This window comes from Cygnus atratus, chromosome 8, assembly GCF_013377495.2.
Source record: "Cygnus atratus isolate AKBS03 ecotype Queensland, Australia chromosome 8, CAtr_DNAZoo_HiC_assembly, whole genome shotgun sequence".
Lineage (NCBI taxonomy): Eukaryota > Metazoa > Chordata > Aves > Anseriformes > Anatidae > Cygnus > Cygnus atratus.
In genome coordinates this window covers 12,063,456-12,172,560 of record NC_066369.1, presented here as the reverse complement: position 1 = coordinate 12,172,560, position 109,105 = coordinate 12,063,456, and the positions used below count along the sequence as shown (strand labels likewise).

Below are 109,105 nucleotides of genomic sequence, written 5' to 3'. Positions count from 1 at the left end.
CTGACATATGACTTATAATGCTTAATAACAGTTTAGGAAATGTGTCCCACAGGACAGCGTGCAAGCTAGAAGGAATACATCAACGCATACAACATCAGCTTAACCCAGAAAAGCTCTGAAAGAGAAATCCCCCTCTCTTTTGAACGTGTATTTTCCATGTTTTCTGGTTGCAGAGAAGGAAATGAGCAGTAGGGGCTGGTAAGGAGCTGTCAGGCAGCCCACGTTGCACCTGCAACCCAGCCAAGAAAGCCAGGGGAAGGGGTCGAGAGGCAGGGGAAGAGGAGGGCTGGGCACGAGTCACCCCCAGCAGCAGACCCCCTGCTGCACCTCCAGAGCAGCACTGCTTTGGTGCAGGCTTGTGCTGATAACAAGGAAGTGCTAAATCACCAGCCCCTTGTGTTGGATTAGTTATTGGAGGAGCACAGGCGATCCTGGCCAAATATGACCCAAATTGTCTCCTTTTCTCTTCAGGCTTTTTTCTCTGAAAGTTGCACTTCTAATGCTCTTATCGAGAGCAACACTTTGTTCAGATAAAATGCATTATGTTCGTTTTAAACTTGTCTAGCACTTCGGGTGATCTCGGGGGAATCTGGCAAATGTATAGGTAATGGATCCAAATGAAGTGTCTTGCAGGTGAGCATTACATGTGCCTGGAAACCCAGACAAAACTGTCGTTGTCCCAAGGGCTGGAACAAGTTTCCTAGCCAGCTTCAAGGTCACTCAGTGGGCTGGCATAGACAAGGAAGAGGAGACACATCCCTGTGGTTGCAGTAACTCAGCATGGGGCAGGCAGCAGAGAGGCAAATCGTGATGCTGGGGTCAGAAACCTTTGTCACACTCTTGCTTGGATAAGCAGGGGCTGCGAGCCACAGCTCTCCCCTTGCTGGCTCCAGGTGGCTGCAGCTCCAAGCTGGCCAGGTCTGCCACCCAAAGGGAGGCACCAGGCAACAACAAGCTCCACCAGGATCTGCACCAAAGCCTCTTTTCACTTGTGGCTTGCTGGAAAACAACCCGCCTTCCTCTCCACATCTTCTTATGCAAAGTCCAGGGCTCTCTGCAGCCTTTCCCAGACTGGGAGGGACCGTCTCGCTTTGGTAACCCCGACCGAGCTATCTGCACGCAATACTTGCTTCCCTCAGCCCAGCAGCCAGCCCTGGCGAGCAGGAGGATGAGTGCGAGCGGAGCCAAAGGCGGCACGGCAGCGCGGAGCTGGGGAAGCATTGCCGAGTTGCTCACGTGGGTCCACGTCCAGCACTTCAAAGGAGCAGCAGCAGCAGCCACACAAATCCTCTGTCTGCTGGCTAAACAATGTCAGCTGCGAGTGATTTGTCCTGTCACCACCAGTCTGGATGCTTCGCCCTCGCAGACGATCAAACAGGAGGCTTGCTTTCCAAGATTTGTCATCACCAGATCCCGCTGCAGCTGCCTAAGCCTCTCCTTCCAAGCAGCGCGAGCTGCATGCAAGCACTTCATCAGCAACTTGCTTCACCCCACCCTAAGCTCTCCAGCATTTCCAGCGGGTGGAATTAACCCTCTGACTTGCAGCAAACAGTAACATTTGGGTCATCCCATGGCATTTCTGGTCACCCCGTGCCAACATCACTCTGCCCCGTGGGGCTTGAGCAGACAGCTTCCACCCCACATCCTGGTGGTGCCGTGCTCTCCTCTCTGGCACCACGAGCACCGATGGCAATGCTTGCCCTGGACAGTGGCAGTGGCCGTGTGACAAACCCAGTGTGTCACTTTACTTGCTCCTCACACAAACCGCCGCAGCAGATGTCAGACAGGCTGTGCAAACTGGGGCTGGATTTCACGTGTGGCAACGGAGATGGTCCTACTCACGTCCTGGGAATGAAGCCATAACCAGAAGTCTCTGTACACTGGGAGGTTGCTCCCGAGCTTTGAAGCTCTGCCTTAGAGACTTCAAGTTTCTTAGAAAATAAATGGAAAAAGGGGAAAGAGGAGAAAAGCCAGCTTTGCCCCAGGAAGCTGAGGATCACTGGAGGGTTTCCCAGCAAAGCTGAGCTAGGAGGGATGTGAAGGGATGCTACAAGCAAGACAGCCACCAGGTATCTGCTGATACTCTTTGCCCCCCTAGTGGAGACTTGGAGGGCAGAAAAGGTATGTGTGATCTCTGATCCTCTGCTAGAAATCCACCAGTGATCACCTGGAGAAGCAGGGCTGGAAGGGAGCCAGAGGTGAGACTGATGAGAGGAGGTGTCGAGCAGGGGGACCACGTGTTTCCCAGATGGGATCTGTTGCTGACGTACATCTGAAGAAATCCTGAATACGGGACGGGCTCAGGACTCCAGTTCTGTGGAGGCCAGCTGCTATGAAACAGCACTGCAGCCCACATAATTTCTCAGCCTGGCTTGCTAAACCACCTGGAAACATCCCCATTACTGGGAAACCACTCAGACAGGGGCAGACACGGGAGGAGGCGGGCAGAAGGGGACATCTGGCCACCTCCACAAGCACGGGGCAGGAGGCACCCAGGAGGCATCTGCTGGGGTGATGCTGAGACCAGCACACAGAGATGCAGGCAAGTCAAGCCAAAGCCCGGGAGAAGGAGAACAGACACGTACGACCAGTGCATGTGTTCGCACACACAACAAGCCCACCCGGCTCCCACGCCTACCTGGGCCCCAGCTCGTCTTCACAGCGCCAGGTGAACTCCCCGAAGCTCTCGTAGTGCTGGTTGTAGTGGTAGAGCACTCGGTGCAGGCTGGGGGAGCCCAGGTCCAGCAGGGTGTTGTAGGCTGTCTGCTGCTCCTTGCCACTGGTGTAGCCGTTGAAGAGGTTGTAGATCTTGTCAGCAATTTCTAGGCAGGAGGACAAGGGCTAGTCAGCGGGGTGCAAGAAATGAGCACAAAGAACAAAGCCCACCAGGATAACGCTTGGCTCTGGTGGAACCATGCGGCACATCTTCCGTGGCCTTTACTGCAGCCAAGATTTGTCCCCTGGGGTATGATTAATGTCGTATCAAGGCAATGGAGGAACAACAGAGAGGATGGCGTCACCCAGACTCAGCTGGACTAATCAATCCAATTTAGGCTCCCGTAGTTTGATCCAATTAGGGGGAGAAACAGGTGGTGTCATCAGGTACTGGTGGTGAAATACCGTTTATTTACCAGAAGGAACACAACTGGGATTTCTTTGGGCATCACCTATGCTATCAGTCACTTGGGCAGGACAGGGCAGGCCTTCTCGGCTACTCCTCCACCCATGCCCAACACGTCCCCAGTGCCTACCCCTCCACCTGTCTTAGCACCAGCACAGAGTGCTTCTGTGCATGTTTGTGGGGGGAATGGGTTCCTCCTGCTGCCCTCCGTGACAGCCTTCAGCATCACGCACTGCCTGGGCCATCAGGGGTCAAGGGGACATTGCAGCCAGGACAGGAGCAGCCAGTGGGGACATGCCAGTGGGGGAACACCCCATCACTGGTCCCAAGCGTCATCCTGGGCATGCTCACCCTGTGACCACAGATGCACAGATTTGGGGTGGTTTTGAACCCCCTTTCCAAGCCCTGCCCGAGTCCCAGCCAGGTCTCCACGTCTTGCACAACAAAGCTGCTTTCCAGTACTCCCAGTTGTACAAATGATGTCTCGGGCCAGCACCACCTTCATCTCACCTTGAGCTTTCACATCATCTACCACGGGGCAGGGTGTCTTCACCGTCACATCACTGGACCTGGAGCGTCTCCCCGTGTTGTCGACACCCCAGAGGGTGAACCTGGCCGAGGAGGACAGCGGTGAAGGCTCCCGAGCCCTCATGCACACCCAAGCAGCGTCCCATGGGCGGAGGTGACTCACATGTAGGTGGTGTCAGGCTCCAGGCAGCGGATGATGAGGGAGATGGTGGAGGACAGCCTGTCGGGCACCTGGGCTGGCATGGCGCAGGGAGACTTGGCACCAGAGATGATGTCGTCCACGAAGCTCAGCACCATCTCTATGGGGACAGAGAAGGACGCACCATGGGTGACGGTACCGGTGTCCCCAGGGCTGGCACCTCTGCAGCACAGCAGGCAGGAAGGGGCTGCTTTCTTTCCCACAGGATAAGGTATATTTAGCAGCATCCCCTTGCAAAGAGGGAGGCAGACGCTCTGCTCCAATGCCTCCATCCCACCCACCACCTGGAGGGAGCCCCCACTCACCAGTCTCCACCTTGGAGTGGTCCATCCTGTCGGTGACTTTCTCCTGGCGGAGCAGGTAGTCGACAATCTGTACCCCGATGGGGGGCTCCGAGTGCCCCCACTCCAGCACCACCAGCGTGCTGCTGGGCTCGTGCACGGTGGAGAGCCGCAGGCTGGGGGGCAATGCCGGCCCGTCAGTGTCCCCAGAGGGCCAGGTCCACCAGCAGCCCCGTTGCCCACCTGGACAGAGGTGACCCCCCTTCTCTGACCCCTCCTGGCTGTGGGCACACTGCTCCCCAGGGCTCCTTCCTTGAGGTTGCTCTACGAGGATGGATCCAAAACCCCATCCCCAACACCCAGCTGAATTTAGAAAAGGCATTGCATCTCTGCGCCCTCTGCCTGATTCCCACATCCCCCATCTGCTCGCACACCTGCCCCACAAAGCCACCCCGGGCCCACCACCGTGGGGCCATCGCCACCCCCTCGCAGGACCACCGAGGGTCCAGGCACGGGGACCTACATGGGGTGGGGGAGAGGTGCACAGGTGGGCAGCCCGTCGGCCCCGAAGGCACTCGAGTCGCAGCGGCACCAGTCCTCAATGACGTCCCCACTGCCTGAGCACCACAGCGAGCTCATGGTGGCCTCCTGCAAGAGCTGGGAGGGAGGAGAAGGGGGTGAGCACCGGGTGGACATCCCACCACCAGAGCCTGTGCTCATCCGTTCCCCATGGGTGAGGCCAAATGGTTCAGCATGGCCCATCCACCCTGGGGATGAGGTCTTGGCCATGGGCAAGGGCCGCCAATGCCACCCTGATGCCACCCCCAGCTCCTCACCCGCTGAGTCTGGTTGTTGGTGACCAGCTCGTAGATGGGGGCCGCCTTGGTGACCTCGAGCAGGATGGGCTCGGCCGGCGCGTCAGGGCCGGAGGCGACGTGGCAGAGGGGGCAGGACGAGGGGCAGCGCCCGCGGCTCTGGCACTCCATCCGCACGCCGGCAGCCATGCGCTTGGTGCCCGACTCGGAGAGGCTGGCGATGTACTCTGGGAAGGTGAGCACCTTGGGGTCCCGCTCACGCTCCTCCGACTCGTCTGAGGGGGAGTTGCCTGGGGAAGGGGGAAAAGAGGGGCAGGGGGGTGGGCTCCAAGCCATCGGTCAGGGGACGGTCCCAGGAGAGAAGGCTTCATGGCAGGCAGTGCCCAGAGGACCCCCTGTGTCTGTAAGGGCTGCTCTGTAGGGATGAAATGCTCACTGGTGTCGAGAGCGGGCATCAGGATGGGAAAATCCACTGAGGCCTCTTGTCTCCCAGTGCCTCAGTTTCCCCAGCCCTTGCAGCAGGTCCCCACGAGAGGGAGCCTCCTTCTTGCAGCTGGAGGCTCATGAGGAACAACCTGGCTGCCTCCCCCAGAAATCAGCCCGACCGCTGATTTCTTCTCTCCACTCCCTTGATTCTCACAAGCCCGCACCAAGACCAGCAGCCCCCAGGCATCGATGCACTGAATGCCCACAGGGACAGGTGCACAGCAGCGATGTGGACTCCCACCTCCAAAAGGCCTTCACGTGGCAGCACCCTCACGAATGCAGGCTGCAAATTGCCCCGAGCTGCCCTCAATCGTTCCCACAGCTCCGAAAGCTGCGGCCATTGCTAGAGCTGATGGGGCAGCCAGCGGGCTCCCAGATTGCCTTCCTACCCTGTGCTGAGGCAGCCGTGCCTCACACTGCTGTGTGTGCCTGCACATGGGCATTTTGTATTGTTTTTCTTTCCTCCTTTTCATTTTACTTTGTATTTTAGCGTTGCTCTCTGCAGAGGCAAACAGCTCAGCCTACCGATCCCTTCCAGAGGCAGACAAACCAAAAACAAGGGATTCAGATCCAAAGAGCTCAGAATAAGCAGAAAAGATGTGTCAGTGCAGATGGCCAGGAAGTTCCTGAGATGGCTACAAAGCCACCCACCAAGACTTTCTCTGGTCCATCCATCACACCTCCACTCTGTGTCCTCTATGGGGAAGGGAGATGAGGAGCGCTTCCTTTTTGGGATCTGCCTCAGGGCTCACTCTTTGCATCTGTCCACCTTTCCCCCCAAGAAATGTAGGGGGAGAGCCGGAGGGAGCACGTGTCCTGCACTGGAAAAGGGCTTTCAGACAGGACAGGTGGCCACAGGGCTTGGGAAAGCCTCTCCCTCCAGCACCACCAGCCCCAAATATCCCTCGTTTGAGTGGCAGAAACGCATGCCATCACCCCCGCAGTCACCAAAGACCATGACGGGTGTGACGGAGGTGGGCAAGGTTGCAGCCAGGCTGGGGAATGGGGTCTTTCCCAGGTTTGGCTTTCAAAGCATGGGCACGAGGCAGAAGAAAATGGTGAGATGCAGGCAGTCCTACAGGTTCATCACCACTGCAGCCCCCAGCTAGGCTGCGATGGGGCTTTTCCAAGCTCTGCACAAAGGTGCCCAACGCCCCAGTGCCACCATGTCCCCACGGGATCCTTGTGAAAAAGAGGCTGGCATTGACGAGGACAAGGCAGGCTGGTGGGGTGGGAAGAAGCTAAGGAGGCTGAGGCCACTGTGGGATGCTGTGGGGAGATCTTCCTATTGCAAGGGGCTGGCAAGCCAATCTCCGAGACCCCTGCGAGGAAAACAGGGCTGTTAGACAAAAACCTGGGTACGAGAGCATTGCTCGGCTACCCCATCGAGCTGGAAATGGATCACTTTGGGTTAGCTGTGAATTGCAGCTTCACAGGCACAGAGGGAAAGCAGAGGAGCCAGAGAATGAGTTGTCTCTTGCAATTTCTCAGTCGATACCCAGCTCCTGACGTTTGCAAACAAAAAGGAAAGGAGGGAAAGTGGCAGGTGCCAGAGCGAAACTGAAATGTGATACTGTGGGTGGAAAGAGACTGCCAGACCTGAAAAGCCTCCAAGCAGGAAAATCAAAGAGGAGGAAATTGCAGGAGGGGGAAAAAAAAAAAAAAAGTACTCGCAATCAAAAGATGCTACATCTGGCAACAGCCCTCAGCAAAACAGCAGCAGGTCTGGACTCTTGCAGGTGGGCTCAGGAAGGCGTCCAGGCTCCAGGAGGCCTCACCCCGCAGCATCCAGGCTCAGAAATGAACGTTTTCCACCCGAGGGGTCACCCACACCCAGGATTTTGAGCTTTCCTGCTGTTTCTAATGCAGTTTGCAGATGCTTCCTTTTCTGTACTGAAGGCAGAGCCAGGACTGGGCTCCTGCCGGCTCCCCCCCTTTCCCAGAGCCCGGTGACCAGTTCGTCACTGGTTTGCAGACAGTAAAATACAGCGCTGGCACCCGGGGAGAGGAGAGAGCATTAGCAGGAGGAAAGTCTGGCCCCGGGATACGAGTGGAAGAGAGCAGATACGGAGGAGACAAAGGGAGCGAAGGGACAGGATTAAAGACAAATAGCAGCTAAGTCCAGAATCAGACAGGACGGCTTGGTGGGATTAGCGCATTCATCTTTCATCTCCCCGGGGGTGTGGGTATTTATACGCCTTGCTGGCCCGGGCTAACGCTGGCTGCAGTCCATGGGGGTCCTTCGACCATGACAGCAGGGTGGAAATAAGAAAATGAGGTGGGGTGCAGCTTCTACAAGGGCTGGGCTCTTTCCCTGCTATGCAGAGGGCGTACCCAGCTCGCAGTGGGGTGGCTTTGGGGTCCTGTCCCGGGGCTCCTACCTTTGCTGATGTCCTCGTACTCCAGCCAGAGCTGCCGCTGGACCTGCCTGTTGGGGTACCAGATGGAGCAGGACTCCTCAAAGCCGTACACGGCCTCCTGGATGTAGTGGTTGCCAAACTGGTCCAGCAGCGCCACGAAGTCCCCACGGGAGGTGGCCCCATCCAGAGAGTGGAGCGCGTTGCTGAAGGCTGGGGGCGAGATGGGGGAAGATGCCCAGATCCCTGCAGACGCCAAGCCCCTTGGGCCCTCCGGACCAGCCAAGCCCCGAGCCCACCACCCACCAGAAGGTGCTGTGTCCTCTCACCACCCCTTTTTGCCCCACTTACACTGGGAGATGGTCAGCTGGTTGAGCCGGACGTGGTACATGACGGACTGCACCTTCCAGTGCTGCAGGAGCGGGTACCCGGACACCTCGCTGAAGTTCACCATCCCTGCCAGAGAGAGGACACGGCGCTCAGCACTGCTCAGCACCACTGCCAGGCGTGGGGACATCGCGGTGGGTGCAGTGCCTTGCGCCATGCCCAGCGCTGTGCACCCAGCAGGGTGGGAAGGAGGCATGGAAAGGACCAGCACTCATCACGTCCCCGCCATCAGCTGCTCCGCGGCAATTAAAATCATGGCTTTGAAGGAAAAATGATGGCCTTGTTTCATCCTGCTGTCCGGGGCTCCGCGGCGGAAGATAACGAGCCTCCTCCTGCCTCCCTCCCGGCGGCCGCTCCCCAGACATGCCCAGGTGTGCTAATTACTTGGCTAATGAGAGTTGCGCTTTTTAATGAGCTGTTGGCAGGCTTGGGAACGGTCACCGTCACGCCACAGCTGCGGCCAACACGGAGGTCCAGGGGACAGAGCAGGACATGTGTGCATGGGGAAATCACCTTCCTGTGCTCACGGTCCCTTGGGCACCGTGGCAATACTGGGGCTGAGCAGGACCAGAAACCCTCCCGAGATGGCCCGGGTGAGGACAAGGGTGGTCAACCCAGGGACAGACCCAGCTCCCAAGAGCCAAATCCTGGGACAAAGCCCCAGAAAGGGAACTGAGGCCGCTCACGGCTCTGATGTTGGTGGCCAGAGCATCGCACAGCTGGCTGCACACCTCCAGCGCAGCACACCTCCGCTCAGCAGCCGAGCAGCAAGCTCTGCGGCTAAACAGCCATCCAGCAGGGCTCAGAGAGGCCGACAATGTGCTTCCCCCCTCCGCAACGAGGAGGGAAGGTGGAGGATAAGGAGGATGCAGTCCTCTGCCTCCCAGTGCCGCTTCCTTCGGCGCTGGCTGCTGCCAACAGCTTCAAAGCCTCGCTCATCCCCACAAAGTGTTTATGCAAAAACAGCCCTTCCTTACTCAGCAGCTCTGCATCTCGTGTATTCACAGCAATGCCCAGATCTGCCTACCGACAAGCACAGAAGATTTCACTCCTTTTCCTTTTTTTTTTTCTTTTATTTTCTTTTTTTTTTTCCCCTCCTAATCAGCCACAAAGAGCCAGCAGAGCAGTGGGAAATTAATACAGCAATTTGCTGGCTTCTGCCTTCCTGGTGTCATTGCCAGTAAAGTCCACGGCCCCCGGCCCCTCTGTGATGCCATGGCCGTGGTGGCATTGCCTTTGTCAGCTCCGTGGCACCCTCCAGGCTAGGAACCCCCCATGACCTTGGTGCTCACGGTCAATGGTCTGTCAGGACAAACCAAAATATTGTGGTTTTGAATGCTTCTTTACACCGATTTCTGGTTTGGAAATAAAATGTATTTGGAAAACATTTTTGCCTGGAATAAGAAAAATCTTTTTGAAAACCCCCCAACTCTCCAGTGGGCACTTGAGCTGTTAGCCACACAATTAATTCACAGCCTGTGCCCTGCAAACGGGCAGCCTGGCAGCAGGCAGCCTGCCGCAGCAATGCTACCAACTGCTCCCATTTGCAGGTGGCTGAAATAAAATCGGGAAACGTGCTGCCTTCCCCTTACAGGGCTGGGCACGGGATGCTGCAGCCAGGCAGGATACATCACACAGCATCCCCAGGAGGGTGTAGGTCTGGCCGGGCTCACTCACCGGTGAGGAACTCGGGGTCGGGCATGGGGTCTGAGAGCTCCTCTTGGCACTGGTTCTCCAGGGGCACCGTGGCCACCACCAGCCCATCCGGCAGCTGCTGCTCCAGGCCCCGGGCAAAGTTGTTCTGCCTGCAAGTTAATTGGGGAGAGAGGAGGATGGGGTGGGGGGACAAGGGATGGCAACACCTGGCTGGCGACCCACCCCAAAAACCCAGCACCAAGCCTCTGGACGTGGGTTATGAAGACAGATGTGGCTTCAGATGTGCCCATCCTGCCAGCCCCTCTGTCTCCTGCAAAGCTTGGCCAGACGTGGCTGAACCAAGCACTATGCTCTTGGAAACCCTGCCAGCAGCCACCTCCCCGCATCCCCCCTTACCTAAAGGTCCCTTTGAGCACCTGTCCTGGGGCCACCTCCTTGGAGTGGTTGTTGTAGCCATAGAAGATCTCCCCAAAGAGCGTCTGGTTCATGGGTAGCTCGCGGGGCTCACCGCAGTCCCCTGCCTCGGGGCACGACTCTGAGATGAGCTGGCACGACCGCCCGTCCATGCCCAGCTTGTAGTCCTCGATGCACCTGGGAAGCCAGCAGTGGGGCCCCCATCACCTGCAGCCCAACCAGCGAGGCCCGAGCCACCCCAGCTGGGATATCCATAACCAAGGACACCCTCCCAAGCCGCCCAACCCCTGGAGCCACTTCGCATTTTCTATTTTGCTTGGGAAGAGGTTATGGTGCAGAAAACCCCACGTGCGAGCAGTGCTCTCATCTCAGTTGGCCAAGGTCACCTGCGTGCCCTCACGGAGCGAGGAGGGGTCTCCTGCTCCTGGGGACAAGGAGGTCCCCGTGCTGGGGATGGCGCTGGGGGGCTCACCCACAGAACATGAGGATGTTGTAGAGCAGGGGGTCGTCAGGCAGGGGCACCATCTGCTGCAGGCACAGCTGCTCGCAGCCCCCATTGAAGCCGTCGGAGCAGTCGACGCCGATGTGGCGGTCGTAGCAGCCCGTGCCGTCCTTCATGGGGCTCAGTCCCGCTGGGCACTGGTGGAGGGGAAAGCAAGAGATGAGGGGGGCCCAGCCAGCCAAAAAGTGGCTCCCGGGATGAAATCCCAGCTGGGCTGGTACGGAGAGGTGGCTGTGGAGGTGGTGGGTGCTAAGATGCTGCTCCCTGAGGCCCCTCCACCAGAATAGAGCATGCTACAGCTCAGAGGGACACCTGAATGAGCCACCAGGTGCCCCCAAAACACAAAAAATATTCACCCCGAGGTAATGAGAAGAGCAGAAGGAGGCATCTCTTCCTCCTCCACCCTGTCCCCATCCCCACACACCACACAGCCTGTCGAGTCCAGCTTGCGGTCGGCGATGCAGCGGAAATTCTTGCTGCAGCCCCCGTTGTCCCTGGTGCAGTCCCGGACGGGGCCAAAGGAGTCGAGGAGGACCTCCAGGCTGTCGAAGGAGGAGGAGGTCATCAGCTCTTCCCTGCGAGGAGGAGGCGGAGGAGGAGGTGTTTCACTGCTCTGGTTGGCACTGCTCTGGTTGGTAGCAGATGTACCAACCCCCAAGCTCTCACCACCCCCACGTCCTTTGGGTTGTCCCCCTCGCTGCAAAGCCACACCAGCCAAAGACCCTCATCCCCGCTCTGCAATTGCACCCACCTGACCTCCACTGCATCCTCCATCACCGTCATGTCGGTCTTGCACTTGGCCGAGGGGTTGATGGCCAGCTCGGCCGGAGGGATGACGAAGCTCTTGCTCAGCGGCAGCCACATGCCCTCCCCCAGGGTGTACGTGAACCTGGCAGGGGAGCAGGCACACAGGGAGGCACCGCGCCCAGAGGGCCGCCCTTGTGTCACATCGATGCGGGGACATCATGCAGATGTCCACCTCCACCGAAACCCAGCCTTGATCCGTCCCTCTCCCTAGGGTGGTCCCAAACCCATCCCCAGCTGGATGCTGGTATCTCCAGCACCCATCCGCCGGGAGCATGCTGCTGGGGAGCAGGAGGAGAGGTGATGAGGGATTATTTGTGTATTTATTCCTCCTCTCTGAGGTGTCCAGGAAAAAGGAAAGCACTTCCCCTTTTGGTAGAAAACCTCCTTCAGAACCTACATCTTGCTCTCATTGTGGATGGGGAGGAGGAACTGGCTGCTGGGCATCCAGCATCCCATGAAACCCACGTGGCCGCTGTAGTAGGACCACGCCAGCCATGCTCACAACTCCCCAGGAGGTGGCACAGGACACCATGCTTGGCCATGCCACACAGACCAGCCTGCTGCACCCTCCCTAGGACCAGCACCCGGCAGCATCTGAACCAGCAGGGAGGTCCGAGGGGTGGGGGTGAGGCTGAAGCAAGGCTTACCGAAAGATCTTGTCGGATGGCTGCTCGCCCAGCACCAGGTCGAAGCCACGCTGGAATATGGTGTACGGCCAGGGTCTGGAGGAGAAACACAAGGACATCATGCTGGCATCCCCAAATATTTCCCCAGCTGTGTGCTGCAGCAAGAGCCACTGCACCTGTGGCACACGCACGTGGGTGCAAGCACAGAACGGGTCCTGGGATCAAACAGCTCAAACCAAGCCAGGACAACACAGGAAAATAGCCCTGCACCCAAGATGTTTGGCCTTTTTTTTTCCCCCACAATTTTTAGGATTTAGGGATTCCTATATGGCTGATGCCCCCAGTCAGTGGCATACCTCGCCCTTTATTTTGGGGTGTGCTTGGCTCCAGCACCCCCTTCCCACCACTGCAGAGCATCTGTGAGCCTCACACCCCTGCACCCTCGGGTACCACCCCCCCCGCTCCCACAGTGGAGATTTGCATCACATCCATCGAACTGCAAAAAGCAACCCGAAACACATCTGAAACCTTCCTCTGCGAGCCTTCTGGAAGGAAGCGTCTCAGGCCCTGGGACTGTTTTAACCCCTTGCTTTATCCCCCTTCAGTTTCGCAGTTTCAGGTGGGGTGGGTGCTAACCCAAAACCAGCCAAAGCTTTTATTTCCTTTAACCTGAAAAATTTACAGCTTTTAGCATCATTTGCACAGCATCTTTTGCAGAGCATTCTCTGCATCTTTTGCACAGCATCCGTTGCAGAGAGACCGGCAAGTCAGAGACCAGCAAAAAATAAATAAATAAATACATAAATAAAAAGAAAGAAGAAAAATGCAGGAGACCAGACAAGGGGAATCACAACCAGACCCAACCACATCCCATTTGCAAGGCAAGCTCAGAGCTGGAAAGAGAAAGAGATTTTTCCACCCTGCCACCTTTAAGAGATCTGGTGAGAGCTTGCCTCGCCACAAGAGGCACCACAAGCACCTTGCCCCAGCAAGCCTGGGGATTTTCTCTCGAGGCAATTACAGCTCTCCTGCATAAGCACTTCAATTTCTAATCTGAAGTTATTTCAGCAAGGACAAAAAAAATAAAAAATCCTGATTGCAGGATTAGAGCACGCTGCTCATTTCCTGGCTGGGACACAATGGCACTGCTGTGGCCGGCTGGGCATGGGGGATTACATCCAGCGCCTCGCCCCGGATAAGGCTTGCTCCTTGCGCCTCGCCAGCACCTTGAATGCTGCACATCCCCGCCTCCCTGCAGATAGATGGGCTTTATTCTTGTTTCTCCAGAGCGTGCCGGGCTGGGAACAAAGGCAGAGCACAGTATTGTTCCTTGCCGGATCCGGTGGGAAAACGGTGGTGAAGAGCCGTGCTCCGCATGCCCCGGTGCTCAGCCCCAAAAGCGGCGGTGCCATGGGAGCCCAGGGAGGCAGCACCGCTGTGCCACGCAGCCTCCAGTCTGCCTGAGAGGTGCAAATCAGCGCCCAGGCCACGTTACGCCCCCAGGGGTCCGACTTCCAACTGTGCCTAAAATTTTGGGCGATGATGGCTCTGAGCCTGGCTCTCCAGGAGCTCCATGCCAGCTCTTCCTCCCATGCAGACAAAAATCCCCTCCTTGCCTACTTGTGCCTCCTGCTGCAGAGGATGGGGGGAGAAGTCCTCCCCCACGCACACCTCGCCCCCTCCATCGCTGGCATTTCCCCCCTGTGGTTCTGGTGCTGTTTCATCCCCTCTTTCTTCCCCCGTGCCCATGCAGCTGCCTGCCTCCCCACCTCCTGTGATCTGCAGGCACCTCGCTGCTCTGCTTTCCTTGCTCTTGGCAGGTATTTTGGCCGCGTGGCCTTCCAAGCTCACAAAGGGTACGGAGACGGATCAGAAGCAGCTCTGCATCTGATCAGATTGGATTAAATGGGCCAGAAATGACAGCCCTTGGCTCCCTGCAAGCCTTGGCATCTGAAACAACAAAATGGGGGGTCCGCCGGGCAGCCGACAGTCAGAAAGCTCACAAAGCACCGTGAGCGAATGCCTACGGCCAAAGCTCTGCCAACGCATCCCCGGGATGGTCTTCAGGCCTCTCGGCTTTTTCCAGCTGGACTGTCATCCATGCTCTGCTCCAGAGCCAGGCTCGAGTGGAAGCTCCCCATGTGCCAGCCAAGCCCTCGGGACCTAATGCTGTTGGAGATGCTCTGATCTACTTCCCCTGCACCCTGGAGCTGTACCTGCCTTGCAGCCCCACGGGGACAAGGTCAGACCGACCTCCAGCCTTGGGAACCATCCTCGTTCCCCACGGGGCAATTCTGCCTCTGCTGGATGAGGAACCAAAGCCCGGAGCCCACGGGACACAGCAGTGATGAGCTAACCTGGGGCTGCTGGAAGGGAGCTGGCAGGGAGAGGTGAAGGTGCTGAGAAGTTGCTGCACATGAGCACAGCTGCAATGCCACCAGAGAAAAAGGTGGTTGGTGGTAATGTGCTTAAAATAGGTCCGGGCCCCAGCCCCTTGATGCTTTTTGGGGTTTCCGCCCAGTGCCAGCCCCACCGAGGCTCTGCCTGGCCAGGGTCTCGCCAGGCTCCGGCTGCTGTTCCCCTGCCCACCTCCCCGCCCGCTGCCGTCCCTTCCAAGCGGCTCTTTATTAAAAATGCTAATGCCGGCACTTTCTCCTGGGCTGCCCGTAAATCTGCGAGGAGAATGGGGCGGGGAGGAGGAGGCGGAGGGGTGGTTTGGTGAAAGGATCTGAAAGAAAGAGGAGCTTTTTATCTGGCCGTCCTTCCAGCTCGCAAAGCCGAGGCGCACAGCAGGGGATAGAAAGCGGCAGAGGAGAAAGAAAAAAAAAAAGGCAGAAAAAAGGGTGGAAAAATAAGAAGGGAGAGAAAGAAAAGAGCTTAAGCAGGGAAAGTGCTGTCCTTGTCACTTCGCCGTGTCCCCGGCTGCTCTGTGGGGTTGGAGGGGATGGGACACGGGTGGGTGCACAGCACAGAGGGGGACAGGGGGACAGCTGCCCGCAGAAGGGGCACCGTGGGGAGAGGGTGAGCAGGGCAGGGATAAAGGGGTGCCCTGCCCTGCTGGGGTGGCCCAATTCAGCTGTGGGATTTTGCTGTCCCCCCAAAAGTGAGAAGACTTTGGGGCTGGGGACCCCCAGCAAATCCACACTCTGCAGGGGGATGCTCCCAGTGCAAACCAGTGGTGAGTACAAGGATCCCACTGCCGACTTCAGGGGGGATTTCCCTGGGAAGAGCTGGGGCAGGAGATGCCCACAGCAGGAGCCAGACACCCACAGCAGGAGCCGTCCCCACCAATACCCAGAAAAAGCAATTACCACCTCGGAGGGTCTCAAGCAGTACCCAAAATGTTGAAAGGGAACCATCTGTCCTATAACGGTCCTCTGGGCCCACCTTGGCGCAGATCCTACCAAGCAGAGGGGTCTCACCTGCCAAGCAGCGGACAAATTCAGCCCACCCTACAACCAGGGGGCTGTCCCCACTGCTTTCCCCAGCCCATATTTTTGCCCATGCTGGAAGACCATTAACAGCACATAGCCAGCCACATTGACCAAATCACTTTAAACTGGCCCCAAACCTCCCCTTGCAGTGGTGAAGAGCGAAAACAGAGGAAAATGCACATTGAGGCCCTTAAATGCCAAGGGTGTTATACCTCACTGGGGGTGTCTCAGAGGTACCCCAGGTAAGGAGACACCCGGCGAGGGGACAACCATCAGCCATCACATTGCAGATGCAAGGGGTCAAGAAATTAGAGAGGTGGGCAGGCTAACCGAGTGCACAGCTTGGTGATGTGACTTCCAGGAGAGCCCTACCATGGTGCCACCCTGGGAATCTGGTTAGATCGGCCAGGTTGGCCAGATTGCTGGAAAGCTACCTGAGAAATGTTGGAGAAAAAGCCGCGGGGCAGCTAATTAAAAATGCATATCAAAGTCGGGAGGCAGGCGGCTAACAAACAGACAATGCACAGCAGATTTGTTTAAAACAGCTGAAGAGCAGCACACAAAAGCAGACGATCAAAATATATCTGCTGCACATGATCAAAAGGTTCTCGTTTTTGAAAAACTGGTGCTGATTTAGGGACCGGATGCGTTCAGTAAAGGATGCATGGTGATGGCACGGCTCTCGGTGTGGTACCCAAAATACACGCAGCACACAAAGCCACTGCAAATACAGTTCAAAGATGAGCTCGCCTTCACGAGCAAAATTAGATACTGCTTAGTGCACAGACACTGACTCAAATGATAATCACTGTAAATAAAAACAAACCAATCGGAAACACATCCAGAGCCTCACAGTGAGCTTTCAGATAAAAGCACCACTCTCCCAGCGCTGAGAGACCGTGCCCAGGCATCCCAGCAGCACTCCCCAGCACGACAGAGGGGCTGGCAAAAGCAAAGCCCCCCCAGGTCCTGCTTTTGTGCCCTGCCTCCCAAAAAAACACACATAAATCCTGAGTTAAGGTTGCAAGTTCTGCAGGGAATTGGGCAAACTGGAGGAGCCGCGATGAGAGAGCCCCAACCCATCAGAGCCCCCTGGGGACCCAGGGAAAGGCCGGGGGGCTTGTGATGGTCCCATCCTGGCCAGGCACGAACACTGCTGCAGGACGAAAGGCAGAGCACAAACACAGCACAGTCCTATAATGCCAAAACCACACATGGAAAAAAACAAGCTCCCTGGTCCTATGTATCCCAGGGACAATGCCAAAGACCCCTTTGAATTACGCCGAGCAAACAACTCCTTATTAAAGGGCAGGAGCAGATTTGTCCTTCCTGCCCTTGGCTTCCCTCCCGCCTGCTGCCATCCGTATTTTTTCCTAATAACCAGCCTTTTCTCCCCGCTCCCTTTAGATGGAGCAGCTAGGTCAGCAAGGAGCTAGCTCAGGTGCTCCAGAGCGAAGCTGCAGTCCCACACCAAGCAGCACAGCAGCAGGAAGCCAGCACTCGTGGATGCCTGTTGGAGCACAAAGTCGTTCTCCCCCTTGCTCTGTGCATGCTGGCTGTGGGCTCCTCCAGACCAACGTGAGACACCCAGCGTGTCCTGGGCAATCGGGGAAAGGGGAAGACCCCATCCCTACGCCCCTGTCCATTAAGAGGGGACAGGGGGAGCCATGGAGAGCTGGGGACAGCCCTGCCAGATGCTTGTCCCCTTTTTTTTTTGCTGTGTCTGGGCTTTCTGCACACTACCAAAACATCAGGAAATTTTGCTCTTGTGCTTCTGGGGGTGTGATGATGTCAAGCGGACGTCTCCTGGTGCTGGCTGCCAAAGGAGAGCACCCAGAAGGGGAAGAGGAACAGCCCTGATGCTCTATGGGGGATGTTCACTCTGAAACCTAATAACAGCAACATCTATGCCAGCGCTCCTCAGCTCTGATGATTTCAAACAACAAAAATCCTCACCTCCCGCGGAGCCCCTGCAGAGCCCACACCTCACGGTTCACTGAGATGCTTTTAACTCTTTCACCAAAGAGGATTTCCCGCAGCCCTGCCACACTGTGCTGCCGCCCGAGCCTGGGCACGGCGCTGGGGGCACACTCACCCCTGGTTGGTCCCCCACTCATTCCGGATGCAAAGGTGCTTATGGACGGGGTCCTTCATGTAGCCCTCGTAGCAGAGACACTCACCTACAGGGAGAGGGGGGACATCAGGGACAGAGAGCCCCGCAGGACCCCCACTGCCCCCGGCTTACCGGTCTCGGGGTCGCACTGGTGCTCGCAGGGGTCGAGGAGGCGGCGGGCGCAGAGGTCCAGGGCCCAGGGCCCACTGGAGTTTTGCTGGGAGAAGAGGACGACCTGCGCCGGGTTCAGCCAGTCGCTGGCGTCCAGCTGGCTGCCCTCCAGCAAGATAAACCGGCTCCCTGCCGCCCAGGGGGCAATCAGCGGCTCAACTCTCAGCTCTCCATCCCGTGACAGTGCCCTCCATCCCGTGACAAGGCCATCCATCCGATGACAGTGTCCTCTATCCCATTGCAGTGTCTTCCATCCCATGATGGTCCCCTCCATCCCGTGACTGTCCCCTCCACCCCACATCCATCTCTTGTATCCCTTGCCCATCCCCTCCATCTTGCAGCAGCCACCTCCACATTGTGTGCATTCCCACCATCCCCTCTGCCCCACGCTGGCGTCCTCCACCCCAAACCCGTCCCCTCCATCCTGCACCCATCCCACACCCGTCCCCTCCGTCGTTCCTCCCTCCCCTCCATTACAGCTCCCAGTGCATGGCAGGGGGAGCTCAGGGGGAGCCATGGGGCACTCACCATCGGCGATGAGGTGCTCGGGGACGTGGAGGGTGATCTTGACGACGAGGGGGCAGCTCATGTGTGAGGAGCACACCAGGCTGATGACGCAGCTCGTCACGCTGATGAGGGTCAGTGTGGTCTTGTTCACAGGGCTGCGGGGGGACCCCACTGCGAGGCACGAAAACGCTCTCAGACCCAAGACCCAGCCACCCGGGGGAGTGCTCGGAGGGGTCCTGGGCTCTGCATCCCCTTCCTTGCCCCCCACGCCGTGGGGCAAGCCCACAGGGAAAGCCTGATGAGCAGGCAGAGCTGGGGGACATCGGGGTTCAGGGACCTGCTCGCTGCCTGCCTGCACCCACCTCGGCTGCGCCTCCGGCTCCGCGAGGGGTCCGTGTAGAAGGTCAGCTGGGGATCGGTGTCCGCCTCCGTCCCCGAGTCCCCCTCGGGGTTAAGAAACGCCGAGCCAGCTGCGGGGGACACCAAGCGCGGTCACGGCGGGGTGACTGCACACACACCTCATCCTCCATCACCCTCTGCTGTGGCCTTGGAGGCCGAAGCTGGACACAGATCTTCTCCCTCCCCACCACAGCTCCTGTTGCCTTGCAACTTCTCTCCCCTGCCACACACGAAATCTTAAGCTACCACCATGGCCAGCATCCTCCGCATCTTTGCGAGCGACCCACGCAACCTCCCCTGCAACCTTGCCAAACCACTGCTCCCAGCCCCAAATCCCAAACCCCTGTTTCCATCCTGCAGCCCAGCTCTCGCCCCACCTCCCCCGTGGGTCTGGGCGATGCTGGGGGGTATTCAGGGAGGCTGGCACGTCCCCGTGCACCCAGTACCTCGCGCCTTGTTGTTGATGCGCTTGCGCTGGCTGCTGGAGGTGTGGGAGAGCAGCGTGGCCTGCTGGTGGTTGGCATCCACAGGGCTGGTGGCGATGATGTTGTCCTTGTACTTGTTCATCAGGGACAGCTTGGCGTTGTCACTCCCTAGGCGGGAAGAATCGAAGGCAACATCTTTCAGGGATAAAGACCGAAAAAAAGAAGAAAAGAAGGGAGGCGAGAAAGAGATTTCCTTGGATGGATCCCCAGCATCCGTGCAAGGTGACTGTGGCTGGTGGACCAGGCTGCCCCGTCCACCAAGCCCAGAAAAATGCTGAGGTTCAGCTTTCCCCCCTCAGGGCACTTCTGCATATCCAGGTCTGCAAAGAAAATCCCTGGAGAGCTCTGGGAACCACAGCACGGCCTTCCCAAACTGTGCCTTGACAAAGAGGGTTTCACTTGTATGGCTCAGTTGGCAATATGGCCATCAAGCAAGTGTGTTATGAGCCTCAAATAATCTCTGTTGGTGATTAGAAGAGCATTAACTCTGAATCATACTGACGGCAAGTCTAATTTTGATATTAAAAAACCTCAGCTGGTGCAGACACCAGGAGTTCTGGGATGGAGAAGGGTATTTGGGGAGGTCACCACGGGGGAGCTTGCAGGAAACACCATCTGGATCCTCAACCAGGCCACAGGAATCACAGTCCTTTCCCCCAAAGCTCCACCTTGCCTTGTCCCAGCCGTGTGCCACTCAATGGGGACCACCCTCAACTAGCAGCAAAAACCCCACTAACATCCCACATGCGAGGGAGACCCAGAGAAACCGGCAAAACCCTGGAGGGAAAATGCATACACGCGAGGAAGACGAGGCAGAAAGGGCCCGGTTCGGCCTCATTGCTCCCCAACCTGGCGTGAGGTCCATGCTGGCCTTCTCGTTGCACCCCTGCAGCGAGTCCAGGGTGCGGGTGACCTGGCTGGCGAAGTCCTCGCCGCCGTTCATGCACTCGCGCTGGAGGTGGTGCCGCAGGTCGGTGATGTCGTACTCGTAGCCGTCCAGGATGGGGGTCTCGCGGATGCTGAGGGTGCCGCTGGAGTTGTGGCCCTGCACGCGGGCGTTGCGCAGGCTCTCCCGCCCGTGACCCCCGATCAGCACCGAGGGGATGTAGTGGATCTCGTTGGCTGCCTCGGCGCTGGCGCTCTTCTGGGGCTGCGGCACGCGGCGCCGCTTGCACCACCGCCGGCGGGTGTAGAGGATCATCACCAGGCAGAGGATGGAGAGCAGCAGCGCGATCATCCCTCCCTGCGGGCACAAGGGCGAGCGGTGCTCGGGGGGGTCCGGCAAACACCCCCGGGGCACTGGGAGGGGAGACAGGCTGGGAGAAGCCCGGCCACGCTGATAAGAGCGTTCTGGCACCGGGGGGTGAAGCCTGCCTCGAGCTGGACCAGCTTTGAAGTCACCACCGAGGCGTAAAAAAGCAACGTTTAAAGCAGAGCGTGTTTTGTTTTGCGCTCCCGCGACGGCTTTGAAAGCGGAGGCCGGGTTTATTGTAGGCAAACACTCCTAGGGGCAACTTTTTCTGACCCATTTCCAGCCGCTTTCAGTGCTGTCGCTCTTAACCTTGGGAGATTTTCCCAGGGCGTCCTGTGGAAATTTCAGCATGCGGGAAGAGACGAAGGCTCGGGGGCGCACGGTTGGAGGAGCTCCGGCCCCACGGTGCTGAAGATGGCCAAAAGCACACCCAGCCCTGCCACCTCCCCGCTGCCCCCAGGGCCACCCCCCCCATGGAGATGTCACTGCTGCAGCGTGGATGGAGGTGGTGAGATGAAAGCTCACACCGGCCCCCTGTGCCTGGTCTGCCAATAATAATAATAATAATAATAATAATAATAATAGTAATAATAGTAATAATGATAGTGCATGGAGCCAGCTAAGAGCTCCCTGGTCATCTGCAGCTCCAGCCCCCTCCTCTTTTTCAAGCAATAGGTGATCTTGATAAAATAAAACACGAGTAACAATCTGCTCCATTAGGACAAAACATTAAGGAAATTATTGAATGAGAAGCAGGAGAGGCAGCTGGAAAAGGAGCCATAACGGCCATTATGGCTTAGCCCTCTTCCATTCCCGGGATAATGGAGCTGCAACGTACCCTCCCAGCCCTCCTTACAAAATTTCTTTAAAAGAAAAAAAAAGAAAAATACAAAGGAGGAGAATCCAGCAATGAAGGAGAGAGGCAGCCAGGGCCCAATTCTCTATGGGGTTTAAATCCCTTCGGGTTCCTCTGATTCCTGAACATGGATCCTATCCCCTATCCCCCCCAGAGATGGCTCCCACGTCACGGCTCCCATCACCCCTGGAAGGGTTCACCCATGGGTGGGGGGGGTGACACGGGGACATTCCTGCCTTTCCTCAGCTGCCCTCTGTATGCAGCTCTCACCCCAAAGAGCAGGCAGTTCTGCCTGCTGCCTGAGCTGGGCGGCTGGTAAACGAGGAGACCAAGCTGGAGCTGAGTCGAGTGGAAGCCCCTTGGCTGTAGATGTCTGTAAAAGCCCCATTATTTAACTGAAATAACTGTTTTTTCTGCCCTGGTAGTCCAAGAGCCCATGAGGAAAAGCAGAGGGTGGCCACTTGAGGTTTCAAGATGTTTCAAGAGTTTTACCCCAGGAGTTAAAAAAACGAGTGGTGGAGTCCCCTGCCTAGCTGAAAGGGCCAGGGCGCCACCTCAGCCCCCCAGCTCCTCCCCACGGGAGCACAGAAATCCTCCGTCCCCTCCCACCGGGCGCTTGGGCAAAGCCTCCGAGGGGTCCCGGTGCTGCACAGTTGCATGGGGGTTTCTGGCAGGGCACACGTGCCGAGCTCTGCCATGATGAACACAGCCCATCGCTCACACTTCTTCTCTCCAAAGGGGAAAGGAAGAAAATCAGCCTTGAACATTACACGTGACTGACGCTGGGCACAGAAGCCAACCTTTATTAGTCAGGATGCTGCCAGAGCAGAGCTGGGAGTGAAGGAGAAGAGGGGGAGAGGGAAGATTCAATCCGCACTTACACATTTTGGTACAGGAGCTGCGGGCATAATTTCCATCAGTTTGATAACAACTTTATTTCATGCACTCCTGCCTGGGTCTGGGTACTCAGTGGTGCCCAAGAGCATCAAAACAACAGCGGCAGAGCAGGGCAAGCATCCCCCGGGCGATGCACACTCGTGGGAACAGCCGGGACGGGACCAAAATAAGGAAAGGGACCGAAATGGGTTTGGGGTTAGCTTTGCCAGAACTTTTTCTTTTTTTATTTTTTTCCTCGAGACTAATCAAGCACAAATGATGGAGGAGAAACCTGGCCCCGGGCTGCAATCTGGAAGAGCTACCGACGCTCTCATTAGGGTAGGCACCATTAAACAGCCTGTTTGCAGCCTCGGCAGCACATTGTCTCCAGCTAATTATCTTCCAGCGGCTCAAAAATTGTCAGTCCTTCAGATCTTTTCCAAGATAAGGAAAAAATAAAAACACAGCCCCCGCCTCCAAAACAGGCATCTCTGCATGCACCAGTGGCCGGAGGGGTGCGTTCAGCCCACCCCTGAGGCTCAGCTCCCCACCCCGGGGCAGGTGGAGCAGGGGGAGCAGACCCCCTAAACCAGCACCTACCATGACGGAGATGTGGAGGATCCTCAGCTCCTCCTCCGCCGACTCAGTCTGGGGCTCGTCGGTGGGCTCAAAGCCAGGCAGGTTGGGGGCCCCATCCTGATGGTGGATGTGGAAGAGCAGCGTGCCGTTCTCCAGCCACTGCTGCCGCCAGCGCACCAGCGGGATGTCGTCCGTGTTGCCTGAAATCTCTGCAAAAAAGCAAAGGCATCCCGAAGGGAATGTGGAGCAGTGGGGGGACACAAGGGGTGTGTCTGCTTCTTCCCCAAAAATTGATGGAGGGAGCAGCAAGGGGATGGTATGTGACCACGGATACCCGGCAGCACCCCTGAGGCCCTAACTGAGCTGGGTTTTGCCCGTAAGCTTCACGTTGAACACAGCCCCGGCTGCGGGTAGCGGAGGATACGGAACAACCTCTCTGGGCAGTGATGGGATCGAGGGGGCTGTGCTGCTAATTATTGCAAACAAATGCCATCAATGGGGAAAGGTGCACGTGGCTGTCATCACACCTGCAGTTCCAGCTCTCACTGAGATGCGTTCAGAGGTTTCCAACCACATTTTGCAGCTCCCCCCATGGGACACAGCCTCAAGACCTGCAGCAGCACCTGCACCATCTGCCCAAGCACCCTGACCCTTTGGCTTCAGGGTCCAGGGGCACTGGGATGGACGGGCAGAGCACTTGAGTTATTTCCCCTGAAAATGCAAGCTCTGTTCGCATTTGCAGCACGAGGAACATCCCGAGGAGGCACAGCTTCTGCCCTCCCTGCACTGCCCCATCCATGCCACCTGCTTTGGTGCTGGCAGGAGCCCACCCTGGCTCGTGCTGCAGATTGACACCTTTATTTGGCTTTTCTCAAGCTGCCTTCAAATGAAAACTGGAATTCAATTACAGCGACAAAAAACACAAAACATTTTAAATTTACTGTTAATTAATTTCATTAAGCTGCCTTAAGTGAGCTAACTACCTGGGGGGAGGGGACTGCATCAGAAACCAGGTTCAGCCCTTCCAGAGCGATCTGATTAATCAAAAGAAACATTAGCTGCAGCGAGAGAGTTGGCAGGGTGTTCCTGCTCAGCACGGGCTCTCTTTCTGGCAGTAATCAGCACGCTTCCAGTGTCCCGAGCAGAGATGCTGAGCTCTCCTCGAGCCACCGCAGCAAAGCCGAGAGCAGTGAGAGCACCTCTGCAGCCAGAAGCAGTTTTGAAATTCCCTCTAAGCGCTGAGCTGCATGTTTCGGCACACGGATCCCCTTTGAAAATCTGGTCCCGGGAGCCACAAGGGTTTGAAACAGCCCGTCTCCTCCTCTCCCACCTGGTCTTTATTCATGGGCTGGAAGGGGAAAACAAGCTTCCCTGCCTTCTCAGCTCCCTACGGCTTCCCAACTTCAAATGAACTATTTCAAATTGAAGAAAATATTCTCCCCACACCTGCTTGCCAACGTGAAATTAGGAGTAATTAAGGCAAGGGCTTTTATGCACAACAGGAACTCAACGTACTGACATTTGGAAAAATGTAAATACCAGCATTTCCCCCATTGTGAAGACTGGAAATAATAGATACTAAGTATATGACATTGTGACATTTAGAAAGCTGGAGTTAAAGATGTTTTCCCCTGATCTGACATATCATTGAAAAAGCAGCACCCTTCAGCTCATTAATATTTGAGGAGGACTCCTTGATGGAAGTTATTTAAATGATTAATAGATTATAGTAAATTTAGGCCTTAAAATAGGTTGTCATAATTTCAAATTTATTTAAACGGGCTTATTTTTAAAAAGAAAAATGTATTCCGATAAAAAATGGATTTTAAAGATTTAAAAGAGCACCACCCAGCTGCGGAGCTCACACGCGTGATCCCCTCCCAGCCCGCTGCGCTCCCTCCTGCTGCCACATCGGCCGCAAGTCAGAGGTGCTGGGAGCAGGAAAGCACCCCAGGAATCAGCCCCACCACCCCAAATGGGTGGGCTACCACCACCATGGCATCACCCCATGGGGCAAGGCTGCTCCACCACTTCCACTCCTGCAGAACCAGATTGGAGAGCTTCATCCTCAGACCTCCTCCTCCCCTCCCCAAGGGTCTTGGCAGCTCTCTGTCTGCCCCATTACGCTCAGTTTTTGTTCAAAAACAGATTTATCCATGCTGTCCTGTCCCTTTGAAGTGTTCCTGGAGTTTGATTCAAGCAAGAGCAAGACCAAGATGAAGACCAAGACCAACAAGAAGCCACCTCATATCTTTGCTCTCCCGTCTCCCACTCCAGCGTGCTCCACCTTCATCTTTGTCTCGCCCTCCAAGCAGACCTCTCATCAGCTGGCAAGAGATGCTACCGTGCCCTCCAGAGCCCTCTGGGGCCATTTATCTGGGTGCCAACGGGGCTCGGCTCTTCATTGGAGCTGGTGGGTGCCCACCCCACTGTCCAGCTGGTGGGTGCCAGTCTGGTGCCACATGCCCAGCAGACCCCAGAGGAGATGAGGAAAGCAGGCAGAAAGCCAACCAAGGGCGAAGGGAGGAGGATAATTTCAAGTTCAAAGTTTGAAAGATATTGATGACAGGCCTGGTCCCCGCCTGGCTTTCATTAAGGCCTTGGATTTGAACCCATTAACGCTAGTATTAACTTCTTGCACCTCTGTTAAAAAATAGCCTGCCCAAGTCAGGGGTTAATAACAGCAGGAGACCACTAATTACGCTGTGCCATGCTCGCCCAGTACCGAAGGCAGCCCGGGTTCTTCACGTCCACAGGAGCAGCAGCCCCCAAATTCCCCATCTGGAGCCTCCAACACAGGGCCGGGGCTGCTCCCCTCCCTCACCACCTGTGAGGGGGGGCTGGGGAGGAGCGAGGCAAGGAAAGGAGAGCAGGGAAGTCTGGATGAAGTTGCTGGAGGCGGCAGAGTTACGCCTGCTTCGTTATCCATCACCCCAATAAACCTGTTTTCCTGGGGAGAGCCGCAGCAAGCCCTGGCCTTCGCCTCTGCATGCTCCTTTGCAGCAAGGCCAGGTTTGTGTGCACACAGAGACACCGTGCCCAAGCCCAGGAAACATCAAAAGCAGGGTCCTAGCACCCACATGGAGCCATTCCGCCATCCTCTTCCCCCCACTGAGACCCCGCAATGCCTCAGGAAGGAAGAACACACAAAATGAGTAACTCTCCTCAAAAACAAATGCAAGCCAACATTTTTTATGAAAAAAAAAAAGGCAAAACAATTTTCCTTTCCATTTGGAAGTGTTTTGCAATAATAGATGCCTCTGATTAGTCAAATGAACTCTGCCATAATGTCAGTCTCTGCAGAGCGCAGCTTTTGACTTGGACTTATATTTCCTCATTAACATTTAAACCTGGCTTATTTTCCATCTGGAACCCAACTGTGCTTTTATTTAAGTTCCCCATTTGCTCCATGCCTGAACCTTGCAGGTCCTTTAAAAGGTTCTGTCCCAGCTGAAGTAAGCCCTGGCCCCCAGGGGCTCAGGAGCCCTCCCCACAGTGAGCCGCTCACCCTGCGCTGGGACCTCAGCAGTTCAGATGTCAGAATCCATATCCTGACATCGGAGCAGGTTTTACTTCTGAGGTTTTACTGACACATCTTTCATGGGGTGATATTCATGTTTTTATGGGCCTGTTTAAACAAAATCACATTCATCACTGACTATCCGTATTTTATTTGCAATTTTTTTTTCCCCTCCCCAACCTCAGGCAGGAAAACCAGCTCACTCTGGAGGTCACTCTGCCTTTTTAAGACAAGCCAGCTTCTCTGTACCAGCAAGCACAAACCTCATTTTACCTGTCAGGAGATGGCACTTTTGGGCAAAATTTCCAGAAGACCCACAGGCATCGAACAACCTGGAGTCTCGAGGAAACGGCACCCAGCTTCCCCCAGAGTGTCCTCTGGAGAGGTCGGAGATGTCACCCTACCACGGCACCTGCACCTGGGGCTGGTGCACGGGGAGCCCTCAGCTGCTGTAGCCAGGCTGACCGCTAACCAGGTTTCTCCTTGAAATGTAGGGTGCCTTTGCTTTTGGGAAGGTCATTGAGGAGTTCCTTTTCAAAGCTGTACTCACAGTCTACCCTCAAACTGGGGTTTTTAATCCCAAATATGCCATGGCCCTCATGCATCCCTTTCTTTAACAGCAACCCTTTGGAGTGACACTGTGCCACGTTTCCAGAGCAAAGGACCCTGATTCCCCAGTAACTGGTTCAAGTTGACCAGTTTTACTCCACAGCTGCTGACCCTACAACCTGCCGTGTCCCATTGCTCCTCTCTCTGCAGACCCACAGATGTGTCCCACCACAGCTGTGCAACATCCCCTTTAAAGCTATTTTCCACCAGTTCTGTCAATCTTAGCCAAAAGCTGGGAAAATCTTGGCTGATGTGCATGGCTGAGATAAGCAGGCTGGGACATGTGTCGGTGGTGGATTTTCACTCCTGTTTTGTTAGTTCAGTCCCATTTACCTCAACCAGGAAACACAGAGGGGCTGTGGGAAGAGAATAAACCCAGGTCTTGGACCAACGCGTGGGAAACATGGTCATGTGAAAACCACACAAAACCCCCCACCGTGACAGCACATGAATATATATGATATATAGGATACATGCCAGCAACTGAAGAGATGCAAAATTGATGTTTAAATCCCCAAAAGGCCCACACTTGCAGTGGATATCCCAGCCCAACACCCTGCAATGCCATCACATTACCTCCTCCTGAGGGAAGCACGGATCTCCACAGAAAGAGCCCAAATGATGGCAAAGTTCCCAGTTAGCCACAGCAAACTGCTGCCCTGGCCTCCCAGCAAATACCAGGGCAGACTCAGCTTTAGGAAACTGGAATCAGCATCCTCCAGATCCTTCTCTGCTCTTGTCTACTGGCCTGGAGAGCCCCACAGCTCTCCCACTGCCTCTGTGGGGCTCTCTAACACTTGAAATTAGGAAGCATCATGGCCAAAGAGCAAAGTACTGGGAAAAAGGCAAACGTTTTCAGCAAACAGCAAGGAAACAGCCCACATCAGGAAGCTTTACAGGGGAGGAACACCCAGAGGAGCTGCGGCCGGGGGGTTCCCTGCACCTATTGGAGTAGTGCAGGGGATTTCCCATTGCCCAGTTGCATCCTCCTCATGGACACGGCAGCAGCGCTGGCTCAATGGCAGCACTCGTGGAGGAGGTTTTAGAGCAAAGGGACAGAAGCAAAGCATGAACTGCTCGTCCTTGTTGATGCTCACTTATGAGCACCAGAGAGGACAACTGACAAACCACTTACTGTTCAGAAAGAGCAAGCGACTGCAGGAACAAAACTTGACGGAAAAGACCCCAATCTCTTAAAAAAGCTCCTGTGCATCACGGAAATTACAGACCAGTAAATCCTACTTCTGCCCGGCACAGTCTGTTAGAGGAACCAGTAGGTGCGTGGGTGAATGTGGGTCACGCAGCACTGTGAGCCAGCAGACAAGGGTGATCCAGTTTGATGGACTTGTTTCAAAGAGCTCTTGTCAAAATCAGCCCTCAAATTTTTCCAGATAACCCAGGTAGGGACATTACAAGAAGGAAAGTCCCCTCAAAGCCCACCAGGCAGAGGAGGTAAGAGGTTACTCCTTAAGAAGGAAGGAGGTTACCAAGGCGCCCCATGGAGATCTTCATCGGGACCTCGGCTGCTCAGGAACATGCTGGAAGAGGAGGTGAACGACAAAGTTGGTCACCAGTGCTAAATTTAGGCTCCTCGAAGCCAAAGCTGTGAAATGCTAGAGGAAAAGTGGGCAAGGAAGTGGGTAGGTGAAATGCAAGTTTGGTGACAGCACGCCGCTCTTGAAAGCTGCCAGCAGGATTCAGGTCAGGCATCTCATAACAGAGGCAGCAAAGGAGGGCTTGGCAGTGGAGGGGACAAGGAAGAGGAGATGTCAGAAGTGGTTTGTGGAGAGAAGAAACCAACTGTGCTAGGGCTCCTCGGCAAGGAAAACAAACAACTGAGGAGGGAGATGATAAAAGCCTATAAAATCATAAAGCCAGTGGAGCAGTGGAAACGGCAATGATTATTCACTATTTCTCACTTTGCAAGAATTAGGAATGGAAAAACTAACAAAAGACTATGTTTCATCCACCATAAAGCATGAAAGCACTGAGAAAGGAACCAATTTCAGGGAAGACAGATACACCAGCAGCGATCGAGGCCAGCAGCCCAGAGGCAAATCCTAGCTGGAGAAACTCCTGCAGCGCACGGCTGGGGCCAGCAGCAGCGGTGGTGGAGCAGGCGGGGGAGGCAGGGGGATGCATTACAGCGACAACATGGACCTCACTTCAAGGGTAAATCCAGCCCGCTCCCACAGACTAATTTGTTTAAGTGCTCGTTACACCGAGGCCAAGAGGTCGGGAGAATTAGACAGTATTTTGGCGTCCTCGGCGCAGGAAACGAGCGCGGCCGCTCACTGAGTGTCTGCCATGAGGACCTGCCTGTCTGATGGGGCACATGAGGGACGGGGGGGGTGCAAACGGGACCAAAATAACCCTGCACACTCCTGTGCCAAGAGTTTCTCCAAGAGTTGGGTCTCCTCTTCCTCCCACCTCCTCTGACACTGGTCCCGGGGGATGGAGAAGGTGCTATATGGGCTAGAGCCGACTGCAGCCTAGTGCCATAAACCCCTTAGCCTTTAGGAGCACTTACCAGTTTCAAGCTCCACTTTGAAGTTTGTGGAGAGGCTTGAAGATAAAAGGGGAGGAGGCAAGAAAAAAAAAATCAGGGAAGAAAGATGTAGAAGGGGAAAAAGTTGTCTGTGCATCTTGAATTTATCACTCTTGAGAGAAAAGCTTGTCAAGAGGGCCAGAGACCAGCCAGCGCGCGGTGATCAATGTGAGGACTTTTGGGTCTAGTCAAGCTTGTTTCAGATTTACAGGAACTGAATAGAGGTATAAATCTGTCACTGCCTGACGAAAATGGAGGTAATTAAATCTGCAGGTGTATATAATTGTCATATTGATGATCTATATAAATCAGCAGGGCCAGCAGAGGCACCAAGCACCAAGTTGAGCATGGAGCCTCCCCACAAGGAGTTTTCTGCCCACCTGCATTGCAAGGGGCAATGGGTGGGTGGGCACGGGGTGAGGGGACACCTGTGTCACTGCCCCTCCAGCCTCCCCTCCCCTCCCTTCCCCTCTCCGGGGGCTGATCTCCAGGGAATTCCCCATGGCACCAGGAGGATGCAGACCTAAGGAGGATGAGGAATCCAAGAGGGTGAAGGCTCCAGGAGGATGAAGGTGCGAGGAAGAGGAGGGGTTCAGGAGGAAAAAGACATCAGCCCCGAGCTGCTGCTCACAGAAAGTGGATGCCGCGGGGGCTCCTTGCAGCCTCTTAGAAGCTCCGAGCCCGGGTAAAAGCAGGGCACTGACTTGATCTTGTAGCAATTTTTGATTTTTTTTCCCTCTCTTTAATTGGTTTTAACCTTTGTTATTTTGGGAACTTTGAAGCCTAAGCTGCTCGGAGCCGGCTGCCTTTGTCAGAAGGACACAAAGTGCAGAGCGGGGTCTCGGAAGGGGGGGATAAAAGGCAGGCAATCCGCAGCAGAGCTCTGCCCTTGCAGACCTCTGGAGACCCGTACCCCTTCTCCCCACATTTTTAGACCCCTCTCCCACCCAGCTCAGGGATGGAGACCATGGGCCCAGTCCCTTCCAGCTGGCTGAGAGCGGGAGCAGCGCGACGACCGAGGGACGGGGTGGCAGAGGAAGGCAGAGGTGGCAGAGGGAAGAGGAGGCTGCATCATCCTCACCCGCCGGGACCCCGCGCCCGCACGCTGGCCCCTCTGCTACGTAGCGGGAGGGGGAAATGGGATAATTAAACATATAAACGAGGGCTCTGCATTGCAGTCCGAGTTATGTAACAGGGCTCTTCATCTCCTGCACGCCTCGGCTGGAACGTGGCTGCGCGTCAGGGCAGCGCGGTGTTTACCTGCCGGGCTCTTCAGGCAGGGAGCAAGGCTGTGGGGAGAAACCCAGGGGGAAAAATTAAGAGGAAAGTGTCCTGGTTTTGTTAGGGCGATGCTGCGATCCCTGCGTGCCATCGGGGATGGAGAAGGGGACGGAGCTGGGGTGCTCGGGGGGGGGGTCTGAGGGCGGGGCTGGAGGGAAGCTGCACCCCGTTTTAGCAAATATGCAGCATTTCTGTAAACAAGCGCAATTAAATCCAGGCGAGGAGCGAGCTGTGTTTCAGGCATCTGGAGGGCGCAGAGCCCAGCCAGACTCCGGGCTGGCGAACTGCAGGCTCCTGCACTGCCAGACACAGCTTTGCTTTATTCACCAGGGCTCCCTTCTCCCCACTGCAGCTGCCACTGGGGGGGTGGGGAGGACACAGGAGGGATGCTCGGGGCCAGATCCACCCTCGCCCACCGCCTCTTCTGACCCAAAGGATGTTCCTCGTGTTTGAAACCTAATTGAAAAAGATTTTAACGATTTGTTGTCCTTCTGAAGAGGCTGAGTCCTCTGGCTGCTAACCAGCCACGCGCCGTACTCTGAGCAAGGAAAGGGAGAAATATAATAAGGAAAAGCTTTTACAGCCAGATCTGGCCAGGGTTTGAGCAAATGGACATGACTAGAGTGATGCTCCTCTCCCAGACCCACCAGCATTGCCATCATTCACCCAACAAGGCTGCGGTCCTCCGGGTCTGAGTGGCCAAGGCATGATGCACACCCAGGGAGAGAGCATCTCCCTCTATAAAGACTTAAAAAAAAAAAACAACACAGAAATGTCAGGTTGCTCTTTTTTCTTTTTTTTTTTCTTTTTTTTTTTTCTTCCCTGAAACAAAGCTGCGTTTGCTGCTGTGCTTGCTGGACCACGCATCTCAGAGACCTGCAGAAACTTCACCACGAACCTGTGCCAGAAAAACGGGTGCTCTCCAGCACCAAACCCATCTGCTTCTGCACTCAGCACCAGGGAAAAGCCCAGGGAGCTGCGTCCAGGTGTGCTGCCAGGAGCCACCCGTGCTCTCCTGCGAAACGCCACCCCCCTCCCACAGGTGGGACAACAGCTTCCCACCAGCACGAGTGCTGCTGGGAGGCAGGCTCCGGGGAGGCTCTGCAGCACGTGGGCTCCCTGCGCAGAGCCAGCATCTCCAGGAGGCTTCCCCGTGGCTGGGGACGCTGGGGACATCATTAGGGGACCGGGCGCCATGGGAGCGCCGCGCTGCTCCGGAGCCTGCGCTGAGCCAGGCTTAGCCCCCCGTGGGAGCACGGCTGCCAAGCAGACCCTGGCAAGAAAACTTGGGACCACCACATCTCCCTCCCCAGATGTCCTCCCACCCCACCAAAGCCCACCGGGCTGATTTGTCCCCTTGGTGCAGGCGTGGGGCACCCAGCGAGCCCCCATGGAGGGAGGAGGGTGGCTCTGAGCCCCGGCGGCGCGTTGCCAGCACCGTGCCCTCACCCTCTCGCTCCCCTCGGGATGTTCAAATTAATTGGCTTGTCTCCTGGAGCTGTTAGCTGGAACAAATAAAAGGGAAAGAGGGGGTGCCAAAACCCATAATAAGGTCTACAGTTCCTCTGAGCTACAAGGGCTGCTTTAAATTTCGGGTTTCTTTCTCTCTCTCTCTCTTCTTTTTTTTTTTTTTTTGAAGGAGGTTTCCATGGTAACTGTCTCCCATCACACAAGAGCCTGTCCCCGGGATATTTCGGGGTTGCTAATATCTGCCTTCCCAGGCAGCCACTGTGTTGTGACGGTGACATCTCGGTCGGATTTTTCGGTGCCCGCAGCCCCGGATGCCACCACCGGCCCTGGCCGAGCAGGGGGGGGGACCAGAGGGACACATGGCCATGAGGCCACCATTTGGAGCAGGTCTGCTTTGGGGGAAAACCAAGCTCTGCACGGCCACCTCAGGGCTGACCAGACCCTTACAGGCTCCCCCATGCTCAAACACCACCAAATGCCACCCAGAATCTCCCTGCAAAGGCCCGGGTGGGCTGTCTGTAACACCTCCTGCCACCTTCTCCAACCCTTCTCCATCTCCTTCTCCCACCGGGTCAGTTTTCTGCTGGATCGGTTCCCCGCAGGAGCAGAGCCAGCTCTCTACATCCCCGATATCTGCTTGCTCTGCTATGCTCATTAGTCATACTAATTACTGAAATGCCTCAGAGCCAGCCAGCAAAGGGACCGTGCCTCCTCCTGCACCACGGTCACATAGCCAGGCTTCTGTGACCGACGTGCCACCACCAGCTAGTGACCAGCCCTTCTCGGCACTGAGCAGCCAGCAACCAGCAATCAAACCCTTCCCTTTTTTTAGGAAAATCCTCCCGACCCGAGTGCTGCTGCTGGGAGTGAGCCCCAGCAACGTGCCAGTAAAAGGACATTCAGTTTGCAATGACAGAGCTGTCACCACCCAGATGCCTCCTTAGTCCTGGAAGGTAAAAATTCCTTCATCCGAAGGGCTCCTCTGCAGCGAGATCTCTGCCCCTCTGCAGCGGGGCAATGACTGCCCCGTGCCCCGTTTAGCTGGATAAGCAGTCCTAAAAAGATTAAACAGAAGGTAGGAAATGGGATGGGGCCCAGGAGCAAAACCTGCTGGCTTGGGGACAGCAGGGCAGAGGCAGGTGGCGGAGTGGCAAAGCTTTGGGGGGCTTTTGGAAGCACCCACATGGGCAGCGTGCCCCCCTAAACTGCATCCACAAGGGACAGGGCTCTGCGGGGACGGGAGCGAGGAATAAGGCTGTGATTTCTGCAAGATGGGAGCATTGGTCTGCACACCCAGCAGCCAAAACGGGGGGAAACAGATCCCTGCAGCCACCCTGCCCCACAGCCAGATGCCCACAGAGCCCCCAGAGCAGCGGCACAAGCCCCGCCGCGGGCTCTCCCCGCTGCTTTCTGGGTCAGGGAGATGCCCCAGCCCCGCTGCCGCTGGAGCCGGCTGGATGCGCGGTTGCTGTGGCAACGGGTTCCCAGAGACAAAATCCCAATTTTTTTTTTTTTTCTCCAGAAAAAAAAATAAATAAAATATACAGCAGCCCTCCATAGCCAGTGTGCCGCCAAAACGCTCGCTCCTGGCCGGGGGGCAATGGGGGGCTGTGAGGGTGCCTTCAGCGTGAAAATCAGGTGCCGAAGCAGCAGAGAGAGGAGATTTTGCAGCGCTGAGGTCTCGGCGATGACCGGTGGATGCTTGCTGGAGAAAAGAGGAGGTGGCAAACAGCGGCATGGAGGGAAGCACCCCGCACAGCACAGTGTTAGGGCGCCAGGGACATCATCCCGCCAGCTGTGGGAACGCAGGAGCATAGATCATAGCGGCGGGTCTCGGTGCATGCGACAGTGTCCAGGATCAAAGCCAAGTTCAATTAATGGCTCACAATCTTATTAGAGAAATTATTTCAGGATCTTGAGTAAAAGTCCGATATATCCACTCCATTCCATTAGTCAGGCTCATTTAGTAATTCAATCAATCTAAGCAAGGCAATTGAGCTCCTCTGGTATAATTTAACTCAGTTATTCTCTGGGTACTTAAGAATTTCTTAATATTTGCTCCATTATTTCACCATTACACCTATTCTCAGGTGCAAGGTTAGCACCAAGGCGATGCTGTGGGTCCCATGGCAGGGTGGACCAGCCCCACTGCACCCCACTGCCGCCCTGGTCTTGGGGGACACGCGATGGGGATGGGGAAGGGGAGCCCCATCGGCAAAGGTGTCCTCACCTCCCCAGAAACGAAGCCGAGCCATGGTTTGGGCATGGGGATCGCCTTGGTGTGCAAAGAGCTCCCCATGATTTTATTTCAGGGTGGAGGGAGGATGTGACCATCAAGGAACATCACCTTCAGCGTGATACCCGCGATGGGCAAGTGATGGGGAGAAGCTCTGCTCCCTGTGGGCAGAGGCAGCTTTGGGTTTTGGGAGGTTTAAGGGCTCCCCGTGGCTTTGCCATAGGAAGGAGGTGCTTTGGGTGACCGAAGTAACAAGCACCCCGTGCCCCCTGGGGCTCCGTCCCGCTGCCACCCCGACCTCAATGCCCAGAACGGCCCCCAAGCATCCTCCAGCAGAGCCAAGAGCATAGCAGAGAAAAAATAAAAGCATAGAAAAATAAAATAATTAATTAAAAGGGCAAGAAATGCTTAGGTATTTCAGGGAGATATCCTGCAGCGGTTAAATATGCCCAGCTCATCAGTGCCTTTGAAAGATCTCACCCCTCTAAAAAATTAGAATTGATTTTGTATTTAAAAAGGAATCTATTTAATTTGAAAGTAAGATAATTTGAAATTGTGACAGCTTGTATTAAGGCCCGAGTTTATGATAATCTATTAAAGTCACTGGGGCTGGGAGTGTCTGTCTTCTGAGCAGGTGAAGTGGCCAGCCAAGCCCCGGGCAGCAGGGGACACTTCTGGGGACACAAGGGGACACGGTGCCACCGTCCCACAGCAGCTCAGCGTGGCTGCAAACTGGGCAGGCAAAAAAAAAAAAAAAAAAAAAAAATCTCGTTTGGCTCGTCCAAACCCAGGGAGAACAGGACATTTTGGCATCTTGAACCCACCAGCTCAGCTCCCCAGCATTCTCGTGCTTCGAGCCCATTTTGTGCACCAAACGCATTTCACGACCCCTCTTTCCACACCCCCGGTACGTTGATGAGAAGGGAAAGGAGGCAGAGATGCTGCCTTTTGTGCATTTTTAATTGCATTGCAAATGTCCTCCGAGCCCGCCTGGCCACAGGAAGCCGGGCTGCTCGGAAATACCCCGCTCGCCGTTTATAACCTGAGAGGGAAGGGACCAAAGAAGTCAGCAGTCTGCCCGAGCGCACAGCCAGCTAATGACATATCAAATGTGGATTGATGCCGCCGAGCCAACGGGCCAGGAAAAAGGGGTTGCGAAGGTTGGCAGAAAGGGAATATTGAGCTGAAAATTAGCATTTCTTAATGGCCACCGAGCAGTAAGAGGCAGCCTTCCTTCAGGAAAACCCATAACTAATGCAACGAGCACCAAGTGAGATGAAAGGCAGCGATTGAGGCTCCCCTGATTTAAATAAGGATGAAGCAGGGCGCTGCTCCATCCCCACCTCCCAGTGCGTGCCAGTGAGCACGGGAGGTGCTGTGCACGTGTCTGAGATGCTGCCGTGCGAACGCGGGGCACCAAACCCCTGCCCAGTGCCCCCCCTCAATAAACGGGGGCAATAAAACCCCACAAACAACCTGCTATCCCTCTGCTTTGGGAGGAACTCGGAGCGGGGACCAGCATGCTCATGGAGCTCACAGACTCCCCTAAACAACTTTTCCAACTGCCTGGGAAGACTCCAAGGAGGACAGGCAGCTGCCGGGGCACCCAAGGGGGTTGTAAAGAAATTGGGCCAAACTCACAGAGTAACGTGGTTATGCACATGTTTGCCCTCGGATAAATCCATGTCAGCTTTGGTGCAAAGTGAATGAGAGTGCTCAGCACCAGCCAGGGATGCTCCTCTGCCCCAGGGGCTTCTTGGGCTGGGGGCTCTCCAGGTGCAGAGGACATGGCCCCCAAGGCTGGGTCTTGTGAGACCTCTGTGCACTGGAGGGCTTCCCCCAGGCCAACACAGCACCCAGGATGATGACGACAGTGATGATGATAATAATGATTGCAACAATAACAACAACAACAACAACAACAATAATAATAATAATAACATCAACAATAATAATAATAACAATAATCACACTGTGCAAGGTGGCCATGCCAAGCCGGCACATCCCCTGCTGGGAGGGACGGAGACGTAGCAAGGAGTCACCCAGGCAAAGCCACGGGGACAGTGAGCCCACGGGGTGCCCATCCTGCTGCTCCAGCACCGCCACACCCTGCCACAGCCCCAGGCACCCACAGGCTCTCAGGGGACCGATGTCACAGCAGAGCCCACCGCGACGTGCCCTGGGACCCCTCCCCACGCAGCACCACGCATCCCAACCCCGGATCCGAAGGGCAGGAGCATCCCACGCCCCAGAGCCATGGGGGTCCGGCTCCTCGGGAGCAGGTCCGAGGAGGGGACGAGAGCCCGTGTTGCTTTTGGGGCGTCAACGCCACGCGTGCGCGGCCCCGCAGCATCCGCTGCGCTGCGGCCCTGTTGCCAGAGCAACGCTCCCTGGCCTCCGCCGCAGCATCACACGGAGGGGCTGTGTCACGGATGGGGACATCGCATCCCGCGGCCCCCTCCAGCCATCCCCATTCCCCAGGCACAGAACCGGGGGTGTCCCCACAACCCCCTTCCGAGGGCATCTCCTGCCCTGTGCCCTCCTCTGCCGTTCCCACGGGAGCAGGGGGATGCCCGCGCAGCAGCCAGCGTTGCTGCGAGCCAGGACCGCGGGTTTTCTGCAGGAGGAGAGGTCTGGGGGACGGGAGGGTGACAAAGCACCGGGAACACAACCTAGAGAGGGGCCGCTGCACAAAGTGGGCATCAGCATGCAAAGCCACGCACCAGCACATTATTTTGGGAACGGCACGCAGGCAAGGGGGGCATTCTGAACACGTCACGGGGCACCCAAAGGTGCTGGCGGGGTGCACAGGAGGCACGCACAGACACGGCGGGGGTGCAGCGGTGGGGCCCACCCAGGGCTTACATGTGGGTTTGGTAGGAAACTGGTATTCGGCACACAAATGTCACTAAAAATTAAAAATCGCGGCGGCTGCTACAGCCCGGCTGGCGCCAAGGGGAGCGGGTGCCCGCGTCCAGGTGGCGGAGGCCTTGCTCTGATCCCAGCACAAACAAAGCAGCAAGCGGTCGGCTTTTTTGGTGAAAAAAATATAAATATATATATATATATATGTATATAAAACACACCCAGCAGAATGAGGCCACCAGATCTGAGGAAACGAAGCCCAGGCAGCGCGGGGAGGTACCTGACCATGGGGGGGTGTGCACAGCCTGGCCCACGCGAGCAGGCCGCGGCGTGGGGACCCGGGGGGCTGTGGCAGGGCCCCCGCGGGCGGAGCGTGGGGACCGCCGGGGACATTTTCCCACCGGCCTCCGCTCGGGGGGGCTCCGGCAGCCTCCCCCCCGGCTGCGGGCTGCGGTCCCCCGGCCAGGGCGAGCCCCAGGGTGGCAGCCCCCGGGAAGCCGCCCCGGGAGGGGCGCAGGGAGCCCCCAAAACCCCCTCCCCGGCCCCGGCCTCCGGGGGCGCAGGCTGCGGCGGGGCGGCCGGGGCAGGGATGCCGCAGGGAGAAGCCCCCCGGGCGGGGATGCTGGGGATGCTCGGGAGGCTCGGCTCACCCAGCACGAAGTAGGGCAGCTCGGTGTTCTCCAGGTCGTCCACCACCACCATCTCGCCGGGGAAGTCGTTGCGCACGGAGAAGAGCAGCTTGGGCTCGGCGGCCGACGGGCCGTGCATGATGCTCAGGTCGTTCTCCCGCAGGAAGGGCAGCGCCGACACCGTGATGCTCTTCAGCTTGCACTCCAGCTCCTTGGCCGCCGCCTCCGCCGCCGCCTCGGCGGGGCCGCTGCCCGCCGCCAGGCAGCACCCGGCCAGCAGGGCGCACAGCCCGGCCCAAGCCATCCCGCAGCCCCGCCGCTCCCAGCCCCGGCCGGGCGGCGGCGGCGAGGGGCGGGGACGCGGGGCACGGCGCCTCCCCGTGCGGCACGGCACGGCACGGAGCTGAGCGGCACGGCACGGGATGGAACGGCTCCGCGCGGCTCGGCTCGGCTCGGCTCGGCACGGTTCGGCACGGCACGGCTCGGCACGGCTCGCCGGAAAATTAAATCCCTCCCCCCCGGCCCCCGGCCCGTTCTCAGTCTCAGCCTCGTTGAATGGGGAGGGTGCTTTCGGAGTTGGGAAAGGATGGGGGGGTGGGGGGGGGGACGGGGGACACTGCACACACACAGCCCGGTACCGAACTGCCGCCGGCACGATGGGGAAATATAAGGGAAAATAAAGGGGGGGGGGGGGGTGGGGCGTAAGGGAAGCGTGAAGGAAATATAAGGGGGAAAAATAAAATATAAGGAAAAAATACGGGGGAAAATATGGGAAAATATAAGGGAAAATATAGGATAATATAGGGGAAAATATGGGAAAATGAAAGGGAAAATACGGGACAATATAAGGAAAAACTATGGGGAAAATATGGGAAAATGAAAGTGAAAATATGGCATAAGGAAAAGATATGGGAAAAGTAGGGGAAAATATGAGGAAAACATAAGGAAAAATATAAAGAAATAATAAGGAAAAATACAAAGACAATATAAAGGCTATATAATGGAAGATAAGGGAAAAAATCAGTAAAACTATAGTAAAAACCCACAGCAGTGTTTTGTATGATGGGGCCTGGCCTTCTCTTTGGGGGCAGAAGCCCCCTGGCAGGCTGACCACGGCTCTCCGCTCAGCGGGGCCCAGAAACCGACCCCAAAGCCCTGCCCCAACCAGTGGGAGGCCGAGGGGACCCCCAGGGTCCCTGCTTGGGGGGGGCGGCTGCTGCCCGGGAGCATCCCCCTGCCGTGGGAGCAAAATAACATGTGGGAAAGGGCACGAGCAGAGGGACAGACCGCGGGTAAAGACACAAGTGGAGGAATTGGCCGTGGGAAAGGACACGAGCAGAACTGGCCCTGGGAAATAACCCGAGCAGAGGGATAGACCATGGGAAAGGGCACAAGCAGAGAAAATGACCGTGGGAAATGACACGAGTGGAGGAACTGGCCGTGGGAAATGACACGAGGGAGCCCCCCACGCCGGGCCCGCTCCCCCCAAACATCACCCGCCTCGTCCCCAAACCGAGCTCTGCAATACCCGGGCGTGGGACCCAGGAGGAGCGCGGGGCTGCGTGGGGGCCCTTTCCTGTGGGAAACCCTTTTTTTGGGGGGACACCCCCCCCTTTTGGGGGACCCCACCTTTGGGAGGACCCCCTCCCCTTTCGGGGGACCCCCTCCCCTTTCCGGGGACACGCAGCCAGCGGGCTGGAGGCGGGGGGATGCCGGCTATGGGGGCTCACCCCAGGCAGAGCCGGCTCCGCGCTCCCCCAGCCGCAGCCGCCCGGAGCGCCCCGCGCCCCCCACGCGTGTCCGCGCCCCCCGCGCCCCCACGAGGCGAGCGGCCGCGGGAGCACCAATGGGAGGGCCCGGGGAGGCAGGCGGCGCCGCTCATTGGCTGCCGCCCGTGCATATATCAGGGGGCGGCCGAGGGCGAGCGTGGAGGCGGCGGCGGCGGCCGCGGAGCGCGGCGGGACCCGGGTGGCCGCTGCCCGCCGGGGGGCTCCGCGCCATGGGGCGGCGGGGCCGGGCCCGGGGGGGCTGAGACGGAGCAGGAGGGGACGGGGCAGGACGAGGACGGAGAACCCCGGAGCCTGGGGTAAGCCCTCGGGACCGCGGAGCATCTCCGGGGGGCGGCCGGAGCTCGGGATGGGGATGATGTCGCGATTATCGGGATGCTGAGGCAGGGCGGTGGGGTGGCCCCCTCTGCCCGCGTCCACCCCCCGCTCCCCGCGGGCAGCCCGCTCGGGATGCGCTGCCGCCGCTCGGTGACCTTGTCCCGGGGGGGACGAGCCCCTGCGGCCGGGTTTGTCCCGGGACGGAGCGCGGAGCTGCCCCCGGGGGGGCTGGGGGGCACCGGGGGGCTGCGAGCCGCGCCGGGGCCAGGAGAGCCCCGGGACGGCGGCAGCGGGGAAGGTGCCCTCTAAAATGCCCAAACGCGTCCCCACCCCGCCGGGCACGCACCGATCAACAGCTGGCCCCTGGGAGCTGGGGGGGGGCCAAGGGGGGGCTCCCGGCCCCGGTGCTGCCGCACGGTCCCCGGAGCGAGGGGGGGGAGGATGCAGGACGCCAGCGTGGGGACGGGAGCGGGGGCTCGGGGAGCGGGGGCTCGGCTCTCCCCCCGCTCCCCCCCCCCCGGTCTTTAATTTCGGGAGGAACCCAAACTCTGAGAGCTCTGCCTCCCCTTTTCGGGGGAGCCCCGCGTTGTGCCCCCCCTCCCCCCCAGCGCTGCGTTGGGCACGGGCTGGGGGTGCTGGGGTGCCCCCAAACCCCCCTCGGTGGTCCCGGGGCCGGGCCGGGCGCTGCGGGACCTGCCGGCAGGTGTCAGTGTCCCCCCTCCGTCTGCAGCCGGGAGGGTCGGTGCCGAGGACCCCCCTGCGCTCTCCCCAGGCCAGGTTTTGGGGGGATTCAGGGGCGCTTTTGCTCCCCGGGAGCAGCGGGGCTGAGCCCGGCATGAGGGCAGGGCTGGGGGAAGCTGGGGTGGCCCCGCCGACACCCCACATCTCATCCCAGCACCAGCCCCGTGTTCCCTGGGCTGCCCGTGCCCGGCTGCTGCCCTGCCTCGCTGCCCGCCGTGACACTCCGGTGCCACGCTGGTGACACCTCAGCAGGGAGAGGGGTGGTTGGGAGCGGTCCTCGCCTCGCACCGGCGCCCACCCAGACAGCGGGGAGGGGGACGCGGGGGTGCCTGGGGCTGGGAGCTCGGCCTGAGGCTGGAGGAGCCGCCGCTGCGCTGGGGGGAGCCGTGTTTCACATCACTCTGCACAGAGGGCTCCTGCCTGCGGGTGTGAAAGTCTCCAGCGAGCGAAGCCAGAGGGCACAGCACATGGCACCGGTGCGGCGCGGGGCGCCCAGCTGCCACCTCCCTCCACCGCAGCCCGGGCTTCATCTCATTTGATGTCTTATGCAAATCCTTCGCTCCCCGAGTCCGGGGATTTTCTGACATTTTCCTTTGCTCTCACCTCAAAGTTCCTCGCTCTAAGGAAAGCTAATAAAAGGAGCCCAATTCATAGAGTCCTGCAGGTTTTTTTAACCAGCCTGCTGGGCTGGGAGGGGGCAAGGCAGTGACTTACCGAAGTCCCTTTGCAATAGCAAGAAGCAGGGATGGGCTCAGAGCCGTGGCTGGGATCTCTAACGCCGCCACTCAGGTGAGGACAGCAGGCTGGGAGGTGGCTGTCCCCGCGCTCGGGAGCTGCGGGCCCGCTGCCAGCGCCCTGCTGTGCCCGCTTTGCTGCCCATTACCGCGCCGCCGCCGCCCCGGCGGTGCCTGGCTCGCACCCGTCCTTCCCCTGGCAGATCGACGCGGCCCCGGCGCTTCCTCGGGATGCGATGCAGGCACGGGTGGGAAGAGGCAGAGCTGGGTCCTGCGTGGCCCTAGGTGGGTGCGGAGCTGGGCTGGTGGCTCAGCTTGCATCGGCACACGCAGCCAAGTCAGCCCACTCCAGGCACTAAACTGTACTTAGCCTCTGCCCAGCCTCTTTTAAGCGGCCTTAATTTGATAAACCGTCCCCGCATTTAATAGGAAGGTGACACGGTTTGGGTTGCATGCCCACTAAAAGGCATCCCTGTGGAGCTCAGTGCTCCCCCATCACTGCTTCGTGGTTGGCCCTGTCCCAGGGGGTGCCAGGGCACCCGCACCAGGGGTGCTTGTGGGGTGCTCGATGCACCCTGAGCCAGCCCAGCCTCTCCCCCACGCACGCCTCGTGCGGCGTGTACGTGGCCGGATCAGTGTCTGCAGCGTGAAAGGGCAGAAATCAATGTTAATGTCCCTGACAATTAGCTAATGTCTTAATTATTGAACTCCGCTTGATTAGCGGTGGAGCGCGTGGCTCCAGAGCTGCTTCGCCGCCGGCATCGAAGCGAGCGGGACGCGGCCCGAGGCGGCAGGGCGCTGCTGCTGGCACCTGCACAGGGGCTCCTGTGGCTCAGCTCCGCTGCTCGCGGGCACCCGAGGGGTAGGAGGGAGCCTCGAGAGGTGGGAATTTACAGCAAGTTACTTTTGAGATGCAGCTTGTGACAACCGTTGTTGTGGGGGCCAGGCGTGGGACATCACCAGAGGGCCCCCGGGCTTCCTCCTGCGGGCAGTGGGGACACGGGGGGCTGCAATGAGACCAGGCAGGCCTGGCCAGGAAGCAGGCTGTGGTCCTGGACGGGTCTGCCAAGAATATTTGCATTGGCCTGCCTCTTCCTTCGCTTTAAGGTTTTTATAGAAAAAGGGGAAGGAAAAAAAAATAATTAGCAAGCTGGAAGTTTTCCAGCTTCTGTGATGCAAACCCTAAATCAAAAAAAAAAAAAAAAGGGTAGTCAGATGCTTCTCATCAAATCTCCATTCTTTTGGATCAAGGATAAGTGATTAGAAAGTTATTTCTAGATCTAGTAGTGAGGTCAAGGGAGTCACTTGCTACTGAAGAGCTTTGCTATCCCCTGCTTCTGCACATGCCGATTTGTATGTCCATACTGGTTTCGCTTAACCCACCACCAACATAGGCAAATAAATCCGCCTGGTAACGATGGTGCAGGATGGCCACCCCCGGTGGCTTCCCATCCAGCCTGGCCTGTCACATTTCTGTCAGCAGCGATGCTCACGTGCGCAGCACCTAAAGCACCCCCGGTGTGCACGCCTCCACCCGCGGTATCGCTGCCGGGCTGCACGCAGGCGGCTGCCCTAGCACCCCTGGCGAGCCCCTCTGCTTTGTTCACAAGTGCCAGGGATCCAGCTGAGACCGCGTCATCGACACGCACCCTTAAGGGTTTAAAAATAGAAGAGGTGGGGAAAAAAAAAAATAATAATACGTGTTTAATCACGGTGATTCATCCGCCACAGCCCCTGTTCGGGAGAGCAGTTTGGTGGTTCCTGCTACAGGGAATAAAAGCACGGTGGCTGTGGGGTCCCCAAAACCTTGTTCCATCTTGGAGCTAGCCTGCTGCTGAGGGCTTCTCCTAGGTCTTAACTCGCAGCAGAGCCTGGGGATGGAGCACAAAGCTGCCAGGCGGGCAGGGTAAGCCCGGGATCTGGCTGTTTGAAGTCTGGAGCCTTTGCTGGGCTCCAGAGATAAGCCCGGGAGCCCTCCCTGCATCCATCCCCAGCTCAGGACTGGGCAGCGGCTCTCCCCGCCCTGGCCCAGTTCCATATTTTTACACCCAGCATTTACATCAGCTAATGAAGAACAAGTCAGTTCTGACGTTCCTGCGCTGACTTTGAACTTGACTCTGTTTGAAGCGGGTTTTCAGGCAGCCAACCCTCGTGGCACAAGGCAGGAAACCTCTCCCTGCCCCAGCCTGGCCAGCTGGGAGCCAGGCACCTCATGGCTCCAGCAAGCACACGGCAAATTTGGGCTCTGACCCCGGGCTGCTGCTCCCATGTTTAAGATGCTCAGCGCCGATGCTACCACCAGAAGGGTCTCAGCTCACGATAAATGCTGGTTGGCCTCAAGACACCAATGTCGTTAGACCAGGCAGCTGCAGGGTAGATGAGAAGCTTGTGCAGCCAGCCACCCACCCAGCCACGATGACCCGCACATCCTCGCGGTGCATCCCCCAGATGCTCCATGCCCTATGTCACTGGGGGGGGGGAGGGGATTGTCTCCAACTGGCCCCTCGCTCCTGGCCAGCAGGACCAGGATGAGGTTGCCCCATCCTCACAATCTGTCCCCTACGCGGTGCCATTGCAGGGCAGGGCCCGTCCCCGAGGAGCGCAGCGGGGCGAGAGAATGAAGGAGCCGGCCGGGCGGCAGCAGCATGGGGCGGCAGGACCTGCGGCGCGCTGACGGGCCCCCGCCGATGCTCCCGTGGCCACTGGCCCTGCTGGCCCTGAGTGCGTGCTGCGGAGCGGGCGGCGCGGTGCCCGAGCAGCATGCCGCCGGCGCAGCGTCCCCTTTGTCCCCATCCTCGTCCTCCCCCGGCCGAGCACCCCTCGACTGGCTCCTCACCGACCGGGGTCCCTTCTACCGAGCCCAGGAGTACGTGGACTTCACGGAGCGCTACCGGCAGGGTTTCACCACCAGGTACAGGATCTACAGGTGAGAGGCAGCACCAAGGGTGGTGGGGTCATGGGGAGGGGGTTTGATCCCCGTGGGTGAAGCCGTGGGTGCTCCAGGCTCTGGGTCTACCCCCAGCAAGGGAGCAGCCGGTCTCCGACCCACGCACGTTCGGCTGCGGAGCCTGGTGGGGTCTTTTCAGCCCATCCCCACCGTGTGCTGGGCTGGCCAGGATGTGGCCCTCAGGCAGGTGTTTCCCCAAACCAGCAGCAGTTTGCAGTGCAGGTTGAGATGCAAGCACGCAGCTAGGATGCTACAGGAGCAGGGCTGATGCTGGGGCCCTTCGCAAAGCCCCCTGCAGCCCAGGAGGTGTTTGTGGCACCAGAGCAAGCCCTGCTGCACCCTACCTGGAGACCTGACGTCAGTGCAGGGACGGCTGTGTTGTTATGAAGCCCGGCACCCCCAGGGAGCTCATTTCCCCCTCTGCCCTTCCCTGCATGCTGCCATCCTCCGGGGATGCTGCTGGTGACGGAGGTGGGACAGGAAGGAGCATCCGCTGGGACAGTAGCCGGCTTGCACTGAGGAGGAGGAGGAAGAAAACCTGCAGGCAGCCTCACTTCGCCCATGGGATGGGACCAAGGGGGACCCAGTGCAGTGCTGGTGGCCTCCATCCCCACACGGCCCACTGCACCCAGAAGAGGGAGCATCACCCCCCCCTCACCTCAGCATCATACTTTTTGAGCCCAAAAGTCACCATGGAAAGCAGGCTGGTGCCTGCTGAGCCCCTCGGCTGCTTCGTGCCCATCTTCCCTCCCTCCTCCTCCTCCTCTTTCTCTCCCAATCAGCTCTAATTAAACTGTTGGAGAGACACCGCCTGGTTTTAATTAGAGCAAAACGCTGAAGATTAGGCTGAAGCTGGCCGCTGGGTGTTGACGGGGCCGTTGGTTGAGGCAGCAGCAGGCTGGCACAGCCCGCGATGCTGGGGGCTCCCGGTGCGCACAGAGATGTCACCCAGAGCCAGCCCATCCTGCGCTCCTCCTTCCCCACTGCCATCCCATGAAGCTCTGGGTCTGTTCGAGGTGCACGGTCAACCCCCTGCCCCTACAAGAGCCCGCTGGTGGAGGGGAAAGTCCAGATCCTGCCCTGCTCTGAGCGACCCAAGCTTTCGGTGGGGGCCAGCATCGGTGTCCCACATCCTGCCGTCACCGTGCCCGCCACCCCCAGCATCCTCACCCCATCCACTGCCTCGTCCTGGCACCTTCAGCTTCACAGAGAGCGCTGCCGTTATCCAGAGACACCAGACCTTGGATTTCCACTCGGATCCCTGGGGATGAGGACGGAGGCTGGATGAGGCCTGCAGGATGAGGTCTGGCCCAGCAGGCTGGCACAGGCAGCGGAGTGGTGACAATTTCCCAGCAGAGGTGACACCAATGTCATGTGCACGGCTCCGATGCCTCCCATCAATGGTTCGGGGAGGGATAGAGCCTTGCACCCGGGCATCCCTTTCCTCACCCACCTCCGCGGCTCTCACCGTCACTCTCCTCGCCTTCCTCCCGCAGGGAGTTCGCCCGCTGGAAGGTGAACAACCTGGCCCTGGAGAGGAAGGACTTCTTCAGCTTGCCGCTGCCCCTTGCCCCCGAATTCATCCGCAACGTCCGCCTGCTGGGGCGCAGGCCCAGCCTGCAGCAGGTCACCGACAGCATCATCAAGAAGTACGGCACGCACTTCTTGCTCTCCGCCACACTGGGAGGTGAGCTGGGAGGTGAGCTGCCCGCTCCGGCAGCCGCCCCCGGGCACGGGGAAGGGGAACGGGAGGGCAGTGAGCACCGGCGGGGTCTGGGGGAGAAATGTTGACCGCGAAGGGGAGCCTGGCAGCCCCCCGGAGCATGGCGCGTCCCCGCAGGAGAGGAGTCGCTGACCATTTTTGTGGACAAGCGCAAGCTGAGCCGCAGGGCAGAGCCCGCAGGGGCCGGGAACAGCTCGGCGGTGTCGCTGGAGACACTGCACCAGCTGGCGGCCTCCTACTTCATCGACCGGGAGAGCACGCTGCGCCGGCTGCACCACATCCAGATCGCCACCGCCGCCATCAAGGTGGGCGAGGGCGCGAGGGAGGGGACGGCGGGCAGGGGGTCGGCGGCGAGGTGGGGGCAGCGCGAGCCCCGGCGAAGTTTGGCCCACCCGTGTTATTTATGAGAAATCGGGCGCGCTAATGAAGGCGCATTTTTCAGCGGGCCGGAGGCTGGGCTGCCAGCTGTCAACAAGGCAATTAGCAGGCAATTATTTCTCCTCTCCGAGCTGCTGCCGCAGCACCTTGCGAGCTAAGGCATGGCCAGGGGCTGTCCGCAGCCCCCTCCGTGCACGGTGCCGCATGGCAGCACGCGGCCGTGGCCTCCTGCCCTGTCCCTTAGCACCCGTGGGTCCCACCTAGGTGACAGAGACACGGACGGGGCCGCTCGGCTGCAGCAACTACGACAACCTGGACTCGGTGAGCTCGGTGCTGGTGCAGAGCCCGGAGAACAAGGTGCAGCTGCAAGGTAGGGCCCGTGCCGCGGGGACGGCGCGAGTGTCACCAAGGCATGCTGGCGGGCGGGCAGGGAGGCGTGCAGGGTGCTGGATCAGGCTGCTGCTTTAAGAAAAAAAAAACACTAAAAATAAATCAAAGCTGGCCAGGAAGGGGCTGCTGCTCCTCTGCCAAGAGGAGCCGCGATCGATGGAGAGCCCAGACAGGCGGCTCCACTCTGAATGGATGTGGGCACCCAAGGGCGTTACAGGAGGGACACGGGTTGGGATGGGATCCAGGCTGGGCGTGCCGGGTGCCCTGACCCCCCCAGGGGCTCCCTCCTGCCCGCAGGGCTGCAGACGGTGCTCCCCCCGCACCTGCGAGAGCGTTTCGTGGCGGCTGCCCTGAGCTACATCGCCTGCGGCTCGGCCGGGGAGCTGCTGTGCCGCCGGAGCGACTGCCGCTGCCAGTGCCAGCCTGCCTTCCCCCACTGCAACTGCCCCGAGGCCGACGTGCAGGCGCTGGAAGGCAGCCTGGCCCAGCTCCAGCGCGCCTGGGAGAGCCACCACGGCCAGTTTGAGGAGTCAGGTGAGGGTGGGGGAAAGCTCCCCGGGTGCTGGGACCCAGACCCCAGAGCAGCTCCGTGCCCGGAGCCCTCCGGCCGGCCCCAATCCTGTAGCAGTGGTGGGTGGCAAACACATCTGGGGAGCCCCCGTGGGTGCTCAGGATGGGCGGGGGGTGCTACAGGGGCACCAGAGGGTCCGTGTTTAGCATGTAAGATGGGTCTTGCCGTGAAGAACGAGGAGCCTGTGGGCATATTTTCCTGGGAAGTGACAACCTCTGGTGACACCAAGGACAGGGTCCGGTCACACCAGCCCCCCGAGAGCCAGCCCGGAGTGCTGCAGGGCAGTGAGGGCTGCGCTGCGTGGTGGGCCACCACTGTCCCAGCAACCCTCAGAGCTTGGGGAAGGGGGCACATGGAAGGAGAAGACCTTCCCTCACACCTTGTTGAGACCCATTCCCACCAACATTTAGGTGGGGGGTGTCCCTGGAGGAAGGACCCTGGCTGGAGGGAGGTTGGCTCCTGCTTTACCTTCGCTTTCTTCTCTCGCTGCTCGCCCCCCTGGGCTTGCTGACTCAGTCTCTCTTCTCACAGAGGAGTTCCAGGCCCTGGTGAAGAGGCTCCCAGGGGACCGTTTCCTGAACAGGACAGCTATCTCCCACTTCTGGGCCATGGACCTGGACGTCCAGCACCGCTACCAGCAGCTGGGCACCAGCCTGAAGCTGCTCTCCAGGAAAACCCACCGCATCATCCGCAGGCTCTTCAACCTCAGCAAACGCTGCCACCGGCAGCCTCGCTTCAAACTGCCCAAGGAGAGGTAGGCTGCCACAGTCCCCGTCCCCCGTGGAGACACCGCTTAGAGCTCCGAGTGGGGCTCAGCCCCGTGGCTGGGACTGGAGGAGCTCCCACCTCGCTGGGGAGAAGCCTGGGGGTGGGCGGGCAGCAGAGGCAGCTTCGCCACCTGGGGACATGGTCCTCGCAGGTTGGGTTCAAGGTGGAAAACCAGGCTTGGTTCAGTTGTGTTGCCCCCAAAAAGTGAACAGAAGGCGGGTGGCCCTTCAGAGCCCCCCTAAGCGCCTGTCCTCCCCCGGCCCTTCTCCACTAGGTCGCTTCCTTACTGGTGGAGCCGCGCGCAGTCGCTCCTCTACTGCAGCGAGACCGCCGTGCCCGGGACCTTCCTGGAGGAAAGCCACAGCTGCACGTGCCCCTCGGAGCAGCCCTCCTGCCAGGGGTCCATTCCGTGTGCCTTGGGCGAGGGGCCAGCCTGCGCCAGCTGTGCCGAGGACAACAGCACCCGCTGCGGGGCCTGCAACCAGGGCTACGTGCTGGCCCAGGGCTCGTGCCGTCCCGAGGTGGCTGACTCGCTGGAGCACTACCTGGGGCTGGAGACAGACCTGCAGGACTTGGAGCTCAAGTACCTCCTGCAGAAGCGGGACAGCCGCATCGAGGTGCACTCCATCTTCATCAGCAACGACATGCGCCTGGGCAGCTGGTTCGACCCCTCCTGGAGGAAGCGCATGCTCCTGACCCTGAAGAGCAACAAGTACAAGCCCGGGCTGGTGCATGTCATGCTGGCCCTCTCCCTGCAGATCTGCCTCACCAAGAACAGCACGCTGGAGCCCGTCATGGCCATCTACGTCAACCCCTTCGGGGGGAGCCACTCGGAGAGCTGGTTCATGCCCATCAATGAGGGCAGCTTCCCAGACTGGGAAAGGACTAACGTGGATGCCTCTGCCCAGTGCCAAAACTGGACGCTCACCTTGGGCAACAAGTGGAAGACCTTCTTTGAGACGGTCCACGTCTACCTGCGGAGCCGCATCAAGTCTCTGGACGACAGCTCCAACGAGACGATCTACTACGAGCCCTTGGAGATGGCAGACCCCTCCAAGAACCTGGGGTACATGAAAATCAACAGCCTGCAGGTCTTCGGCTACAGCCTGCCCTTCGAGCCGGACGCCATACGCGACCTGATCCTGCAGCTGGACTACCCCTACACGCAGGGCTCCCAGGACTCGGCCATGCTGCAGCTGGTGGAGATCAGGGACCGGGTGAACAGGCTGTCGCCCCCTGGCAAAACCCGCCTCGACCTCTTCACCTGCTTGCTGCGCCACCGGCTCAAGCTGGCCAACAACGAGGTGGCCAGGATCCAGTCCTCCCTGCGGGCCTTCAGCGCCAAGCTGCCCAACGCGGTGGAGCAGGAGACGGGCAAGCTGTGCAGCTAACAGCCAGGGCTGCTCAGACGGCGGAGCGACGGGGACAGGAGAGAGGAAAAACACCCCCAACAGATTAAATCAAGGCCTTACCTTAGTGCCAACCGCGTGCTTCCACAGTACACCCAGCCACCGGCCAAAGGGACGCAGGGCTCGAGCAGAGGAAGGCAGCACGACCTTGGGCGCAGGATGACTCTGGTGGGATCCCAGCGTGGGGACATTGCTTCTGCTCGAGCATGCCACACTGGTGGCCAAGGGGATGTGCTGGTGGCTGGGGGACACAGCTCAGCCGGAGGCAGCTGCTGGCCCCACCACAGCGAACCCTCCAAGACCACAACCCAGTGCACACCATCGGTTCCTCCAGCGGCGATCTCCGTGGTGCCCCAGCTTCGTAGGCTTTTAAAAATGTCTTTCTGCTGATGCTCTCACATCCCAGCCTTCCTACGGCCGTGTCCTCGCACGTGGCACAGGGGGGGACCAAGATGTGACAGGCAGAGCCGAGGCACCACCACCCCGCACATGGGCAGGGACCTGGCGTCTGCCCCGCGGGCACTGCTGTCGTGGACACCAGCAGAGACCTCTGGGCCGCTTCTCTTTACAGCAAAACAAGAGCAAGAGAAGGAAAGAGAAAGAAAAAAATGTTTTATTTATGTATTTATTTGATTGGTTTGGGAGGGAGTTTTTTAAGCCTATTTATTTGGGGAGGGTTATTTCTTGTCGGTGGCTCCAGCCAAGGGACATCTTAGTAAAATGTATCTGTTTAATATATTTTTTAAAAAAAATGCCTTTTTTTGATCAAAAGAGCAACCAAAAACAACCAAGGAAAAGAAAAAAAAAGAAAAAAAAAAAGAACACTCACTGTCATCTCTGGCCCTGGCTTCTCCATTGCCGTGCTGCAGGGGGGTGGGGAGGAGACCCCCGTGCTGTGTGAGACCCCCTCTGTGCCCCCGGGGCAGAGGTTGGGAGCTCAGCCCTTGCTGGCCAACCATCTGCCTCCCACCAAGGGCTTCGTTAGCTGCCAGGTCTGTGCCAGGGGCTCCGAGGAGGCCCATTACGACTGTCAGATGCGCTCACTGTGGCACGTAGCACCTCCTTGGGCACGCCAGACACGGCCCTTAGGAGCCTCGCGTGGGGCTCCTGAGATGTGGTGTGGAAAGAGATGGGCACTAACTGACCTCAGCCGCCCTTTCCGGGCACTCAGTTGCATAGATGATGGTCAGCACTGTGCCGTGGCTCCCTTACCTGGGCTGTGTAGGGAGGTTGCTCCATACCTGCGGTGTCCTCGTTGCCCTCCTCATTCACTGTCCCTTAGAAGGGGCACGAAACCAGGTGCAGCCCATCCCAGATGCCCCCAAAGCTGCCTCAGTTCTCCATCAGCTAAACCCAGCACAGGTATCAAGGGCATCACTGCATCCCACATCACAGGGTCTTCAAAAGACATCACCTCCAGCGCCATGGAGGTAAGACAGGAGTGGGAAAGCCCTGTTCCTACCCTGCTTCCTACCCGGGGGCTGAAGAAGAGCAGCAGCCCCACTGCTCAGGGCGATCTTCACGACTCTGCCAAATCCTCCCTGGCTGCCAAAACTCATCTGCGCGACTGCTGGAAGAGCCACGGCAACCCAGATTCATCTCTCCTGCTGCTCCCCCTCTCCTCCATCCTTGGGCGATACAGATAAAGAGATAAGCAGGAGGAAAATAAAAGCGGAGTAGATAAACTATATTCCCTGTCTGACCCATCAATTCATCAGGCAGCCTATTGTGTTTACAGCATCCCTCAAGCTGTCACCTGGACTTCTGCTCTCCGTACAGCTGCCTTCCTTTGCCTGTGTCTCCCAGGCCTAAAAATCAGAGAAGTCAGGCAATGAAACACACAGGGAGGAAAGAGGGAGTCAAAGCCATCACCTCGGTGAGGGTCAGGGTGGGACATCTGCCCCAAAGGGGAGGGAGAAGCAGCCCTGGGTGTGCTAGGGAGGGATGGGACAGGTCGCAGCTGAGTGGGAAAGCAGTGACCTGGGGGATGTGTTGATGGCAGCACCCCCTTCCCGAGCAGGTGGCACCAGGGAATGTGTTTGGAGTGCAGGGAGAAACCAGACTGCCCCTTCCTGGCCAGCACCGGGAGGCTTCCCAGCCACAGAGACCCTTTCTGCTGCTGCCACACATCTTCCTCGGTGGTGGCACGTCGCTTTGCCTCCCCATCACCATGCAGGATGTGTCAGGCTCACGATCCTCTGCTCCCAGCCCGGCTCCTCTAGACAGAGCATCTCCTACTGTGCTTTTCTGCATCCTTAACTGGTCACATATCCTGAAGCTGTGTGAATACAAAAACAAGAGCCCTCAGGCATCGGCAGCATCTCGAGGAGCTGCCCTCCCTCGCCACCCTCCTCATAACGTGGGCTGGGTGCATGGCAGAGATGCCCCTGAGCACACATGGGATCTCCACGTACGCACCCAACCAGCAAAGCAGACCATGGGATGCAGTCCCTATGGACCCAAGGGCACAAATTGGGCAGCTTGAGGCCTTTTCACCTCCAGCTTCTCAGCCAACACCACTCTGCTGTTTGCAGGGCTTGGAGCTGCGCCGTGCCTCAGTTTCCCCACCCACACAAACACACCCCGTGCTCCAGCACCCCCAGGGGTGTGCCCCCATCACCCCACAGCCCAGCAGCACCCGCGTAGCCAAGAGGCAAGACGAAGCCTTGCCACCCCTTTTTCAGCCTTGTCTGTTATTTCCCTGTCTCCTGACAAGCTCAGAAGTGCAACCGAGGTGGCAAATTAGCGCCAGAGCCTCGTTAATTGGCAGGCAGGAGCCTTCCCCTGCTGTTTGGGTTGTCATCAGCTGCTTCAGCACATTTTCCGTTTCTCTCCTTCAGTCTATTTTCTCCCCTTTCTAGTGGTTTTCCTCCCTGATCCCTCACTTTGAAAGCCACCAGCCCTGCACCAGGGGACCTTCTGTGAGCTCTTGGCTCTGCTCCTGCGCCACAGAGCCACCACAACGCATGCACGTTGTTTTTCCAAACTAGTTTGGCTGTTTCGCTGACAGAACAGCCCAAAATTACAGCGTATAAACCATGGGGAACACAATAAATCCCCGTCGGCTGCTGGGACGGGAAAGGTGCCCAGAGCTGACCTGCTCCCGGGCCGCATCCTGACCCTGTCCCACGGGAGTCCCCTCTCTCCCAAGAGGTGGCAGCGTTGGGAGCAGTGCTCTCAGGAAGGCTCCTGTGGGAACAGATGTGGTGATTACCCAAATTAGTTTCTAATAGCTTTTATCTCCTAATTTCTACTTTGTCAAGTGCTAAAATCCATTAATAACCAAGAGACCATGTGGAAAAACATTTAACATCCCAGCTGCCAAGAGCTCCCACCTCTGTCACACTCCAGCAAGGTTGAGGGAGAAAGGAAAAAAATAAATAAATAAATTCAATTTTCCACCCAGCACGTCAGCGGAGCGAGAGGGGAACCGTGCACACAGAGCTGGGGATCCCACACGCTGTGCCAGCAGCACTGCGGTCCCCTGGCCGCAGGGAGGTGTCCCAGAGGTGACGTCCCCCTGAAACTGACTGTTGGTTGCTGGGGTAAGGTCACGAAGAGAAATACCCTCAGACACACGCAGTCCATAAAACTACAGTCTGTTTCCCCTCTAATTGGTAATAAATGTAAATGTTTAGTTATGCCCGGCTTGGGAGCTATGAAAAACACATCTGGCTGGCTGGCTCCTCTGCCTGCCATCTGCGGCGCGAAGGGAAGGGGAACACACACGTGCGTGTGTGTGTGTGTGTGCGTGCACACCTGAGTGTGTGCAGGAGCTGCAGGAGGAGAAGGTTGGCTGGGTGGCCCCTGCCCCCAGGCCCGCACCATCCCCTCGCCCAGCAGTGGCTCCAGCCCCACAGACGCCGCCGTCACGGGCCCTGCTGGGCCCACACCTCACCATGCCCACGGGGAGCCCCTGGAGCCCCCCTTCCTCCTCCTCACTCTTCCTCTGGCAGCGCCGCCTCTTCCTTTGAAGCAGGTTTTTCTCGGAGCTGCTTTTTCTGGACCGTCCCAGAAGAGTCCGCACGCTCATCCCTCCCCTTGCCTTGATCAAGGCTGAAGCCTGACATCCGAGCGCGCTGATCAAAGCCGTGTCTCTGGGTGAGATTCGCTGGCAAGGAACAGCAACAGTTGGTGCCGAGCTGGTCCAGGAACACCGCCGCGGATGCTGGTGGGGGAAAAAAAAAAAGGAGAGAGACCACTGCACCGAGCAGGTGGGAGGCATGAAGGACCAGTGTAGAGCAGAGAGCCAAAGGGGTCTCCACTGCTGCTTTGAGATCCCTGAGGGTGGGCCAGCAGCCAAAGCACCTCCCCGGCTGCTCACACCCGCCATCGGGTTTGGGTTTTCATCCCCCAGGAAGGCTGGAGGCGGGAGGAAAGGCCAGCGGTGACGTCCGCACCACGCTCCTGGCAGCCCCCGAGCCGCCGCGGCAGCTGGCTTTGAGCACTTTTCATCTAATTCAATGAAAATGAGCTGTTCGAGTGAATGAAGATAATTTAATAATGAATAGCTCCAACTTATCGGAGAGGCTCTTCGTTCCTGCCTGACAGTCGCTGCCTCTAAGTGCAATTTAATAAGGGAATCACCATCAGTCAGCCCTGTGGTTGGAAATCAGCACTTTGCTGCTTGGGGAAAACGCTCCGCACCTCCCTAAAAGCTGGGGCTGTTTCTTGAGGAGCCTAAAACCCAGCAACTTGTAAAAGGGAAAAGAAAAAGAGCAGGGGAAAAAAAAATAAAACAGCAGATCAGCACATCTTCAGAGGCAAAATGTAATTAAAAATAAAAGCCAGCTTGAGGAACGCTGTAACCCATGCAGCAGTGAGGGCTGCAGGAGGAGGAGATGCTGCCTGAGCTGGCAGGGGGCAGAGCAGAGGGGTCCCCAGGGGTCCCGAGGCTGCAGCAGGTCAGTGCGGGGGGGCTCCAGGGAGCACTGCTGCTCTCTGCCAGCTGCTGCCCCGTGTGCTACCGTCCCCAGCAGGAATGGGGACGTGCCAGCTGGTGAGGGCCCGCAGCATGCACAGGGGTCGTGCCAGCCCTGGGTGGAATGCTAATGGTCCTCAGCACCCCAAAATCCTTCTGTTCCAGCAGAAGGTGGTGGTAAAACAGCCGACACGTGAGCCGCCAGCAGCACGTTGCTCCCCCGAGGCAGGGATCCGCATCCCACCGAGCACCAGCCCAGGCAGTGCGGGGCCTCATCCTGCTCAGTGCTGCAGGCGCAGGTGTCAGCATGGATAACGCCAGCCCGGCGGATTCCTGCAGACACCTGCCAGCAGCGGGCGCTTAATTATTAATTGCGTTTCCAGTAGAAATTGTTGCTCGCGCCAGCGGAGTTGGACGAGACATCAGAAGCAATTAGCAAGCCCTCCGCGCCGCTACAACGCCGCCTGCTCAGCGCCCTGCTCACGTCCTCCTCGGGCTGCTGCGGGGGGAAGGAGGAACCCAGCCTCGTCCACGGGCTGTCCCCTCCTGCGGCCACAGCACCGAGGCTGGGCAGGATCAGTCCCTGGTCCGGGTTTAATCGCACATCACTCCAGCACCCCTGAGCTGCTCCACGAGCAGAGCCACCTCGGGGCCCAGCGCCAGCCACAGTCCAGGTGCTCGACCAAATTAATTTTTATCATAACCAAAGTGACCGGTCAGTAGTCTCCAACCAGGCTTTTCCTCGTTATTGAGACTGTTCCATAGTGAGAGCAATTTGGGGAGCTTATTTTCCACTTCATTGAGTGTCATGTTACCGCAAATGAATATATTCCTTGGTTGGTGTGATGGAAAATACAGCTGTAAACGCTTTCTGCTTCATTTGGGCAAAGAGCTCCAGACAGGACTAAATATAAAGAGAATTTAAATGCCGTACTTCATTAAAAAAGTTGTTTCCCATTCTCTTTCTTCCTGAAGATATGGGGCTGCTAGTGGAGAGCGCAAAAGGGTTTAAATTTACATCAGTGTCACACTGCCCGAGCCAATCGCCGCCCGCCTCTGACTGATGGCAGACGCCTGTCCCTGGAGGCTCAGGGAGGGAGGCCGAAGGCAGGGGACAGAGGAGGGGATGGGTTGGGATGCCCCATTCCCATCTGGGGGGTTAGAGATCCTCACCTGCTGCACAGCCACCAGGACCAGAGCGAAGACAAAGATCCTCCTCGCCTTGGTGGCAGCTGGGATCGTGTCCGCACACGGACCGTAACTCCCAGACTGCACAGGAGCAAGACTCAGTCCTGCAAGCCCACCGCTGCTGCTGGGAGAAGCCAAACCTCACCTCCGGAAGGCAGGGCACACCGCCTTGGGCTGCCACAGTCTCCTGGGACCCCCCCTTCCCATACGTGTCCCACCCCGAGCAGCACGAGGTGCGACCAGGCAGCGCCCTGCTGTCCTTCAGTGGATGTAAGGGGCTGCTGCAAACCCTACAGGCAGCGCTGAGCTCACCTGACTCATAAAATAGCCACCTCTTACAATTATGATGAATTTAAAATCACAGACCCCTTCCCCGCCCAAGATCTAAGTAGAATTGCTAGGAGCGAGCTGCGTATAGCCTGTAAGCTCTGTGTAATTGACTGAATTGAGTTTGACATTTGAGTGGAGGATCCAGGGCCTTCACAGGGGATAAAACACCATCCACGATGCTCTCTCTTATCCCCAGCACAGGGGTCTGGCCAACCAGCTGCTCTCCACAGACCTGCAACCATGGGAAAGAACGAGCCACAACGATCTCCTTTCCCTTCCCTTCGTCCTCCTCTGAGCACGAAGCTTCCACCACTCGTTTGCCAGAAGCACCTACGGTGCTCCTTGAATGTGGGGACAATGGGTGCCGGAGGCTCTCCAGGTCCCACCTCCAGCCCTGTGCCTTCTCCCCTCTTTGTCCCATCCTCATGGAGGAGCTCTGGAAACCAGTGCCCTGGCTGGGACTGGCACGATGGCAGGGAGCAGTGACACAGCCTCCCCAGGGACCAGCGCAGGTTCCCACATCCCACTGGGGTCCCTCCATCCACTCTGCCACCTCCCTCCACTTGCACCCAGTGTCTCCTGAAGCAGGTGTGAACAGCAACCGCCTGGAATCTGGATCAAGGGTGACTTGATGTAATTATTACCGTAATGGTATCTCAAGGCTATCCGTGCCGGCCGGAAGTAAAACTTGTGTTGAACAAGTTTAATAAGCATATCATCTAGTACAATATTCGCACTGAGGGGCAGTGTGGATTTAGGAAGGATTACAGTAGCTTTGCAGCTTTGCTTAGCTTTACATGGGATATTTCACACACCGCAGATAAAGCGGGATGAGCCTGCCACAGCTGATAGCAGCAGCAGCCCCTAACACTGCCTCCCAGCTGCTGTTCAGCAGCAGATTACAGGCTCGCCCCACACACTGAGACCAGGCTGCAGGGGCTCTGGTCACCTCCTCAGCAGGGGGACCCCAACCCCTGGTGTCCTTTCCACATCCCCAGCAGGGACCAGCTGAAGGCATCACACCAGCACAATGTTCTCCAGCAGGCTCCTGACCTGCTTCTGTGGACCCCATGGAGAAGACCTGGGTTTCCCAGATCCCACAGGCAGAGGCCATATGGGACCTGGAGATATGGGACCTGGAGATATGGGACCTGGAGATATGGGACCTGGAGATATGGGACCTGGAAAGCAGCGGCTGCCGAGCCCATGCCCCCAGGAGCAAACTCCCTGCCACCAAGCAAGTGGTTTTCTGCATCTTGAGACCTTTCTACGCCCAACACATCCAAAATTTTTCATTATAACGATGAAAACTCAGGAGAGAGAAATGCTTCCTCTCCAGCTCCCGCGTGCTCACCCTCTGCAGAAGGTGCCAGTCAGCAAGTAAGACGCCAGGCTGCCCCGTGCTCCCCGGCCTTAGGTAACGTCCTATATAAAGCACTTGCATCCGCATGCTGAGTGTCTCAGAAATACTGCTTCTGCCTAATATATGCATTGGTTTTCGCTCAGCTTTTGAACCAGCAGGTCGCCTGTTGTTAATTAATGCATCGCTGAAATTATGTTTGGGGGCTACTAAGGTTTATTGGGTAGAAAATTATTTCAAATACAGAGAGCAGGCAGTAAAGATTGGAAATATGTTTTCAAGTATAAACCTAATTGCTACAGGGAATCCCTTTGGGATCCATTTGGAGCCCTTGCTTTTTTATTTCCTTCCTCTGTTAATGACACAGCCAAGGTTTGTACGACAGCAAACCCACAACTGCATGCTGATGAAGGGGCAGCCAGCGGCTCGAGGTGGGACCCCAGACCTGGTAGTGGCCTTGGTGGCAAGGCTCAAGAGCAAGGTCCCCTCGGCCACCCACTGCCTCAGGGGCGCTGCCCACGCTTAAGTGCTTTCCTGGACCACAGCCCAGCTGAACAGAGGTGTTTCGAGTAGCACAGATGGAATTTCTCATCTTTCTTTTTGTTCCATTGCCATGGCGGTGCATCCCTTGGCACGCTGGTGACCTGCACAGGAGGCTGACCTGCACGAACACTGGAGAAATTTGCTTCTTGAAAATCATCCTTGTTTCTGGCTGGGAGAACAGTAACGTTTCTTCCCAACCACTGCCTTGCTCCGTTCTGTTTGGCTCCTCGAGGAAGCATCCCTCCCTCCCCAGCTCTGGCACACAGCCCCTCTGAGACATGCTCCCCATCGCAGCTTGGAGGGCCTGCATGTCTGCATCCAGCCCCAATCTGCGCCATGCCATCCAGCACCACTCACCCTCTCCTTCCATAAAATCACTGCCACCCCAAAACCACAGCCCAAACCAGCCCCGGTCATTATTTATTTTTTTTTTTTTAAAGCTGCACGGCATGAGGGAGGTCGCCTTGGGAGCTGTGGGCAGGTCCAGTTGTTCCTGATTCAACCTGTGCTCTAACTTCAGTTTATGGCAGCCGTTGCCAGCCTGGCAGGACACGCTCACGATTAGTAAGAAGGACGTGGGGAAACGTGCCCTTTTTTCTTTTCTTCAAAGGCAGACGTCACAGGCAGTACCAGCCGCTGCCCCCACAGTGGGAAACTGAGTCCCCAGCTGCCAGCATAAAGCCAACCCACGCAGCCTCAAACCCAGCAGACATCACCGTTAAAGCAGCTTCAGAAATTTCCCTGATTTTCAGGAAATCTCTCCCTCTCCCCCAGACGTGGCTCCAGCACCTTGGAGAGGTGAACACCACCGAGCTCAGGAGCCAAACCAGGCGTCAGCGAGGACGAGGACTTCCCCTGCACCACACGGAAGACAGCGGGTGCCCTAAGGCACAGGATTAACACAAGACAAAGACAGCATGAGCAAAGATCGGTCCAGTCTCGCTTTCAACACACCAGGTGCCCAAGGACTCTCCTATCTGGGAAGACCAAATAGATAATCCTTCCTGTGAATATTGAGAGTTATCTTGAAAGAGTGGACAGCCCTTCCCACCCATGGTCCCTTTTTAAGGCCCCTCCAGCATCATCTCTTTCAAGCCTCAGAAATTGCTTCTAAAAACCCAGACTACATTTTCCTACAACCAGCTTACCAGATAGGGATGCATCTTGCTCTACTGGAGTCCTTACCAAAGCCACTGCCTTAATGGATGTTGGATGTCCTGCAAACCCTACCGGGGGCTAACGCTGATCCCTCTCACTACAGCAGGTCTGGGACGCAGCCAAAGCATCCACAGGAACCCTCGGTAGGATCCCAAACCCTTGCCACTTTGCAAGTGATTTCTACCTCCCGTTCCATACCAGCAAGGACCACTAACACCTGCTGCAAACTTCAATAAGGAGCCAGAGAACAATAAGGGATCTACGTCCATGAGATCCAGCAGTGGAAGGAGGCACCACCAGCCTCCAGGAGCAGATGCCGGAGGCTGGGAAGCGGCATCAGCTACCCAGGAGCTCCTGGAGATGCTCTCAGTGCCGGCGCTGGCTGGGGACCCGGCCTCCAGCTGCACGCTGCAAAAAGCAGCACGCCCAAGCCAGCTTTTATAAGGCCAGGGGAATTCAGGGGGTCCTCGTACCCCAGCAAAACTCCGGGATTTAGATGCTCGGCGATACGGTTGGAACAATTTCCTTGATCTTTTATTACCCTGGTAAATAATTTACTGGGACAGCCATTTTAAAAAATCCCATAAAAGACCCATAAAACATATTTATCTCACACACACACCAAAAAAAAAAAAAAAAAAAGCTCTTTGGCTCCAACCAACAAGCTGAAAACTTGTTTGTATACTTCACTGCACATAAACTAACCAATGCCTTGTGACAGCTTTAAGCTTTTTAACAGCTCTCTCCCTGCTGCTCTTTATTTCCATTTTTCTCTCTGCGATTTCAGAAGAAGAAGAAAAAAAACACCACTACGAGAAGTTTCTGCTTTTGGACAGATATGGACAGCTGGGAACTGCCCTCCACTTTTCCTGACACCCCGTACATGGGGATGGACGTGCACGAGCCCTGCACAGCCCATCAAACCACGTCTTTATGCCTCAGTTTCCCCCTTTAAAAGGCCACCCCTTTTCTGCCTTTTTGTCCAAGATCTCCCTGCAGAGCACCCACCAAACACAAAAGCAACTGTCCCAAGAAAGAGCCGGGGTTCCGTGCTGGAATCGGCGCTGCGGTGGGACACCCCAAATCCTGGTGAGGATGGAGGTCTGTAGGGCTGGGACATTTGCCCCCTTCCCGAGGAGCCTCCAAGATAAGGAGCATCTATGAGGCACTTCTGTCTTCTCCTGCTGGCAGAGCACAGGTTCCTTTTCTGTACAAAGACATGAATAAACGGAGAATCCAAAAAGAGGGATGAGGAGTGCCTTTTCCCACCAAAGCCATGCCCGAGCCATGCGTACCAAAGCTTTTTATTGCTCCCTTGGACACCAGAGGACCCAGCGGGCTGAAGCCTGGCCAGCAGGGCGAGATCTCAGCCTGCTACCAAAGCACAAAAGCAGAACACAGCCGCGTTTAGTGCTGCGAGCAGGCTGCCTGGTGCCAGGCAGTCGCTGCCTCCAACAGCAGACCGATCCACATCCTCCTGAGCGGTGCCCACAGACCCGGCCCCGCCTCAGGGACGGCTCTGCCAGCGAGACGCCAGCAGACACCAACATCTCGGCACGGGACGACTGACCTTCACATGCGGGGACGGGCTGGGGTGTTTGTTCCTCCTGCGGGGAGCGAAGGAGACGTGGGGGCAGCGGTGGGGCTGGCTGAGCGTCCTGCTGCAATGCAGAGCAGGTCTCCGAAGCAGGCAGAGCAGCTCTGTGATCGGGGAGAGCGCAGCACTCCCGCGTTGGGTCAGCAGAGCCGGCCACCCAAGGGCTGCCAAGGCACGCAGCCAGCCAGGCGTGCATAGTGCCTGCTCCGGGTGGCAGCTGGCTTCATCCCGACGTGAGCCAAAGGGCTGCTGCCCACACCGGCTGGTTCCCCGTACCAACCTCTCCTCACCTCCACCGCTCGCTCTACAGGGAGAGGAGAAGCTCAGAGCCAAGTCTGGCAGCCAGCAGCCAGGCTGACGGAGCACAGGTCATGGAAAGAAGGCGAGTGGCCAAAAGAAGCCGGGGTCTCTGCGTGCTGAGCATCACTTCTGCCCAGCTTCAGTGCCTGCAGCAGCACACGCATGGCGCACGAGCTCTCGGCCAGTCTCCCTAGCAGGTTAAAGCCCAGCAGAGCTTCAGGCTTCAGGTCTGCATCACCTCTCCCACCTCGTCCCCCTCTTCTCCAGCTCTCATTGCTTCTTCCCAACATCTCCTCCCCATCCCGCAGCGCCACCGGGTTTCCTCCTTCCTCATCAGCAGTAAAGGGAGCTCCATAATTACCATCAATGGAAGGAAGCAAAACAGACACTGCGAGCTGCAGGATGGCTCACATCAGAGTCTTCCTGGAGCAGAAATGATGCCCAGAGCTACAAACCTGAGCAGATCCTTGCAGCCAAGGACAGACAGGCCTCCCCGGGAGAGGCTGAGGCTCCATGCTCAGCTCAGGGACCACACCAGCATCCCCAGGTCCTGCAGATCCTTCGGCTAGCGTTTCCAAACTGAGGAGCACATCAGTGGTTAACTCCATTTGCAGATTTAAAAGTCAAACGCTGCCACAGGAAATTAAAAGATAATGCAAGGAATTATTTAAAAAATTAATCTTTATTACTCTCCACTCCCAAGCTGCTAATAAAAAAATGTGTTCCTCATGCAGTCTCTATAAAAACAGGTTATAAAGCAGGGAAAGAGAGGAAAGCAGATGCTTTTAAAAAAATATCTTTCATCCCTCTGCCCTGTCTGCCCATCACAGCCTTTCATCTGCACCTGCATGTCAGCCCCCAGCAGTTTTGAACCCAGCCAGCCCCTTTTACCCTGGGAGGCAATTATTCCCCTTTTCCATCTCCTCCCCCTTGCCCCCCCCCCCCATTTTACATCTCCAGGAGATCAGCAACCCCTGCTCCAGAGAGCAGGCTAGAAGGTGTTTTTAATGGCACACCTTCCTTGCTCCAGGTATCTCTGAGCACTGTATAAAACAGAATGAATTATAGCTCATTACCAAAAGGGCAGGCATTGGGGAAGTAAACAAAGCAGCTATTACAGAAGTCAGCAACAGCTCCACAATGCCGGAGCAGGGTTGAAACAAGCAGAACACCATGCCTGAGAGAGAGGTCAGGGCTCTTTGATTGCTCTGAGAAGCCAGAGGCTGAGAGGCAGGTGGCAATTGCAGTGGTTTATTTGCAGTGGTTTATTCAGAAGATGCTTCTGCCTGGAGCTGCGCTCAAGCAAGAAGCACGCTCCTCGGTTCTCGCTGGTGCTTGAGCCCCCAGAGTCTGCAAAGGCACTGCGAACACTTTTACATCGTGACAGCTGGCATCAGCTAGCCAGGTTTTGGTTAAATTCAAGAGCCACCACAATTCAAGCAAGAGCACCCAGTCTAACACAAGGGAGAGATGGAGCAGCGAGAGCCGACTGAGTGCAGGAGCACCTGGAGCCCCATGCCATGGCAGACGCAGAGGTGAGGTGTCCCTCTGCGGGGAGGTGGCTCGCCGAGGTAGCTTTGACTATGATAGATGGTGCTGCGCTGAGTTCTCACTGATGTAGAAAATTAGAGAGAGATCGCTGCAGACACGGGCCCATCCGAGACACTTGTTGTCTGTCTCCCGCACACAGGCGCCTCTCCCGGGAGCTCCCCCTCCAGCTTGTAGGCTCATCATTCAGAGTGCTGAACTGGGAAAAGCAACACTACTGCTTTTTTCACCCCCAAAATTACTTGATTATATTATTCTTGGACACGCATGAGGCGTTGATTTCCTCACTTAGCCACTTGTTTGCTTCTCCTCAGCTAGGAAAAGAACAGCCCATCACTTTTCTTTTTTCTTTTTTTTAAATGTCTCCTTGCTCAAGGTGCAGAAGAGGCTCTAGCCAAGACAGGAGCCATTTTTTGGCTGGAAATTGCTCCCTAAAACCAGTGACTTGTGATCCACCCTGGGGCAGATCTGATAGTTGGGAACCACACCAAGCAATGCTGCTGTAATCTCATGCTAGTGTCCTCCTGCAGGACGGTCCCCCTCCTGGCTCTCTCTTAACCAGTTACTGGTTTTCTTGCCCTTCATCATGGCTGGGTTTGTTCTCCATTGCCTCTCTGCTAGACACCAAAATGTTTTGTAAAAGGTCTTGAAAAACCCATGTGTGCTTCCATACGAAATAACTCTAATGGTGTGCACATCAGCACAGGCTGGTGGATCTTCAGGAGACCTGTCCCACTGAGGGAGACAACCAGGCCCTTGCTTTAAATCAATGCCAGCCCTCAGCAAGAGGTAACCAGTTTCTTCCCAGCCAGGCACAGCAGCTGAGCTCATTTCCCTCTAGCCCCAAGATCTCCAAGCAGGTCCAGAAGTGGCAGAGGACCCGCTCTGACCACCAACAGTCCCAAAGAGGCCTCCTGCTCCCACCACGACCAGTCACCTCCCTTCCACCTTCCCAGGAGCAACTACAGGAGGCTGAGGAGTACCAGGGGCTTTGCCACTCGGTAAGCATGGCTACAGCAGACGGACCAAGAGGTGGGATGTGAGATCCCCACCGCTGGAAAGGGCAGGGAAACAGTTGGCTTTCCTTCATGACTCCCAACTCCTGCCAGCTCACGAGCTTGGGGCAGTTGAGCTTGATTTTATGGAAAAAGGGCAACTTTCTTTTTTGCTTTCGGGTAGATGGCACAAGGCCATCAGTGACCTTGGGCAGCAGCACCAGGCTGGGGGCAGCACCCCCATTTTGCACCAGCCAGCCAAGCAGGTTGCAAATTTCCCTGAAACCCACCACCCAACAGGGATATCCACGGTCCTAAAGTGGGGACGGTCACTAAACCCAACCCTGGTGAGACCTGGCTCCTTCCTAAACAGGATGACCCAGCCACCAGCACAGTCCTGCTACTGTTCTGAGCACCCCCACAGCCACCAAGCGCTGGGGGCTGGCAACAAACAGCAAACACCAAATTCAACCCAAAAGCCTGAGGCACTCAAGGAAGCCATGCAGGAAGGAGACTTGGAACAAAGCATCCCTCTCCCTCCCTCCCACAGCCACCAGAGACTGACCCCAGCATCTGCTCCCTATTTCCCCAGTGGTTGTTAATCATCTGCCCCCCTGGAAGTCCCTTCTCGGGGTGCAGAACAAGCCCCACACATTTTCCCCCCCCCCCCTCCATCTGCTAATGACTTCCCTCCTCGGAGGCTGTGCCTCCCCCAGCCTGATCTAATGGTGGGAAATTAGCATTAAAATGATAGCTTGCTATTAGCAGCGCCTCAGCTCCCTATCACGCTCCAGGAACGACAAATGACAGGCTGTGATTTCCCCGCCGCGATGCAGGGGAGAGGGAGCTGCAAGGAGCGCTGAAGTTACCCAGGAAAGTTTGAGGCTCGTCTCCCCCACCTCCCCTTCGCCATCCCCGTCGCGTTCATCCGTAACGCAGGCGATCCTACAGCAGATGGCACCTGGGCAGGAAAGCAGACAAATTGGCTCCCACCTGCAGGAGCACGAAGAGCTTTCAAAGCAGGCTGGCGCCTGCTCGCCAAGAGCCCCACGGCGTGGAGACGCTGGAGGAACCTGCCATCGCTCGCCTTCTTCCCTCCTCGCGTGGTGGTTTGCAGCTTGGTGGTTCCTGCTGCATCCCTGCCCAGCCAGAAGCAGGCAGCTGGCACCTCCCGTGATGGGTGGCAGGAGGGGACGGGCGCTGCCCCCCGAGCCAGGCACCCAGAAGAGGTAATTCAGACCCAGAACCGACGGAGCGATGCTTTCTTTGTGTCAGCACAACGCTATGGTTTGGAGGGCTCGCAACTAGCCTGGAGCTAGAAGGTTTTCTTGGGCCCCTGCTGAACATCCATCTGCTTGTCAAAAAACCAGCTCAGCTCAAGCTGCCAGCTCTCTCCTCCTGCCAAAGCGGGGGGCCGCCCTCCCAGAAAATTCCCCCCCTTGACCAGATAGCTGTGGCAGGAGTGTGGAGGTACTCACTTCATTTTCTGCCTGCTCCTCCGAGCCCACCTGGCTTAAAGAATTTTTTGGAAGCAGCTCACAGCAGGCTGCAAGAAACCAAGAGTTAGGATGGAGGCGAGCACACCCAGCAGTGCCAAGGCAGGGTGTCACCTCCCCGTGGACACCTGGGTGACCTGCAGAGTTATGGCACCTGAGCGTCTCCCAGCTGGGTGCGTCCCTCCCTGCACAGCCTCCTCACAGGGACAGGGGACACACCAAGGCCAAGACGTGGGAGCACATGTAAGAGGTGTTGAAAGCACCCTAGGAGTCCTGTGCTGAAAGCTTCCATTCTAAAATCACATTTTTAGCTATGTGTGTAGGGTTGGACAGTCTCCTCCCTCTGCCTCATCCTTGCTTCTATCCAAAACCACTTGGCATCAGCAAGCAAAGACAAGTGTCCTCAAGCCCCAGCCTGCCTGCTGCCCTTTAACGAGCCTGGGAGGTGAGATGCAAAACGAGAGGGGAAAGGTTGGTAGGAAAAGCAGGGTGAAACAGTTTCCCCGGCATTCCCACCAGCAGCTCATATGCAGGAGTGAGGAGAGGACTCATCCGATGATGGATGGCACAGAGCTGAACCTTGGCAAGGTGGAACAAGAGCAGAAGGAAGCATTGTTCCCAAAGGCAATGCTCACACCTCCTCAGGATAAAAAAAAAAACAACTATCACAGGCACCAGCAGCAGCAGAAGGGAATGCACTCACCCTCCTGCACGTTGGTATTCAGCTCTGGTCTGCTGGAAGGGGCCACAATCCAACCGCACATTTGTATATTCACTGAGCCGTACACCCCGCTCTGTGGACTCCTGACAGATGCAGATGGCAAAGCCATTTTTCATAAGGTGAAGGAAAAGGGGAGAAAGGAAAACAAAACAAAGATAGGCTCAGGCATCAGCTGGAAAAGATGCAAGACAGGATCAGGGCTAATAGAGAAGCAGAATCAGATTAAGCTCTTGGATCTTGAAGTGCACAAAAAGGCCTGTCCCCTGCCTGTTTTCTAGCACAGCCTGGCAGCAGCAACCACCTCCATTCTTTCCTCCGTAACCAGCTGGAAGATGAAAGCTGGACCCAGAGCAGCACTCGGGCTTTGCTGAAATTGCCCTTGAGAACAGCAGACTGGCAAAGGGGCTGCTGGAGCAGTGTGGGCACGGGCACTCTTCTACCAGATTAGCTCCTGTTTAGAGGAGGCAAGAGCAAGCCTGGGGGAAACATTAGCCATTAAAACACATTTGTCTGTCCCTCAGACCCTGACTTCGCTCAGGCCTGAGTTCTTGTGGCTCTGAGGGGACATCCCTGGCAGACCTCCTGCTGGCCGGAGGCTGCCAGCATGGCAAGGGACCCTCCTGCACACTGCTCCCCAGGGTGGCAAACAGCAGCTCCCAACGGCCCTGGTTTGTCTCAGACAGGGACAAGCATCTGCCCTCTGGTCACCCACCCATCAGCCCCTAGTGCTGGAGAGTTACCAGCACCACAGAGCTGCCTGCTGACACAGCGAGAAGCGGTGCTCACCGCTGCACGCACCATCCCTCGGGCATCACGCACGTACGTCCCACTTGGCGCTGGGAGCAAGCAGCTCTTGATGTGAGCCAAAGGGAAAGGCAAGGATGTAGCACCCTCATGGGGGAAAAATGTCATCTCTCCCAGTGACATTCAGTTAGCCACCGCCAGCCACAGCATCGCCTCCTCCACGTGCAATTGAAGCTGACAGTGATAATGCAAAGTATCAAAGCCTCTCCTGGCCTCCAGCCCCTGCACAGCACAGCCAGCAACATCTCACCATTTTATTGAGCAATCAGATCTTCCTTCTCGGGGGTAAGCTTGCCTTGAAGCTCCTGATCCTTCTGGGCAACTCCGAGGAGGATTTCATTGTGATCTCTGCTGCAACCTCTTCATTTCTAGAACGAGAAGCACACAGAAGCCAACACCTCCCTTTCAAAACACCCCCCTTGTTCATAAGCTGAAGTCACCAAAGGTTTCTGGCTGCAAAGTCAGGCCCATCTGAGACGCCCCAACGCTGTACCAACAGCTCTGCCACAAGTCAGAGCCCAACAGACCCAGGAGGCAAGGGAAATGGTGGCCAAGGCCAGCGCATGGCAGGGACTCACCCCAGCAGCCCTGCTGCTGCCTGTGGCATTTCCAGCTGACATTCAGTCCCCTCGCCCCAGAAGCAGGCGAGTGTAGGGCTGGGGAAGGTTACTGCCGGGTCCTGGTGGAAATGTCATCCTACCACATATGCTTCAAGCAAGATTCACTCCCAAGCAGCCTCGCTCCATAATAAAAGTGTCAGAGCAGCTGACTTGCCTCCCCCTGACCTCATTGCCTCCAGATTTATCCTTCCTCGGGTCTCTCTCCCTCTGTAAGCTAGCACGTGCCCTTCCTTGCAATAGGCTGGCGCTGAAATTCAGCCAGCTGAAAGCATAGGAGGAAAAAAAAAAACAAGCCAGGTGAAGGGGTCAGGGGAAAAAAAGCTCAGAAGCCAAGTTTTCCTCTAATTCTGTCTGCTCTCAGTTCAGAAAGGGAGGAGGAGAGAGCAAGAGATGCCTCAGTATGGGAACGTGCTCTCTGCGAAAAAGCAGCGCAGACACCCGAGCGTGCAGCTGGCCCCTGAGCACCCCTCTGGGTAGGGAAGGGAGAGCTTGGTGCAGCTCAGGGGAGGCGTTCGGGAGCTTCTCTCCTCCACCTTTATTTCACAAAAGAGGAAACTGAGGCATGAGGCACTCGGAAATTTGCACAGCCAGTTAGCAGCACAGCCAAAGCCTGAAGCCAACTGATTTGTGTCCCATGTCAACGCCTTGGCTGCGGGGCTGAGGAAGCTCAAACCAGATTGCTACTAAAAAAAAAAAAAAAAGCATCGCAGAAGAAGTGAATGTCCAAGCCCCTCGAGAGCCATGCCGTGTTGGGCACCTGGAGAAGAGGCAGCAGAGGTGAGGCTCTCTGCAAGCCGCTGTCTCTGGGGCACTGCATTACCTCTGTGGCAGGGCTGTGCTGGTGTGAGTGCAGCATCGCAGGCACCTGCAGAGCAAGAACAATCTTCAGGGAATTAGAGAGAGATGTTAATGGTCCTTTGCAAAGAACTAAAGATATCCCCACTGGCCAGAGTTTGTTGGTTTTGTTTGTTTTTTCCCGTTCTTTTTGCCCGCAAAGGTATGTGTCACGCAATTTAAAACAACTTCCCTTCAACCTGCAAGACAGGACCTGGTGAGGCATCCTTAAACTGTGAGTGGAGGACCAGACCCTGCCTGTGCCAGGCTCCCAGCCGGCATGCTGCGTGCATTTCCCCAGCACAATTGACACAAAGAGCACAAGTGAGTCCTGGGCACCTCGACTGCCATGGGGGGACGCAGACTAAGAGAAGATGACTGCAACAGCAGGCTGTGAAACGGCTTTCCTTGGAGAGAAGCAGAGAAAACCCCTCACTCCAAGGGCAGTCCTGTTACATTTGCAAACACACTGCAGGAGGCAAAGCCCACCATACCTCCTGCACTCCGGGACCTTATCGCCCAAGGACAACTTTTTCTGGCCTGTGCTAGGGCACCTGTTCACTTGTAGACAGGCAGGAGAAAAGTGAAGCCATCCACCAGGCTATAAAAGCCCTGTTCTCCATGTCACGGCTGTTTTGCACATCTGGATGCAGCCAGCCCTTAAAACTTGGCAGCTGGCACGAGCTGCTCGGTCGGTGTTCGCTCGTCCTGTTAGCGCCAGGCAGGGCAGAGGTCCTGCAGGCGAGGTGAAGGGACACTTCATCTCTGTCAGGTCCTCCTCCGCTAATGAAAATATTTCTCCACTGTGTCCTCCAGAAGGTTTCCTTCAGCTCCGGCCCCCGTGTGATTGAAGGCTGATCTCTGTTACTCTCGGCTGAGTGGCAGCCCACGAGGAAGGTGATGGATTGCGCTTCCCTTCAACTTGACGTTTAATGGTGCTGGCAAGAGAAGAAAGAGCCAGATGTTCGCAGATTGTAAGCCAACTCCTCTCATACGGGGGGCTGGAAGAGCTCAGGGCAGGAACGGGCCCCCCCTGCCACCAGGGTGCCCCCCTGGAAACACAGCCCTCCCTGAAGGGCCACTAGACACAACCTGCCCTATCCAGCACCCTTAACAAGTCAGAACTGGGACTGAGGATCACAGAGCTCCTCAGCCTCCTCTCTGCTGCTGCTGCCCTGCTGTTTCTGCCCTTGCTGGAACAACCTAATTGCCCATCACGGTGCTCCCTGCACCCTCCACCTGCAAGGCTTCACAGCCCTTCTCCTCCTTTGTGCCCCCCCAAGCCACCAGCACTGCCGAGGACACCCAAGCACAGTGCCTCGTGTTTGCTTTCCTTTCTCCTCTTCCTCATCTTCCCCCAGCCCTGCCCGCTGAGGCACTGGATGTTTATCAAGGAACAAAAAAACCACATCCTACACTGGGAACAAAAGGAGAAACAAAGGATATGGAGGCAGGAGGGAAAAGAAAAAAGACAGACCTTCCAATTACTGGTAACCAGCCCTGCTGCATGCCCATGTGCCGTGGGCTCTGGCAGGGGGGCAGGCAGGCCGGGCACACCGTGCACTGGGTGCACGCTCTGGATGGGGGCACAGTGCTCGCTGCTCTGGGCACAGCCTTTCAGGGGCCTCTCACACACCAGCGGGGTCAGGAACGGAGCTTTTCCCACCCCAAACCCTGCAGCAGAGGTAGAGGAGCTTGCTCGCAACTGGGAAATTGCCCACGGGGCTACCGCCCGCGCTCCCTTGGCCACCTGTCTGGGTTATTTGGCTAGTTTACCTTGGCAGGAGGGCTGCCAGCTACAGGCAGCACCACGGGTGCCCGCTCACGCAGCCGCAGACCGCGCGGCTCTTGCTGAGATGCCTTCCCCTCCACGGGGTGACAGGCTTTGCTCCCAGCCGGGAGGAAGGAGGCACCCAGCACGCTGCCGCAGCGCGGGAGGCACTCAGCCAGCCGCTAATGCTTCCCACCGTCTCGGAGCAAAGGGAGGAATTAGCTTTTATTAGCTCTTAGGAAGAGCACATCACTCCTGCCCTCTCCTCCTCTCACGAGGCTCGTGCACAAGCTGCAAGTGAAGCAGAACTGACTTACCTCCTAGCCAGCAGCCCCAAACTCCTGTTGGGCTGTATAAATAACCCTGTAAGTCTCAGACGAGCTGGGACAGAGCAATCCTCTAAAGGGTACCGCAGCGCCCTCGCTGCCCAAAAGTGCTTTAAAAGAGATGGGTGCTGGGCTTTTACACCTGGATCTCCCCGGTGGCACTACAGGGGTCCCAAAGGAGGGCACGTCCTCCCTGCCAGCACAGCGTGTGGCTGCTCCTGCTGACAGCCGTGCCGGGGACTGCTATTTGGGGTGAGGTCCGTGGCTCCCCGCAGAGCCACGTGCGGTGTTCCTGACCACCGGCACCCAGCCGCCAGCGCGGTGAGGGATGGTGCTGCTCCACGCCAGCCGCTCTGGGGCTTGTTAGCGGGGTGATAAAGGGGATGAATGGCCCCAGAGAAATGCTCTGTCTCCTGCTGCAGTATTCATTATCTTTCAGCCAGGCAATTCTTCACGCCGGCCAGCAGCTCCGGGCTCTCTCGTTTGTCGTCCTCGGGGGCTGTTCCCGCAGAGCCCGTGCTCTGCTGCTTGCGGGCCCCTCAGGCAGTGGGAACACCAAGTGCTGCCCTGTGAACAGCCCACAGCACGGCAGCCCGTGTCTCCTGGAGGTTCGCCTTGCTCCCACACAGCCGACTTGCTTTCCCAAACTCACAATTGGGAAACCGGAGCCACTACCACCCCCAGGGCTGCAGGAAGCAGAGCTGGGTGTGTTTTTAGCCTGAGTTCCTACAGGATGCAGAGCATACGCAGCCCTGCCGCATCAGTCTGTCCCCTACCCACTCCCCAGGATCTCCTGACACTGAGAACAGATTTTAACCTGTCCTGACAGAGAGACAGAGGTCTCAGAGACAGGCAGAGTCTATAAATTTCACAGGAACAGACTGTCAAACAGAGGATGGAAATTATTAGCACCTTCAAAACTGTAGTGTATCATCCATTATTAGACACCAGACATTCTGCGTGGGAGAGCAAGACGTTATAAATATCCCAGGAAGGGCAGATGCTCCATTCAGCACAAGCAGCTTACTAGACACCAGAGAATCCTAAACCCAAGCTATGGAGCCATAGGAGATAAGAGTTCATGGATCCCACCGCACTCAGTACAAGTGGGAGAAGGTTTTAGACACATTTGGCTGATACGAGAGTCAGCCAAGAAGGCACGTTAGCCTTTGGCAAGCCTCTGGAAATGGGCCATGTACTTTTTCCTCACCTTTCTTCCAGTGACCAAGCCGAGGCCCCACTGCATTAACACCACTGGCCTAAACCCCCCGGTGTTGAACGCGTCGGAGTCCATACAGATATGTCCAGACGCTCCCTGAAAGAGAAGAGACATCCCCAGCTCTGAGGAGGAGCACTGATGGACTGAGTACTTCTCCCCCCCTCCCGATCCCCCCCGCAGCACCTCTCTGCCACACGGACAGAGACTTCAGCCTCCAGCAAGATGTTTCATCGCAGGCTGCTGCCAGCAAGTGCCAAGAACGCAGCCCGAGGCAGAGGAGGAGCCTGGGGAGCTCGCAGCAGTACCACTTGCACATCATTAGCGGGCTGCTGAATCACAGCACTCGAGCCTGTCCCCCTGCACACCAGCCCGTGCTCCACACCAGACCCTGACCAGCCTCAGCGCGACCACGTTTACACATTTACAAGGCAGTGACAGCATGGAGGTTGCAGGCAGCAGCACCCCACATCCCAGCCTGGCCATGCTGAGCTCCCCACCACCAGCATGCAGCTTGCACACCGCTCGGCACCGCGCTGCTGTCGGAGGGCAATACCAGCAGCATGGAGCTGATGGCCAGCCTGCCTCCTCCACCTCCCTTCAGTGACCCAATTAGGGAACCCTAATTAGGCTGTTTCAGGGTGGAAGCCGGAGCCATTCTTGACAGGAATTCCCACTGCTGACCGCTGCTCCCCTGGGTGGGAACAATTAGCAGCCAGCACGGCATGCGGCCAGGCAAAGGTCACGGAGCTCATAAGGCTGAGCGCAGCCCCATCCGCTGACCCCCGTGCAGGAGGACCAGCCCCACAGGCTGTATAGGGGCAGAGCGGGTAGTCCGTGTGCTCGTTTAGGACCTGCACAGACCCAGTCATCACCACCTCCAGCCTCAAGGCATCCAAGAGCCCTGGTAGTGGGAAACAGCCATCTTCCCTTCAGCTCCTGTGTGACCACGGCCCAGCCGGCCAGACCCATTTTGGGGAATTCTCTGATTTACCTGGTGGGGTCAAGTCCCAGGAGGTGCTGTCAGCCCGGTGGATCACATATCCTACATACCTGAAGGGCTTCAGCTCTGCAAAGAGAGAAGGTAAGCACGTGCTACAGCGCATCTTTTATTCCATTTACTTCAGGGGTGCTTGACTCCCTGTTCTGCCAAACAAAAGGAGTGACAGCAATTGAATCTAGGCTTGTGTTTCTTACAAAAGAAAAAAAATAAAATCCAGAAATCCAGTCACTGTATCCTAATTGTTCTGATCCAACCTTTCACAGCATTGCATTGAGCTAAAGGGCCGCACCTGAAAATATGCCAAGAGCTGCATGAAATGTTAATGTTGCAATTAAAACAATATGAATATTGCAGCACCGCTCTGCTGCTCCCCATCCACTGAACAATTCTCATTCAATGGAAGTCAAGTTACATTTGAGGAAATAATGAGGTCTGCTAATTAAGTCTGGCCTAGGAAGACAGCAATCTTAAAAGGAAAAAAAAAAAAAAATCAGATCTCCCCAAAATGTGTACATTTGCTGCTGATTACCTGCAAAGGGAAATCATTAATGCTGTGCAATGCCAGGATCACAGGTCAGCACCATTGTCTTATTGCACACATCCAGAGGAAATTATCTTTTTAATGATAAAACACGTTAAGTCATGACCCGCTTTGTCCCTAGGAGCCGAAGAGGAAATGCCAGGCTGACACTTTGCACATTCTGCAGGCAGAAATCAGACACCTGACAGTGAATGCCAAATTCGGGCCAGGCTAGCGAGAGGCAGGCACAGGCTCCAAGGAGCTGAAGGCAGCAGCTAACGCTCGGCTGGCACGAGATGGATCCCAGGGAAGGGATTCAGCCTGGGCTATAGCCTCAGCCCCCCAGCCACCAAGACAGCTGAGTGACAGTGATACCAGCTCAAGTTGGGGGAAGCCAGGGTGAAACAGACCTCAAGTCAGTCCCTGGGGAAGGCACACTGGGCAGGATCATTGCGTTATAACTCTAAAAAGAGGCAACAGAGGAAGACCCCCTCCTAGTCCCTTGGCTGCTGCCCCAGGACACAAGCACATGTTGCAATGCCACGAGGACACAGCCTGCAAACATGAGATGTCAGATCCAAGGGTCCCCAAGGAAACCTATACCAAAAACAGAAAACCCACAGCTTTCCCACCCTCTTCTCGTCTTTCATCATCCTCCCAAATTTCTTTTCCTAAGCCAGTGGCTGGGGCTGTTACTGATCTCCCATCAGGTCTCCTGTGTTATTCCCAGCCCAAAGAACTGGGCAGGGAGGGCCTGACACTATGAATTTTGTGGGGAACGCAGAAGGCTGGGAACGGGCCCATCACATCATTCTGTTTGCTGTGCTGTTGCTGATCTGGCTGCCCTTTCTCTCAGTCAGAGTTTCAGCAGCACACAACATCCACCCATCCTCTGTGAACATTGCCATCAGACCCAGTCTGATCGAGCAGCTCGGAGCTGACCTGGAGCCGGAGAACAGCTTGCTGTCTAATGAGCAGCCTACAGCAGCCACTACTCTGCCACTACTGCAACAGCCTTCCCTAATCTACCTCCCTGTTTTCCAGCAGAAAATTCATCCATTAGAGGAGAGAATGAGGCCGCTGGGGCCCTGGCTCATTTCTTGACCACTGTTGACTCTGAACTCCCGAACTTCAGCCTGTCTGAAATACGGACAGCCTTCCTCCTCAGATCCAGGCAGAGGATGAGCCACGCAGACGGGACTTGGAAAACCAAAAGATCCAAACGAGGGGGAGCTCCAACCATCAAGAAGGAAACGCTTCATGCAAAAGAGGAGAAAAACCCAGAGGAAAACATTGGAAAGGACTTCCCATGTCGTCCTAAGAGCCTCACATACCCTTTCTATCCATCTGTGGCCTCCTCGAGATGCAGGAGTTACTTCTGGCCACTGAGGTCCACCCAGGCCATGTCCCCCAGCAGCAACTCACTTGGTTTGAGGGTGGGTAGGTGGTCTCCTGCGGCCAGCCCCCTCCTCGCCGCCTTCCCAGACACACCAGCACTTGCTGCTCTGAAGTGTCTGTTCTGCAATAAAGAGCAATAAACATGCCAGAGTAATTAATGTCTTAACAACTTATTACAATCCTCAGATAATTAATCACAAAAGCTAAACATGCTGTCTCACCCTCCTAATGTGTTAATGCTCTAATTATTATGCCTCAATTAAGGGGAAGTCAGCGCTCCTTGCTTGGAAGTGCATGTTTAATAAGGGTGCTTGAACGCCGGCACGTTGAAGTGGGAAGGGAGGGGGGTGACGGGGGTGAAGGGAGAGGACACCATTTTTAATGAGGTTTCATGGGTGGCTCTAGGCGAGGAATTGACAGCCCCTTTCTGGGATCTCACACATGACTGCACGTGGAACTGGGGGCCATCTGCGGTGGCTCCGGGCTCCGCTTCCCGGCGGGCTATTTATAGGAGGAGCAGCATGTGGGGCACGGAGACGGCAGGGACTGGGGATGAGCAGCTATGTTTGGCCAGCGCCAAACAGCAGAGCTGGCAGCTCGCAGAGCCAGCGGCAACAGGAGTAGATGGTGTCCTCCATCCAGCCCCTTTCTTGCTGTGTTTCCAGACACGCGGACACTTGTCACCGCTCCTGTCCCACGGGACGTATCCGCACACCCAGATCTGTCCAGCACAGTCCTGCCTCTGTGCTTCACCTTGATCGAGCTACCCCTGGGGTGATAAGTACAGCCCCAGGGATGCGTCAGACCAGCTCTTCTGACTTCAGCTCTCACCTGGTTGCTTTCCGCAGCTCCTTGAGGTGCAAGGACACGTACAGCTGTGCGCCGTGCCTCCGAGAGCACACCCCTTAACCGTGCTTGTTTTACAGGTGGGGAAACCGGAGGCCAAAGAGATTCTCTTAAGGGACTTTGTGATGGTTACCACCTCTCTGGTGCCTGGCTCTGAGCCTCACTGGCCGTTGGGAAGCCTCAGAAAGGGGTTCTTGGTGGTCAGGAGCTTGAGCAGCCTGTAACAGTGCAGTGGGACCTGGGCCCCTCACTGCAATAGCAGCAGGTCCCTGCTGTAACAAAGACACAGCTCTGCACCCATGTGTCCTCACTCCTGGGGAGGGCTTTTGGTACAAAGCACAGCCAAGGCAAAGATGGCATCACCCCAACCACCCCGCAGCAGCGGTGCCCCTGCAGAGCAAAGGGCTGCGGAGGAAGGGCCTGGTGCGAGGTGGCCCAGCTCTGCGACACAGCAGGCATCCAGATCTCAGCACCACGCTAGCAGCTCTAACAGAAGAATGGCTGGAGCCCAAATCTTCCTGACAAAGTCTACCAACAATTCCTTTTTCTGATAAAAAGCTTTTGAAACAACTCCTTCGCACCACCCCCCAAGTGGTTCTTCAGAAACAAGAAAGCTCCCCCCGAACCAGCCGGGTTTCTGCTCCATCCAAGCCTTTTTAAGTTTCTCAGACAAACAAAACACCAGAAGCATTTTCAGCCTAGGTTAGACTGGAAAACGATCACATTGCATTTCCTCAAAAATGAATGCACTGTGTAGGTTTGGATGGCTCCCTCTGAGGAATAAGGGAGAAGGAGTAAGGAACGAAACAAAACAAAGCAACCCGGAGGAGACATGAATTTTAAAATACATGAACAGTTTTGGTTTTCAAATAATCAAAATGCAAAAATATTTCACATAGTCACTTCCACAAAAATATTTTTGTCACCCTGATTCTTTGATGATTTCTCACGAAAAATAGAAAAAACTCTCCAACTCTGTCCATTCCATCTGTAGCACCTCTGAAAGGGAGTTGAGGTCTCCCCACACGTGCAGCCTGAGGATTTCCCCAGGGACGAGGGCTCCAGAGGAAGACTTGTGCATTGGGCCTCCCTCGATGCTGCTTTTCATTCCAACATCAGCCTTGACCTGCCCAGACTTTCCCTCATCTCCTTGATGCTGATGACTTCAGGCATCCCATTCTAGTTCCCCACGCTTGGCTGGAAACACCTAGCACAGCACTTCATCTGAGAAGCCTCACTTCACTCCATGAGCTGCTACATGGAGGCTCCACCAGAACCCAACTGTACAGCCATCCAGGACCAGATCATCAAAACTGTTGAAGTCTGGGCAAGCACAGCTTGCCATTACTACATTTTTGGGGCTAGAAAATTTAGGTTGGTTATATTGGAGTCAGCCTGTTCCAAAGCATCAAACCAGCTGAATATCTGGTGCCAGGAGTTTTGGTGAAGGTGACTGGCTTGTGTTAGCTTTCTCCAGCCCTGCAGCACGCTATCTAGAAGGAAGCAGTAGCACACAGATCCTGTGCTGGGATATTCTCCCTGGGATGCTCTGGGCCCTGTTTAGCTCGTACCTACCACCAGATACTGGACAAGGAAACAAACCTGAGCCTTCCTCCCTATGGGACCCATGTACCCAGTACCACTTGCTCTGCCAGCCTGAGCACTCTCTCATTCTCAGAAGCAAACAAAACAGAGAGGGGGGATGGCTATGCTCATTTGCACCTTTTCCAACTGAACTCTGAGCATCGGCTGCTTGGAGTGAGCCGCTGCCCCAAGAGCATGAGCCGTGGTCTCTTGCATGCTTGCACTAAGCAGCTACTGCCATCAAGCACAGGCAGGCAAGTTCCCAGCGCCCTGGAGCAGGGCCTGAGTTTTGAGGGCAGACTCTGGAAGAAAGCAGATAACCACTGCATTAATAAAATATGAAATGAAAGGACCATCAGACAAAAAAAAAGTCATTGCTTCCCAAAAATAGACAGTGGGTCCAAAGTGCTGGACCAAGGAGCCAGTGCCACCAGAACCCAGATGTCCCCAACCTCACAGCCCCCATCAACAAGAGCTTTCTGAGTTTGCCTCACCCTCTCCCTCTGCCTGCTGCCTTTAAGACAGTGAGCAGCACGACAGCTGGGAAACCCAATCTGGTCCAAATTTTGTTACAACCCTGCTGGTTTTTATCCTTGTTTACCAGCATTAATTTTAATGGCTTTCCTACATTAACTTTGTCCTGAACCAGTCAGAGGAAAATTTTTGCTCACTTGCCTTCTGGAGAACAGTCTGGGTAATTTTCCCTCGTCACATAACAACCTGCCTGGGCTCCTCCACAATGACAGCCACACTGTGTACTTTGTTGAGGGCAATAAACTTCTCAAGGCTGGGGGAAGGGGAGCTGCATAGCCCTGAATATGTAAATCCATGAACCATTCATCCAGTCTTTGTTCAGTTTGGGGTTTGGCTTGCACGGATCCAGCAGGTGGAATGTTCTTCCTCCTGTTCAGCATGGAGAGGAACTGCTGAGCCTGCACCAAGGAAATGCAATGCTTCCAGCTCAAACAGCACCCTTCCCAAAACAGCACCCTTCCCCAGGTTTGGGCAGCTTTGAACTGGGTTCATCACTGGCCATCTGTCTCTCATGTTCCCCTGGAACCATTAGTAAAACAGGTCCCTGCCTGTAAAACAGGTCCCAAAAGAGAAAATGGTGCTCGAATATGCACGAAGAATGCTTCAGAGAGGCACCTTCCTGAAGGAAACTTCCCAGCAGCATCCTGGTTGGGCTCTGCAGGAGAGAGACATCTTCTTTCCCTTTGCTCACCAGTCCCTTTCCTTCCTCCAGCTCTCTGAAAGCTATGACAGCTCAGGCCATGGGAAGAACAAGAAACACTCGGTACTTTGTCAGCACCTTTCTCTCCCTGCTACAAAATAGGGAACAGCTCTTTCCACCAAAGAAACGCAAGGATTCCATTCAGCATGTTTCCAAAGCTTTCTGTTTCAGAGCATAGGAAAAGGAACACGGTTACACAAGAGAAAGCCATTTGATGCATCACATGGTGCCCACACTAAAAGTACAGATGTTCCCTCTGTGCTCCAAGGGGCAATTTGGAAGACAGAGGGCTAAGAAATCCCAGTACATCCAACTACGAGCACCTGGGCTGCTGTAGAAAGTGTTGCCATGGAAAGAAGAGGGAAGCAACAGTTAGCAGAGATGGCTGGATTATTCCTACCAATTAACGTGAAGAATTTTGAGTGCTCTTCTGTGTTTTCTGTAAGAGCCTAGCAACCACCTCAGAAGTGTTACTCACACATCTCCAAAGTGTTTGGCAGGGTCACACACATAGCAAGCTATGCGAGCAGGGAGGGATAGCTCTCCTTTTGAGGCCTCCTGAGCACAGGCACACTACAGGCGTGTGTTTGGGACACCAGGATGCTCACGCAGCAGGTGCAGCCAGTCATTGGGGCACACGGCAGGCCACTCGGGACACCCAGGCTCTGCCTCCTGCGCCCCTCTGACATGCATGATGCAGAACCAAGAGTGGCAAGGAAAAGGCTGGAAGAAGGAATTAGATGTTCTACCCTTTTGGGTTAAAATTGGGCAACTTGGCATTGCTCTGGTCAGAGATCCTGGCTGGAGAATCCCCCTCCCAGGCGATCCTCGTCAGCCTGCTGTATGGGTTCACTTCAGACGCTCTGCTTCCATGAAGACTCCTGCTGCTCTGCACTAATAAAACAGAGGAAGAAACAAGACCTCTGAGATACTTTGCAACAACTCCACCACGCACTACAGAGTAAGTGACCCAGGGAGTCAGAGACCACAGCATCCCATCTTCTTCCACTGCCCAGGAGTAAGGAAAAGGAGGGCACTCCATGTGCACCAGTCTCTTGCCTCTTCCACAAAAGGGGCATTACAATCTGACAGAGAACATCTTCAGCCCATTCATTAAGTTCATGGCACTAATTGATTTCTCTCCAACCAAGCCATAAAAACCAAAGCTGCATGCAAGCTGCATCCTAAAATATCCTTGTAAATCTCAGCCACCACATTCATTAATTACAACCCAGTGATAGTTCAGGCCATTAGTTCTGGATGGTAACTTCATTTATTCCCACGTTAATGCTCAATGTCAGTGGTTATCTCATTACCACTCTATTACTTACCTACTTAATCCATCATTACAGCCCAGGCCAGAAGGAAGGAACAGAGTTTACCCTGTGTTGTAGGAAGACAATGCATCAAGCACCTAGGAATCACAAACAAAACACTTCTGCAATCTGCAAGCTAGGGTTATATCCATTACGAAGAGGAAACGTAGATGAGCGTTGTTAACACAAACATGTTCCAACACTGAAAAAATGTGGATATTGAGGATTAGGGTTCCTCTTAAATCAGAAGCAAGAGCTTTGGCAAGAGTGGAAATGCATACTAGCAGTCACACAAAAATGACCTTAACTCTGCCCTCCTCCTCTTTAGACTTTTCTTTCTCCAAACCCTGGGCTAGATTCGAACAGTTTCTGCCTTCAGCATGCTAAACACTTTGAAAAGGCAGGTCAGAGTATGGGTACTGGGAGCTGCTACCTGCTGAACGCTCCAGAAAACATCCAGGCAGAATTGCAGATACTGCTAGCCCTGAGCACTAGTGACAATACACCTAACGCCACATAAAGATGCAGTAGTTACTCTCATTTCACAAACACACAGCTGGAGTTGCTCTCCTTTGGTGAGCAGGCACTTCTGAAGTTGTGCTTTATTACACCTGCAGCGCTCCTGCCTGTCCCTCCGCGCGACTTGACCTACTCGATGCACTGATCCAGCCCCCGGGGGTCCAATTTGGGTGTTTCAGCACAGAGAGCAACTTCCTCTTTTCATTGCCTCCCTCATCCCCCAAATAGTCTTGTTGGAGACAGCATTTCAACCTTTCCTCATGAGGAGGAGCACTCCTGCTTGACTGAGAAAAAGGGAAGCCCCCTGAGGCTGACCAGCCGTGAAACCAATACAGGAGCCAAGGGGGTGGGAAAGGGGCTCACAGGGACATTTCTGTTGCAGTAGGGCAGGTTCTCCTAAGAGCAAACGAAGTACCCTTGCTCTGCCTAGATATGACGCCCTTACAATAGGGTGAATTCGGTTTTACTGCTTCTAAGTGACACAATACAGAAGAACTAAGTCCTCTAATGAGGAAGAAACTGATGCCACAAAGGCAGAGAAAAGATACAGCCCCAAGTGATGTCAGGAGTGAAATATTACTGTTTTCCTCTGTGATCAGTAAACGCCCAGCTAATATGCCCGTGCTGCTCAAAGTGGACTCTAAACAGTGCTGTGGCAAGACAACTGACGGGGCAAGCCTGCAAAATGCTGCAATCAGATGTAATTAAAATACCTTTGCTTCCCTGCTTCCAACCCCTTGGCAATGAAATCCATCACATGCTGTGGACAGAAAATAGTTAAAAATCCCCCTGAAGCTGGGCTGTTGACACCAGAGTGCACAGATTTTAATACATCCTTGATTAAACAGCTTTCTGCAGAAGACAAAGAGCGCAGGATAGGAGCTGGGTGATGAGCTAGAGGACCATGCTAGAAAGAATGGCCCAGGGAATGCAATTGCTGCTGCAGGGGAAAGCTGTCTCCCCAGCCAACAGACCAGAGCTAGAAGAGCCCCATCCCACGAGAAACAGGCTGCAGCTCTTTGCTCCCATGCCAGGCTGCTGCCCCCAAGCTCTCTGCCCCCACTCAGGCCAGGAACACCATGCACACTGCAGTGTCCTGCAGCCTCTGATGAGAGGCTGTGGTGAAAGCGAGCAGCAGAAAGGCTCACACAGTGCTCAGTGGGAGACAGAGCCAGCATTTCCATCCCCAAAGTTACACAGCACGGGTGGATTCTCCAAGATGTAGTAGGATACCAGCTTGGAGAGCGGTTTTCCCCATAGGCATTCATAACATCTTTCTTGTTCCACCTCACACAGATGCTCCTGGACTGATAAGGAATGAACTCTCTTGGCAGAGGGGAGCAGAGAAAGTCTTCCTCAGCCATCTATTTATATCAAGCCAGTAGGAACTCATTATCTTTAAGATCTCTGGCACGCACAGCTGGAATCAGTCATCAGGCTGGAAAGTTATTAGAGGTGGGCAAGAGGGAGCCAGAACTCATTAACCCTGTTTTCTCAGAAAAGCAACCTCAAGATAAGAAGTAAGGGTGTTACAAGTGGATTCGGGCAGCTGTCCTGTCTGACTCTTTGAGAGCTCGGAAAGAGAAAACCCAGATAGGACAGTGAATTGAGCACAGCCCAGGAGCTCGGAACATGGCACAAAGAGACCTACTGCACCCAGAGCTGAGGTTACTGAGGTTAAATACCTTCCGTGGGCGCACAGGCTCTGCAAAGGGTGCTACAGGCATAGGTGCAGGCCATGGATCTACACAAACTAGCGACCAGCGCTTACCAGTCCTGTGCCTGTGTACTTCTGGCCCATAATGGTGGTCAAGAGCTCTGCAGCTGCTATTATCTGCTATTATAAAAAAGAGAAGACTTGCACACGTCCCAGAAGAAAAGGGGCTTTCCATCATATATTCCACAGGCTTTGTATATGAAGATATTTGGTAAAATACTCCAGATCAGGAAGAAATTATAAATCAGAAAGAATAACATATTCAGTATTGCCAGCTCTCCCAGTAGTAAAGCACCTGCTCCTGGAGTCAGCAGATTTGCACAACATTCATCTCATTCCTCATCTACTTCAAAGGGTTCAACAAGAGGCTTGAAATCCATAATCCCCCCCCACCCATCCCAGCCTGAAAGAAGCCAAGGCAAACAGCAAGAATCCCATATTTGGCACCCCCTTTATTGTTTTGCCAGGACTTGCCTGTCAGTACCCCACGCAAACCTGACGCTCGGGAACCATCAGCTATTTGCTCTTACACATTTTGAGACTGAGAGGGCTTTTGGTCCCAGCCCTGCACTATGTTCAGAGTCCTGGTTCACAAGCACAGTACAAGAGATCTTCAGATCTGCAAATAGCTGAGAGGAAGCCGAGTTCCCTTCTGAGTCATCAGAAATCCAAAGCCATGCTAGCAAATGAACGGCCTCAGCAGCCGCAGAGAGCACTGCGCCTCCACCTTCCCTGCAGCACTTTAGTCTGGGTAAGTAAAATTGTGTCTCCAACAAGAAAGCAGGTGTTTGAAAAATGCGTTCACCAATACATCTCAATTAACAATGTTTTAAACACTATTTCACACCCAGCCCAAGTGAAGATATAGCTGTATCTCGGGCTGAGAGAGGAGTTCCCTCCCACAAGGTATCACAGCCACTTGTAGCCCTCATTTTTGCACCTGGTAAAGGATTTGAGGCAGGAGGGCAGGAAGCATCTTTACCCTAAAGCTGCCTTAAGCAAAGTCTCATCTTTGAAAAGAGAGTTAAGCAGTAAATGTGACCTTCTTGCAACTTTTCTTGCTCAAAAAGTCATTGCCCAAAACTTACTGGGGCTATATGTATGCAGGCACCTGCTCGCAGAGACAGAGAGAGGAGCAGCTGGTCCTTGCCTTGGTCTCTTGACGGTCAGCTCAGACACTGACATTTGAGCATTTTTTCCCCCTGCAAACAAAACCCATCAGCTGAGCACTCCCAGGGAAGTAGCGCAGCCAGAGCAAACTCCCAGAAAAAGCCTTGGCAGCATTCCCCTTGCTCTGCGGCTGTGAGCGAGCCGGAGTAACAGAGCACGACACATGGAACAGCAGAAGCTGAATGATGCACGTGTTACTGCAAGGAAAATAAACAGTTTTATGGGGGCGGGGGGAAGGGAAAGCACGTCCCTAACAAATACTTATTAAAACACAACCTTATCCTCGTCTGACCCTAACTCCGACTGAAGAAAACTGGGAGACTGGCATAGCTGTCGGTGCACTCAGGCGATGTCACTGACCATCCATGTATATAATTGCCCAGGAGGTCCCAGAACAACCCCCTCGCCTTTCCTCCGGCGCACTTAGCTGCATCAGTTTAAGTCACTAGTGTTTTTAAGGCTGCTCAGCCTTGCTCTCCAGGCTCCCAGAGCTCTCTGACATCGAAGCATCTTCCAGTTACCCCAGACAGCCTCCCGGAGCAGCCAGCTCACCGTGCACCTTGTTCTCCTCTGCCTGTCTTGGATCCAAAAGGACACTCAAGTCACAAGTCCTGCAACCCCTGTCGAAGATCTTCCATGTCTTTCGCAGAGATCAGCAGGGAGGTGCTTCCCATCCAAGCAAGCCAGCATGCTCCGTCAAGAGAAGAGATAAATGGGTTTGGGGGCTTCAGAAAGCCCTCTAGCTTAGGACCCAAGTGTGTTTGCCCTATCAACAGCTACACCACTGCTTGACAGGAGCAGAGGCATGACCAGATTTTATTGATGCTAGGGGACATATGGATAAGAAATCTTGGGAAAGCTAGACGCGTGTTGAATGGTTTGACAGACTAATGAAAAAAGTCACCTCTGCTGACCACCCAGCCAGCAAAGGGCTTGGTGTAGCCTCCCCATCAGTCACTGCCCATCAAGCATAATCACAGGGCATAACAAGTCTTTAAATAAACTTCACATTTAAAAAGTAACAAAGAACCAGGAAAAAGAACACTGGAAGGGGAGAGCTGAAGTTCAACCACTATAAGAAACCACGAAGACGATGCTCATTTCACATTTTCAAACCTCTAAGAGTTGACTTTTTTGTTCCTCAGCTTCAATCACCTCTCCGCTAGTGAGATTTGGCACTAGCCCGGGTCCCCTGAGGAAGCAGAGGCAAGGATTTTTCCAAAGGATTTGTCACCCACATCTCCTGCAATGGTCCCCTGGGGATTTTCTAATGAGCAAGGCTCTCTTCTGAAAAAAATAAAATAAAAGTCTACCTTTAAAAGACTAGGCCATGGCCATGAGAAACCCAAGAGCAATATTTTTAACTTCGAGCCTCGTGTTTGCCCATCAGCACTGCTGCCCTCCACCTGTTTCAGTAGGATGTTTTCATTATTGTTCAATTTGCAGTGAGTTTAGCTTCATGTCCTTCATTGGATTATTTTTATATTTAATGTCCTCTCCTCTCCTACTCTTCTTTTTATAGAATGGTAATCCAAGTCCCTTGGTAAGGCTGAGTAATCTTGATCAGATTTTAATCAAAGTAAGCCAGATCCTCAGCTGCCAGGATTGATGCATCTGCCTTTAAATATTTGAACTATGTTGCTTTACCCCAGCAAGGAGCAAGCCCCATCCTTTCAGAAAATTTAAATTCCTCCCTATGCATCAAACTAAAACAACAATACAGAACAAGCGACCTGCTGTGAAGGGGGTTTAATTTATAAAACCAATACCCAGGATTTCAGAACTAAATGAAAATCTGAGATAATCCCTCCCTAAATCCAGCCTGGGAAAAACACTCTGGACAGATCAGTATCAAGTAACTTCTTAAACACACTTTTTCCTCTTGTGAAATCTAGCATCAAGCCTGAGTCAGAGGGAAGCTACCCACAGTGCCTCGCTCTGACATGACCCAGAGAATCACATTTTCCGCTGGTATAGAAATTGCATATTTTACCCATGCAGGCTTCTCCAGGATGGACCCGCTTCTGCTTTGTTCAGCAATGACCCTCAGTGTCGCTGCCAAACCCCGGCATCCAAAATCAGCATATTAGTTGAAAAATAATGAGATTTCTGGAATACAAAATGCTGGTTCCATTTTCCTTGCCTTTAAAGATGACATGTGCTGGCTTCCCTCCACAGATGAGAAAGATAAAAAAAAGTACTTACATGAAAGAGAGCCTCATCTAATCACCTGACTGCAGGAGACAAGGCTGAGGTTGAGAGGGAGGCTGTCCCACGGAATGTGTCAGGGTTTGGACTGCAGAGTCCAAGCGAAGCCAGAAATAGATGCCTGCCTGGCAGACTGGTAAAGGCAAACCAAGAGGGTTATACTGATTTACTTCCACATTTGGGACTGAACTCGTTGGTAACATAGGCTTTTCACAGGTTCTCTTAGGTCATTTTCACTGAGACAGAAGCTAAATCAAAAGCACATCTTGTACTTAAGCATCTCCTGAGGAGTTACACCAATGTATGGCAGTAAATATGCATTTCCATCCTTACTGCTAGGATGGTATATGGTTCTGGCAAAACCTGAAGACCTTTCTCTAGTTTCGGCCCACTCCTGAACAGGAGGAGGACAACCTGAGCATCTCGTTCTGTCTTTAGTCCAGCTGATGGATTGTCCTGCCCTCATTACTGGCTCCAGCTGGGTTAGCCAGCGAGCAGGCAAGCTGGGATCAAATCCTGTCCTGCTCATGACTGTTTTTGCCATTCTGCTTCACAACCACACAGCTCACTTTTGCTCTCCACACCCCAAAGTCAAGGTGTGCCAAACCTGGTAAAAATAAAGTCATCCCCTTGGAAGAGCCCAAGACATAGCCCAAACCTTGAACTGCACTTGGATATTTACCATGTCCTTCATGCAAGCCCAGTAAAACCAGTGACCCGCTCAGCGGAACAAACGATACAGGATTAGATGCTGCCACACTAGGGACAAAGCCATAGGAGAGTGCTGTTAAGATGCTATTGCTCAATAAGGGGTTGCTCAAAGAGGGGTTGAGAAAAAAAAATAAAATTCATCTGGTAGTTATGATAGCTCTAAGTAGAAAGCACAAAAAGACAGAGCTAAGGATGAGGAGTTTGTTTCTTCCCTGATGGCTCCTCCACAGCTCTGTGGAGTAGACGAGTGCTCCAACAGACACAACCCCACCAATTTCCCCCATACAGAAGGAACAACAAAAAGGCAGCAAAGCCCCTGGTGTCACAACCAGGGCCTGGCCCCAAGTCCTGTGGGTCTGGGGGACCATCCAGGCAGAGCTTGCCAGTGACTCTTCCCACCCACAGCCAGGCCAGGATGGATTTTGGGAAAGTCCTGGACTTGCAGTTAGCCTCTGTTGTTTGGGAAGAGCCAAAGGCCATCGGAAAACATAGAGCTGACAGCATGGGGCCTGCAGAAGGCAAGAGGTAAGGGATATAAGAGATAAAAAAGCAAGGATAAGGGATCACTTGCCAATTCTCTTAGTCCTAGCCATAGGGAGGTGAGAGACAACAATGCGTTTAGCAAGAAGGGTTAAATCCAAGTTGCTGGTTGCTCTTCCAGCCTCTAGATTTGCCAGACAAGCTGCCCACACTGCATCAATCTGGCTGCAAGCAGACAGCTGGGAAAGCTAAGGCGAATCAGCTAAGGTGTGACTCAACACAGGTTGCATAATAATAGGCATTGCACGCCTATTGAAGTGCCCCGCAAACAGTCTCACAAAGGAGCCTACACGGAGAACATCCACTGAGGGGTTAATGACCATCAGGTCCCGCAAGCAGGCTGCGTCTTTTGTCCGTTCCTATTAGCTCACCCGAGCATCCCTGATGCGAGCCACGGGTTCCTACAGCAGATGGTCTTATTAGTGCCCGTGTGCAGCAACGAGGAGACACCAACAGGTGGCCCAGACAGTAACCGAAACACTTCACCCCACTTGCCCCAAAACAGGTTCAAGATCATGCCAAGGGTGACCAGGATCAAAGCAGACAAAGATGTCACGCGTAAGTGGTCCGGATTATCCTCACACGTCTTCTGCGCCACTAAGATCTCAGCTGGAGCATAATGTCCTACTTGGGATGCTGATCTCCAAGACCATATGAACAACTGGAGACAGTCCAACGGAGACAGACAACAGCAAGTGGAAATCTATAGGAGACGGTTGGCAAGGAAAGACGGAAAGCTGAAGATGTGGTTACTGTCTTCGGACAAGCAAAAAGGAAGTAAGGGGAAAAATCTGTTCCTAGCGCTGCTATGGGAAGGACAAGAAATCCTGATTTTAATTTAAAACAAGGGCCCTTTCAGTCCAGGAGTAATAAAAGTTTCCAAGCGTATGGACTGCAAAAGCACTAGGTAGTTGTCACTTCTCTGCTTTCTTCAAGACACCCGTACTTAAATTAAACCCTTTGGGCTGCACTACAGAAGACCCCATAACTCAGCCATGAGGCAGTCAAGAGAGTTACGAGCTCATTCTGCACTGCGACGTGGGAACAGATAGTCCAATGCCAGCAAAAAAGAAATTAATTTCCAGCTCATCATAAAAAACAAAAAACAAAAAGCCACAGAGCAGCTGCCGCTTAGAGGGACCTTTAAAAACCCTTCCAGAGTGAGAAGGGCAGCAGGGGAGGGAGTGGGTCCGTGCCATTTAATGGCTGGCAGGAGCAGGGGAAGGAGTGGCAAATCTGGGCACCTACAACATCTCCTGAGCTTTGGATCTGCTAGAATTTTGGCAGGAGACCAGGATTTGCACCATCCTCTTGGTTTTTTGTCCTACCTGCCCGCTGACTTCTTGTGAGTAAAAAAAAAAAATACAACTGCTTTGTTGGCTGCTTCATCGTGAGTCTGCCCTATTCCAGATGTACTTGCTGGAGCTAATTTCTGTGTCATATCTTCGTATTTGTCCAAGCCAAAACTCTTTATGCTCTGTAGCCCAAATCACCCTGGATTTCAGCTCTTCATATATTTTTGGCTGGATCTGGGGTTCAGGGAGCTTGAGATGCTTGGAGAAACCATGCAAGCTCTGCCTATTTGCCTCACTACTCATCCGAGAGCAGCTCGATACAGAGCCACAGCAAAGCCTCACCATCCAATGGCAAGTCTCCTAGTGACGCAGATAAGGCTCGCAGCAGGTTTCACTGGAGATCCAGCCGTTCCTGAAGGCCAGACTTAAGTTTTAAGCCCAGAAATATTCAAGTTTCTCCTCTCACGTTGACTCGCATTTGTGCAAGGCTTGGCTCAGACCATCACACACACATTTGCGAGGCTGAGCACAAAGTCAGCTCAGCTGAGAAGAAACTTCTTGACCTCTTCCACCTCTCTACTCCTTCTCCCATGTGCATTGCTGAGAGAGCACGAGACATGTCTGCACTGCAGCGAACTATCAGGCTCTGTGCTCTGCCTCCTGCTTTGTTTATAGAGAGTTTGGGGAGATTTGCAGGCCTGGTGATGAATTATAGGGAGGAAGACAAACATTTTACTGTTCTGGGCGAGGAGCACTGGAGTCCCACGGACATCTGGAGGAATTATTTGCAGAAAATTAACATTGTTTGTCATTTGCATGATGAACTTCTGGATCTCAAATGAATGATGGGAAGAAACCGGTGGGAGATGTTCATTATCCCTGATGGAGTGAAGCCCCTTGACATGATGGTAAGGTCGCCATGATCTATGGACCTGCAGACTGACAACTCCGAGTGCTCTGGAATTGAACACACGATATAACTGGGGGCGGAAGCGATCTGCCACATTAAATGCCGAGGCGTTAATAACTGTTGCTTGCCTCTGATTGCTGGAGTTTTGGATGCACTCGTTCTGGCTGTTTCACAGGGCAAACGTGTTAACCCCTTCCTGACTACCGACTAATTTCAAAGGGCACAGCATTCAGCAAGACATCTACAGATATCCAGGCAGCATCACAGATTAAAAGTAGTTTTCCAGGCTTGCTTGTTTATCTCTTGATGTGTCTTTCGGGAACGTGTTCTCAGAAGTTCCCTGACACAGATTCCCCACCTCTGGCTCTGCAGCAGCTTCGAGCCCCAGACTGCAGCACACCACGTGCCTTCACCAGCCCTGCAAGGGAGATGCTCAAAGTCACAGCATGGCACAGAAGCCCCTCCAAGTTTTCCCAGTCCTCCAGCACAGCACACCTTGTTCCCACATCTGTTAATATTTGCCACTTGGGAGCTAACTTCAGGTTTCTTCCTTGCGGCTCCAACCTGCTCTGATGCCAGGGAGCAGCTCTTCTCGAGAGCTGGGAATACCAATAGCTGCAAGGCAGGCACTCGGAGGAATCGCTTCTGAGAAGCACCGTCTCGCTTAGGACATGGCACTTGGCTTCCAAGCATCTCAGTTTCTTCCTTTGAAAACCTGAAATATTCTTTAACCTGCTTCTGAATATTGCTCCTATGTCCCCTGGGTCAGCATTTCCCGAACTGGGGGGGTAAGGTCCCCTCTCCCTCCCAAGCAAAGAGGCATGGCTGGGTACAGAAGGGGTGTGAGCTGTCCCCCAGAGAGGAGCAGTGCAGGGGCATTAGCTGTGCCAGCCTCGTTTAAGAGGGCAAGAAAAGCAGAGGGCACTTGGGCCCATAGCGAATTCACTCATAGAAGCAGTGCCTCGAGTGCTTTTGTAAGCTCCTCTCAATTCCTTTTACCGGTGCTTTCACCACCTACCTCTAAGCAGAGAGAGCAGCGCTCCCCTTCCTCACAGAGCTGCTAGGAAGACAAATCCACAGACATTTTTGAGACAAAGGAGAATGATGGGTACTTGCTGAAAGACAGAAATCAGAAACCCGAATGTTGGCTCAAAATGACGACAGGACCACAGAAGCATCACCACGCAACAAGGAAAGCAAGAGAAACCCTTGGCTGTGGACCCGAGCCTCAAGAGGAGCACGAAGGGGTAGAGATCTGAGGAGAGATAATTACACCGACAATATTCTCTGTGCAAAGGTACAGCAAAAATATGCCGACACCTTGTCTCATATTAAGCAAAGCACCGTGCTGATTAACACAGGCAGAAAACTCAGCCCCTGCCGCTCGGAAACATCTCAATGACATGACACAAGGAACAAGTGAATGGGGCAGCATGGTTTGATCTCACCGGGAAGGAGAGGGATGGGAGCACTGTGTAGGTTTAGGGCAGGTGTGCGAGAGCCAGCATTGTACCCACCTTCGTGCTATGAACAAACGCGGCCCAGGTAATGGCTCCACTCCAAGCTCTGTCCCCTCTTACTGGGATCGCAGCTGAGGCGGCAAAGAAAAATGAGCATCTGGCAGTCCATATGAATAAGCTAATGTCGCAGGGCTGTCAGTCATGTGCTAATACCCTTAGCTAAAGCAACATATTGATCCTGATTGCCTGGAATTGCACTTGAAAAGGGCTGGGTGACATTTCCAAGGAGACATGAGCTACTTTCAAGTCAATTAGCGGCATCGGAGGATTCATGCCGAGGGGACGCACTCACCTCTGAGGAATGCCAGGAGAGAATGAGAATTGAATTAAGCCTCTTCTTACGCCGAGAAACAAATCCTTTAATGGCCTGTAACAGCTGATGGGACACTCAGGGTCGCCAAAAGCATGCTGGCAGCAGCTAGGTGAAGAAGCTTCCTATGATGAAGCTGGGGACTGCAGAGGAGCTGAATCCCTGCTAAGAGCCCAGGAGGGCGCACAGCACTCCGTGGGATAATCCTCTAGATAAAGGAACAAGGGGGGAGCAAAGTGTAAGGTCCAGGTCAACAACACGTGTAAAGCTCTCAAATCCTCTCCAGGTATCTGACCTCTCTTGGGGCTCAACAGGAACACCACAACCAGCAGCAGCTCACTTAGGACCGAACAGCACGGGACCCTGGTAGAACAAGCCCTCAATGATAAGCCCAAGGACCAAGGCACAGCCAGGATTTAAATGAGATTTTCTGTCAGCTGCTTTCCCCAGAAATTCCTTCTTTACATGGATCCCAAAGACTCCTGCAGAGCCTAGGACCCCAAACAAGTTTGAAACCAGCAGAGCAAATCCCAAGGCAGAGAAATCAGGGTAACTTTCCAATCCCTGATCCTTTTTCTACTTGCAGGTGCTCCGACCTATATTTAGTTTCCATGGTTCCTTTTATGTTCCTATAAACATGAGGCTTGTACCTGAATTCAAGGTTTTCTGGACAGCTTTACAAAGATGATTTCCTGCTTTCTTACAGCACCTGCGGTCATTCTGTCACACAAACCAAGGAGCGTAGCTCTTCGATCCCCGTGCAGAAGGACGAGGAGTTCTGGTGAAAAGCACTTCAATCCATTTTGCAAGGTGAAAACAAATCCAGCAGCTACAGAATGACCAGGAAGCCTCAGAGGTCCCAAGAGTATTTGAATCTTCCTGAATAAAGCATGGGGAAAAAAAATTGTAAGAGAAACCAACCTGTTTTCTCCAGTATCAGTTCTGCAAGGAGCTCTGCAAGCTCTCAGATGCTTTCTTACACAGACAGCTAATAACATCTGCCAGCCAGAAGCCCAGTGCCATCTTCAACATACTGGTGACATTCAGAGGCCTCAGAAATGCCAGTGTCATCTTCTGCATGTTGCACCATTCCAGGGAAAGCTTCCCCTTCCCTGCAGCCTCCAAAGCCAAGCAGCTCAGCCTAAGAGCCAAACCATGTCCTCATCCACCCACCACACCAGGGATGCTGCTGCAGGAGCACTGACGGGGCTGATCCTTCTGGCAGGAAACCACAGCTGCAGCAGTGCACGTTTTACTGGGTGAGAAATCCCCCAGTTTGCTCTCCATCCTTGCCATGAGGCAGGTTTTCCTAGTCCAGCACAAACCAAGACCCTTGCTGCATGCTCCTGGTTTTCCCCCTTCCCTCTTCTCCCCACTGCCGTGGCCCTGAGCTGAGGAACAGAGACAGCCGGCTCCAGTCCCCAAGGAAATCAAATGGAAGTAGTTCCTTTTAACTCGGCTGAAGAAAAGAGACTGTGTTCGTAAACCTGCAGGCTTCAAGAATAAATGAATCTCCTAATAGCCCCTGCAGACTGGAGGAGACTTGGGCGATGGATTCTCCCCTGGGTGAACCACCAAGTGTCCCTCCAAGTTCTCAGCCACCATCTCTCACTGGAGATCCTAGCACAGCTGGTGATTTTCCAGAGCCAAAACTGAAAGCAGAATTATGACACACCCAACGAGCCCTCCAGAGCCAGGATCCCCATCCTTTCAGTGACAGGCATCACACACACCTCGAAACAGAAACGTTTATCCAAAGTGCAGCCAGAAAGCTTAAAGAAACCCATTTTCACTAGAACAACACAGAGGAGGGTGTCAGGCTCATTTTGCAAGGACTGGTAGGAGCCCAGATCTCAATTAAAGCTAGCAGGGCTCAAAATAGCCTTTTGCAGTATTTCAGCCTGCACCATAAACTGCGGGTCATATTTCTGAAAGCACCTGAGCGACACAAACGTCCGAGCTGCGGTTTCAAAGTGCCCCTTGTTTCAGCACCCGCATATTTTCTTCCGTGGATGGAATATGGTTAGGAGTGACACATGACTACTGTGCAGTACTAAAAAAGTCCAGCAGATCACACTGGTACAGACAGAGGCTGTGCTTACAGGCTGAGAGCGGATGCATACAAGCAACTTTTCCAAGGCTGCACAGTAAATCCGAAGCACAACAGAGACTAACCCCAGGTCTTCCAGACTCTCCATTTTCTCCCAAACTGCTGCACTTTCCTTTGTCTGCTGTTAAAAGCCAACTTCAGGATACAGTATGGCAGCACGGACACACTCAGCAGCCATTCCTCTAGTGAGGAGCACAACAGAGAGAGAGAGAATCCGCTCTTTGTGCAATAGGAAGAAAGCAGAGGGGAGCAGCAGGGTGCTCCTGACAAGATGGGAAGGAAAGCAAAGGGGGTTTATATATTTTTTTTTGCCTTCACTGTGAAGAGATGTCTGCATTTCCCTTATTAACAGCAAGGCTCAGCCCTAGCTAGAGAACAGCAGGAGAGGCTAAAAAATGGGATCTTTTCAAAGCACCATTTATCTATAAATATTGAGCACAAGCTATTGCCCAAAAGAGCAGCCCATCAAGTTTCTGGGGCACTCTCAGCCATGCAGGAAGCCAAATTTGTTGACTTAATGACCCCTTCTGTGTTTTCAAGCAAAGCAACACCATCCCGCCAGCCACCAGCAGCCCAGGAGGACCCCACCCTCTCCAGGATGCCTGTAGTGTCTCTGAGGCTGTAGGCAGGGCAGAGGGACAGTCAGAGGTGCCAGAGGCGGATGTGAGCTGGGTTAAGGGTGAGCTCCGTGCTTGGTCGGTGGAAGAGGGAGTGAGAAGAGGGTCGGGGAAGCTGGAGGGTTGGGAACAGGGAGGACTTGCCCTGGTTTTTAAAGCTGTTTGCCCTCACCCTGCTTGCCATTATGAATTTCATCTGTCCTTGGCACAGACGACACAAAACCCAACCTTGTGTCAAGTTGGAGGAGGGTTCAGGTCATTTTTCTCAGAGCCAGCTTTAATTCTCTTCAAGCCCCAGTTCACCCCAGCACCCCCCTATCGCAGCAGCCCCAGGGAACCCAGAACCAGCGACCCCAGAGCCCACATCCCCACACCAGGAAACCTCTTCAATCCACACACCCCAGGAGATCCTCCCCCTGCCTTCTCACATCTAGCCCTGAGGGCTCAGCTGTGTCTTTTCACATACATATTTTTATGGAGGCAGGGGAAATTAAGTTTTATTGCAATCAGGGCTGTGATTCTCTTTGTCACATGCTCCTACAACACGGGGCGTCGACATGACATGTACCACCAGGAGGGCCACCAGTAAAACCGCACGAACTAGCGACTGAAAGACCTCGGTTCAGGCCAGAGGCAAGGAAAAGACACGACATGACAAGTGGCTGAACATCTTGTATTGCTCTCGCGTGTGTCCTCGGGTCAGGTGTGGCGCGCAGACAGTAAGCCAAAGCAATGAAACAATGCTGAGCATGTTTTCCTTGCCCTGTGCCATTCATACTTGAAGGCTGTTACAGCTGCAGCCACACGCTCCCCACACAGCTATAGACAACGAGGGTTTTTGCTCTCTAAATCTACATCTCTAATCTAAAAGCCTATGGATAAAAACCAGGTTTGGGAAAAAGAGCAAGGTCTAGCTTTCACCATCCAAGAGCTGGCTGAGCAACAGCCTGAGTGCCAACAGGACAGAGATAATACCAAATTGGATAAAAAAATCAATTGTTCTATAAGGACTTTCTGGGACCACTAGTTAATTAAGCTGGCAGTGGATAGGAGTCTATATAACGAGTTCTGATCACCTTCAGCGGGTGAGATTAAAGAAGAGGAGTGGGTTTTGGTGCCCACCCTCTGCCTGCCTGTAAAAAAGCAAACCTATTCTTTCTCTGCATGCTCTCTACTTTCACAGAGCAGCAAGAGTTAAACCAAATCCAGGCTGCTTCAGCAAAAGCACAGATACTGCCAAGCACATGAACACGAGGGAGAAGGCGAGCACAAGCCCGCGGCTTGCAAGCTGCCCAGCTTTATTATTTTCTGAAAAAAGAGACATCTCTTAGTGCAAAGGTTTGTCAAGAAACACAAAGGATCCAATACCTGTGAGGAGCTCCTTCTGAAGCAATTCTCCTCTTGGGAGCATCATTTGGAAGCTGAGGAGCAGCTTTTTGCTTTGCCCCTTCTCAGCACCCCCAGCTTCCCCCGCAGGTGCTGGTGCAGCATCATTAGTGTCCACGGACCCCTGGACCTGCCCGCTCCCTGCTGCACTCCAGTGGCCTCAGCAGAGTTAATCCCAGGCAGGATCTTCCTAAGTTTGTGCCCCATCAGAACGTGTTCCTTTCCACAAGGCGAACTGAAAAGGAAGAAGGGATTTGTAAAGCCAGCCATGAACAGGAACGAAGAGGTGCTGTTCTCTAAAGGCCCTCAATAACAGGGTTTTCTCATGGAAACCACAGAGCACCACCATGTCTCCGCACACAGGAAAGCCAAGGACTGCAATTACCTTTGTGAACACCCTTCAAGACACCACAGCACTAAGCAGCTCTCTTCCCAAACCCAGCCCTCCCAAAAGTGATGGCTTCCCGTGGTACCTTCAGCCCACTGGTGACCCACAGAGCCCTTGTAACCACAGTCCCATCCGTGGGTTTAAATCTCACCCAGGAACTGAAGCCAGAAAAGTTAAGTGGTTTACACACTTCTGCTGAGATGACGAGTATCGTTTTCTCCTGGCTCCCCACATGACTTACAGCCCCCTCTGGGCAGTGCAGAATTGCTTTTGAAGAGCAGCTAGAAACACTTCAGCACTTTCTGAACAGATAAAAGGAGAGCTTGAATCCAGCACATTCTGGGAAAGAGGGAGATTTTGCTTCCCAGCAGCTGTTTCCAGTGGCAGCACAGCCTGGCTGGGGCGGCACTAACAACCCTGGTGCCCCGGCACAGATCCCAGCCCCACCCCGCAGTTGTGTTTGCCGTCGGATGGAGCAGAACTGGACTCTGCCAGCCTCCAGTGAGCACTCAAATCCAACCACATTTGTACACCCCTGCAACCACCCAGCTTCTCCAAGGCTCTGACTGCCAGCGTGCCCACGGCAGAGCCAGCCCTGCTTTCACAGCCAGCTTGGGGGCAGACGCTGCAGAGGCTGCGAAGAGGAGCTGCAGGGAAGAAGGCACCGGCACATCCCAATGCTTCTCCGAAGCACAGCAACGTGATGGGCTCTTGGCAGATAACAGCATGGTGTGGACACAGAGCAGCAGACCAGTGGCAGCAGGACCCCAACAGGGCGAGCTGCACCCCAAAACCAGCAGTGAAACCATGGGACTGAGCAGCAGCACGCTACCCCTCCTCCCTCCGTGTCTTGCTTGTCCCAGTCTCATGAGGCCTTCCAGCAGTTCGCAGCTCAGGGACATCTTTCATTAGTTTGTTTAAATGCTCTCCAAACCCATTTAATCTTTAGCATCCCCAGTATCCTGTAGCAATGAGTTCCGCAGTTTGCCTGCACGCTGCGGCAAGCAATTTCTCGTTTTGAAGCATCCATGAAGTAATTTCACTGCAGATGCAGAGTGAGATGAAAAAATCAGGAGGCAGTCCGGAGGAAAATAAATAAAAACAGTCACAGCTTTAGGAAAAAGAACAGGCAAGTAAAGGTTAAATGAACTAGGTTCATTCAGCCTAAAAAAAAAATTAAGAAAAAAAGAGAAGACTAAGGCACAGAGGCATAACAATCTTCCAATAGCTAGCAGGTTATTAAGACAGTAGTCGATTGTTCTGTGTTCACAGTGGCAAGAGAAGAAGAAATAATTTAACTTGGAGCAAAGAAAGCTTAAGTTTAGACATTAAAAAAAAACTTTCTCACCGGAACAGATATCAGGGAAGTTGCAGAATTTTTCACTGGAGACAACTACAGAAAGGTTAAGCAAACACCTGTGAGAAGGGGAAAGGTGTAATTGATCTTGCCTCAATGCCAACCTACAAGGAGATTTATCTGCAGCAGCTCATTCCAGCCCTCTGTTCTGCGATACGAACAAAACTTTCAAAATGCTTTCTTCATGCATTTTTAATTGCATTTTAATTTTTATCCTCGTGTAGCTTGAGACACGTATAAGAAGCAGCCATATCTAATAAACCAGGAATTACATGTTTCCCATTTCTCCAATGTAATAAAAAGACGTAAAAGTTCCAAATCAGAACAGATATATGTTAAGCTATACAGCCACATCAATAAATATGTATGGGTGTCGCGTCCCCTTCTGCTTTGCCAAAAATAGTACCAAATTATGCCAACCAATGAGAAACTATGTTTCATTAGGAAATGAACTTTAAAATACAAGATTAAAATGTGCTTTTTAAATCAAGATTTCCTGCTTGTTGATTTAAATCATGATTAAAATGGGTGATTTAAATCAACCATCCTGAACAAAACATGCATCTTTCTTAAGTCTTCAGGTTGGAGAAGACAGTGGTATCCTAAGGATCAGCCAGATAATTCTAGTTTCTACTACGCTGCTCATTCTCCAGCTAAGCAGTCCTATTGCATTCATCTTTTCTGAACTAAAAGCAATTTCCCTACCCAAGCCTGACACCCTGAGTCCCTTCCGTTAACCTTCCCCAGACCTTGTGCCTGTACACTTCTCCTGCCCAAGGAGCATCATCAAGGAATTTCAAGCTGACACTGAATCAGTCTCAAACAAACTTCCTTGCTACAATTATAATCAGATCCTCCCTGGATGCAAATAACAGCCCCCACCCTTCTGTGCGTGGGCTCCAATCACGGCTCGTGAATAATTACGGCAGGATTTCAAGAGCCGCCCTCAAGAACAAGCGCAATGTGGAATCAACATGCCTTCTCACGGGGTTCAAAGGGTACAGACAAAGCGGGAACTGCCCGCCAGTGAAGCAGAGAACAGAGAGCCCCAGAGACTTCACTACAAACAGATGTTGAGCTTTTCATCCCCAAGTTAGACCTGTGACACCTGTGAGAGATGCAGTGTACCTTTGCCAGACCTCCAGCGTGACCTCAAACATTTCAGCCAGGGATGGCTGAGCCTCTCATCCCAGCCTTGTCTCGTTTTTCTCTTCCCATCGCGCATCCACTTCATTGCTCAGCAGACACGGTAGCCAGACATTGTTAGGAACAGAGCGGAGTTGGTCTAAGTGAGGTTTGCAGGCTGAGGTAGCTCTGAAAACCCCACTGGGAGCTATGGCCATGCCTCACATGTTTGGGTGGCACGACGCCAAAGCTGACCTGCAGTCCCAGGAACTGACACAGCCATGTAGCTTGATGCATGGCTCAACCCCACAGAGAAAAAAAGGTCACGGCCAAACACAGCAAGAGAGCACCGCTGGGCATCACACTCCTCAGCCCCACTGAAGAGCACCAGGGTCCCACAGCAGGCAGTGGCTCCAGTCTTCCACAGAAGGGACCTGAGACAGAAGAAAAAGCCCAAGGGGTACATGGCCAGGACACCTCAGAGCTTTCTCTTTCCTTTCCTCCAAACACCAACCTATGGTTCAGAAGACAGCCTAAATGGCTATTACCTGTAAGCTATTTTTAAAAATATATATATATATATATATATTTTTTCCCAAACTGATCTAACAGATGGGCAGAGAGTTAGCAAGGAGGCTGAACTTCAGTTACTGCAAATCCAGAATGACTCTCCAGTCACTCCAGGCAGATACAGCCACCTGACCAACGTACATGGGCCACGTGGAATATCCCAGTGCCAGAATCTACCTTGCCATATTAGACTGGGAGAGAGAGAGCCTGAACCGAACTTTCCAGCAATAAATGTGCAAAATGAAGTCAACTTGGTCAGCCCAAGAAAATAGCTCTGGGAATCATAAAGATCTCAGCCCCAATTAGTCCGTCCAGGAAGGAAACACCTCAGTCATTTTAACAGTCTTGACGGTGGTAATTTTAGTGGAATGGGAGGAGGAGTGGAAAAAAGGCATCAGCAAGGACAGAAGGGAGAGACGCAAACAGTACAAGAGATGGAAAAGAAAAGCAAAGGCGAGCACAAAGAAATAACCAGAGCTCTAAGAGGGAGTGGACAGCCCAGAAACAACTCGAATTTTTCTCAGTGTATACCAAGATTTCATCAGAAACAATACAATTCCACCAAACAACGCCTCAGTAGGAGCCCAGCAAAAATGAGAATTCAGATTTTTCTCCTCCCCATAAAATTGTGATTTTCTCTCTTTTGGCTTTTAAGAGTCAAAAATCAAAGAACTGTGAAGAATTTGAATGCTATTTTCTCCTTTCTTTCTTCTTATCCCTGCCATTAAATGAAACAGAATGAATGGCACCTAGGCAGGATTCACCTTCCTTTCCCTTCCTACCTATTCTAACTTGCCAAGACTTTTTTTTTTTAAAAAAAAAAAAACAAACAAACAAAATATAAGGAGTTTGTAAAAGGAAAGGCTAACTTGTATTGAAAATTACATTTCTAAAAGTCAACAAAGCTTTGAATATAGGCACAGAATGGAAACAAAAGGCAGCAAAAACATTACTAAAAATAACTTTTAAGCTTCCCATTAAGTCCTTCTCCTTTTGTGTACAATGGAAGCCCTAGCATTTTTCTTTAAATTGGCTGCTGTGTTGTCTGTTGTTTTTACTGATTTAGTATTTCCCTGCGTGTGAAGTTGGGCGCCACAACAAGGTGCTGAGCAAGTCAGACTTGGGATTTCCACCTCTGTATCAAAAGCCGAAATATGTTCTCGATCTCTTGGGCAGAACAGAATAGAGTCCAGAGAGAGCATTAGAAACAAATTCAGCACCTTCCACAGAACGAGAGGCATCTCTTCCCTTTCTGTCTGTCATCCCAACCAATTCCCCTTGCCACACGAGAAGCAGGCCAGCACCTGAGCATATTTTGCAGATCCTCCTGTGATTTGCAAACTCGCCCTGTGATGAGAGAAATCGGCAGCACACTAGTCTGCGTCTCCTGCTCTCAGCGAGCAAACTGACTGCCTGGCCCTGGTTTCTGTCATTAGAGACAGGAGTCGTTAAGAATTCATGCCCACTGCCAACACTGCATTTTTGGAGAGGTCTTGCACTCAGGCAGAACTAATGAGCAGGCAAAGCAAGAGAACGACAGCTAAAGCAGAAAACACGCACACAAATATATCCAAATTGAGAACGCAGACTTATCCGAAGGTCTTCTCCCCTCCAAGGTACTTCAGCAGCATCGCATAATGAAATGTTTACCCAGGGGAAAGGATGATTGTCATACCTGTTATATGGATGGGGAGGCTGAGGTAGGAAGAGTGTGACTTTATCCAGACACGCTGGAGGGCTGTGTTCAAACTGGGACTGCATTTGAAAGGACTGGCCCTGACATATTCATTCAGCTGAGGAGATCACCAGGTGAAGACAGCACCATCACCTAGATGGGTCTGATGGCTGCGAATTCTCAGCTGTAAAAATAGGCCAGATAATGCCTGCCTGTCGAGGATTTACCCGCCTGTACTTGCAAAATACTTTGCAGTCATTGGACAAAGGATTTTTATCAAAATGCAGCCAGAGGCTGGACGAGATAATAGCTTCCCCATCTTCCAGCTACTGCAGAAAATCCTGCCGGTTTCTGCGAGCAGAAGGCAGTGCTTCTTCCTGTAGTTCTGCATGCAAGAGCCATCCCGTGGAGCATGTGCTTACCGCTAATAAGAGCCCTAAGTGCAGTGGGCGAGCAGAGAACTTAATCACATATAGGAATAGGGCATGCAGAGAAAGGACTCTCAGAGGGCCGGGCTCCCTCCGTGCCTGTGGAGCAGTTTGCATAACGAAGGATGCTCTCCATGTACACACGCTCGCGTACAGCTTCCCTGAATTGTGGCTGCTGGGAGAATCGTAACAAAAGCATTTCTCACTCGCATCTGTTTACATTGTAAGCCATAACGTTACAGCAGCATTTATTCCTCCTTCTCTTCCCTTTCTCTTCCCTGCCTGCTTTTTCCCCAAGCATCCCATTTTTTAGACCTATAACCCTGAAAATGATGCAAGTCTCCCATTGATTTCAATTGGCTTTTGTTTAAGGGCTTGATAGCAGAGAGAAAAATTGAATGATCATTCATTGAAAGAGACAGATTTGGCCCAGTTCCCCAGCTGGTGTAAATCAGCACAAGCCCACAGAGCTCGGAGGCTCCCTGCCCTCTGCTGATGGCTTAGCCCACTTGTGTGCACGCGAGGAATTTCAATGCTGCTGCCCTGCCCGTACCACACACAGACCCAGCGTGTGGCTTTCAGCGCTGCTCAGCAGCTCCAGCTCAGCACTGCACGGCCAGGGCTCATCCTGCTCCCTCTTCCCACCCACAGCAGACACCTCCACGGTCAAGGCATCCTCACTCTGGCTTGGGAAGAAGGAGGACCTGCTTATGTATCTACTCTGCCTCCTTTTATCTCCTCACACACCAGAGCCCACCCAGCACCCCATGGGGAGGCTGCCTGTGCTGGGAGCACGGCAAAAGGCACCAGGAGGATTTACAGCAGCAGAAGCCTGAGGCAAGACAAGACAAATACCATGCATGACTCTGTAAGCCATGCTGCTGCTGGAAATCCTCTGGAATTAGCTTCCCCTTGTGATGCAGATATCCCTTCCTTCCATAGCTCACCTGTATGTCCAGCCTGAGCAGGATGCTCCTGAGAGGCAGGGATGAAAGAGGACCAGGAGAGGATGCTGCACACCACAGCACTGCCATCTCAGGGTTTGGGGTCAGCCAGAGCTCTGAACAGGAATGAGGAGACGGGAGAGGGCCAAAGGTACCCAAACCTCTGCTGAAAGGTCCTTCTCCATGCATTTGCATTTACCTGAATCAAGACATATTGCAGGAGACAGGCCCCGGGAAAGATAACTATTTGCCTACAGCCTCCAGCACTGATCAGCTGGGTCCTTCTTCCCCCCAGAGAAGACTGCTTTGGTAGTCCAGGAAAGGAAGGGAAGAGCCAAAGCCACGAAACGATCAAGCTAACAAGAGGAAAATCTACTCTGGCTGGCATGTCTCTTGCTCACCTTGATTAGCCGAGCAGGATATAGACATAAAATTACAATTGCTTCCTCCATTCCCCCTTGCCCCCCTTTGTGTGGCGAAGATGTTAAAAACGTCAGGCTTGATTTACCCTGACACTCTGACTGACTCACGATACCTATAAATCCTCCCCACCAAAGGCAATCTCCTCTTTACCTGCTGCACAGCTGCGGATGGCAGGGGGAGGAGGTGGGGAGACGGTCTCCCCCTCTCACCATGTACATCAAGTCCAATAACTTCTTCTTTCACCTGCCTCAAAAGAGGAGACAGGGACCTTTTGTTCGGGTTGCTTATGCTTTTGTGTGAGTGTGTTTTAAACAAGGCCAAGCGATATCCCTTTTGCTTTGCGGCTGTCTGTGTTCATTTTTATTGATGCAAGAATCTGGGTATGTGCTAGAGCACAGACGTTCAGCTCAATCTGACCACTGCCAACTGCATTACAGCTCAATTTCACCAGGGTGATTAGCTCCAAAAGGAGAAGGGGGAAAAAAACGACAACCTATCCTTGTGCAAACTTCCAGGCAAGAGAGGCAAGAAAAGCAATAGCTAGGGTGTGTTTTCGATAGAATAGCAATAGAAAGCTCTATCCAGGAGGGAAGGAAAAGGGGTGGATGAAAGGAGAGAGGGAAAGATCTAATAGGAGAAGTGAATGCAGTGCAATCTGGGATACAGTTCTGGCACATCTCCAGAGGCCGCAGTAGTTCCTACAGGATGGAGGCTTTCTTTTAAAAATACTAATGGGCTGATTTGCAGAGCTGCCTGGCTCCCAGATCTCCCACAGAAACTACTCCTCAAATATCATTAACATGTGCACACTGCTGAGAAAGCCTTCCAAATATGACCCTGCAGCCATGCTGCCTGCCTGCAGAAACCAAATCCAGCAGTACCTAAATGAGAAATGGAAAGGATCTGCCTTCTCCTGCCCAGCCACCACGCGCCATCCTCCCGCTCAGGTGTTTGCTGTGGTACCATCGAGTCCCATAGGTGGGCTGAAATTCACAATTTGGCTCTTACCTCTCAAGCCCACTGCCAGGCTTCAGCCCCATGTGGTGTCCGCTGCCCAACCGAGCCCAGATGTTTCTGGTCAGGACCATGATGTAACCCACCAGCATCACACCCCTCTATCCCTGTGCTTCCTCAGCCACTGCACAAGGCCACACACTGTGGGAGAAGACTCTGCGAACGTCTGACCCTGAGGATAGAAAGTGCTGTCAGTGAGACCTCAGCAGCTATGTCCTCCAGGGCTCAGCCCCCGAGCCCCTGCTTCACAACAGAGGATGCTGTGGGCAGAAGAAACACGGCCACAGCCTTGCAGAGGGGAGGAGGGAGGAAGCAAATGAGTGATGGAATATTTATGGCCCTCTTCTTGTTGCAAACCCTTTGGTTATGCTCTGCGACCCCCTGGGATCTGCCTTCCACAACAACCTAGTCCCACTTCACATCTATACTACCCGCTCGGACTCCCCAGCAGCCCACGGTGATAAATTACATATGTAATTATGCACTTCAGGAAAATGTACTTCCCTTCATTTGCTTTAAACCTTCTGCTTAATGAGTTCACTGGGTAACCCTCTTGAATCACAAGACATGGCAAACAATCATCTCTGCCACCTCTTCTACTGCACTCCGGACTGCATGATGTCTTGATCATACCCCTCTCCTACCTGCCTCTTTTCTAAACTGACACATCCCAATCTGCTTAATCTCTCCTCACTCAGAAGCTCCCCCATACCTTTGATCACAATCTCTATCTTCTTTGACATTTCCTATATCCTTCCAAAAAGGATGACGACAACCCCAGCGGTGGCAGTCTCTCTCTCCTGGTAACGCTTACGTCTACTGCTGGTTTTGACCACCACAGAACATGGGTGAGACATCCAAAACACACACCAGCACTGGCAGAGAGCTGGCCACCACGCACAGCTATTTGCACAGCCCAGCACCCCCTTGCCACAACTGTTCCAGATACTGAGGGCTCAACAACATTTTTCATGTTGTACTTTTAGGAGGTTGCTGGAAGGATACTTTGTCAAATTACTGGAGGGACCAACAAGACATATTCCGGAGCTTCAGGCTGCTTGTATTTACTAGCAGAACCACTACGGAGTTTATATCTTATCTACAAAAACAAACACAGAAACCTCTCTGTCCCAAGGGGGAGAAAACACCATTTGCACAGTACAATACAACCCAACAATTCTCAGTGACACTGGCACACTGAGCTCCCTTGCAATCTCCCTGTTAAGAGAAGTTCCAAAAATGTGTGTTGTGCGATAAACAAAAGCAGCCCTGCTGGAACTCTTGTGATATGGAAGCCTGTTTCTCTGTAGTTATTTATAAACTCTTCTTTCCAATAGTCGGTACCTTCATAAACTAGAGCAGATCAATACAACTGAAAAGTTAGAGGCAGATCAGAGAGAATTACATGGCATCTTGTATGCATCTTCAGAAATTGAAAGAGAAGAGCTGATCAAAACGTGTAGGTCACTAAACCCTTTTTTTTTTTTTTTTGAAAACAAGTATTTTCTTCGTTTCCAAATATTTTTTTTCTGTTTGACATGAAAAATGCCTTTTTTTTTTTTTTTAAAACGTATTCTCACCCCCCAAACCAAGTAGTTTCTGATCTTTTTTTACTGAAAAATGCCATATATTAGAAATCAAACATACCATGCTTTTGGCAGGGGGTGAAGAGAAAAAGAAATCTGACATGAGTTATTGTATTCCAAGCCTTATTTTAGTTGTTTTTTTTTTTTTTAAATAACTTAAACCCAGCCATTGCTTGGCTTCTAAGCTGTTCAAGAAAGAAAAGAAAAAAAAAGCACTGTTTTCTCAGTGGAAGCACTGCAGCTTGTGGATAGACACGTGGTTATTGTTCATGTGTGAAAAACTTACGGGCTCCAGGCTCCTGACACAGAACGGAGATCACCCCCAGCCATGGAACTGTGAGCACGGTTTGAGGATTTTTATTCTGCGAGGCCAGAAACCAAGTCCAACTCTCCAAGTTGCCTCTGAGCCACTTCCTCAGGCTGTCTGCAATCCAAATCAAATCACATCTGACTTCAAGCCAAGACCAGAAAACTTGATTATCTTTCTCCCCTATCCAATGGGAGATGGCAGGTTGAGGGGAAAGAGAAGGGAGGAGTGAAAAATTAACACAAGCACTTAAGATGTTATGAAACTGCAATATGCATCTCTAGCCTGCCCCCTGGCCCTGAAGCCCATACATTATTTAACAGAAAAGAAAGCATAAATGAGCCAGAACAATAGCTTGAGGGAGGGAGAGGAATACATATATATATTTTTAATTCCTTAAACCATGCCCATTAGTTTTGTTTCTTATTTAGGATACTGCATTAATCATGCTAATATTTTACAGCCGGGCTGTACACTTTAGCCATTACTTTAATCAAACCCATCAGCGTACCCAAGAACACGCTACCAGGTGGGAATAGCTGCTACCGCTTGCTGTTAATTACTTTGCATTTTACAGCAATCAGCAGCAGGGGCTGAGATCATAATAAATTCATGACTTATGGGTCCATAAAATCATTACCGTAGGAAAATATGTTTTATCAGGCATTCGTCGGGCTGCTGCTCAGAGAGAGATTTCTTGAAGGAAATGACACCCATGAAATTAAACCAATCCTTGCAGTCAGCAGAAATGCTAATGTGGGCACAAACAGAGCCGAGGCTTGTGCAGAGCGGCGGGGTGTGGGAGCGGAGGGATAGGAAGATGGAGAAGGGCTTAAGCGGGAAGAAGGGGAAGGGCTGGTGGGCAGCCAGCTGCCCAGGGCAGACGGGACACAGGGAGGATGGGGCACCGGAGGGATGGGGAAGCAGAGAGCATGACACTAGGATGCTAAGGGGAGACTCGGGGTAGTGCAGGACGATGAGGCTGGGGAAAGCACAGATGCGGAGACAGAAGCAACACTGGTGGCAGGAAGGAGGTCTGCACGAGCAGGAATTGGTGAGGGGAGATGACGTTCACACCCTGCTGTGCCCCCCGTGGGCTGGCCCCTGCCTTGGAATCCGGGGGCAAGAGGAGAAGGAAGGCAGGTCTCAGCGGGGAAAGGCAGAGCACCAACAGCTTTGCAGCCCAGAGAGACATTGCTCCATGGGGCAATGTAAGCACACAGACATGGAGGGAAAAGTCCCTCTCACGCTTTTAGTGGGAGGGATCCTTCCAGCTAAAGATGCATTGATTAGTTGATGTGCAGAGGCTTAAAGAGCCCAGGCTACATTCAGTTTCCCGTGGCAATTTTCCAGAAGGAAACAACGCATTCATGACAAATCACAACACTTCTTCGCTTACATGATGCGCCTGTGATTTTGCACATAGGTAACATCAACTCAGCCGGAACGTCCTATCCCCAAATAGGGCCATCTGAAGCTTTAATTCAATCACCTGAAATCCCACACAGGTAACATGAGACGTTACAGATGTGATTGGTGTGGGACCCACTCAGCGCCAAACACTGCAGTACCATCACAGTAAAATCAAGAACGACAGTGAAATCAAGCAGTGTCAAATTGACATAAAGCAGCAATAAAGCAGCCTCAAGATTTGAGAAGCATGAAAGGAGCCTAAATGAACTTGCTGAATAGTTTCTAAGTCTTTTCTGCACTCACATAAAATCCCACGGCACTTCTGGAGTCATTAGCCCTGCCAGTTCCTAAAAAAAAAAACCCAACAAAACACATACAATAAGTTCACTTTTAATTTTTTCTTTTTTTTCAGTCAAAGACCAACTGAGCTTTCTTTGGCAAAAAGCCACTAGCTCTTCAAAGCTCTTGCATTTCTTGGCCTGTGAAAATGAAAAAGTGGAATGCGAGCTAGAAAATACCCCCGAAGTGTTAACTTGGCCAAGCCCTTGTTTTTTACTGTTTGTTTCAGTTTGAAAATACTAGGGAAGCTCAGTCATAGCTGGTTTGTTTGGTTTATTCGCCTCTTCCAATTACGCTGTGCAAACAGGGAACATTATTTAGTGTTATTTAAGCATGAAATTATAACAGATCATTTTAAATATCAACGTCCTAAAAATAAATCTTTGTATCACGGCACAGCAGGTCTAGATCTACTAGCTTGTTAACGTCCACCAGGGTGGGCAGATGGCAGGAAAACCACAGTGGAGAGGTACAAGATTTGTTGCTTTCCTTCGTGGGGATGGTGAGAACCTAGCCAGTTCGGCTCCAGGGCCATGCTGCTGTGGAGGGTCCCAGAAGGGAGTAGACACAGCACCCACTTGCCTGGTGCCCTCCTGAGCATCATCCAGCACCGAGCCCAGAAGAACAGCACCAGCTGAGGGTCCCCTGCCACCTCCGTGGTGCCTGGATGTCACCTCTGGGGGAGGTGGTCTGTAAGAGGGTTTGTTATTCCTTCACCCCGGGGAGTCTTCCTGAAGGAAAAGCACCCCGTGCTGCTCCGAGCAGTAGCTATATCCCCACTCCTTGGAGAATGGGGATCCCCACACTGTGAAGGGGAAGTCAGGGCTTTGGCCATACCACATTACAGTTCCTTCGAGACTTTACACCTGGATTTCTTTCCTTTAAAAACTTGGGAAACACCTGGAAATAGAGAAAAAGACAGGCCCAAGCTGACTAAACAGAGAAGGGATGGGCCTATGCCTACAGCTGGGACATGCTCCCAGGCCATTTAAACTCAGAGGTTTTCACAGCACAGGAAGAACAGCCCCACAGCTGCATTTGGCTGGCACCAACCCTCAGCATCCAGCCACCCGGTGCCTCATCAGAGCCTCGTCAGCACCGCGCTTGGTGCCTGAGAGCAAGCCCCCGGGCCCGGCCTGCAGCACTACTTACACCAAGGCCCTGCGCGGCCCCACCGGACCAAAGGCCACTACAGCCACGTTTGGTGGTCCAGCCCCCGACACGGTGAGCTCCCCGAAGGCTGCAGCAGAGCCACCCAGCCCCTCACCCTCCTTCTGGTCTGCCCTAAGCCAGAACTCTTTGTGCAGAACAAACCGGGGGGAAGAGCAGGTTGCGGCAGAGCTCTGCTGTCCCCAGACATGCTGCTTTTTCTTTGCAAGCTGTCTTTACCTTAAGAAACCTTAATCACTCTAATCCCAGGCAGTAACCTGCTCCAACCACAGCCCAGACAGCTGCTCGCTGCTCCGCATCCCTGGCCTGGCATCAGCCCTGGCTGAGAGGGAGCAAGGAGAAACGAAGACCCGGAGCCAGGTGCTCCCTCAGCCCCCAGAGCTCCTAACCACACAGGGCGAGCAAGCCAGGGCGTGAGGTGCTGCTTTTCTGGGGATTCAGCACCTCACCTCTAATCCCCTCCCCGCCTCCCACAGTGGCAGGAACGATCCACACCACGCTTGAAGATCTCTATATCACTTCCCTCAAATTTCAGAAGGGCAAAAAAGCACGGTAAGCCACATAGAAAATGGTGGATTTTTTTCCCCCAGAAAATACCATGCTCCAGCCAAGTCCACCTCCACCCCAAGGGCCTAGGCCAGATAACCTGGGTGTCCCAGGCCCCTCACCTTCTTTCTTCCTTGCAGCAGACTCCACGTGGGCTGTTACAACGGGGCCCATAAGTAACCTTATCTGACAGGTATTGCAGCCTGGAGATTTCCCCGCTACGGTCCTACCCAGCTATAAATATCTTTCTCTTCTTCAGGGAAAGAGCGTCTGACCCAAAGTGTATGAAGCTTCCTGACAGGCTGGGAAAGGAAGAGAAGAGGTTTAAATGTCAGCTAAAACAATCTTCATTTTCTTTTCTAAATTTGCAAAGCTTCCCGAGTCACTGGAGTGAGGCATTCGCCTGTTTGAAGTTCAGCTTGAAAATCCTTTTGCAAAATATTTGCTGAAATACAATAATGCTGGAATTGGAGGGGATTCAAACTGCTTCTGTCCTTGCCCCCATCCCCCCGAAGCCCCTCTTTAAGAGGGTTTTTGTAGAGGCAGGGACTTACATCTCCATGTCTCGAAGGCACAATACAAAAGAGAGCGGGAGAGAAATAAAAATGTAAAGCTCCTAACATTACTATTATTGAAATGCCTCATTTGACATTTTGACTGTTTCAATTAGCTAACTAGGAATGCTCCGCTTAATCTACCCTCAAATGCTGAAAGAAACTAAGTCTTTCCCTGCCTGCCCAGCCCCAATCCCTCTCCGCAACTCTTCCCAGCCTCCCCCACCCCAAAACGGACACACAGGTGATGCTCTGGCCCCACCAGCTGCCCCAGGGAGCTGGCTGACATCTGGGAGCATCCTTCTCCCAGCCCCTTCGTGCCTTCAGACACGGTGCCAGGAATTCCAAGAAGCAAGCAAATGGGCACCCCGAAAAGCCCAGAACAAACAGCTAGTGCCTTTTCTTACCACTTCAGGAAACACAGCACTAATGGGGCACTTCTAGACCATCAGAGAACTGGCCTCTCTCCCTCATTAGCATTAATCAACAAGGACTGCTTGCTGGTTTGAACTGCAGCACGCTGAAAAATTACCTGCAATGATGTGGTAGCCACAAGAGAGGGCTAAACACAGTGAAACGGTTCCCCACCTCCTGCACATGGTCCTTGGTTAATTTCATCGGGTTCATTTTATTTCTCCGGGATTTACCTGCCACTATGACTTTATGCCAAGGAAACTGAAGTGCTGGAAGCTCTCCTGCTGGCACGCAGAACAGCCGGAGCTTTCTGCCACGAAGCATTTCACCACCTTTAAACGCACGCGCGCACACACACACTCCATCCCATGGGTGAGCCATCGCGTGCTGCTGGTCGGAGGGGGGCTGCGGGCATTACAGGGGAAACGCTGCTCA

General features: G+C 54.3%; 2 protein-coding genes across 2 annotated transcripts; one reads left to right on the top strand and one right to left on the bottom strand.

The window, feature by feature from the left end:
• Positions 1 to 2,634: 2,634 nt before the first annotated feature.
• Positions 2,635 to 38,313, bottom strand: ASTN1 (astrotactin 1). Its single transcript, XM_035537699.1, has 22 exons — positions 38,031 to 38,313; positions 22,873 to 23,060; positions 20,138 to 20,531; positions 19,250 to 19,396; positions 18,767 to 18,874; positions 18,426 to 18,575; positions 17,859 to 18,026; positions 17,709 to 17,793; positions 12,201 to 12,275; positions 11,498 to 11,635; positions 11,171 to 11,321; positions 10,717 to 10,883; positions 10,227 to 10,421; positions 9,852 to 9,979; positions 8,139 to 8,243; positions 7,812 to 8,000; positions 4,966 to 5,234; positions 4,653 to 4,786; positions 4,154 to 4,305; positions 3,813 to 3,948; positions 3,632 to 3,732; positions 2,635 to 2,822 (listed from the first exon to the last, which is right to left on the bottom strand). The coding sequence occupies exons 1-22, from the start codon at positions 38,311 to 38,313 to the stop codon at positions 2,635 to 2,637; spliced, it is 3,651 nt and encodes a 1,216-aa protein (XP_035393592.1).
• A 5,921-nt stretch (positions 38,314 to 44,234) lies between these two features.
• BRINP2 (BMP/retinoic acid inducible neural specific 2) lies at positions 44,235 to 49,757 on the top strand. Its single transcript, XM_035537895.1, has 7 exons — positions 44,235 to 44,515; positions 46,033 to 46,223; positions 46,377 to 46,564; positions 46,902 to 47,007; positions 47,325 to 47,561; positions 48,130 to 48,352; positions 48,641 to 49,757. The coding sequence occupies exons 1-7, from the start codon at positions 44,235 to 44,237 to the stop codon at positions 49,755 to 49,757; spliced, it is 2,343 nt and encodes a 780-aa protein (XP_035393788.1).
• The last annotated feature ends 59,348 nt before the right edge of the window (positions 49,758 to 109,105 follow it).

Coding starts and splice junctions, on each gene's coding strand:
- BRINP2 (XM_035537895.1), top strand. CDS start 44,235: ATGGGGCGGCAGGACCTGCGGCGCGCTGACGGGCCCCCGCCGATGCTC. Junction 44,516..46,032: donor ACCAGGTACAGGATCTACAG/GTGAGAGGCAGC, acceptor TTCCTCCCGCAG/GGAGTTCGCCCGCTGGAAGG. Junction 46,224..46,376: donor GCTCTCCGCCACACTGGGAG/GTGAGCTGGGAG, acceptor GCGTCCCCGCAG/GAGAGGAGTCGCTGACCATT.
- ASTN1 (XM_035537699.1), bottom strand. CDS start 38,313: ATGGCTTGGGCCGGGCTGTGCGCCCTGCTGGCCGGGTGCTGCCTGGCG. Junction 19,397..20,137: donor CAGCATGGACCTCACGCCAG/GTTGGGGAGCAA, acceptor CTTCCCGCCTAG/GGAGTGACAACGCCAAGCTG. Junction 8,244..9,851: donor CGACCCCGAGTTCCTCACCG/GTGAGTGAGCCC, acceptor TCTCTCTGGCAG/GGATGGTGAACTTCAGCGAG.